This window comes from Heloderma suspectum, chromosome 2, assembly GCF_057233095.1.
Source record: "Heloderma suspectum isolate Gila_16-S chromosome 2, 16-S_ref, whole genome shotgun sequence".
Taxonomy (NCBI): Eukaryota; Metazoa; Chordata; class Lepidosauria; order Squamata; family Helodermatidae; genus Heloderma; species Heloderma suspectum.
Window position 1 is genome coordinate 171,683,095 of NC_139459.1, and position 135,035 is coordinate 171,818,129.

At 46.1% G+C, this 135,035-nt stretch overlaps 2 protein-coding genes across 7 annotated transcripts; one reads left to right on the plus strand and one right to left on the minus strand.

The window, feature by feature from the left end:
* The first annotated feature begins 8,835 nt into the window (after positions 1–8,835).
* Positions 8,836–94,058, plus strand: ATP2B3 (ATPase plasma membrane Ca2+ transporting 3). 3 transcript variants are annotated; one of them, XM_084836023.1, is made up of 22 exons: positions 8,836–8,999; positions 9,114–9,427; positions 31,062–31,259; positions 32,872–33,129; positions 34,922–35,047; positions 37,135–37,260; positions 46,267–46,308; positions 49,208–49,372; positions 51,126–51,340; positions 52,327–52,569; positions 53,880–54,121; positions 54,964–55,198; positions 56,583–56,762; positions 58,005–58,092; positions 58,318–58,424; positions 64,317–64,508; positions 66,875–67,088; positions 67,225–67,436; positions 68,519–68,626; positions 74,234–74,416; positions 82,233–82,386; positions 93,028–93,837. In XM_084836023.1, the coding sequence occupies exons 2-22, from the start codon at positions 9,223–9,225 to the stop codon at positions 93,051–93,053; spliced, it is 3,519 nt and encodes a 1,172-aa protein (XP_084692149.1). In that variant the 5' UTR covers positions 8,836–8,999; positions 9,114–9,222; the 3' UTR covers positions 93,054–93,837. The 3 variants fall into 3 exon arrangements, with proteins under 3 accessions (XP_084692149.1, XP_084692150.1, XP_084692148.1); XM_084836024.1 differs by lacking the exon at positions 8,836–8,999 and having other exon boundaries at positions 9,223–9,427; positions 82,233–82,346; positions 93,028–93,351; XM_084836022.1 differs by lacking the exons at positions 8,836–8,999; positions 82,233–82,386 and having other exon boundaries at positions 9,223–9,427; positions 93,028–94,058.
* A 7,706-nt stretch (positions 94,059–101,764) lies between these two features.
* Positions 101,765–111,723, minus strand: CCNQ (cyclin Q). Of its 4 annotated transcripts, none has more exons than XM_084836030.1 (6): positions 111,518–111,723; positions 109,700–109,811; positions 108,418–108,601; positions 105,748–105,880; positions 104,537–104,764; positions 101,765–102,421 (listed from the first exon to the last, which is right to left on the minus strand). In XM_084836030.1, exons 2-6 carry the CDS (start codon positions 109,785–109,787, stop codon positions 102,332–102,334), a joined length of 723 nt encoding a protein of 240 aa, XP_084692156.1. In that variant the 5' UTR covers positions 109,788–109,811; positions 111,518–111,723; the 3' UTR covers positions 101,765–102,331. The 4 variants fall into 4 exon arrangements, with proteins under 4 accessions (XP_084692156.1, XP_084692158.1, XP_084692157.1 ...); XM_084836032.1 differs by having other exon boundaries at positions 111,499–111,723; XM_084836031.1 differs by having other exon boundaries at positions 111,483–111,723.
* Positions 111,724–135,035: the final 23,312 nt, after the last annotated feature.

Here is a 135,035-nt window from a genome sequence, read left to right on the forward strand (position 1 = left end):
AAGTGACAATGTGATTATGAAATGTGGTTCCTTCCTAAGCTTTTTATGAGTTGTACAGAACGGAGAATGTGGAGTAGACACAGCTTCATCTTCCAGAGGGTTGTCGAGGTGAGCAACGTTACATCTGTGAGAAGAATTCTGTATCCACCTACTCAAAAACATTAAAGGCAAATGAACCTTCAAATCTCTCTCCTCCCCTGATCTCAATAGGCGGCCTTAGACAAGTCACTCTTCTCTCAGATCTTTCCATTTGCAATATGGGGGTAATAATACTGACCTATTTTTCAGGGCTGTTGTACGGGTTACTTGGAGAAATGCTAATATATTTGCTTCCCCCACTCCCTTAATATTCTTTTCCCCAACCCATTTCTATAGCCTTTCCTCAGGGTAGATCTACATATTCAGAAAAAGCATGTGGTAAAGCCCTCCTGGGACTCTACCATTTCAGAATGCAGATGATCACGTGACTGAATGCTCCCCCGTCTCAGTGGTCATGAAAAGTTAAGCACATCGGGGGGAAATGTTCTAGCCTACCCTCTCCTTATTGTTCTAGTTTTCTGTGTGCAGAGATGTCTATTAAATGGCAGAGCATTCAAATGTGACTCTCCCACTTGCCTTCAGAAGTGGTACAGTCCTAGGAATGCTGGAACAATCTCCCATATATCGCACACTCAGGTCCTTTACCATTCTTGCTGTTCTCACAAATAATCTCAAATTTGCTTGTTTTCTCCTTAAATTATGTTGACTAAATTGGATATGATGTTCAGGGATGGGCAGAAGATAGATCTCAAGATGTTTTGGACTTCAAGTCCCAGCACTCCTGACCATTAGCTATGCTGGCAGGGGCTTCTGGGAGTTGGAGTCCAAAACATCTGGAGATCTACCTTCTGACCAACCCTATTCTGCTAACTGGTGCTTTTGTTATATCTTGCATATGATATTTCACAGCACTGCCTGAGCCAATGCCCTTGTCACTCATTTTGTTTGTATTCCTTTCAACTCTGCAGTGGTTGATTTGCTGCTATGCTCAATTTCATTTTAGTGCTTTCAGCCTAGTCCTCTAATAGAGCAAGATCAGTAGTTTTTTTTTAAATTTTAAGCATGTCCTCTATAGTGGTTGCAACTCCTACACCTTTTGTATCATCTGAAAATCAGATTTGTTTCCTTCATTCTAGTAATTAAGAAATGGCAAACACCACTGGGCACGCCAGTAGAATCCCATTTGTTACCTCCTGTCGGTGAGGTACAGATGGTTGTCAACCTTTTGGTTCCAAGGAAACAGATTTGTTTTGCTGTACAAACTTCTACTGGTGTACAAGTATGCAAGCTGGTCCAATAAAAGCTATCAGCTTACCTGTTTTGTATTGCTTCACAATTTGGCACTGAGCCATGATGCGCTACACTTTGGATGTATACTTTATAGTCATGCTTTGTATGGTACTACTCCTATTACAACTGCTATAGTTTTTGTTATCATTCAAACAATAATAATAGCTTGACACATTTTGGTTGATTTCCTCCTCTTCAACCCCCCCCCCCGCAATTTTACAAAATATAAAATTTAGGTGTTGCTCAGAACTGTCTCCATCCTGGGTTCCTTGGTCAGTAGAAAAGAGAAGTAGAGACAAACTAGGCAGCCTTTATATTAACAAAGCTCGAGATGATTTTAGATGCTGTACATGGTTAAAAAAAATCCTCCTGCCTTGCACTGGAGAAAGAAGATTTTATACCACCTGAAGCTGGGACTTTATTCTCTGATGGTTCATCCCCTTCAACGCAGTGGAGGCTGGTGGCTCTGATTTTGGTGGGGCTGTGAATCCATTTCAGTCAGAACCAGCCAGAACTCTAAAGAAGGCTAACCAAGGTGCTGCACAGCATCCCCAAAATAGGTTCAGCACCTTGGATAGATCCTTTAGAGTTCTGGCTGGTTCTGACCGAAACCCAGAACGAATTGACAGCCCCACCAGAATCAGAGCCACCAGCCTCTACTGCTTCACCTACTAGGTAAAGCTACCCAGTTGGGCTTCTACTGACTTTTAAAAAATCTAGTACAGCATTTGAGTAACTTTTTGGTACGCTTGTCAGGGAGCCAGAATTGGCTAATTGGAGGCAGATCTTTGTTTTCCTTGCATAGTATGTGAAATGGCCATAGAACATTTTGCCTAGGAAAGTTGTGGCATCTTTATCTCCTTCGCACCCACCCACCTGCTCCCCCTGACCCAAGGTTGGTCAAGTTCTTTTGGCACCTGAGACAGAAAATCCCACAAGTGCCGCTTCCTGGGAGTAAAGGTACAACATGCGTACATTTAAAAGTAACAATTTGCTGCCCTTCCATGTCACCCAAAGTCAGCTGCCTGAGGCAGCCACCCCACTCTTTCAAATGGTAGGGCTGGGCCGGCCCTGCCAAGTGCCAAGTCACTTAGTGAGCTCCATGGATGAGGAGGTATTTGAACCCAGTTTCCCCCACTCCCAACCAGCACTCTGTCCTCTACACCAGAGGTGGGCAGAAAAGTGCCACCCATATGTTTCAACTCCCAGAAGCCCTTGTCAGCATGGCCAATGGTCAAGAATACTGGGAGCTAAAGTTCAAAATATCTGGAGACCTACTTTCTGCCCACCCCTGCTCTGCACCACCCTGGCTCCCATTGAGTATGCTGTTCTTTGACAGCAATTTGAACTGAGGTTGAGGGAAAGGAGCTAAGTGGTGGACTGCCTGCCACTTCCAAAGTCTAGCCACCTCACGCTGGCTAAGGCAGGTGTGTGTGTGTGTGTGTGTGTGTGTGTGTGTGTGGCTTTATCAGGCTTTTTAAGCTGAGGATTGTTTTTTAGGCAACCTGGTGTCCTCCAGAAATTTTGGACTCCCAACTCCCATAAGTCTCAGCCAGCATGGCCAGTGGTCAGGGATTCTGGGAATTGTAGTCCAGAACATCTGCATTTCGATCCAGACTTAGTCATGCTTTCAGTAGCCACATTGAAATCAATAGAATAAGTAAGTTAAGTCCTATTCATTTCAGTGGGTTTGCTCTAAGTATGAATAAATCTGGATCCAGCCCCTGACAGGGCACCGGGTAGCCAACCCCTCTGGTCTGTAGGGCACAGTAGAGTGTGGAGATTTACTGCTGATCTTCATTGATTTATTATTGTGTCATTTCATTGTTACGTTTGGTTTATTGCAGTTTTGATGGTAATGGATATTGTATGTTCACCACCTTGATAACTCTGTGGAAAGCGGTATATAAATTTCAGTCATGAAAGACATACATTAGAATAGTGGATATTATTTGTTTGGAACCTCCCCCTCCCTTGAAATCAATGGGGGGAAGTGGTTACTCTGGTGCCAGCCTGACAGTGCTGTGGGGCCAAAGCTGGATCCAAAGCTGCTCCACCCAGCTCCTGCCCTGTCCCTAGGATGTTCCATTTGGGGTCTACCATGGGCATAGACACCACTACTGACAGTAGATTTACGCCCATGGAGCTTTCTTCAGGTGTAGGAGGGTCCTCTGGGGAGCTGCCCCCCCAGCATCAGCGCCCCCCTCCACTAGCGGAGGGGCACCTCTGCTGCATCCTAACCTGCCCCCTCCCCTCAGACTGCTGTCCAAGGAGGTTAGGGTTGCTCTGCTCATTTGTTCAGCATTAAAATAAAATGTATTTGAAACCCAGCATGTGGGAGATTTCAACATAACTGTTGACGATATAATAAAGAACAAGACTAATTTATTAGTATCTGGCGCCGACATTCCCCCCACCCCCGAAACAGCTGAACATGCAATATTTAAAGAAGACTGCAAGTGTTATTCCAGAAATGTTTGGCTGTTATCAAAACCCGTTAGATCCAGCGTGATAGTACTGTTGGGGCTTCACTGAAAAAGACAGATTTGGAGTTTGTATTTTTGCTGGATCATGGCAGCTAAAATGAGTATCGCCCACCTTGGGGAGGAGTGGTCTGCACCTAAAAATATGGTTGGTTATTAAAAGTGTGAGAAGGTGGCCAAATTCAGAAGCTCATAGATTCAGAAGCTCTTAGATTCCAAGGCCATGCTGAGGGCTGTGTGAATGCTGCTCTTCTGCATAATGACAGGAACAGCATAGCGCATGGTATATGGGGGTAGACCTCAGCTTCCCAAGAACCTCAAAGCAAGGTTGTAGTCCTTATGACTGGAAAGGATCTGAGCAGGGGAGTGGTGTAATCAATCCTCCAGTAGCTAGAGGGTGGGTTTTCAGTCTCCTGCACACAGCTCTTTGCTCCTCCCCGCACTACCAGACATAGATATAAATTGTGCATAATAAAAGGAAGCATGTCAATGCGCTAAGCCAGCTTTCCCCAACCTCATACCCTCCAGATGTGTTGGACTAAAGCTGGTGCCGGCCCCAGGTTTTTGAGGCCCTTGGGAAAGGGGGACCTCTTCCTCAATGAGTTCACACAGCCCAAGGTGCGGCCTTGGAATCTGTCCACGAACTTCTGAGTTAGGCCTTCTTTGTACATTCGCCCAGACATTCAGGAGACCCTAGGTGAAAACCCACACAATTGGCCCCGTTCAAGTGGTTGTAATATTCATGCACATAACACAGTTGCATGGGATAGCACACCATAGGGCAGGGGTGTGCAACCTGGTGCCTTCCAGATGTGTGGGACCACAAGCCCTAATCTAAGTTGGCTGGGGATTATGGGAGTTGTAGTCCAACACAGCTGGAGGGCACCAGGTTGGGGAAAGCTGCCTTAGGGAATCAGCTCCAATGTGACTGGGTGTGTGTGTGAATTTTAGGAAGGCAAGCATACATGAGGTTTTCTTAGGTTTATGGCTTGGATCAAATAACTATTTAGGGTTTGGAGGTACAAGGTGAGATTCTTTTCTTTTCTTTTTTCTTTGAACAATAGCAACCACCCCAGCCCCACTCTGTGCTATACCACAAGCTGCTTTTGCAAGTCTCTTCTGTTTTAAAGCCATTTGTCATGTAGCATGGTGGTAGTGGGGCTCTTGTTCAAGCAGCAGAAGTCTGGGAGAGGCCATAGTTTAGTGGTAAAGCACTTGCTTTGCATGCAGAAGCTCCTGGGTTCAATCCCTGGCATCTCCAAGTAGGGCTGAAAAAAACCCTGCCTGAATCCCTGCAGAGTCGTTGCTACCGGTAGGTGTTGGCAATACTGGACTAGATAGACCCATCGTCTGACTCAGTATAAGGCAGCTTCCTATGTGTCTAAAGAGTTGCACAGTTCTTTGGTTCCTGGCTGATGATTCTAAACACAAGAGGTCAATTAGTTAAGGTCAATTATAGTGGGGTGGGGGTGGGGTTGAGGTGGATGAATAAACACCTATATTGGGAACCCCTTGAACAGAGGTAGCCAACCTGGTTGTGCTCCAGATGTTTTGGACTAAAACTCCTGTCTGTCCCAGCCAGCATGGCCAATGATCAGGGATTAAGGGGACATGAGCTTCTGGGGAACCCCAGAGGGCCAGATTTGGCCCACAAGCCCAAGGTTCCACACCCCTGTTCTAGCTGTTCTGGATTACAATGCTGCACCTGATTGCTCATCTCCTACAAAATGGAACACCTTCACACGTCAGACTTTGCAGAAGCAAAATGAACACAGATAAGAGAGTATTTTGACAGATTCTTGCTGAGTTTGGGGGTTTCCCCTTGTTAAGAGAAGACCAGACTATTTTGTTATGGATAGTAGGTAGAACAGGCCAAGGCAGTCATGCCAGAGCCAGTGTAGATGCATGCCAGGATTATTACTGTCAACAAATGAGATGCAGTTTGTACAACAATCTGCAGCATCAAGGGAATAATAAAGCATTTCCTGGACTGTGCCACTTCTGACTGCAGGCGAGGGGAGGCATGTATGACTGCTCTCTTCTCGGACAGAACCTCGCTGCATGTAGAAGAATAGCATTTTAGGGCAAAGGCTGGCATTGGCCTTTGTCACTGGCATGACAAGTGAGCAGCAATCAGGTTATGAGTGACTGAAGTGTTCAAGACAAAGAGAGACTGAGAGGGAGGGAGTTGCGTTCTCCTAGCTTTTCCTAAGGCAGCCTTCTGAAAGCAGGGGTTAATGGTGTATTACAGGCAAACGGCAAAAGCGCAAAATATCACATACTGTAAAGCAGCCTTCCTCAACTTGGTGCCCTCCAGATGTGTTGGATGGAAATTGCCAGCATGCTCCAACCAGCCCTGGCTCACAGCCCTGAGATTGCTAGAATCGTCCGCTGAATTCCCCCGAACCAGCAGCAAGCAGAGCTATGAGCCGAGGCATCTGCTTCAGCACCCTGGACAGCGCCCTCGCCTTCCTACAGCTTGTGCTGGGCGAGGTTCATCGGTGCGTTTGGCCACGCCGGGGGGTCTGTGCAGCGTGGCCTATCCCCGGACACCAGTGCGGTGTTGCCGCTCAAGCAGGGAGCCAATGGGGGAATGCTTGCCTTCTTGTCATCTGAGCATCCTTGTTGCGGGGAGGAAGGAAGGAAGACCTTTTGACAGGTCAAGGAGAGGGATACCTGGACTACGCTGGTTTAACTGTCCCCACTTATTCCCAAAGAAGCCTGAGAAATGTAGGAAGTTGAGAATCTCTCATTCTAAGAACCTTTGTAAACCAACATGGTGCAGAGAGAAGGAAAGGGCGAGCAGGAAGTCAGGATAATTAAACTGGTTTTTAAAAACCAGTTTAAGCTTGTGAGCTACTGAGCTTCAGTGAGTGGCCTACCACATGGGTTTCTTTGTTCCTACTTGCATTTTATTTGGACCAATGTTTGATTGACCTATATGTTTGTATTATTGTGGGAATGTTGTATTCTTTTGCTCTTCCAAGGGCTTAGAGAAGCATTTTAACTTCACAACAAACCTACAAGGGAGGCTACATCTAAGAGAGACTGGGGGGGGGGGTTTGCCCAGTGGCAATCAGTGGCTTATCTGGGATTTGGAACTGGGTTTCCCACACCCATGCCCAGCACTTTGTATCACATTGGGTTCCTGATCTTGAGGCATGCATACATACCACACGCGAGGCCTGCTCCACTAGTTTGGGACAGAGCCAGGTGCTTGGTAACTGCAGTCATTCCCTGTCCTACTCCAAACACCATATAACATTAATTTGCAGAGCTTTTGTCAGGAATAAACACTTATTTCCCACTTATTTATCAGGCAACAAAATTCTCTTGGTTCAATTTGCATTACACTCGGGGCTCTGATGCAAGCCAGTTTATACACCAAGTAGAAACAAATGGAAAAAAGGTTTTTCATGGAATTTGGGCTCCGTGTGTGTGTTCATATCTGTGTGTGTGAATGCAAAGTTCATGTTACATTTTTGAATGCCCTAAAAAAATCTCCCTGCTTACCGAAAAATAGCTTATCAAGGAGAAGGTTTCATTAAAACCTTTTTCTTGATGTCCTACAAGGAGAACAGCCAAGAGCCTTGTGGCACTTTAAAGACTAAGGGCACAATCCTATGCATATTTAGACAGAAGTCCTACAATGCCCAGCATCTCTCAGGCAGTATGCTGGGAGCTGTAGGACTTATTTCATGCATAGGATTGTGCCCTAACACATTCATTCTGGCAGAAGCTTTGTGGGCCAGAACTCACTTCATTAGATGCATGAAGTGGCTACCTAAGTTGCTTAGGGTGCAATCCTATGGGGATAGGCGGATGACTCCGAACTTGGAGGCGACCGCCTATCCAATGCAGGGCAGGAGAAGCACGGAGGGAATCATTCTGTCTGTGCTTCTCCTGCCCTGCACTTGGGAAGGCGGAGTGGGGGAGGAGGCTCCCAGATGACACATAGGGTGTGTCGTACTGGCATTTCCGCCTTCCCTGCCCTGGAACGCCCCCTGGAACACCCCAATTTGGCCGCTCCGCACTCATCTTCCGAGAGGGGCTTGCGGGCCATTCCATGCTGCCTGCAAGGCAGTGCGGAAGGGGGGAAGGCCAGTTCTCCGGGAACCGACCTTGGAGCGTAGGCTCCAAGGTCGGTTTCCGGAAACCCACATAGCCTATGGCCATCTAGCTGCTGACTAGTGGCCATAGGATTGCTCTCCCCATATATTTACCATGAGTATGAAAAGAGTAGGGGGTTTTACACAGTAAGGCCAAATGGCCAAGGAAGTGCAAATGATAGCAGGCAGTATGTTAATTACTATGCAGAGCTCAAATGATCACAGAATTGAATCAAATTGAATGTAAGATCTAATCAGTATGGGTGTGACCTGCTCTCAGCAAGTGGTTGCTGGTGATGAACAGTCATACATATATATATATATATATATATACACACACACATACACACACACACACACACACATATACACACACACACACACAGAGAGAGAGAGAGAGAGAGAGAGAGAATGAAAAATATTAAAGATAGCCATCCCTTCTTACAAATAAGTTGCAGTGTTTGTTTATTAAGCTATGTTCATCTCATCCTCCTCTCAATACGTCAAAAAGGCACCAGTGGCTGAGTGTTTGGGAAACATGCTAATTTATTTAAACTTCATCCCTTTGATGCATTAATTAAAAATGAATTTATGGCTGACAGCCCTACTTACCATTGGATAGCCATCATTTATCATGTTATGTTTTGTAATTTATCAAAATTTATGGGAGACCTTCAGATGTAGAGGTTTGTGTGCTGGAAATGGATTTTTAAATATATCTTTTATTTAATTAAAAACTATGTGATCCGTAAGAGCTCTATCCTTAAAGGTGGCCTAAAAATAATTTCAAATAAATAAATAAACAAATAAAAGAGGGAGGGAGAAGAAATTCAGGTTGTGCTGGTATGAATGGGTAGATAGAGCAAGTCTATTTTTTTTTACTTTCTATGATGTCCATGTTGCTTTTCTGCCAGGTTTCCTTTCTGCAGCGGGAACACCCACAGCGCCAGGCTCTGACAAGCACTTTCTTCTCTGCCTCTTCCATGGCTTGGTCCCCTGGCTAGCCTCTACAACTCCTTGTGACTCCTCCCCCTGGAGCTCTCTAGAATGAACACAGGAGACAGGTGGGACTAAGCAGGTAAGCAGAAGAAACCACCATCCAGGACACGGGGGATCAACATGATTTCCAGGTGTTGCTTCCTCTTCCTCCAATGTATGCCTTTTTCCATCCCCCCACCCCCTGCCTGCACAGGTTTCTCCTTTCGTCTACCAGGCTGACCTAGCCCAAGGCAACTCTTCATCCCCACACATCTGCCCAGTGTTGCCAGATCAGCCCAGCCCAGCTGCAGCTCACCTCTGCCATGGGAGACATGGCCAACAGCTCAGTGGATTTCTACCCCAAAAACCAGCGGCGAGAGCTGAACCATGCGGGCGGCTTTGGCTGCACCCTGTCGGAGCTGCGCTCCCTCATGGAGCTGCGTGGGGCTGAGGCACTCCAAAAAGTCCAGGAGAGCTACACTGATGTCAACGGGCTCTGCAGGAGACTCAAGACCTCCCCCACCGAAGGTACCAGATTTGTGGGTGTTTGCACATACTTTGTTCTCACATACTTTGAACTGAGGGGTGAGGAACCTCTTTCAGCCTAGCAGAGGCTCTCGGGGGCTGCATTTCAGGGGTGTGCAGGGCTGAAGGCAAAGGGGGGGGAGCCTAAGTCGAAGAGGCGGAGCCAAATACCAAAAATACCAGTAAGTTGTAGTTTCAAGCTCTCATTGCCAGTAACTAAGCCACAGCAGAGGCAGTTCAACCTTTTAGAGTGGTGGTGGTAGGGAAATAGAGGAAGGCCAGCATCTCTTCTCAATCATCCCAGAGTACAGGACATGGAATAATGGGCTCAAGTGACAGGAAGCCAGCTTCCGGCTGAACATCAGGAAAAACTTCCTGACTGTTAGAGCAGTATGACAGTGGAGCCAATTACCTAGGGAGGTGGTGGGCTCTCCCACACTGGAGGCGTTCAAGATGCGGCGTCCAAGCCACCTGTAGGGGATGCTCTGACTTGGATTCCTGCATTGAGCAGGGGGTTGGACTCGATGGCCTTGTAGGCCCCTTCCAACCCTACTATTCTATGATTCTATGATTCTATGAAATGACCCCAAACCAGGAAACCACCAAACAATGGTCAGGGGAAAAGGAGTACGGACTTCTTCACGTGGAGCTTTTATCCTGCTATTGAGATTGGTTTCTCAGGGAAGTTTGTGGGTCCTTTAGATCAGGGGTCCCCAACCCCCGGTCCGCAGACCGGTACCAGTCCATGGCCTGTTAGGGACTGGGCCGCAGTAGGGGTGTGGGAACCCTCCCTTACCTTGGTTCCACGGGGGGAGAGGCGATCCATCCCTCCCCCCGCCCCGGAATCCTTGCCGGCTCCGGCCCTGTTCTTTGCAGTAATAGCCTATTACTGCAAAGAACAGGGACGTAAATGGCGTCCACTATGTGGATGCCATTTGCATCCCAGCAGCTGGGAGCCTGTTCTTTGCAGTAATAGCCTATTACTGCAAAGAATGGGGACGTAAATGGCATCTGCATAGCGGACGCCATTTGTATCCCAGCAGCCAGAAGTCCTCCCGAGCTGGCCAGCAGCTCCGCGACAAGTCCAGGATGGGCAAGGATTCCGGGGGGGAGGGGGGAGGGACAGATCACCCCCCCGCGGACCCAAAGTAAGGAAGGTTCCCACACCCCTACTGTGGCCCGATCCCTCCCCCCCCCCAGTCCGTGGAAAAATTGTCTTCCATGGACCAGTCCCTGGTCCCAAAAAGGTTGGGGACCACTGCTTTAGATGATGTTGTCAACCTCCCGCACTAGATGACCTTTCTCCCATTTTTTAAACAATCAGAGATAATGACCTATCAGATTACAGCGCCTTGAGTTCCCTCCATGAAAAAGGAAAACCTGCAATAAGAGGAGCTAGACCAATGAGACATGGAAGACTCAGATAAAAGGGAGATGGAGGGGGAAAGGGGAGGGGGAGAAGGAAGCATGTGTAAAGGGAATTTGTTGTGGTCTTGCATTTAAAACGGAAGCAGAAAGCCCTGTTTTAAACGTGGGATTTTAGGCTGGTGTAGAGATGTTCTAGGTCCAAGGGAAGGGGATGTGGGCATGCAGGGAAACCCGGAGGGCCGGATTGCAATCCAAGCATGATGGATTTGGCACCTGGGCCTTTGGTTCTATACCTCTGCTTTTAACTAATACCACAGTTCAGATATTCTCCATCCTCTCCATCCTCCAGCTCAAAGCCACTGTAGGAGCTGGCAAAGATCTGGCCCCTGCAAGGATGTTCTAGCAGGCCATTTCCTTGAACTTTCAGCATCATTAAAAAAAAACACAGTAAACTCTCTGGCCCTTTTATTTAGATGACTTATATTTAGGTTCGGTTGTTTTGTGGCCTACTTGGTGTACCATTAAACACCATCTTACATGATAACAACAATGCAGTAATAACCAGCCATGGGGAAAACTACCTCCCCTCCTTCTCTAGAGCTGGGGACTAAACCTTGGGGTGTCCAGATCACTGGTTGTGACTGGATAGATCCTCCTGCCCTGTGAGAGCTGTGAGCAGAACAGAGTGGGCCCTTTCTGTGGTGGCCCCCAAATGGTAGAACACCCTCCCTAGAGAGGTCCACCTGGCGCCTCCTTTTTTTCAATTTTCAACACTAGGCAAAGAACTCCTTATTTTCCCAGGCCTTTTAAACCGCTGCTTGCTTTATTTGTAATAGGTGTATTGCTGCTACATTTTAAAATCTGTTTTTAGTTCTTCACCTATTTATATCTTTTAAATGCTGAATTTTGGTTGCTGCTTTTAAAATAATACTTTTTAATGTGTTTTTTGTTATTTTTTATCACTGGTTGTATTGTGTTTTGCTTTTATTATGTATGTCGCATGAGAGCTTTGGCTATGGAGCAACTAACAAATTGAATAAATGGGACGAAGAAGAACCCAGGGAGCTCACAGGTCACCAGCCTTTCTGCCTGTCCTTGTCCCTGTCTCTTTACAACAATTGTGGTCTAAAGCAGTGGAGGCCTCAATGCCAGTGGGGCTGTGAGTCTGCTCCAGGTTTCAGTCAGAACCAGCCAGAACTCTAAAGGTGCAGAGCACCTTGCGTAGCTCCTTGAGAGTTCTGACTGAAACCTGGAGCGAATTCACCACCTCACTGACATCAGAGCCACCAGCCTCCACTTGTCTGCCCCAGTGTCCGTCTCGAATGCTGTAAAAAGCTTCGCCTGCAAATGTCTACCTATCAAGTTCCTGTTAAAGGTGCAGAAGCAGGCCAAGCTGGTCTTTATTGGGGTGGGGTGAGGGAGTTGGCATCTCAGAGTAACTCTCAGCTGCTGTTTCGTCATTTTAAGCTCTGGATTTACTGGTGTTGTTGGGTGGGTGAGGCTCTTGTTATGGAAATGTGTATTATTTCACTACTTCAAAAGTGGTGATCCAGCCCTGCTGCTCAACCAGCCAGGAGGGGCCTGGACATGTGCCCCAAATAGGGTGGCCATGTGTCCTACTTGTGTTTGAAGAGTTGTCTGAGGACCAGTCCTCCAGTTGAAGGGCTGTCCAGTCCAAGTCTGGTTTAAAGAAAAAGGAGATTGAGGGCCTTGAAGTTGCCTATCAACTTTAGCACTGGATAGCAGCCTGAGGTCTTCTGGCCACAGTCATTTACAGAGAGAGAGAGAGAGAGAGGTGTAAAGCAGCACAACAGCAAAGCAATAAAGACGAGGGCGGAAGGTGAAACCTTTAGCTCAAAATATACAAATTTTATTTAAATCTGTGTCTTTTGTCCTCTTTTGGGGGCAATACATAACTAATCACCCTAGCCTCAAAATCCAACTGCTCACTGGCAAGTCTCATAAAACGGATAGAATCTGAGCATCCCAGTCCCGGTTTCCTCATATTCTAACCCAATAACTCTCTCAGAACTGAAACTGTCCCTCTAGTCTGGCCCAGAATAGTCTAACCCCATGGAAAACAAATTATGGCTGTGTTGTTAAATCAATTAATCAGCTAGATCAGTTGATTTAAAAACGTTAAGCTGCAGTCCTATACATGGGAGTACGTTTCATTGGACTCAATGGATTTACACCTGAGTTGACATGTGAACCACCCTGAGAGCTTCAGCTATTGGGCAGTATAGAAATGAAATGAATAAATAAATGCATAAGGTTGTACTGTTAGTCAATTTAAAAAGTGCCCTTGATTAAATATACAGCACATTTTAAAAAAAGTATAATGCAAGTACTTATAAAACTGCAGATAACAAGGGCCATCTTCAAAGAAGCATTTCCCCCTTTCTCTCACCATCAGGTGGGCAATGATTCTTCTAAGTCACCTCTGACAGCACATGGGTGTGTTATGTAACAGTATGCTTCTTAGTGCAGAAATATTGTTTTTACTGTGATGCAAATACGTGCAAATTTAACTGATAGATTAAGCTACTAAAGCCCATATGATTAAAATGTCTATAGGAAAGGTTCCTCCTGTGCAAGCACCAGGTCATTACTGACCCCTAGAGGGATGCCGCTTTCACTGGCGTTTTCGTGGCAGACTATAGCGGGGTGGTTTGCCATTGCCTTCCCCAGTCGTGACTACCTTTCCCCCAGCAAGCTGGGTACTCATTTTACCAACCTCGGAAGGATGGAGGGCTGAGTTGACCTGAGCCGGCTACCCAAGACCCAGCTTCCGCTGGGATCGAACTCAGGTCATGGGGAGAGTTTCGGTTGCAATACTGCCGCCTACCACTCTGGCAACCCTGGGGGGGAAAACAGGCCCAAGTACAAACATACACAAGTCATCCTTCCTTTCCCAAAGGATCATGGGGAATGTATTTCATTTTAGAAGTCCAGGTATGTGTGGGTCGCTCATGTGTCATCACTACTAGCAAGAGCTGCCAGGAGATGGGGGGGTGGGCAGAAGGCAGATGGTGGAGGCGAAGCAGCTTGAAGCTTCCCAAAGTGTTTGAGGGGGTATGGCTATGTATTCAGTATATCTACTACACAGCCATGTGTTTCCTGCAATCCTGCTCTGGAACAAAATGGCCAAAGAGCGCGGGGTTGTGTCTGTGGTGCGCGTGTCTCGGTAAAAGGAACAGCACCATCCCAGTCTTCCTTCTGTCACTTTAAGGATATCTGGGTTGCCTCTGAGGCGGTACCTGGCCAGTGGTACACTGGGCTCCATGACAAAAGAAAACAGCGTGGTTTATAGCCCTGTGAAGTGTTTCCATGGGGACTAATTTAGACTATTTCTCCTAAGTATTTCTTTCTCTTCCTCTGTTCAGCTTATTTGGCAGGTTTCTCTCTGAGAAAAATGTATTTATTTGGCATGCTGAGGATTGGCAAACAGCACTTTGGGAAATGATGCCCAATGTCCCTGCTGTAAAAAAATAAAATAAAAGGGCGGGGCGGGGCAGACAGCACTCTGTCTCTGCCTATTCCTGCTCCACTACATCACTGTATGCTCTACAAACAATTAAAAAAAACAGTTCATGACACTCAGCCAAGGAGCCATGGGAAGTGTGGTTTTTCTGATACTATGAATGAAGAATTATCAGTAGTCTCACAGTAGAAGCTGTGGCAGTTAAGCCACTTACAAATTGGTTTACATTTGCCATGTATAACACGTCCTTGCTCACTTTCCTTCCCCGGTAGGAGTACACTGGCAGTTGCAGCTTCCATCTGGCCCCATGGCTTCCCTTGCAAGATGATTCTCTGGACAAAGGTCCACCTTGTTCAACGGCAGGGCCTTTGTCTTATACAAGGTGCCTCACTCACAGTTGTGATGTAGCCAGTTCTGAAGGGTGGCAACTGTTTTAACCAAGCGTAAGCTACCTGGTGCTTTCCAAATATTTTGGGACTACAGCTCCCATAATTCCTGGCCATTGGCCATGCTGGCTAGGCTGATGGCAATTGTAGCCCCAAGTAGCTGGAGGACACCAGGATGCCTACCTCTGGTGTGTCAATCATCAGGCATTATTCAGACCCTTTAAACCAGGGGTGCAGAACCACCAACATAGATGGCTTTAAAAGGGGATTAGATTAGACCAGTTCATGGTGGATAAGGCCATTAATGGCTACTAGTCATGAATCATGATGGTCCTTCAGGATGAGAGAGACCCTGCCTCTTAATACCAGTTACTGGGAACTACAGGAGAAGTCTGTTGTCCTGTTGTCCTGCTTGTGGGCTTCTCATGGGCATCTGGCTGGCCACTCTGGGAAACAAAATGCTAGAATAGGTAGGCATTTGGCCTGATCCAGCAGGTCTCCCCTTATGTTCTTATGGTGCTGAGATGCAGCTGCTTCTGGATTGTGAAACAATATCATCCGTTTATTACAGTTTGTTTAAGCCATTGGCCCATCTTAGACTGATGGGCAAGTCTTCGTGACAATTTATGGGTTTAATTATAGTGAATCACTTTTTCGTGATTATTATTAGTGTTATTTGTAATCTAATTGAAGTTCATCTGTTTAGTCCATTCTGAGTTGCATTTGCAACTCAGAAGTAAAAGTGACTGTTGCTGCTGGAGGCATAAACATTGGAAATTGATTCATGTTTTGTAAATTTCTGATTTTCTGATTTTCGCAAGTGTTGTTTCCTTTTGCAGAGAGGCAGAGATAATAGGGTTGAGGTCAAGGTACTTTACTGCTGAAAAACAAATGCGGGCATTATGACATCAGAGATGCACACTGTCCTGTGCACAGACTTGGAAGTAAGTCCCATTAAGCTCACTCCCATTCAATCCCTACATGCAGAAAAGTAGCATGCAGAGACTCTACCTCATGACTGTACCACTTCATCCCCAAGTCAGCATAATAGACTGTACCACTTCAGTTTGTGGGCAAAGGATATAATTTTCTGAATGTTCTCCTACCAAAAATAAAACTTGTGGGTCAACCCATTTTTTGCATGCTACGTTTCTACTTGCAGGGATTTCTTTATTATTATTATTTTACTTAGGAGAGCATTACAAATGTGATCCATTACTTGCAGTCAGAAGTGGCACTGTCCATGCTGCCGCCTCATAACTCTACCACCTCACCCTGCCCTGCCTTCATTCTGGTAAATGAGTAGTTCATGCTTTGGTAGCTACTGTTTCTGGAAGGCTTGGGGAATGATTTCGCTAAAACTGGGGGAAGTTGGGGTAGGGCTTGTGGATTTCTTTAAGGGCCCCCTATCTCCCCCCCTCCGCAATTGAGCATTGGGTTCTCCGCTGTTGGAGACCGCGCTAGACTTGATGAACACAACACAGGCAGTTCTTAGGCTGCTGTGACCTTTGACATGCGATCCACTGCAGGGCTGGCCCTACCATGCTTAGGGAGAGTGAGGTGGCTGTCTCAGGTGGTAGATGCTGGTTGTGGCAGTGGCGGCAAAGGCCAGAGCCAGCTCAAGTAATTTTTCTGCCTGAGGCAAACAACAAGATGGTCCTCCCCCGCAACCCCCGTATCCCATTCCAAGTCTATAAGCTGACCGGAGTGGCAGCTGAATCTTACTTCCACCACATTGGTGACAGGACAGCATTCTCACAGTACCCGAGGGCAGCAGGCTAGCTTGGAGGGCAAAGTTCTGTCCCTCCAACACCTCAGCACCATTCTCCCCCAGCATCAGGGCCAGCCCAAGACATTGTGCTCCCTGACACAAAGGACAAGATGGCAACCCCTGCCCGCCATTCCACCTACAGAAGCCAACTGGACGGGCAGCTGAATCTTACTTCAACACTAGTGATGGGAGGCTAGCTCAGGGGCGCGGGGCGGAGTGCCTGGGACACACAGCTCTGTCCTCCCATACAGAGGAACAGCCAGAGAAATGCTGCTGCCCCCTGCACACCACCCCGCATCTGCAGCCTGAGGCAACTGCCTCACTCTGCCTTATAGTAGAGGCAAGTCCTGTTCTAGGCCCAATACAAAGTACATTAATTCTTAAAGTCCGAAACAGCTTGGTGCCAGCTTACCTGAAGTGTTGTCCCCTCCATATATATCTTCTCATACATTTAGATCTTCTTCAGATGCCTGTCTCCAGGTGTCCCCGCCAAGTGAGGTGAGGCAGTTGGCCACTAGGGAGAGGGCATTCTCAGTGGTGGTGCCCCAGTTTTGGGATGTTTTGTTAATGGGCAGTTTACAAATTAGTTAAACAAACAAATAAACAAATAAAGGGAGCTGTATACTGTGCAGGGCCTATGCTTCCTAAGTTAGCCTGCTGCCCTCAGGTTTGGCAGAGAACGTTGTCCCATTGCCAAAGTTGAAGAAAGATTCAACTGCCAGTCTGGTTGGCTTTTGTACATTGAATGGGAGGGCGCCCCATCTTGTTCTTTGCTTCAGGCAGCAAATTGAGTCCCAGTACTGGGAAAAAGGCAGGATATAAAGATGATGATGTTGATGTTGATGTCTTGGGCTGACCCTCTCACTGCTTATTTTCATGAGCACAGATAACGCAAGGGTGGGAGAAAATGGCGTGGGAGGACATGTCACTGCTGTGTTTGGGTGGGGTCATAGCTTGGATGGGAGAACCACACTTGTTAGAAGCCCCATGTGATTTTCAACTAATAGACCCCCCCCACACACACACACACTTTAAAACCAAACTTTTAATGGGCCCCCTCTCATGTTATATTTATCGGGTTGGATTAGGGATGTATGGATTTTGTAAAATCCTTTCCATCTGCATTTCTCAGATCGTCAGGTGCCTTTTGCTCTGTCATCTGCTCATTGATGGAATCGAATTGTTCCCAATTTCCTAAATTTGCACAAATTGATATTTATGCACATTTGCACTTGCGAAAATGTGAAAATACCCCCCCTCCCATGTGCATTTCATGCTTTAGCCTATGAGGGAAAAGCACATTTTCAGTTTTATTTTTCTACAACTAAAAGCATAAAATTCTGGAAAGTTAAAAAAAAACACCAGTCCACAAGTCCACAGAATCTATGCATCTCAGGGAAAAGCAGGTCGGATTCCTAGAAATCTGAACGCATTTCATTCCGTTGTGGATTTCTCTGATGCCCCTTGGTTGGATCCAGATTGAGTCATGACTAGTGTAAGTTCGATTGATTTCAGTGGGTCTGCTCTGACTAAACCTGGATCCAAACGGTAGCTGCTGCAATGGGGGCCCCTTCCTGAGCCAAATGGCAGGGCACAGGGCAACAGCTCCCCACCAACACGGCCCTGGGCTTCTCAGGTTACCCAAGTAGTGCTGAAAGGAGCCAGATGGCAGCAGCTCCTACGGGAGGTGGCTAACTGACCACATGGGGGATGCTGGCATTGCTGCCCCGCCTGCAGCAGCTTGGAATCGGAGTGCAACAGTGCTGGCTGTAACGGTGTGACAGGTTGCTACAGACACAGCTGCCTGTCTATGAGGCCAGTGGAGGCTGGTGGGCGTAATGTCAGTGGGGCTGTGCATTTGCTCTGGGTTTCAGTCAGAACTGGCCAGAACGCTAGAGGAGCTATCCAAGGTGCTGAGCCCATTTTGGTTCAGAGTTCTGACTGGTTCTACTGAAGCCCAGAGCAGAATCACAGCCCCACTGACATTGGACCCACCAGCCTCCACTGCATGAGGCTACAGTCCCCGATCAGCCAGTTTCTAACCAGGGATGTGTAGGGTCACGCTCGCTAGAACACAAGCATAAGATAGAGCAGCCTTCCCCAACCTCTAGATGTGTTGGACTGCAACTCCCATCATCCCCAGCCAGCATGCCCCATGCTGAATTGGGAATGCGCGATACAATCTAATCAATGGAATGTTGCTCTAGCTTCCATAAGTTCTATTTCTGTACATTTACAATTGAGCCCTGATTCAGCAAAAATTGGTGTTTCGTGTATAGTGAACACAGCAGAGACTTGTGAAGAAGAAGCTGGCTGGCTCCGCTAGATGCTGGCAGTGTAATGTGGACAATGCCTCATATGATGTGGGCATGTCCTGTTGATCACCACAAGCCACGGCCTCTTATGCTGATGCCCAGCCTCTGGTATGTCTAAGGGGCGGGCACAGCACATTGAAGCAGAACAAAGGAGGCAGAGCTTCTCAACACGTGCATGGTATATTTATCTACCTCACTCACCAGCTACCAAAGTCAACCCTGAGGTTAGGGGATAGGACTTCCATTTTCAGAAGGCATTTTTTTTGGGGGGGGGGAGGGCAGATGGAGGAGCCCCAGCAAAGTATTTGTTGTTGTTGTCGTCATCGTCAAAGACCGGAGCCCGGGCAACTGTTAATGTCCTTATCGGCCACCGTGGGTTTGGGTCTTGATGCGTGGTTCGGATCTTGAGATGTTCGTGTCTCAATATTTGGGCATTGGATCTTGATGTGTGGGTTCAGGTCTTGAGATGTTCAGGTCTTGAGATGTGGACATCAGGTCTTGATGTGTGGGTTCAGGTCTTGAGATGATCAGGTCTCGATATGTGGACATCGGGTCTTGATGCGTGGGTTCGGATCTTGAGATGTTCAGGTCTCGATATGTGGGCATCGGGTCTTGATGCATGGGTTCGGGTCTTGAGATGTTCGGGTCTCGATATGTGGACATCGGGTCTTGTTGCGTGGGTTCGGGTCTTGAGTTGTTTGGGTCTCGATATGTGGACATCGGGTCTTGATGCGTGGGTTAGGGTCTTGAGATGTTCAGGTCTCGATATGTGGGCATCGGGTCTTGATGTGTCCATGCTTGTGTCCCTCTTCTCTCCCTCTAGGAAAAGCGAGCGGGCATCTTTCTTTGCACCCTGTAAGGGTCCTTGCCTCCAAGCGTGTGGGGGAGGTAGTGCTGTCTGACAGGTCCCTGTCAGCAGCTGGAGGATTCGGAGCAGACGGGTTCAGCCGTCCGCTTGCCTGCCTGCCTCCATCTCTCCCTCTGCCGCTTTCCCCTTGAATTGTCCTTGAGGTTGCGGCAGCGGTGGCAGCAGCAGCCAGGACTGTCTCTCTCTCTGCTGCAGGGAGCTGCAGCCTCCTTTCCCATCACACAGAGAGGGGGAAGCGAGGGGGGACCTGGCCAGTGAGAGGAAAGGGCAGCAGGGGAGACGAGTGCATAGGGGGAAGGGGTGGGGGAGCGAGTCTTCTGGGAGTAGGGGAGAGAAACAGGCAAACCAAAGAGCAGCCAGAATGCTTGGTTGCCAGGCTGTCGCCAAGCAAAACCAGGCTTCCAGGCTCCTGTATCTTTAATCGGGTTGAAGAGGGAACTTTGGACAGTGCCGCTTTCTTTCAACCCATGTGACGCAAGCCGGCCCTGCTGACATTCCCTCTTCTCCCCAGCTTCTAAATGGGCTGGAGGGGAGCCAAAAAATGGAAGCCGAATCCTGACAAGGTAGAGGCACTGTAGGTAGGTGGTTCCCAGGTCCGAGGAGTTGGTGTGAGGTTGCACTCCTCCCAAAGACAGAGCCGCCGCATGGCTGAAGGGTGCTCTTAGAACCGACACTTGAGGCCAAAGTGGCTTCGGGGGCCCAGAGCACTTTTTACTGGTTTCAGATGGCTAGTCGGCAATGGCCTTTCCTGGAGAGGAATAGCTGGCCTTGGGTGACCTCCAGCTTGGATTAGCGCAATGCAGGGGTGGGAACCCTCTTCCGCTCTCAGGCCCACATAGCCTCCGGAAAAGCACTGCTGAGGCTGCAGGCCAGCTGTGGGTGGGGCCACAGCCACAGCGGGCATGAGGCCTTCAATGTGCTTGCCCATCCATTCGCTCCCTCCGGCACACTCCCATACACCCACACACATAAAGGGTCTTAAACATGGGGCCTGCCCTTGGAAACAGCTCCAACTAGTACAGAATCCAGCTTCTAGAATTCTAGCTGGTTTGCCTAGGTCAGGGGAGCTCGAACCCCTTCCGCCCCAAGGGCTGAATTCAATTTCAGATAGTCTCTCAGGGGCCATGTTCCAGTGGTGGGCGGGGCAAAGATAAAAGGGGCGGGGCCAAGGATACCAGCATATTTTAGGTTAGAGCTCTCACTGCCAGTAACTAAGCCTTAGGAGGGGCATTTCAACCCTTTGGAATGGCGGAAAAGCCCTGCAAAAGTCAGGGAAGCACAAAACAATTGGCAGTTGAGAGAAAGGGCTGTGGCCAAGTGAAGGGGCTGTGGCCACCTGGACAACCCCAGAGGGCCAGATTTGGACCCCAGGGAGGCTGGATTTGGCCCACAGGCCTGAGCTTCAACACCTCTGTCCTAGGTGGAACCATCTTACATCATTTCCAATTGGCTGCACATTCACTCCTAAATCTAATTCAAGGTGCTGGTACGTACCTTTAAAGCCCTAAATGGCTTGGGGCCCAAATATCTGAAAACGTACCTCCTCCCATATCAACTTGGTTGTGCATTAAAATGGTTAGCAGAGGCCCATCTATAAGAAAAGGGCATTTTTAATCTCTGCAAGAGAGAAGGGCCTTCTCTGTAGTGGCACCCTGATGTCGGAATGCTCTCCCATGGGAGGTAGGCCTGGCACTCGTGCTGTACTCTTTTCAGCTCCTGCTTCTCTCCAGGCAATTTAAATTTGTATTTGTAGATGGTTGAAATATTTTGTATAACTCTCATGGTTGCTGTATTAGTGTCTGGTTTTCAATTGTTTTATTGTATTAAATTTTTGTGTATACCGCCCTGAAATCTTTTTTGCACAAAAGGTGTAGTGTATTTTTAAAATACATACATAATACTAAAGATAGAGGAGCCTTGTCTCCCTTTGCTTCTTGCTGGTCAGCCTTTGGTCTGGTGAAAATACCACCCCACCCCCGGTTTCTTTTTCCACACAGGAGAAAAGATAGAAAGTGGGAAACAAGCAACGTGGGGAGATGGGATTTTGATCAGCAAAATAGCACCACCCCTCCCCACTGCTTCTCCGGTCAAGCACCTACACACACACGCACATGTACACACACACATGGCTGGATTTCATGGGAGGGGGAGGGAAGTTCAGGAGACTGTGGGCCTTTCATGTCATGTCTGATTGGGCCTCTGGAGCACTTTTCCATACAGGAGGCTTATTTTACCTTTATGAGAGGTATACTACTGACCCACCTTACAGGCCTATTGTAAGATTTCCTGAGATACTATATGGAAAGTGCTTTGAACACTTGATGGATATGTACAAAATCATTTTGTCTTCCATTGTTGTTGTTACACAGCGCAATCCTCTGAATGTTTACTCAGAAGTAAGTCCCACTGTGTGTTCAGTGGGGGCACTCCATAGCAAGTGCATTTAGGATTGCAGTCCCCTTATATGATGGGCAGCCATATGTCATACTATACTGAGGGCTGCAAAGCAGGACACGTGGCTACTTTACATGGCTCTACTTGCCTGTCCAGTCCAAGTCCAGTTTAAAGATCAAGAACCATAAGAAGGGAGCACAGGAAGGGGCCTTGGAGTTGCCCATCAACAGACAGCCCCTAGGCAGCCCTGGAACCAGTCAGACACACAGGTTACCTGGTCACACTCTGGTGAGATGTGTTGTATTTCTATTTAAATTACAGCATTTTTTCTAGATTTGCATCTACATATATAAATCTGCATATGGCCATGTTATGCAAATCGTAGCTCTCTTCTGCCCTCGTTTTTTGGTGACAGGTAAACAGCCATTACAGCACCATCAATGCATATTTTAACAAAATGTGGAACTATGTGCTGGGGGGGGGGGAGGGTCGCCACCTTTTTTTTTACCAGCCCTTGCTCCTGTGACTTTAAAACAGCTTTTTCTGCCCAGAGGAGCAGGTACTGTTTCTCTCCATGCTGTGAGATCGCCACTTGCTAATTGCTGCGCAACAAACTTCTGTTAAAGATACAGGGACAGGCCAGAGTTTTTTCCTGAGCAGTTGGCAACTCAGAGAGGGAGCTGTTTGCATGGACTGTAGAAACAGCATATTGTGAAGTGCTTTGGCACAGGTGGGGACAAAACAACTCTGCTGTATCGGGGTAAAAGATGACACTGGGTATTATAGAGAGATATTGGCAGGTAGCTGTGCTGACTAAAGAAACTTTACCTTGTGCTACTTTGTTGTTGTTGTTCAGTTGTTCAGTCGTGTCCGACTCTTCGTGACCCCATGGACCATAGCACGCATGGCCTTCCTGTCCTGCGCTCTCTCCCGGAGCGTGCTCAAGTTCATATTCATTGCATCGGTGATGCTATCTAGCCATCTCATCCTCTGCCGTCCCCTTCTCCTTTGGCCTTCAGTCTTTCCCAGCATCAGGGACTTTTCCAGTGAGTTTTCTCTTCGCATTAGGTGGCCAAAATATTTGAGCTTCAGCTTCAGTATCTGTCGTTCCAATGAGCACTCAGGGTTGATTTCCTTTAGGATGGACTGATTTGACCTCCTTGCAGTCCAGGGGACTCATAAGAGTCTTCTCCAGCACCACAGTTCGAACGCAACGATTCTTCGGCGCTCAGCCTTCCTTATAGTCCAGCTCTCACAGCCATACATTACTACTGGGAAAACCATAGCTTTGATTAGACGGACCTTTGTCGGCAAGGTGATGTCTCTGCTTCTTACTATGCTGTCTAGGTTTGCCATAGCTTTCCTCCCAAGGAGCAAGCGTCTTTTAATTTCATGGCTACAGTCACCGTCTGCAGTGATCTTGGAGCCCAAGAAAGTAAAATCTGTCACAGCTTCCATTTCTTCCCCTTCTATATGCCAGGAAGTGATGGGGCCAGATGCCATGATCTTAGTTTTTTTAATGTTGAGTTTCAAACCAGCTTTTGCACTCTCCTCTTTCACCCTCAACAAGAGGCTCTTGAGATCCTCTTCGCTTTCTGCCATTAGGGTGGTATCGTCTGCATATCGGAGGTTGTTGATAATTCTCCCAGCAATCTTAATTCCGACCTGTGATTCATCCAACCCGGCATTTCTCATGATGTACTCTGCATATAAGTTAAATAAGCAGGGTGACAATATGCAGCCTTGTTGTACTCCTTTCCCAATTTTGAACCACTTGGTTGTTCCATGTCTGGTTCTTACTGTTGCTTCTTGACCCTCGTACAGGTTTCTCAGGAGACAGGTAAGGTGGTCTGGTACTCCCATCACTTTAAGAATTTGCCAGAGTTTGTTGTGATCCACACAATCAAAGGCTTTAGCGTAGTCAATGAAGCAGAAATAGACGTTTTTCTGGAATTCTCTTGCTTTCTCCATGATGCAGCGAATGTTGGCGATTTGATCTCTAGTTCCTCTGCCTCTTCGAAACCCAGCTTGTACTTCCGGTAGTTCTCGGTTCGCATACTGCTGAAGCCTAGCTTGTAGGATTTTGAGCATCACCTTGCTGGCATGTGAAATGAGCGCAATTGTGCGGTAGTTTGAGCGCTCTTTGGAATTGCCCTTCTTTGGAATTGGAATGTAAACTGACCTTTTCCAGTCTTGCGGCCATTGTTGAGTGTTCCAAATTTGTTGGCATATTGAATGCAGCACTTTAACAGCATCATCTTTTAGGATTTTAAATAGCTCAGCTGGAATATTGTCATCTCCGCTAGCTTTGTTGTTACTAATGCTTCCTAAGGCCCACTTGACTACACTCTCTAGGATGTCCGGCTCAAGTTCAGTGACCGCACTACCATGGCTATCAGGGACATTCAGATCTTGCCTGTATAGTTCTTCTGTGTATTCTTTCCACCTCTTCTTAATCTCATCTGCTTCTGTTGGGTCCCTGCCTTCTTTGTCCTTTATCATGCCCATCTTTGCACAAAACGTTCCCTTGAGATCTCCAATTTTCTTGAAGAGATCTCTAGTCTTTCCCATTCTATTGTTTTCCTCGATTTCTTTGCATTGTTCATTTAAGAAGGCCTTCTTGTCTCTCCTTGCTATTCTCTGGAACTCTGCATTCAGTTGGATATATCTTTCCCTTTCTCCCTTGCTTTTCGCTTCCCTTCTTTCCTCAGCTACTTGTAAAGCTGTCCTCAGACAGCCACTTTGCTTTCTTGCATTTCTTTTTCTTTGGGATGGATTTCCTTGCTGCCTCCTGAACAATGTTACGGACCTCCGTCCATAGTTCCTCAGGCACTCTGTCTATCAGGTCTAATCCCTTAAATCTATTCCTCACCTCCACTGTATATTCATGAGGGATATGATTTAGGTCATACCTGAATGGTTTAGTGGTTTTCCCTACGTTCTTCAATTTCAGCCGAAATTTTGCAACAAGAAGCTCATGATCTGAGCCACAGTCAGCTCCAGGTCTTGTTTTGACTGACTGTATAGAGCTTCTCCATCTTTGGCTGCAAAGTACATAATCAATCTGATTTCGATATTGACCATCTGGTGATGTCCATGTGTAGAGTCGTCTCTTGTGCTGTTGGAAAAGAGTGTTTGCTATGATCAGCGTGTTCTCTTGGCAAAACTCTATTAGCTTTTGTCCTGCTTCATTTTGTACACCACGGCCATGCTTGCCTGTTATCCCAGTGATTTCTTGACTTCCTACTTTAGCATTCCAATCCCCTATGATGAAGAGGACATCTTTTTTTGGTGTTAGTTCTAGAAGGTGTTGTAGGTCTTCATAGAACCGATCAACCTCAGCTTCTTCGGCATCAGTGGTTGGGGCATAGACTTGAATTACTGTGATGTTGAATGGTTTGCCTTGGATTCGTACTGAGATCATTCTATCGTTTTTAAGATTGTACCCCAGTACTGCTTTTCCCACCCTTTTGTTGACTATGTGTGCTACTCCATTTCTTCTAAGGGATTCTTGCCCACAATAGTAGATATGATGGTCACCTGAATTAAATTCACCCATGCCTGCCCATTTTAGTTCGCTGATTCCCAAGATGTCGATGTTCAATCTTGCCATCACATGTTTGACCACCTCCAGGTTACCTTGATTCATTGATCTTACATTCCAGGTTCCTAAACAATATTGTTCTTTACAGCATTGGATTTTCTTTTCACCACCAGACACATCCACAGCTGAGTGTCCTTTCGGCTTTGGCCCAGCCGCTTCACTCTTTCTGGCGTTACTTGGAAATACCCTCTGCTCTTCCCCAGTAGTATATTGGACACCTTCCGACCTGAGGGGCTCATCTTCCAGTGTCATATCTTTTAGCCTTGTGATACGTTCCATGGGGTTTTCTTGGCAAGAATACTGGAGTGGGTTGCCATTTCCTTCTCCAGCGGACCACATTTTGTCAGAACTCTCTGCCATGACCTGTCCGTCTTGGGTGGCCCTGCACGGCATAGCTTATGGCTTCACTGAGTTACGCAAGCCCCTTTGCCACAACAAGGCAGTGATCCATGAAGGGGCCTTGTGCTACTAGAAACTACTAAAATCCATTCACTGTTTTCTTAGCAAAAAGACATGGGGAAAAAAGTGTTGATAGCCACAGGGACTAAAAACTTGAATTTATGCCTTGAGTGCCATTGTCTTAGTAGAAAGGTGTGGTACAAATCAAACCAATCAATTAATTAAAATATTAAATAGCAGCTATGAGTCTAAGGATTTGTGCAGTCTACTGGACTTTGCTATTAGAGTTCCTTTTCTGAGCAGAGTCAGCCACATTCAGTGTACCCACCTGCCTTGGATCCAAGGGTAATTTTTGTGCTTGAATTGAACAGTATTGCAGTGCAAATAGAAACCTTTAATTGTTTAATCCAAATCAAGGCCTCAGAAAATGGAAACCAAAATCAAAAAAGGAACAGCTGCACCAATTGAATTCCCGACGCGTTTTGACACAGGTCTCTCTCAAGGGAAAAGTTCTTTGGGTGCAATCCTATGCATGCTGGCTGGGGAATGCTGGGAGTTGTAGGCCTTTTCTCTGACTAAACATGCATAGGATTGCGCCCTAAGAGACTTTTCTGGAGGAATCCCTCTCCATTACAGGGAATCTTCCAGAAAAGTCTCTAAGAGCTTTTCCCTTGATAAAGTCCTGTGTCAAAACACATTGGGAATTCAATCGGCGCAGCTGTTCCTTTTTTTCTTTTGCTTTCCAGTCTTACCGTGTTTTTTCCTGATACCTATTGATTACTGTTGCCTCAGAAAATGGCTTTGTTGTTGTTCAGTCATTCAGTCGTGTCCGACTCTTCGTGACCCCATGGGCCATAGCATGCCAGGCCTTCCTGTCCTCCGCTCTCTCCCGGAGCGTGCTCAAGTGTGCTCATTGCATCGGTGATGCTAACTAGCCATCTCATCCTCTGCCGTCCCCTTCTCCTTTTGCCTTCAATCTTTCCCAGCATCAGGGTCTTTTCCAGGGAGTTTTCTCTTCGCATTAGGTGGCCAAAATATTTGAGCTTCAGCTTCAGTATCTGTCCTTCCAATGAGCACTCAGGGTTGATTTCCTTTAGGATGGACTGATTTGACCTCCTTGCAGTCCAGGGGACTCATAAGAGTCTTCTCCAGCACCACAGTTCGAACGCATCGATTCTTCGGCGCTCAGCCTTCCTTGTAGTCCAGCTCTCACAGCCATATGTTGCTACTGGGAAAACCATAGCTTTGATTAGACGGACCTTTGTCGGCAAGGTGATGTCTCTGCTTCTTACTATGCTGTCTAGGTTTGCCATAGCTTTCCTCCCAAGGAGCAAGCGTCTTTTAATTTCATGGCTACAGTCACCGTCTGCGGTGATCTTGGAGCCCAAGAAAATAAAATCTGTCACTGCTTCCATTTCTTCCCCTTCTATAAGCCAGGAAGTGATGGGGCCAGATGCCATGATCTTAGTTTTTTTAATGTTGAGTTTCAAACCAGCTTTTGCACTCTCCTCTTTCACCCTCAACAAGAGGCTCTTGAGATCCTCTTCGCTTTCTGCCATTAGGGTGGTATCGTCTGCGTATCTGAGGTTGTTGATAATTCTCCCGGCAATCTTAATTCCGACCTGTGATTCATCCAGCCCAGCGTTTCTCATGATGTACTTTGCATATAAATTAAATAAGCAGGGCGACAATATACAGCCTTGTCGTACTCCTTTCCCAATTTTGAACCAATTGGTTGTTCCATGACCAGTTCTTACTTTTGCTTGTTGACCCTCGTACAGGTTTCTCAGGAGACAGGTAAGGTGGCCTGGTACTCCCATCTCTTTAAGAATTTGCCAGAGTTTGTTGTGATCCACACAATCAAAGGCTTTAGCGTAGTCAATGAAGCAGAAATAGACGTTTTTCTGGAATTCTCTTGCTTTCTCCATGATGCAGCGAATGTTGGCGATTTGATATCTAGTTCCTCTGCCGCTTCGAAACACAGCTTGTACTTCCGGTAGTTCTCGGTTCACATGATGCTGAAGCCTAACCTTGCTGGCATGTGAAATGAGTGCAATTGTATGGTAGTTTGAACACTCTTTGGCACTGCCCTTCTTTGGAATTGGAATGTAAACTGACCTTTTCCAGTCTTGCGGCCATTGTTGAGTGTTCCAAATGTGCTGGCATATTGAGTGCAGCACTTTAACAGCATCATCTTTTAGGATCTTAAATAGCTCAGCTGGAATACTGTCACCTCCGCTAGTTTTGTTGTTACTAATGCTTCCTAAGGCCCACTTGACTTCACTGTCTAGGATGTCCAGCTCAAGTTCAGTGACCGTGCTATCATGGCTATCAGGGACATTCAGATCTTTCCTGTATAGTTCTTCTGTGTATTCTTTCCACTTCTTCTTAATCTCATCTGCTTCTGTTAGGTCCCTGCCTTCTTTGTCCTTTATCTTGCCCGTCTTTGCACAAAAGGTTCCCTTGAGATCTCCGATTTTCTTGAAAAGATCTCTAGTCTTTCCCATTCTATTGTTTTCTTCAATTTCTTTGCATTGTTCATTTAAGAAGGCCTTCTTGTCTCTCCTTACTATTCTCTGGAACTCTGCATTCATTTGGGTATATCTTCCCCTTTCTTCCTTGCTTTTCGCTTCCCTTCTTTCCTCAGCTACTTGTAAAGCCTCATCAGACAGCCACTTTGCTTTCTTGCATTTCTTTTTCTTTGGGATGGATTTCCTTGCTGCCTCCTGAACAATGTTACGGACCTCCGTCCATAGTTCCTCAGGCACTCTGTCTATCAGGTCTAATCCCTTAAATCTATTCCTCACCTCCACTGTATATTCATGAGGGATATGATTTAGGTCATACCTGTAGTTTAGTGGTTTTGATACGTTCTTCAATTTCAGCCGAAATTTTGCAACAAGAAGCTCATGATCTGAGCCACAGTCAGCTCCAGGCCTTGTTTTTACTGACTGTATAGAGCTTCTCCATCTTTGGCTGCAAAGTACATAATCAATCTGGTTTCGATATTGACCATCTGGTGTTGTCCATGTGTAGAGTCGCCTCTTGTGCTGTTGGAAAAGAGTGTTTGCTATGATCAGCGTGTTCTCTTGGCAAAACTCTTTTAGCCTTTGTCCTGCTTCATTTTGTACACCACGGCCATGCTTGCCTGTTATCCCGGTGATTTCTTGACTTCCTACTTTAGCATTCCAATCCCCTGTGATGAAGAGGACATCTTTTTTTGGTGTTAGTTCTAGAAGGTGTTGTAGGTCTTCATAGAACTGATCAACCTCAGCTTCTTCAGCCTCAATGGTTGGGGCATAGGCTAGACAAATGGCTAGACAGTAGTAATCTTGACCAGGGTGGTAGTAGTGTGAGTACGCATCCCAGGATACTCACCCTAGAGGCTTGTACTGAGGCCTGGCATTCTTGTCACCTAGAGTACCAATGGCCTTTGCTGGGTGGGTTCCAAGACCTCCAGATGATGGTGGCACCTAGGTAAAGGGAATAGGTAGAGGGGGCGGGATCTGCTGGTCTCCCTCATAGGCAGCTGTGGAGGGAATTTGCCAACAGCCCCTGAGTTGTGATTCCTGCTGGCCGCCTGGGCCTCTGACATTTTTAATATTTCACAAAGCCCTCCCACCCTGCATCCAAGGCTACGCAAAGGCAAGCAAAGGAAGAGAAGACAACTGCAGCTCCACCCCGGGGCCCTTTCATCTCACAGGAGCTGCAGGATCCGGGCCTGGAGCGAAAGCCTCCTCCTTCACCGCAGGCGCTAACCCTTTGAAATGTCTCTAGAGTACAGAGGTACACCAGTTCAGAACAGGTTTTGCTGCATAACAATCCTTTTGGCATCCTGGCCATGGTTTCCAGAGCATACTTGGGGTGGACCTGCTCCCCAGCATTTTGCAGCTGAAAAGAGAGGGACGCCTTTGTGGACAGGACCCTTATCATCACACAGTAAGGACTGCAACCTGAAACACCGCCCCCCCCATCCCTCATTTCACAGGGTTAAAGTCTCGTCTTCACCTGCTCTACATGATTAAACTGACTCTAACCCTTAACTTAAAACACACACATGCACACGCACACACCCCACAACAACTTCAGAATGTCTTCATAGACTATTTCAACGCATGGTGGATCTGGTGTCAGAAGAGCTGCAACTTCAAACATATCCAGCAACATTTATTATTTATTTTAAATATTTCTAGGCTGCCTTTCAGGACAAGAGCCCTCCCAAGGCAGCTTACAACAATAAAACAGATACAGTAACCACGACACAGATCTTAAATTTATCCTCTGTATAGGGGAGAGGATGGAGCACAGGAAACCTTGCACTGCCATGTTGTGACCTGTGCATTGACATTCATGTGTACTGCCGTCAAGATGCATCTGCCCTCACTTTGATATTTAACTGATCCAATATTCTCTCTCTCTCTCTCACTCTGTGTGTGTGTGTGTGTGTGTGTGTGTGTCTGTCTCTGTCTCTCTCACACACACACGCGTGCGCATACACACACACACACACATGTACCCCAGGCAAAAAATTGTGATAATGCTTTACCAGGGACATATATCAGAAAATAGGGGCCGTAGTTTCTAGAGAGAGGTAGTCGTATAGGGAGGGAGGGAGGGCACCTCCCAACAGCCTGATCTTCTTCAATATGCTTCAGTAGTTTTTGTTTATAAAGTAAGAGTCCTTGGGTTGGATCCAGCGTCTGCCTTCCGTGAAAGGAAGGCTCTGCCCACAGAAAGTCCCTCTGCTCCTCCACACACCTAAACAACCAAACTAATAAAATCCGTGTGTATAGAAAAATTAGCATCCTAGAGAGAAGTCTTCTAGCCCAGGCCAAAAAGAGAGAGAATGCTGGGAACTGGGTATTATACAGAGAGATGCTTTTATATCTTTTTGTAAATGCACTTTTTTACTAGTACCTTTAAACTTTATACACCACTTTGTGCATTTGACAGAAAAGTGGGAAGGAACCCAACATAAGTCAGCTAGTTTCCTGGAGCGCTGGAGTGCTTGCTGTCTCATGTCAACCTGGTTTCTCTTCTGCCCCCAGGTCTCTCGGACAACACAGCCGACCTGGAAAAGAGAAGGCAGATCTACGGACAGAACTTCATTCCCCCAAAGAAGCCCAAGACTTTCCTGCAGTTAGTATGGGAGGCACTCCAGGACGTGACCCTGATCATTCTTGAAATTGCTGCCATCATCTCCCTGGGGCTGTCTTTTTATGCACCGCCAGGCGAAGCGAGTGAAGGTGAGATGTGGTCCTCATAGACTCTGACATTAGCTGTGTAGCTGGGCGGAGCTCCCTCCTGAAGGAGATTTGGGAGTCGGCATTTTCATTTTCTACAATGTCCCTGGCATAGTATTAGAACATAAAAATGTAAGAAGAGCTTTACATGTTGGATGAGACCAAAGGCCTATCTAATCCAGCATTCTGTTCATACCATGGCCAACCAGAGGCCTGTGGGAAGCCCACAAGCAGGACAGAAGCGCAACAGCAGCCTCTTGCTCATGTTCCCCAGCAACTGGTACTGAGAGGCATACTGCCCCTGAAACTGGAGATAAAATATACCCATCACGACTAGTAGCCATTGATGCCCTTATCGTCCATTAATTTTTCTAATCCCCTTTTAAAGCCATCCAAGTTGGTGGCCATCACTACATCTTGTGAATTCCATCATTTAACTATGCACTGTGGAAAGAAATACTTCCTTTCATCTGTTCTCAGAACCCCACGAGGGCCGACCATGATGCTTGCCCCACGCCTTGGTTAAACTTTTTTCCTCCGGCACCAGGCTGCCATTTTTATTTCCCACAATGCCTCATCATAGTATTGCTCCATGGCATTGTGGGAAAATTTAAATGGTGAAACCCAATTAAGGTCTGGAGGAGCTGCCACTTTAGTTTCCCACAATACCTCAGAGCAATTATTGTTTAGGGTGCTCCCAGACAAGGTTTTTAATGGGCAATAGGCCAGCCTCATTCATGTAATTTTACAGTGGGTCTAAACAGTATCATCATCCACTTGTAACCCGTGTTTTCGTACTGTTTCTTCCATCTTTTTCTTACCATGGAAAATCCACCAGAGAAGAAAAGATGGAATAGCTGCACAATGATTGCTAGCACTAGGAACCCTCTGTCTGGAAGTACTCAGAGTTGGTAGCTTGCTATCAGATGGGCAACATTGGGAAATCACTCAGGTTTTTTGCAGTCTTGAGCCAGCCGGTAGATGACAATAAGCAAAATAATCAGGATAATCATCATTTATATTAATAGTACATAATATTGAGAGTTGTATGATTTATAGGGCATATCAATGCTGGAAAATTAAAACTGCAACCTTTAGTCATTCTCTCTCTCCCAGGGAACCTTGGTAATGGTAGTTCTTCGAGGAAGAGGGCTAGGGAGCCCGTTGAAGGATTATCCTTATTATTGATACTTATTTATTAAATTCCTTAGATGCCTTTAAAAAAACACACAAAAACAATGCAACTTACAACAAAATTAGAGCATACACATTTTTTAAAAAGTTCAAAGCAATTATCAAGAAATTACCACAATCCCATTAAACAACTAAACCATCAGTGACAAACATAAATAATTCAACAGATGCATTAACAAATCCATCATCTGCCATCAAATGCCTAAGAACAGAGAGAAGTCTTAACCTGGCACCAAAAATATGACAATGTTGGTCCCAGGCAGACCTCACTGGGGAGAACATTCCATAATTGGGAGCCACCACCAGAAAGGCTCTCTCCCTCGTTGCCTCAGAGGAGGCACTTGGATGACACACTTAAAGAGAAGGGTGGTAGGGTTGTAATGATAGGAGTCCCATAACACTTTTTTTCCCCATTTCCCAGCCTGCGGGAATGTGGCAGTTGGTGCAGAGGATGAGGGTGAGTCAGAAGCTGGCTGGATTGAGGGTGCTGCCATCCTGCTCTCGGTGATCTGTGTGGTGCTGGTCACGGCCTTCAATGACTGGAGCAAGGAGAAGCAATTCCGAGGTCTGCAGAGCCGCATAGAACAGGAGCAGAAATTCACTGTCATCCGCAATGGGCAACAGGTCCAGATCCCCGTGGCTGAACTGGTTGTGGGGGACATTGCCCAAATCAAATATGGTAAGGGGCAAGGAAGGGGGTGGATGTTTGGCCGGGTTGGGTTTGTTAGTGTGAAGATGCAACTGCTTCAGGAAGTGCTGGATGATATCAAACGAACATTCAAGCCCTTGATCTGTGATAATCCTGATATCTGCCCGGGTCTGTTTAGGAATTCTTGAGATCTTTGGTGGGTGAAGGGTGCTTCTGGTGTCAGATGGGGGCTGGTTCATAGCTGTAGATGAGTGGACAAGAATATGCCTCAATGGGAGCTTCTGTTACAGATGTGGTGAATAGATGAGCAATCGTAGCAACTGCAGAGGGCAGTCAGAGGGCCAGGACCCACATAGCCCAGGGGATGGGATGGCAAATGACTACCAAGAGAGCAACAGGTGATGAGGGCAGTGGCAAAGAGGTCCGGCTTCAGCACCTGGGTTGGCATGGGTTTGCCAGGGCCCGCGAAGGCTGGCATTGCTCACCACAGGACCAAAAGCAAAAGGGGTAGGATCAAAAATGCCTATTATTGTTATTATTATTATTAATATTAATATACCACTTAACATTAAAAATCTCCAAGCAGTTCACATACAAATATTAAAAACCACATTGAAATACAATATTAAAAGACTATTAAAAACAATTTCAACTACAACAAAACAAATACATTTGAAATACACTATTAAAAACCATTTTAAAACTATAATAACAATATAGGAACAATACAAAAAGCAGTCAAATGCAGCAGCGTATGCTCCTTTACAATCATTTACAAGCCAGAGAAGGCCTGGGTGAACAAGTGCGTTTTCAGGAAACATTTGAAATGTACTACCTTTTCTGCCTCCCGAACTGCACAGGGGAGGGTGTTCCAGAGGGTGGGCTTTGCCACCGAGAAGGCTGCCTTTCAGATATGACATGGTGACATTCTGCTGGTCGCAGAATGACCAGCAAGGCCTCCTCTGAAGATCTTAACAGTCAGCTGGGTATATATAGGGGAAGGCAGTCTGCCAGGTACCTGGTCCCAAGTTGTTTAGGGCTTTATATGATAATAACCTAACCTTGTACGTGGCTCAGTAGCGAATAGGCAGCCAGTGCAGTTCTTTTGGCACAGGTGTCATGTGAACATAGCCAGGTATCCCAGGGAGCACCCAGCTGCTGCATTCTACACTAGCTGCAGCTTCTGAACCACACACGAGGGCAGCCCCACATAGAGGGCATTGCAGCAGTCTAATCATAAGGTTACCAGTGCATGGATCACCATTGCTAGGCTGTTTCTATCCAGGAATGGGCGTGGTTGGTGCAACAACCCAAGTTGGTAATGGGCATTCTGGGCCACTGCGGTCACCTGGGCCTCTGGTTACAAAGATGGATCCAGGAGCACCCACAAAAATGCCAGCGTATTTTAGCTTAAAGCTCCTACTGCCAGAAAGTAAGCCTTAAGAGAGGCATTTCAACCTTTTAGAATGGCGGGTGGGGACTGCACAAGAGCCAGGAAATCACCAAATGATTAGTGGTCATGGGAAAGGGGGCAGGACCGGGGGAAGGGTGTGTGGCCATCTCGGGAAGATCACAGAGGGACCAGTTGAGACCCAAGGGGGGCTAGATTTGGCCCCCAGGCCTGAGGTTCCCCACCCCTGCTTTAAGAGATTGTGATGGGATCTAGGGCAGGAGGAGATATCTGGAGATCAGCATTGTTCTATGCATGCCTACTGAGAAGTATGCCCCACATGGGACTTACTCCTCCTAGGCAAGTGTGTATAGGATTTCAGCCTTTAGTTGTGCTCTGAGTCCATTGCTCTGACCTGCTTGTCTCCCCCAGGTGACCTGCTTCCTGCAGATGGAGTGCTTATTCAAGGGAATGATCTCAAGATTGATGAGAGCTCCTTGACGGGGGAGTCAGATCATGTGCGCAAATCGGTGGAAAAGGATCCCATGTTGCTGTCAGGTGAGGGACACGCAAAAGAAAGGCTTGCCCCTCCAGAAAGCCAGAGGGACCCTGGGTTATTCTGGTCACTGTGCCCTTGATCCTGGAGGACGCAATGAATTCCAAACCTCCTAGCTGCAGGGAATCCGTTCCCACGCTGACATGTCTGTGAGGAACCCCTGCTTGTTTGCCATAGAAGCCCATGTTCAGGGCCGGCATCAAGGGTAGGCATGATTGGGCACCTGCCGAGGGCCCACACCCCAGCAAGGGCCCATTGCCAAGAGTCCCCTGGACCTGCTTCTCCTCCTCACCCTTGCAACCTGCTTGTTCACCTGCCTCTCGCTGTGGCCCAGACTATGGTGGTGGTGAGCAGGAGAGGCCCCTGCCTGCTTGCTCCCTGGTTCTCTGCCTATCATCAAGCGAGGGGTGGCAATGATGAGGAAGAAGAACATAAGGAGCAATAGCAGCTGGGGATGATGGTGGTGAGAAGCAGACTCACCGAGGGAGGGGGCCCATTTTGGGTGACTTGGCAAAGGTCCCTCCAAAACCTGGAGCCAGCACTGCCCCTGTGATTCACAAAGGAAGCCGCTGCATGTTTGGAATACCCAGACAGCCCACGTGGAGTGTTGCACCACATGGACCGAGCCCTAAAGCAGGGGCAGGCAGGGGACTGATCAGGACCTACAGGTAGATCTCTGGGTGACTTACAGTAGATCCGCAAGAATTTCTGACTCCCAGTAGCAACAACAAAAGAAAACTCCCTACCCCCACCCTAAATTACACGGCTGACGTGAAGAAAGCTTGGGACAATCAGGAGTGTTTTTTTGCGTGGAAGGGTTAGTGCTGGTACTCACAACACATTCCTGGGCTTAGGATTCTTTCATCCTACATACTTTTGCACCAGGCTCCCCTAGGTGGGTCTCGGGGTTCTAATTAAAAACAACTGAACACCAAAGCAGATCCCACAAGCCTGAAGTCTGCGCACCCCTGCTCTAAAGCACACCCACCACTCCCCTGTGCCTGCACATTGCAGGGGAAGATGAGTCATGGCGAGCCAGCTGTCCTTCATTCAGGGGTGTTTCTCTGCCATTACTGATCTTCTCATTGGAAAGCCCCCGATACACCTTCCAAGGAACCTGAGGGTTCCCTGAGACTCAGCTTGAAAGCCACTGCTGTAGGAGAGCTGCTGCTAATGCTGCCATGACATCCAGGGGACTTCGGCATATGGACCCCAATGGCAGCTGAAGCCTTACTGGGAAGCAACTTGGAAATGGTTCCTTCAGATGCAGGGGCTGAGCCGAAGCGGAAGGGGAGCATTTTTCTCAAACACATTTGCCCCCTGTGAAAAGCATGCCACCTTTCCAAGTCCTTCGCAGGAGCACTGCAAAAGCCAGCCCAGCCATGCAGGACCAGGTCTCCCCATTGCCAGAGAACCAGATCAGTTCTCTTACTGTCTGCCATCAGGTGCCAGGTGCTGCAAAACTATAGCCCAGGGGTGTTAAACTTTGGGCCTGTAGGCCAAATCCACCCTAACTGGGGTCCTAACTGGGCCCTCTGGGGTTTCCCAGATGAGCACACACCCTTCCCCTGACCCCATTATTTGGTGGTTCCCCAGTTTTTGTGTGTGTGCTTTTCCCCATTCTAAAAGGCTGGCATGCTTCTCTTAAGGCTTAGTGACTGGCAGCACTTTAAGCTAAAATAAGCTGGCCTTTTTAGTACTGCAGGGCTGTCCCTTTTCCCTTCGGCTCTGCTCATTTTCCCTTCAGCCCCAGCCACCACTGGAACATGGCCTCTGGGAGCCTCTCCAAAATGGAATTTGGCCCTCAGGTTGAAAGAGGTTCTGAAAAAGGATTCTTTTTCAACAATCAAGTGTGTGTGTGGGGGGGGGCTTTTAAATTATTGCAATTGTTAGACCGCAATGAGTCAGAAACCCTCGCTGATTACTGCAAACCACCCAGAGATCTACCAGTAGACCCCAATCTACCTTCTGCCCATTTCTGGGCTGCAGGACCTTGTAATGAATCCAGGGGATCTGATCCTTCTGCTCCTGATTCTCCATCTGATGTTTCCATCTGGTGCCTTCCTGGCTCTCCCTTGGGTTTTCCCAGGCACCCACGTCATGGAAGGCTCCGGGAGGATGGTTATCACAGCCGTTGGAGTCAACTCACAGACTGGGATTATCTTCACTTTGCTGGGTGCTGGTGGGGAAGAGGAGGAAAAGAAAGATAAGAAAGGTGAGGCCTTCCCTCTGGCCTAGGTAAGCTGCTCCCTAGTGTACATTCATATCCTTTGTGGTACATTTCAGTCTTCATGCTTACACCTGCCACTTTGTTTGCCAATGCGAGGGCAACGGGATCCGCCTCAGGTCCATCTCCCCATAAACAATGTTTTCAAAACTGGCCAGCTTTTGTCTGTGATGTCTGCAGTCTCTACAGAGTAGTATTAAGCAAACAGACACACTCATGGTTACAAGACGGTGGAACCTCGTTACAGTATATTGCCTTCAAGGTCATTCAATTCATTTAGGGCACCTCATGTTCAGCATCGCCTGCTGCCCTTAGTTACACAAGCAGCACTGTGTCTTATAGGTACTTATGCTTTATGTCACACAGTAAGATGCCACCCAGATCATCTCTGAACTCTGTGTTTACCTTCCTCCATTAAAAAAGGAGAAAAAAGAAAGAAATACCTTTGTATACCATATCAACTCCATGGCACCGGTACAGGCTCAACACCACTGGATACCAAATAAGCATTGGGCAGGCTGTAGATTTTGACCTTACGTTACTGGATCACTTGTTAGGTTTTGAATAGTTGTTGGGGGAAAGTTCTCAGAGTAGTGGAGAGCAAACTCGAACTCCGGTCCTTGGGGGCACCTAGACAGAATTTATACCACCATTTTTCTGATGGGCTCCATTAATCTCCTGGGCCCACCAGCTCTTTTCCTCACTCCATCCTTCTCTGTCTTGGTTGGATCCTACCTCTTCTTGTCACTAGCCAGTAGGTAACCTGGTTCACTCCAGATGTTTTGGATGACAACTTCCATAATTCCTGACCATTTTCCATGCTGGCTGGGGCTGGCTAGAATTGTAGTCCAAAACATCTTGTGGGCACCAAGTTGTCCACCCTTGTGTGCCCTTCCTGTGCCCTTTCCTCCTGTGAAACGAGCTACTTACGGCTGTGCCACTTACAAACCCTGCTCACCTCTCCTGCTCTCAGCCATTCCTGCTCTTCTTGGCTGTGTGAGTCTCTCTTCAGCTTACCTGGGGGGTGTCTCCATGACAATGGAAGGAGAAGCAAATGGTGGCTTACCCAGATTTTTCAAGGAAACGGCTTTGGTCAGCACAGGGCTCCACAAATGAGTGCACTGCACCAGTCTAAGTTACTTCACAGGAACATGCTTCTGGGTAGGGTGGCAGGTTGGACTGAACATCATCAGACTGGCAGGGGCCACTCAACCAACAAGAGAGGCTCCCCCACTTCCAGGCTCTACCCCCTCCCCGTCTCCTTCCCCTGAAGCTCCAGTAATGTGAAGGTTCAAAGCTTCGCATTAATTACTTCCTTACGGCAACAAAGCAAACAGCAAAGAAACGCAGCATTGATATTTAGGGAATAAGCCTCACTGACCACAATGGGAGTTACTTGTGTGGAGACACCTGCTTCCCCAACCTGTGCCTGATTCCGCCAATTTTGTTTTTATTTCTTCCCCTCCCATCTCTCACTATCTCGCATTTGCCAGCAAGGCCTATAGCCCCTATCGCACTTGTGCAGTAGTGAGATAGGGGCTATAGGACTTGCTGGCAAATGCACCATAGTGAGATAGGGGGTGTAGGCATCGCCGGACAAAAGTGCTATTTCGCTTTAATGGGCTACTTAAAAAAAAAAAATTGGAGGCTGCCCGGAGCACACCTGTACTTTGCAGGGATGGCCACCAGAGTTTAGTGGTAGGCAAGGTGAAGTAAATGCCATGAGGTAGCTCAGGACTCTGATGGCCAGCTCCGAAATGGCAGAAACAGAGGGGAAACGCAGGCGGGGAAAACACTGGGGAAACCCCTTGACTGGGGTCAGTGAGGTCATGGCCAGGTGAAAGACACACCCCTGGACAGGGAAATCGTGCCAAGTAAATGCGGAGGGTGGTGCACACTACTACAGAAGCACAGACAAGCCGAATTAAGGGAAACAATGAGACTAAAAGTAGTCTCAGAAGAACTATTTTTTGGGCGCAAAACTCCAGGGTGCCTGCGAGATGGCCATGACGTCATGTGCCCTGAACAACCTCCAAATGCAGCAACCTCACAGTAAATCGCTCATGGAGACACCCCCCCTGGTTTCACCAGCCCTTCTGCCTGTGTTTCCCTTCATACCCACCTGACCATCTGCCTGCCTGTGCTGGATTCTTACCACTGCCTGCCTCTCATCCTGTGATTGTTATTTTGCCCACCTGAGCCAGATGCCTTGATTATATCTGGAGATTTGCAGGTCACCTCTCCTCACTGGAAGCACAGTAAACCTCCCCCCCACCATGAGCACATGATGTGAGTGCCCTTTAGACACCCTTCCAGCCAGATGGGAGCTGCGAACCCAGGAGCAGCTACAGGGAGAACATTTAAATGACCCAGCCACATGTATGTGGGTCTGTTACACTGGTCTTTCTTATGGAATAGGCACTGCTCCTGGAACGGGGGTGGGGTCCCAGTTTCTTGGGAAAGACCCAGGTGATTGTACCCATCCATGCAATCGGCTCATTTAAATGTTCTCCAGCTGTGCTGGGATAAGTGACTCCCATGCAGCTGGGAGAATGTCTAAAGGGCACTGCAGTGTAATTGCATTTGATTCGGTGCTCTTGGCTCAACATGGTTGAAACTGGACTCGGCCTGCTGGATTTTGGCTCATCATTTTTGGGGTCTGACTCAGATAAGAGACTGGTCATGACTTTGGCTTTTCTCTCTCTACTGCTGGGTCTTCCATAAAGCAAGAATCCAAGTCATTCATCACGTCACCCCACATAAACTGTAGAAAAGTGGGTGCAGCTTCACCCCCTCCCTTTCAGTGCATAAAGGAGCCGGTTTTGAAAGGAAGAAACTGTACAAGGCAAAATATTTTCACTCCTCGGATCTCCTTTTTCTGTTGCTTTCAAATAACCTATGTAATTCGTACTACCTCAAGACAGTTGTGTTCAAAGTTAACTTACTCAGCAGCTATCTTTTAATAACCTACTAATCACTCTGCTAAGTGAACTGTGGTCAAAGGACATTGACGGATATCCATCATGGCCAGTAGACATTAAACCAATATCAGCATTAACTGGTTCACTGCCAGTGATTGTTGCTGCCTGCAACACCATTATTCATTGATGAGAATCTGTCTGTATCAAACTGACAATACCAGTAGCTGACTCATTGCCAATCTATTGATCAGAAGCCAACATGTCAGCCAGTCTGGGTCAATCAAAAGCCACCATTCAATCACCCAATCAAACTGAAAATCATTGTTTTGCCCTCTGTCCAAAGTGAACTGGCACCATCTGTTATCTGCTCCATATTTTTATATATTTTACTAACATGCTTTGGTCTGAAGGCCCATGATACAGCAATCTTGCTGAAGCTAAGCAGGCCTGAGTCTGGTCAAGATCTGGATGGGAGACCACTTGTGAGTCCTATGTGTGCCTTGAGCTCCATTGAAGAAAGTTGGGATGTGCATTTAATAAGTAAATAATCATAACAAACCAAAACCAAGAGCTGGTAGCTGACATTGGCCTGAAATATCTGTAACTCACTCACTAAGTGATGCCGTCTGTGATTGCCATTGTAAGTCCATAGCAATCATTTTAAATATAATGGGAAATTGATTCACTGTCCTGATGTATTAACTCAACCCATTGCTAAGTGACTCAGTGTTCATCCACAATGACACTGCACCACCAATCTAACATTGGCGATGAAGTACAATAATGCCACAATGATTATACATATTTAACTAATACCAGATTTAATTGATGGTTAGTAGACATGGACCTAATATCCTTACTTAATTTATTTATTGGTTTGATATTGGTTTATACCCTGCCTTTCAAGATCCAATCTTTTCAAGATGGCTTACAGTAAAAAGAACACAAGAAAAACCATGCTGGATCAGACCAAGGGTCCATTTAGTCCAGCATTCTGTTCACACAGTGGCTGACCAGCTGCCTCTGGGAAACCCACAAATAGGACATAAGTACAAGAGCATTTACCCACTCATGTTCTCCAGCCACTGGTATACAGAGGCATAGTGCCTTGGATAGTGTATAGCCATCACGAGTAGTAGCCATTGAAATAGGTGTATCCTCCATGAATTTGTCTAACCCCCTTTTAAAGCCATCCAAGTTCGTGGCCACCACTATATCTTGTGATAGTGAATTCCATAGTTTAACTATGCGCTTTTAAGTAGCCAGACTAATAACCAGTGCAATTGACTGTAGAACACTGTAATATGACCTGACTGCCTTGCTTCTGCTGGCACCACGTCACTTACTAACATTAATATGAAATTCTCTCTAAGAGGCTCATCATCAATGGATCTTGATCCAGCACCATAATGAACTCATTGCTGGTGAGCTCAACGTCATATTTAGCTAACATGGTTTCAATAGACCTTGGCCCAATATGACAGTCAGTTCAATCATTGTCCTTGGGACCTGACCACATGCTGTAAGTGACTGGCTGTCCATTGAGGATGACTCAGTGTCAGAATGAACTAATTGTAAATGAACTTTCTCCCAGCAGCATAACTAAAGGGCACTGACTCAACACCACAGCTAAGGGTGTGTCCAGACTTGTATTCTTATCTTGTTTCATTTTCTCCCCACTTCCCTCCATTTTCCTTCATTTGTGTGTAGTCTGTGCATATTCAAATACGTTAAAAGAAATTCAAAGATGGATAAGCAAGATTTCTCCTGTGTCCCAACATGTTACTGAAACTGAGGCATGTAAACAAACTATTTGAATCAATGGGAGGGAAACTGTTTAAAGCAGCGGGGAATCGATAAGGTGGTTCTTCTGCCTTGGGATCACCCCACCACCCACCGTTAGCATTGCTCTATGCATCTGCTGCTGTGCTGTTTGATGTTTTATTTTATTTTGTTTTATTTTGTACTTTATATTTTTAGCTGGGTTTGCACATAACACTAACTCATGGTATAGGCTTTTGAATACTGGGTTGTTGTGTGGTGCGAACTCAACCATGCTAACCAACCATGGTTTGTTTACCACGAACAAACCAGAAAAAGAATGTATGGTTTGTTGCTGGGTTGTGAACTCTGGCTTGTTTAAACCATGGGTTGTCATTACATGTGAACCCAGAACTATGGGTTTTTCATGGGTTGTTTCACCAGGCTACAGAGGCAGTGGGCAAGAGTGTTAAAAACAGCAGCAACAAGACACTCCATATGCCAGTACTACAGTGCGGCAAAGGCATTTGGGATACAGGGAGAGAGCGGGTGAAGAGGGAGGGAAACAGCAACCTAAGCATTAAGAAAATAAACCACGGTTTGTTTGATTGTCTGCCAGACAAACCCTGGGTGGAGAAATACTCCATGGGTTAACCATGGGTTAAATCAACCATGGGTTAGCTTTGTGTGCAAGCTAAGCCTTTGTGTTTTCTGTAAGCCACCTCAAATAAACTTTTGGCAAGACAAGGTAGAAATCTGTTATCAGCCTTCCCCAATCTTGCCATGCTGGCTGGGAATTATGGGAGTTGCAGTCCATCACATCTGGAGGAGATCAGGTTGGGGAAGGCTATGTTACATTTATATATAATGTCTGTAATGCAAGTTGCAAAACAGGGCTCATACACCATAGGTGAAGAACCAGTTGGCTACTTTTCAAATCCTTTGTTAATTTCCAGTTTACATCCACTTCCTCTTCCTGGAATTACAGGCTTGGTTTAAGCATTTCCTCCCCCCCACACACACACCTTAAAATAATGCTGAACTTGCACACCTTCACTCAGTCATCGATAAGCACCCCAGTTCATGAAATGCTGTGTATCCCACCAAAAGATAACCTTGTCAAAGGGGATGAAGGAGCCTAGAGATTGGTTTGTAAAGTTGCTGTCTTCCAGGACTATGAGCTATCCAGGTTTAGCTTCTGCTAAAAGAAATTAGTTGAAGGAATGAACAGGGGCTCCAAGGTGAATGGATAAAAAGATGCAATAGCGCCCACTCAAGATTAGAAAAGGACTCTGATAATGAAGAAGGTACAGAACAGTGTGGTTGAGATAACTATTATCATTTATATATGCCCATCCGTGTCCATGGAGTTTTACAGATCTGCTGCCCAGGAGTCTGGAATCTGTGTAGATGTGGAGCGGTATACAAATGTTAATAATGATGATGATGATGGTATGGAGAGTCAAGAGCAGCCTTCGCCAACCTGGTGCCCTCCAGATGTTTTGGACTACATCTCCCATCATCCCTGACCATTGGCCATGCTGCTTGAGGCTGATGAGAGTCGTAGTCCAAAACTTCAGGAGGGCATGAAGTCAGGGAAAGCTGGTCAAGAGTAATAGGGGCTGAATTTCCATGAAGAGAAAGTAGTGCATGATAAATAAAAATGAACCTCTTTAGTGAAGTTCAAGGTTTTGTATAAGAAAAAAAAACACTCCAAGTGGCAATCTAATGAGAACCTACAGGTGAGATGTTGTGGGAATCTGTGCAGGCAGCTCTATTTCCTGGTCTGATTATCAGTAGCAGGTTGTGTATTAAGCTGGACATACTCGAATTTCATCGAGTGTTGATGGTTATAGCTCCAACACCGTAAGTAGGAAGCAGCAGAATAATCAATTCTCAGTGGCTGTCAATGGACATTACACCATAGCAGATTGACTTCCCGTCAATACACTTTGACTCAACACAATTAATGGTCTGGCATTCATGATTAAGTATACACTTGTGTTACTCACAGAAGTCACTAGCTGACTCCACATCAATGGGCACTACCATGCTTTACAGTCACCAGCAGCCTCATGGGCAAACCACCCTCATTAATGAGATCTACAGTGTCACTAATGAACTGGGAATAATCATGTATTGATCCAATACCATCATTTTGTGATGACGCTAGAAATACTATGTGGGGCCATTTAAAGTTGACTTAGAAGTTACTAATTCTTGAGCTATTGGGCCCTAGCAGTAATCTCTCTTACATCTTAATGTTTTACATTGGATTGCATAGCTGCTATCTTCCCTGGGCCCTACAGTTTGTTTGCCTGCTTGTTTATTCTGTTTCTATAATAAACTCAGAGCAGCTTACCTGGACCTCCCAGTAGCCTCCCTTCCAGGCACTGATCAGGTCTATAATACTTAGCTTCAGCATTATTCCTGAGTTAGTCGCTGGGAGAATGGATTGATGAATGATACTTCCATGTCCTCCTTGCCTCAGGATGTCTGCACTGCTGGGACAGGAGGATGTTTTGGCACAAGGCCAGTGGTGCCCCACAACACAACAGCCTCCTCGGCTACGTCAGCACAGAGATCTGTCTTTGCACATCACTGGGCCTCCACCTCACAAGGGTGCCACTCGAGTGTTCTTGTTAATGTTTCTTCTTTATTCCCTGATCCTCACCACGTTTGACCCCTGGTGCACCTGCCCTCCCTATGCGTCCCAATCTCCTCTGTCCCATGGTTCCTCCTTTCATGGGTTTCCCCTAGATGTCAAAGCAGAGGCTTCCAACACGGACAGTATGTGCGTGAGGGTTACCTCTGGGCCTCCAAACTGCATGCCAAAAGCTCCTGCACCAATCAGCCATGAATCCCACACTTGAGCATCCCTTACATATACACCCTCATAAGAACATATAATAATAAGAGTTCTAAGGTGGCCAGGTGTCCTCTAAGAGCTTTTCTACACGAGACTGTTAATCCACTGTATCTATTTTCGGTTTCATTGCAGAATTGCGATCCATACTTTTCCACTACATAACCTCTAGGTGGCACTGTGGTATAGTGGAATAGCAAGAGGAAATTGTGCTTTCATTCGTTTTCACAATTAAATGCTGCATTTTCCCTGCTCTAATAAAACACCAAAACTGCTGGTTAGACAGAGCCTCAAAGCCCTGGAGGAATGAAGAAGTATTTCTTAGGCTTCTAGAGATCATGATAGAGCACGCTTGATGACTTGGCTTCTCTAAGGAGGAAGCTCCTCGATAGGAAAGGTGCTGGTTTTCAGTGCATTTCACACCAACAAAGCTCTCCATATCCTTTACTGTATTGATATACACATCAGTTCTCCCAACTCTGCACATCTTGTGCTCTATATCTATGGGTAGAATCCAACTAAAGCCCTACTTTGAGTAGACCAGTTGAAATGAATGGGATTTATTAGTCATTACTAACTTAAGTAATATAATTCATTTTAATGGGTCTACTGTAAGTAGGACTTTAGTTGGATTCTACCCGATGAATCCTATATGTACATTTAACGCAGGGATGGTGGAATGTGTGGCCCTGAAGATGTTGTTAGATTACAACTCCCTTCATCCCTGACCATTGGCCATGCTAGCTGGGGCTGATAGGACTTGGACTACATTGACATCTAGAGGGCCACATGGTCTCCTGATTTATAGTGCTTGAAGTGGGGTGGGAAGCCTTCTCTCTTCTTTTCAGAGGGATCTGAAACTATCCAAAGTAATTTTTCCATCCAGCCTAACTTGAAACTATTCCCTTGCCCCCCCTCCCACTTTGAGTGCTTTGTACATCTCTCGGATGAACTTATTATAAGCCTCAAGTGTTTCCCACACTCTGCACTTCTATGGCTAGTGAGATATCCTTCCTCATCACACACAGCCTGGACTGTACCCTGGGTATGTCTGCTAGCTGGCTCAGAAATGAAGCCGCTGGATTAGGTCCCTCTTCTCCAACTCAGTAGACAATAGGCGTGTATCAGCCTTCATACTCAACCGGGTGCCCTGCCAATGTGTTGGAGTACAACTCCCATTATCCCCAGCCAGCAGCCCAATGGCTGGAGGTGATGGGAGTTCTAGTCCAACATGTTGGCAAGGCAACAGGTTGGGGAGGAAGGCTGCCCTGTGTCCTTCCTTCTAAGCGTCCTGGCTGGCCGGGACCTTCCCATGGGGCAGGGTGGGATGGGATGAGACATCCTTGTTTGTCGAGACCCATGCTCTCCATTGTGTGTGTGCTGTGCTGGTGCTGTGTTGTCTGTTCTCAAGTGTCCTGTGTTTGTCGTTCCCTTCTTCTGTTGTAGGGAAGCAGCAGGATGGGGCAGTGGAGAATAATCAGAACAAAGGTAAAAATTCCCCAACGCTCCCCAACACATTCCTTGAGTGCTTACTCTTAAGTGTGCATTGAGGTGGGGAAACAGATGTACCAGAAAGGGTTCACCTTCTCTAGGCCTTAACAGCCTGGTGTCAGATTTCCAAGCCATACCCATAATTTGTGTTGCATTCAGAAAACTGGGCTGTTTTAACAACAACAAAAACTGAGTCTAGGCCAGGTGACCAGAGGCAAACAGAGCTCTTGTCAAGGTTGCTGTCTCTTGAAATATAAAACTCCAAAATCCACAGTTGGGTAATACCTTTATTGGGACCAACCAAAATGTCACAGAATAGTGGGCAAGCTTTTGAGTTCTCTAGAATTCTTCATCAGGCAGGGTGTTTCACAAAGCAGGAGATGTGGGGTGCAGTGGGGGGAAACAACAACAAAAAATTTTTTGAAGCCATGAGGTCTGCATTTAGTCTCAAGATAAAGATTGCAGATTGGCTGAATTAGTCTCTGTGAGGTGCTGCAGATATCAGGTTACACTGAGGATTCTGGGACAAAGAAGTGATGGCTGACCCCCGTGTTTTGAAAATGTAATGCCCTTCTATTACCCAGATCCGTCTCCAGCCTTAAGTGAAAGGCACAGGTTCCTGGTTAGGCAGAGAGTAGAACTAAAGAGAACCATGATAGTCTTCATATTAGCAAAGCCAAAGGTTAGTTTGGGGTGATGTACTAGGTAAAAAAAAATCAATGGAAGCCTAATTGTGTAGTATTGTCTAGTGGTTGGAGGGAATGGAATTTTTCACCACCTCTGCGGGTGGTAAAAAATAATATTCCTTCAGTTGTAGATTCTAGGTGGACGAAGCCCAGAGAGGGCCTTCTGGTGAGGCAGGGGCAGAGCCCAATGGAGTTTTGGTGAACCTGGGACAGAGCCAAGCATTTATTGTTGGTTTGCGGAGAGCTCAGCCATTTTTGGCAGGACTATGGGGTAACACCTAGACTTGTTGCCTGTTCCTTATTTCAAAGAACAGTTCCTTATTTATAAACCTTATTGATTTGTGATATGTACCATAACTGCAAAAAACAACCTAAATTTAATGCTATAGATGGACAGTATATTCTAACAAAGCACTGCACCGTTTTCTTACAGTCTCACAATGTATTCCTTATTTTGGAGCTCTTCAGGTGGCAACTCTAGGTAGGGCCCGGAACACAATCTGTCTATTCACCTAAGGAAGGGGTGGGGAACCTGTGGCCCTCCAGATATTGTTGGGCTTCAACTCCCATCATCCTTAATCATGGCCGTGCTGGCTGGAGCTGGGGGAAGATGGAATCTAACAATGTCTGGAGGGCCAGAGGTTCCTCACCCCGGCTTAAAGTTTATTGCTAAAAACAAGCAAGCAAATGTGGGGAGTGGGGGTGGGGAGGAATGACTTGATCCCTTACTTTTCTGGCAACTGGCCCCAAAGCATAAAAATCAGCTAGGCTGTATTTGTCTCAGTCATTTGGCAACCAGGTACAGTTTTTCTCATGCCGAGCTGCACGTGCTCAGGCCTTCTGTACAGTTGTGAAAGCAACAGGAGTACTGTTTTCCTTTGCCTGTGGTCACCCTAACAGGACCTTGGTCCCCCAGGCGCTATTCAGAATGACCATACGTCGGGACCCATCACAATTTGAACATTCTCCGCAGTACTGGCAAAAGAATAGAAATACTCACTGTTTACATACGGGAGTACCCAGGCCTAGAGAGGAAGCATGTCTTCTGCAGATGGCTATAGAGCTGGAATTTGAACATAGGGATTTTGGAACCCCAGCACTTGGCCTGCCACAGGGAGAATAAAATGTAAGCAGTGGTTCATGGGAAGTAAGCGTCTCATTCAAAGTCCAGTGGGAAGTGTTATCAAAATCCATGTCAAGAGTTATCAGGCAGTGTTGGGCATTTAGAATCAAATGCGGGATAAGTGGGCGGGGGTGTATACATGTTTATCTTGGTTCAACGTATATATCTGTGTGTGTGTGTGTCAGTGTCAATGTCAGTGTCAGAGAGTGTGTGTCCATCTGAGAAACAAGCTTTCTGGAACCCACTGTGTAAAGAGAGTACTTTGTGGACTTTCCTTGTGTACCAGAATGGCTTTTCCATAAGGGACCCTAGTTTTGTGTGAAGGTGCTGAGATTTTTGTAGGAAGTATCTCCCTCAGAGAACTACAATTTCCAGAGATCATTGAAAGAGGCCATTTTTAAAACATATATTTTATGTATTTAGTCATTTATTTAAGCTGCTTCTATACTGCTTGACATCCAAGGATCTCCAAGCAGTTTACGTAAAAGCATGTACAGTACAGTATAAAAACCAATATAAAAACATATAACAAAACAAAAATATCTTAAAACATTACAACCAAAGCATTAAAACAGCAATGTCATGATCAATTACAAGTCAGGGAACAGCCATGAGAGTTAAACCTGGTTAACTGCGTTGTGCAGACATGTCCTGTATTAAAGATGCTTATGTGAGAAGAGTGTATTACAGTGATTGTATATGTATTTGGCTATCTGGTGTGTGCATGAATTTGGGGTTAAGAGAATGTTGGGAAGGGGCAATAAGAGATTTCAGATTTCTGAATGCCTGTTTGTGCATATACTGCCTTCTACTGGACAGATCTGAAACAGCTCCTCTAGGAAACCAGTTCTGACTCTACCCTAGCAGGGGACAAATTCCACTTTACTCCAAAGAGGCATTTACAAGATGCCACCAGATGCACAATGGAAGAGAGAAGCCCACTAGGGCAGAGTCAGTAGTTAGGGCCGCCGCCTTTTTCTGGCCCAGCTCCTGAACTTTATATATATACCCTAGCAGTAGGATTATAGGATGAGGAAGGAATGCTTTGCTGTGGGTGAATCAGTGTTTGCTCCCTGTCTCTCTGCAGCCAAAAAGCAGGATGGGGCAGTCGCCATGGAAATGCAACCCCTGAAAAGTGCCGAGGGCGGTGAGATGGAAGAGCGGGAGAAGAAGAAAGCCAGTGTGCCCAAAAAGGAGAAATCTGTTCTTCAGGGGAAGCTCACCAAACTGGCTGTGCAAATCGGGAAAGCAGGTACAATGAGATGCTGTGCCATGGAACCTAGTGGTGCTCCCCACATTGGGGGAAGTGAGCTGGTGCAGATCCAAGGGGCTGGCAAATAGGGTGAAGCCAGAACTGTGTATTCCATGTTCAAAAAAATTAAAATTCTCTTCCAAAAAATTCCACATTCTGTAGCCTGTATCAATTAAGCAAATGTTTATCTTTCCTTTTATTTTGCATGATTTATTCTTCCATTTTACTGTTTGTCAGTGTTTTATTCAGGCTTGGCTTGTGTTGCGGGGGGTGGGGTGGGGTGCAGAATAAACTGTCCCAGGCACTGAAGCTCCACCCAGGATCACTGGAAGTCTTATCTTCAGCCACTCCTCTGGCATGTGAGATTTCAGCAGGCATTGCCTACATACTTTCAGACATATCTTAATAGCCACAAGGGCTAGAAATTTGCTGTTTTGTTTTTAAAGAAAGAAAGCTGAGATTCTCAGGAAGCTGAATTTTACAAATACACACAGCCCAAAGTATAGCACCTTTCCCCACACCGTCTGGAGGCAGTGATGCCAATGGGCTCTGCCCTGCCCTATTTTTGAAATCTCTTTTAACTGGTAATGTTGTAAGCCAGGCCATTCTGTTATGTAAAGTGGAGGAATGGCTCTTTCCCTAACCCTCGTCATTGATGGGGAACAATGGCCCTTGGCTGTTCCAAACATCTTGAATGGAAGTCACTCCCAACTTACTAAGGTGAAGGTTGTAAAACAGTTTTGTTTGATCTTGAAAAGGCAAAGGAAGTATGTGTACACTGAGAACTGAATTTGATTATGTTTTTGAGTAGATTTTGAGAATAGAAATGTTGGACAGATGTTGCTCTGTCACCTGCTCACCTGTGTGCTTGTTTCTGCACTTCTGTCATTCCTGCTCAACCTGCATATTTGTAAATAAACAAATTATTACAAAGACATCACATGCTTCAGTGCTCTGTCCTCCAAAAGCAAATGTGAATTATAAAGGCTGCCCTTAATTTCCCACTGCCCAAGGGTGCAGGAAACATTATAAAAGAGGGTGCCCTTTGGTCCTTTTTTTCTGCCCACCCACCCATGTCTGAACATTTTTAGTTCCGTTGCCTTTCGTTTTCTAAATAGCCAGTAGCTCCCATTAGCCCTCAGCTTAGGAGTGGAAACCTGATTTGGGTGGTGGGTTTGATCTAGTAAGGTACTAAGAGGCCCTCTGGGGAAACGCAGGTGCTTTCCTACAAGGCTTTTATCCTGCAATGAATCACCTTGGGTCAGTCACGGAATGTATTCCGCAATCATCCTGCCTCACTCATGGAATTTTACAGGGGTTCCAGGCAATGCTGTGTCTCATTTGTAGCCCTCCCATGTTTCCCCACTGCTTCTGCTTTCTTTCTTACCAGAAAAAAAAACCCTGTTAGGGAGGAAAAGATGAAATAGCTACACCAGGGGAGGGCAACTTGTGGCCCTCCAGATGTTTTGGCCTTCAACTCTCATCAGCCATAGCCAGAATAACCAGTGGTGAGGGCTCATGAGAACTGTAGGCCAAAACATCTGGAGGGCCACAAGTTGCCCACTCTCGAGCTATACAGTGCCTTTTGGTTGGTAGCACTCGGAAACCCCCTTAGTTCTAATTCCCCACATTCTGGCTTTAGATCCAAATGTTCCAAAGGGGGTGGGGGTGGGGAAGGTCATGGTTCTCAGACACAGGTCTCACTGTCACACCTGACATTCTGTTTTCTCTCTCCTTCTCCTACTCCTGCCAGGACTGGTGATGTCGGCTATCACTGTCATCATCCTGGTCCTGTATTTTGTCATTGAGACATTTGTTATTGATGAGAAGACGTGGTTGGCTGAGTGCACGCCTGTCTACGTGCAATACTTCGTCAAGTTCTTCATTATCGGTGTCACTGTCCTGGTGGTGGCTGTGCCTGAAGGCCTGCCATTGGCTGTCACAATATCCCTAGCCTATTCCGTTAAGGTGAGAATCCTATCATTTCTGGCCTGCCACACATTGCAAGGTTGGTGCCCTTCCCAATAGCGAGGCTACCTCTGAAATATCAGGTTGGCAAAAGTAGGACTCTTTTACCCTCAGATGCACCCTCCCTTCTAAATTCTCTCTGCTGATCTCTCTTTTTGAGACTCCAGTGCAGGTGGGCAAGAAGACATACCTGGAAGTGGTGGTGTTGGGTTGTATTTCCCTTGACCTATATGCTGGGGGAGGGGATGTGAGAGGAGATGGGTGGCAACCCTGTCATTAAGGAATGGGGTTGATTTGATAGTCCTCTGGGGTCTACCGTGTCCAATTTCTGCTGTGCTCTCTGTACAGTGTCCACTACCTGCAGTCAAGAGAACTGTCAGGCCTGGGATAATGGTTGCGACATGAAGTCTGTATCTGACACAAGTAAGGCGATGGGCATGTGAGTTAGAGGCAGGACGCATGGTCACAAATGGGCTCGAGGTCAGGTACCAGATCACGAAAACAGGAATGAAGGGCCAAAGACAGGAGATGTAGTCACAGACAGGCTGGAGATCAAATACTGGATTGGATATATGAGAAAAAGTGAGGTGAAGCGTGGCAAGGCCCATACAAGATAAGACAAGGCAGGGCTGGTATGAGGCAAGGCAAGAGAGAGTCTGCATTGTTACCAAATGGGAAGTATTGCTCAGATTGCTGGACTAGAAGGAAGGGCTTTATAGGGCCTGGTGCCCCTCCATTGGTTTGGGAGGTTAGTTGACCATCTTCGGGCTGTGGGGTTATCTGATAGCACCCAGGTCAGCCCAGAAGACACCCTTGCCCTATAGAATGTAGCCTGAGTGACTGAAGGCCCAGAGTGCTGGTGGTGCAGCAGGTCAGGCAGTAAAGGCTGGCTGTTGCTAGAGGCCCTGGCTCGTGACTCCCCTCTACGCCCTATGGAGAGACATCCTGGTGCAGCTAAGCACTTTGATCTTATTCTCTGACTGTAGAAAATGATGAAGGACAACAACCTGGTTCGACACCTTGATGCCTGTGAGACCATGGGCAACGCCACAGCCATCTGCTCTGACAAGACAGGCACCCTCACCACCAATCGCATGACCGTTGTGCAGTCCTACATGGGCGACACCCACTACAAGGAGGCCCCTGACCCCAGCAACCTGACACCCAAGACACTGGATCTGCTGGTGCACGCCATCGCCATCAACAGTGCCTACACCACCAAGATACTAGTGAGCCCTCTGTCCACTGATGCATTCTCCATGCCACTGCAACCTCAGGCCAGGACTACAATACTGCCTATACCAGGTGTGGACAGAAGGTAGATCTTCAGAAATTTGGGACATCAACTCCCAGAAGCCCCTGCCAGCATTGCCAATGGTCAGAAATGCTGGGAGCTGAAGTCCAAAATATCTCGAGATCTACTTTCTGCCCACCACTGGCCTATATCGAGTCCAACCCGAGGGGGTTGGACTCGAAGGCCTCATAGGCCCCTTCCATCCCTACTATTCTATGATTCTATGATATCATGGCTATCTTTTTGAATGGCAGTTAGGGTAACGGGAGGGAGCTCCGATGGATGGAACTCACAAAGGTTGTGGAGGACTCTGGCATCTCTCTTACCAGCTGATCAGGAGTTGGAGGGGGCATAGCTTGGTGGTAGAGCACATGCATTGCGGCAGATGGTCCCAGGTTCAATCCCCAGCATCTCCAGGTAGGGTTTCAGCGGGAACCTTCTGCCTGAAACCCTGGAGAGCTGCTGTCAGTCAGTGTCAACAATACTGGGCTAGATGGACCAATCGTTTGACTCAGTATAAGGCCCCTTCCTATGTTCTGCTGAGCATGTGGGATCACATACTTTGTGCTCCCTTGAGGTACAGAAGCACCAGTTGAGGGCCAAACAAGATGTGGTGGCAGCTGAGCCATTCCTTTAAATGATAGTTTGCCCCCCATCAAATATAAAACCATGGTCAGGGGTTCATTTTCAAAGGCACAAGTGACGTATGGGTGAGAGGTGCTGGACCCTTCCCACTCCTGTAGCTTCGGCAGTCTGTTGCCCAAACTCCTTTTGCTTCAGCCAGGCTCCAGTACAGGAAGTGAGTCCAGTTGGAAGAAAAGTGTCTATGGGAAAGGGGCTGCCCGGACGTAAGCAGAGGGTGTCGGGGAGGGTTCAGCGCTAACATGCTTTCATTGGTTTCATACCGGAGTTCAGTTTAACTGTCACTGCTTTCCTTGGCGACTCTTGAGACTCACAATTTGAGGGCACAGAACTTTCTATGAGAAAGCCCTAACCCACCTCAGTGAGAACTACAGTTCCCAGGGCTCCCTGCAGAGAGGGAATGGCTATTGAACCGGCTTTAAGGCTATAGCATAGATATGCCCCCTGGATTCAAGGCACACTGCAGGGCTGTGTTCATGATACCCCACAATTCTGGTTCAGCCTATGGACACCTCCCCCCGCCTGCCCTCTGCTAGAGGAAATTGATGGGGTTTGGAGAACCAGAGAATGTGGCGCTCCTTTCTTACCCTCTGCTTCCTTCAGCCTCCAGAGCAAGAAGGGGGTCTGCCACGCCAGATCGGCAACAAGACGGAGTGCTCCCTGTTGGGCTTCGTGCTGGACATGCGACGTGACTACCAGCCCGTGCGCGAACAGATCCCTGAGGAGAAGCTCTACAAGGTTTACACCTTCAACTCTGTCCGCAAGTCCATGAGCACTGTCACTTGCATGCCCGATGGAGGCTACCGACTCTTCAGCAAAGGCGCTTCTGAAATCGTCCTCAAAAAGTGAGTCTGCTCTCCCTTGTGTGAGGTAAAAGGATCCCCACAGAAACAAGTGCTCCTGCCCCAGAGTTAGCTGGACATTCGCTCGACCTCTGAAACTTACATCATTGTCACCACCACCACCACCACCACCATAACACTTAGTGTCATTTACAGAGTGCTTGAGAGTAATCAAAATGCTAAATGCACATTATCTCAGTAACAGCAACTCCTGTGAAATAAGTCAGCATTATTATGGCCATTATACTGATGTCCAGATAGGGAATGTGTTTAAATTGATAAATGGGCTCGAAAGTGTGAGAGGAACAGGCTAAAGATGTCCAAAAGTTAATCTGTTTGAAACCCGTGCCAGTAACATAATGTAGAAAGATCTAAAACATCCACAAACCCTGAGCAAATAAAAAGGTCTTCAGCTGGCACCAAAAAGATAACAGAGCCAGTGCCAGGAAAGCTTCTCTGGATCAGGAATTCCAGAGACAGGGCGCCACCACTGAAAAGGCTCTGTATCACCTAAATGCCTGCCTCACTTCAAATGACAGTGGGACTCTTGAGAGTTTTCAAAAGTCAGAATCTGGCTACTTCCTATATGGTAACATGAGACCAGCCTCTGAGCCTAGGAACATTTCTTAACGGGGTTTCCCATATATACCTAATAACTCTACCTTCAGACTGCGGCATTGGGCACAGGATCTCTATCCCACCCCCCAAAGTTGCTGCCTTTCAGGCTCAGGTAATATGAAGCCTGAGCCATTTCATGTCATGGGTGGCAAACTTGCAGCCTCGGAGGAAGAGATCCTGTGTAAAGGGTTTCTGATGTGTGCAACTGTGTCTTCTCCCCTTTCCAGATGCACAAACATTCTAAATAGCAGTGGAGAGCTGCGCGTCTTTCGGCCCCGCGATCGAGATGAGATGGTCAAGAAGGTGATCGAACCCATGGCATGTGATGGGCTGAGGACTATCTGCATAGCCTACCGTGATTTCCCAGCAGGGAAAGAGCCCGACTGGGACAATGAAAATGACATTGTGGTAGACTTGACCTGCATTGCTGTGGTGGGAATTGAGGACCCTGTGAGGCTGGAGGTAACAGCTCAGCTTGGATGGCTTTTCTGTAATCAAAATGCTGCTCTTTCTGCTTGAGTCTCCTGGTCCCCCCTGGGTGTTTCCTCAGGGAGGGAGTTCATCTCAGGTTTTAGATCTCAAGTCCCTCCCAATGACTGACCCAGAGCTGGGATCAACCAGGCCCTTCGGGTGCTTCTGGACGAGGCTTTTATTGTGCCATCACCCTGCCTCATTCACAGGAGATTTTATGAAGGGTACAGACATCATTGTCTTCCGTTGGTAACCCCGCTGTGTTTTCCCATTGCTTCTCCCATCTTTATCCTTAACCCCCCCAAAATCTATTAAGGAGGGAAAGATGGAATAGCTGCACAATGGGAGGGGCTGTGGCTGAGTGATAGAGCCCCTGCTTTGTATGCAGAAGGTCCCAGGTTCAATTCCTGGCATCTCCAGGCAGGGCTGGAAAACCTCCTTCTTGAAAACCAGTGTGGACAGTACTGAGTTGGATGGTCCTAGGGTCTGACTCAGTATAAGACAGCTTCCTTTCTCCCTAATGCCTTTTGATTGGTAGCACTAGGAGCCCTCCATCTGGAAGCATCCCTGACTGCTAATAATGACAAAAGGTGGCTTTCAGCAGCCAGACTGGTATAGCGGATAATGTGTTGGGTCTTGAACCCAGGCAGAACGATGCCAAGGTTGTGTGAATGCTGCAGTTCCCCATAGAGTCTTTCATTCTCCTAGGGCCTGTCCAAATGGCAGTCATTTTGGGGATTAGGAGGGGTGTTCCCCCAAATGAGGCATGTTGAACCTCGTTCAGCCCAAGGGTTTTCACTAGCTCCAACTAGTATAGAATTCAGCTGCTAGAATTCCGGCTGGTTGGCCTACGTCAGGGATGTTGAACCTCTTTCAGCCTGAGGGCTGAATTCAGTTTCACAGCGGCTCTCGGAGGGCCAAATTCCAGTGGTGGGCGAGGCCAAAGGTAATACGGGTGGGGCCAAAAATGCCAGCATATTTTAGTTTAAAGCGCTTACTGCCAGTAACTAAGCCTTAGGAGGGGCATTTCAAAGCTTTAGAATGGAGGAAAATACGCAAAAGCCAAAAAACCACCAAATGATTGGCAGTGGGGGAAAGGGGCCAGGGAAAGAGAACATGGCCCTCTGAGGAACCCCGAGAGGGCCAGAGTAGGGCCTCAGGCGGACCAAATTAGGCCCCCAGGTGGGCCGGATTAGGCTCGTGGGCCTGAGGTTCAACCCCACTGCTCGAAACACATTTATTTATCACTTTCCCTTTTTAAAAGAAGTATGATTAAGCTGCACAGCTTTGTTTTGACAGGAAAGCAGCTGGATGGAAAAGCAGATTGTAGAAAATCAATGACTCTGGTTAGAGGAGCCCTGTGTCTCTATTGCAGGTGCCAGAGGCCATCCGCAAATGCCAGCGTGCCGGTATCACAGTCCGCATGGTAACAGGTGACAACATCAACACAGCCCGGGCCATTGCTGCCAAATGTGGCATCATTCAGCCAGGGGAGGACTTCCTGTGCCTGGAAGGAAAAGAGTTCAATCGGCGGATCCGCAATGAAAAGGGAGAGGTGACTGGATGACTTACTTTAAATCTCTGGGATGGTGCTGCTCCTAGAATTCCAGGGTAGAAGAGACAATTCTACATAGTGGGTTTCATTCCCCTAGGGCTTGTCCAGATGTCATTTGGAGGATCAGGAGAGATGTTCCCCTATTTATGCATTACATTTCTATACTGTCCAATAGCCAAAGCTATTTAGTTCTCATTTTCCCTCACTTGCATGCAGAAAGCAGAATGATCAAGACACAAGATTATCTAAATGCAATATCTGGGCCGCAGAGATTCCGACACACACACACGCACACATACACACACACACATTGATATGAGTGCAAAATGAAACTTGAGTCTGGTTCAGACATAATGATAAAACATGGTTTCTTCTAAATGAAGAAGCCTATCCAAACCTCAGGCTCACTCACTTCACGTTTCTCTCTCCTTTTTTGAGCACTAGAGATCAGAAGCATTTGCTTCCAATTTTAAAGACACCTCAGTTCCCTGTGATGTTCAAACTTGGGAAACGTTTTGAATTCCACCCCTCCCCATACACACATATATTTAAAAAACCAACTCCCTGCAAACAAAAAGCTAGCACATTGGGTTGAAAGGTTCTATCCCAGTCTGCTTCTTGCTGTGATTGTTTTATGCTTGTTTCACCTAGAAAAACTTTTGTTTTAAATAAGTGTTCCCTCACCTGAAATCTGTAGATAGTTTATTTTGTTTGTATTCCTACCACCAGGATAGTATTAATACATAAGAGTGGGCAATCAGTCAATCAGTCAATCAATCAGTCAATCAATCACATGTGCAATAGTGCAGTCCATTCCACCACCTCATTCTGCTACACATGTGAAATGGTGCAACTGCACAGCATTGCATTTGAGATGACGTTCTACCCGTCATAGCCAATTCACATAGACAAATAATCACTTCATGTTGCAGTCATCAAGGGACGAACATACATGTTTGAACCGGCCCCTCAGTTTTTGTGTGGAATTATGTAAGTGTGGTCTGTGTTAGGGGAAGGGCCCTGCTGAGAGGTAGAGCACATGCTTTGCATGCAAAAGGTCCCTGATTCAATCCCTGGTAGGCTTGGGAAAAATAAAAACCTGTCTGAAACCCTGGAGGGCTACTGCCAGTCAGTGCAAATAATACTGAGCTAGATGGACGAATGGTCTCACTCAGTGTAAGGCAGCTTCTCACGTTCTGTTACCCAGTAGTTCTTCCTTTTTTCTATCTCCCTGCACTGCAGATAGAACAAGAACGCCTTGATAAAATCTGGCCAAAACTGCGGGTTCTGGCTCGATCGTCACCCACTGACAAACACACCCTGGTGAAAGGTAAAAGACTGTCGGTCTCCTTGCACTCGGCCTTGCACTCATCCCATATGGGGTGATGGGAGTTGGGACTTCCGGCGTCTGCATGTCATTTCCTGCAACCGAACTCCAGATGTGCAGGCCAGATTATCTTTGAAAGCATATCAATATGTGGATGCAAACATCTCTGATATTTATTTAGATTTATACCCCTTCACTACTAGCTAACTCGCATTCTTGACCTTAAAGGCATCATTGACAGCACTATTGGAGACCAGCGCCAGGTGGTCGCTGTCACTGGTGATGGGACGAACGATGGACCAGCACTCAAGAAGGCCGATGTAGGCTTTGCCATGGTAAGAGGAGCTGAATTGAACTCCCTCCCCTGTGTCCACAGGGACATCTACTCTACAGGGAACTAGAGTTAAGATAAACATAATATAAAAAGGGAGCTCACAGCATGTCCTTCATCTGTGGGATGAGCCCAGCTTCCTCCCGGTGTCGCAACTGAAGTGACAGATGTACATATTGGTGTATGGAATGCAGGCTCAGCCATCAGTCATTCCTCCCCCCCCCCCACTGCATGCTTCAAGCAGGCTGTCTGCCTTTAAAAAAACACTGTGTGTATGCTTAAGTTCATCTGTTTATCACGTTATTACTGGGAAAAAAACCTCCCTGCACAAGGGAGGTGTCTTGGGAACATTACAGGTGTCACTCAGTCAGTGCTTTCTGCATAGCCACCTTCGGCAGATCTGCAGATTTTTTCTTCAGAACTTATTTCCCAGTAGAATAATTCAAGACAGTTAGAATACTTCAACTTTGTATAGAGAGACAGGGGGCAGTATATTTAGTTGCTAAATCACCTGGCCGGAACCTATTCCATTCATTGATAAATGGTATTCAACTTTTTTTAGAAAGTCTGGACAGAGTTTGCCTCCCATAGCAACTTATAACTTGTTATTTTATTCATTGCCATGTCAATCCAAATCTTCTTTGTGCATTATACCAGAGAAGTATGCATGTTGATCACCAAGCTTTTGCTAAGTTCATCCTTGTAACTATTAATATATAACTCACCATCACCACTAAATCTCTAAGGATCTGATCTTTAATATCATCCAGGAGTATAGTTGTTGAGGTTAATTGCAACTCATAGCCTGTAATTTTTCTGATGCTGTTTGTTATCTTCTTCCAATATTCCTTAATAGGATTACATGCTTAGCACCTTTTACCACTGGGAACAGCCTAGAAATCCTGGCTGGTTTATAATACCACATATATATTATTTTATAGAAGTTTTTTCTAGAAGCCACACCTTGTACATCCATACAGATCTTTGAACAGACATAATTCTATTGCTCCTCCAAGATTGTTATGTTAAATTATTTTTCCCGCTTTCGTTCAGTTACATCTGTTCTATTATCATATATATCTATTATTTTATATACTTTGGACAGTAATCATTTCTGTATATTCTAGCTCAATCACTTCTCAAGTGAAGTATGAGGTCTAGCCATGTCTATTCCCCTAGTTGCTTCTTGAATATAATTTTTAATCTGGAAGTATTGGAAAAAGGGAAGGCGCAGATTAACATTTCTATCTGCCTGTTGTGCATATTAAAAAACACAACTCCCTGGGAAATATAATCTCTGAATTTTTCCAACCCACTTGCTAACCACACAGAGTAGTCCCCCAGTTCTCGTGCTGTCTTAAACCCCAAACTATTAAGTACCGGGGCAAGGAGGGGAAATACCTGGTGCCAGACAATGTCTCTTTTTGTCAAGGGCTCCTTGGAGGCCTCTCTCAGTCTAATTCAGTAGCCAAGTCCAGACACAGACAAATGGATTCTTTTCAAAGCTTTATTCCTCTTTTACAACTTAACAACTCTACTGTTAGCAACTAGATATGAGCAGCAGAGTACCTGTGCCCTAAGTTGGAACAGTTGGTCTCCATTTGAAAGGGAATTACTGGCAGACCCCTGAACTTAAGGACTAGGGAGAGTCCCTCCCCTTTTCCCTTGGATCCTCTGGGCGCAGCCGTTGTTTGCGCGCCAACCGGGCACTACGCCTCCTTTCTGCGCCCTCCATCTGGCGCCACTCTCTGCGTCGGTGTCACGCATCCATCAAGTCTGCTTCCTGCGCTCTGTCACTCCCAGGACTGCTATCTAAGCTAGGAATGCTGGTGGGAGGAATCTCCGTCAGCTGTTGGCCCTGGGAAAGAGGAGCACGCTCCTCTCCCAGGAGCGACTCCTCTTCCTCAGAATCAGAACTACTCTGGGATTCTATGGACTCAGTGTCCACCCTGACTCTTTTCCCCCCAAATTTTGAGAATTGCATCTCTGATTATATGTGTCTGTATCCTCCCTTTCTCCTGTTGTGTGTACCACATCCATTCTTCTACAGGTATATCTATCCCTTCTCATTTCTCAGTCCAAGGTGGGAAACCTTTAAATGCTTAGGTCCACTGTGCTATTGCCACTAATACAGCTGCTTGATAATAATAGATAATATTAGGGACTGAAAGTCCTCCTCTAGCTCTCTCCTATTGCAATACTTGTGATCTAACCCTTGGCCTTTCATAGCCCCATGTATATATATTGATTGACTGACTGACTGACTGATTGAAAGAGAAATACAAATCTAGGCGAAATGTTCATCCTAATATCGGCAATTCTCCCTAGCCATGAAAAAGACAATTTTGCCCATTTCTTAAGATCCTGTACAGCTTTACACAACACCCTCATATAATTATCTTCAGATAGATTATATACTTTGTCAGAGAACACTGATGTCAGGGTGGACACTGAGCCCATAGAATCCCAGAGTAGTTCTGATTCTGAGGAAGAGCAGTTGCTCCTGGGACAGGAGCACGCTCCTCTTTCCTAGGGCCAATAGCTGACGGAGATTCCTCCCACCGGCATTCCTAGATTAGATAGCAGTCCAGGGAAAGCAGACTTGGTGGATGCGCGACGCAGATGCAGAGAGCGGCGCCAGATGGAGGGCGCGGAAAGGAGGCGAAGTGCCAGGTTGGCGCGGAAACAACGGCTGCGCCCAGAGGCTCCAAGGGAAAAGGGGAGGGACTCTCCCTAGTCCTTAAGTTCAGGGGTCTGCCAGTAATTGCCCTTCAAACGGGGACCAACTGTTCTAACTTAGGGCATAGGGATGCTGCTGCTCAGATCTAGTTGCTACTTGTAGAGCTGTTAAGTTGTAAAAGAAGAATAAAGCTTTGAAAAGAATCCCTTTGTCTGTGTCTGGACTTGGCTACTGGATTAGACTGAGAGCCCTCCAAGGAGCCCTTGACACTTAGGGCATAGGTACTGTGCTGCTCAGATCTAGTTGCAATCGGTATAGTTGCTAAGTTGTAAAAGAAGAATAAAGCTTTGAAAGGAATTCCTTTGTCTGTGTCTGGACTTGGCTACTGGTTTAGACAGAGAGAGACCTCCAAGGAGCCCTTGACAACTATTCCCAAATATTTGACTCCTCTTGTTTTACATTTTGAACTTGCTAAACATTCAAGTTCGACTTTTTGCTCCCTTTCCAAATATAATGATAATATTTTGTATTTTCCTAATTTCGCTTTATATCCAGATACATTACCAAATTCATTTAACCTGTTTTTTTACAATTCTAGCTGATCTTATGGAGTCTTGCAACAAAAATGCAGCATTATCTGCATACGGTATTGTTTTACATTCATATTGATTTAGAGTATTGCCTTTTATGCCCCCTTCTTGTCCCACTAGTTGGGCCATGATTTCAATATATAAATTTTAAAAAGTAATCCTGACAATGAGCATCCTTGTGTAACACCTCTTTGTAATGTTATTATAGGCAACATTATGCCATTTATTAGAATCTTAGCAACTGGTGCTGTCAGATTACAGAAATGTGGGCCAAATCCAAACCTTCTAAGAGTATTATCCATAAATCTCCATTCAATCAAATGCTTTTTCAGCATCTACAGAGTAGAATGATGTTGGCTGTTTTGTCTTCTGTATGTGATCTGTCAAATGTATCATTTTCTGAGTGTTCCAAGCAAGTTGCCTCCCTTTCATAAAGCCTGTTCAGTCCTCAGTTATATAATGTCCTAAAATTTTATTTACTCTGTTGATCATTATTGTTGTCATCAATGTATATTTAATAAGGATATTGGTCTATAAGATTCTGGTTTCTCAGCATAGATCATAATTATAAATCATAATTATATTCTGGCAATGTATTACATTAATATATATTTTATTTAATATTTATGGCTTGGGAGCATGTGCAATTTCAGCTACTCTACAAATATGTACTATCCTACAGAGAGCGAACACTCTGAATAAAGTGTGTTAAATAATATTGGTTTACAAAACTCCTAACTGAAGCTTTGATGTTGGATCCACTTCACAAGACTTGGAACATGGAGCAAGGCTACCCAGGTTTTCCAAAGCACAGGGAAAAACCACTGCCTAACATGTAACCAGTGAGGTTCCTTTGAAATCTGTGTACATTTTGCCATCCAGAAGATATGCCTCAGAGCCTACTGGGAAAAGAGGGTGAAGGCTCTGGTGAAGGCTTTTGCTACAGATGCAAAATGGAGGGGGTAGGTATGTACAGGTTGTGTAAAATCTGTTCCATCTGTGTTTCACAGAATGTCAGGCACCTTTCATTCCACAGTCAATGGAATTGGATTTTTTTTTGTTCCCAAAAAAGCCAAAAATGCACAAATTCCCCCCAAATGCACAAAATCCCCCCAAATGTGCATTTTCATGCTTTAGCCTAAGGGAAATGTGCATTTTTGGCTTTTTTATATTTTTGTGCATTTTTCAATGACAACATTTGTGAAAAACCAGGGAAGTTAGAAAAACAGTCTGCAAGCAGGCAGAATCTGCCCGACAGGGGAAAAGCCAGTCCACCACAGAATCTGCCAGTCGAATTCATCAAAATCCAAACTCATTTGGTTCTGTTGTGGATTTCTCTGACATTTCTAGCAGGGGGCATCTTCAACATACACATTATGGAGCTTGCTGTCATTGTTCCTTTGGGAGTGAAGTATTACAATATGGCACTTCGGTAACCAGCGCAGCCAGTGAGCAATTCCACCTTTATACTCACAAAATAGTTTGCTATGTCCCAGGAATTTGGACACTGAATTGGGCACACAAGAAGCTTAGGGGACTTCGTATAGGTGCCAAATAATACCTTGTCACTGGAAATTATCTAAAATGACAGTGGTCCATTCAGAGTTATCAGAATTGCAACTGCTCACAACAACACAAAGCATTTCTTCAATGCAAAGCATAATCTTAAAACATATGGAAACCATTTCTGGAGTGTTTCGGTAATAACTGGTGAGATCTCTCAAAAGTCTCTTGTATTTCCCACTAGGAGGTGGATTATTCCTCCTTTTTTATTTTAAAATGTATTTGTTTCAAATTTTAAGCTTAGAGCAATATAATATACCTGCCTAGGGTGTTATGAGCATAATGTAGATGAGAAAAAATCTGTGAGATGCAGAGGAAAAATAATAGATTATGTGGGAGGGAGGATTAGGCAGATTGCGAAGGGGAAAAGAGGGGTTAAAATATGTATCATACATTTCTCTCCCATCTTTGTTAAAGTTGCTGCTATCTGTTAAATATTTTGATATATACTGCAGACGTTGTGATGCGTGTAAATGAAGCCTTAATATTTAATAAACTGTAACATAAAAGAAATCTACCCAAGGAAAAAGAAATTCTGCAATCAAAATAAATGCTGTAAAGTAAATAAACCTACATGCTTTGATTTGCATAGAGACAGATCCTGATTAACTTAGTTGAACTTAGACCTGACTGAAAACAATGGGACAAGTTAGACATGCCTTAAATTAAGTACCATTGATTTCAGTGGAAACACCACACAAGTAATTTACTCTTAGTCCAACTCATAATGTATTATATTCTCAACAGTGAAGTTTTCAAAGTGTTCAGATTTATTTTTGGCACAGTACATCGTGACAAAAGGAGAAGGGCATGACATTTGTGGTCAGGTGGCCAAGAGAATCAAACTTCTAAGCTGTCTGTCCTTTCTGACAAGGGATGGTGAAGGCAGAATCTGCACAATCTCCTGCAGAAGCAACCCCACTCTGAACTGCGGACTTGGCTGTTGTGCATCAGTGGGCCTAAAGTGCTATTTGAATGTTCATCCATTGAGCACACTGGAAGGGAGATAATGGAGGTTTCTTGTCCAAAAGTACCCACCCATGTATTTCTGTGCCATCTGCAGGGCATAGCAGGGACTGATGTGGCAAAGGAGGCCTCTGACATAATCTTGACAGACGACAACTTCTCCAGCATCGTCAAGGCAGTGATGTGGGGCCGCAATGTTTATGACAGCATCTCCAAATTCCTGCAGTTCCAGCTCACAGTCAATGTGGTAGCAGTCATTGTGGCCTTCACTGGTGCCTGCATTACACAGGTGGGCTTCATCACAGTACTGGAGTGGTAGGCCACAGGCAAGGCCAGAACAGGAAATGAAAGAAGCAATGTTACCTAGAAATGGGGAAATCACAAATGGGGCCTTTGGGAGTTATAGGTTGCTTCTCAAAACCTGTGTGGAAATGGTTAGGTGTGTGGTGGTAGGGTGGGAGAATCATAGATGCATGAATGGGACATGAACATTTGGGAGGCAGAGAGATGAAGTGGACATGAGATAAATGCAGAGTCCAGCTATTGTTTTTTGTGCAGCCCTGGGAGAATAGGGTGGCCACGTATGAATTGCCCAAAAAGAAATGCATCACCAAAAAAAGAGAATACTGGTTTGCATAAAATCTGCACATGCTCATTTGTATGCATGGATGCAAATTTAGAATATTATTATAATGTAAATAGAAATACAGTACATCTTACCATAGTGTGAAAGGCAAGCTATGTGCCTTGTTTAGTCTGCTATTAATGGACAACTCTGCTATTAATGGGCCCAGCTCTTCCTTCGGATGGTGTTTTATCTTTAAATGGGACATGGACTGGGCAGCCCTTTAAATGGAGGACACTTTCAAAATAGAGGACACCTTCAAAATGGAGGACAGTCCTCTCGTAGCCCTTCAAATAGAGCACTGTCTGTAAAATAGGACACGTGGCCACCTTAGAGTTGATTTCTGGTAGGCTTTCTGAGAAGAATGTGCCTGAGAGCCAGTCTCCATCTTATGAGGAGAATTTTAAGGGAGAAATAGTGGAGAGAATTTTAAAGGAATTACTGGCTCTTTGGGAGCAATTGCCTATCAGCCTCTGAAGAGAAGCCGTGAGCCAGGACCTGTTGTCAGGAGGGATAGAGGAGAAGAGAGTGGCTCCCCTGAAATTTTGGAGCAGGGACAGGAAAACCACCCCAGCACCCTTACAACTAGACTTTGCAGCACAGGTGGAAAACATGAAGAAACACCACCACACTCCCCAGCCTTCAGGCCTGCTGTGGGGTTAGACTTTATTTTGTTGTGTCTTAATTGAGTTTTCTGAAATCTGTGATACAGATTGTCACCTGATTAAAGAGTCACTTGCACAATGAACTAATTGGTTAAATATGCATATGAGTAGAAACAATAGCTCCTTTGTTTTTAAATTATGTATATTTTTCTTTTATTCTGTTTTATCTAAAAGTGCTATATACTCCCCTTCACAAAACCTCCAGAGCAGTTTACTAAAACATGATCAAACACAAATGAAACATAAAATGATGAAAAAGAAAAATACATTTAAAAGCCTAGGAGAATAAAAATGTATTTGCCTAGCCACAAAAGGACAACAATGTTGGTGCCGGGTGGCCTTTCTGGGGAGAGAGTTCCACAAATGGGAATGCCACTGAGAAGGCCCTCTCTGGTGACCGTCCACCTTACCACAGCACAGATGGCGGGAGCACCTGGAGGAGAGCCTCCGGAGATTGCCTCAATACACAGCCATGTTGGTATGGGAGCAGGCATTCCATCAGGTACCTCGATCTTAAGCCATATGTGTTAGTCGCAGTAGGCATCTTCTTAGCATTCTCTCGTGTATGAGACAGAAAGGGGAATGCCTCTTTTAACATGGCGCCTGCCATTTGCAGGACTTATACTGAAAATAAGGCTAACCTGAAACACATACCCCTCACCCCACAATTTAGCCACCTCAGGCAGTGAATTGGGGGGGGGGGGTGTCTCTTCAGGGGTGTGGATAAAAGCCAGGCAAAACTTATTGGCAGTCTTCCTTACTGGTAACTGTCATTTATTTTTACTCAGAAGTCCCCTTGCCATGATACTGTAATGTTGTGATGAGGGAAATTCTGGGTTACAAAAAAAATATTGGACAGAACTAAAGGTGGTCTGAGGGACAATTTTGGGGGGATTTTGCCCCCCCTCCCAAATTTGGGCTAGAAATTCTCATAGGAGAACTTTTGGTCCAGCTTTAAAATGTTAAAATAATATATTTTTAAAATCTGCTGCACCTTTTCAATCAATCAAAAGATTTTTGAATTGAACCTGGAATCTTTTGCCTACAAAGCATAGGCTCTACCACTGAGCAGTGGCCCTCCAGCCCTTTGTCATGTTAATGTATGTCAAAGCATTCATAAGACCTATTCAGTATGCCCCAAACCCACTGGAAAAGTCAAGTTGACTTTAACATGTACAAAAAACAACAACAAACAAGGACCATGAATTGTTCTACAGTTGGTAGCGACTGAAAGTTTGCACCCCAGGCAATGCCACGATTTCATGGTTTGGGACACTGGGAAAGGAGGGTTCCCTGCTTCATTCTCTTCTTTATTGACTATTTACTGGACATTTTGGTGCTATAATGCCCCTTCATCTCTTATAGGACTCTCCACTCAAGGCAGTGCAGATGCTGTGGGTGAACCTGATTATGGACACTTTTGCCTCCCTGGCTCTTGCCACCGAACCCCCCACTGAGGCTCTGCTGCTGCGCAAGCCGTACGGACGCAACAAACCCCTAATTTCCCGCACTATGATGAAGAACATTTTGGGCCATGCTGTGTACCAGCTCATTATCATCTTCACCCTCCTGTTTGTTGGTGGGTTTTCATGACACTGACCTGGAATTGGAGGGTGGGTGGGTCTGAGCCCATTAGTCTAATCCAGTCGGACAGAGGGAGAGGTCTAGTATCATCTCCGTGGTGTGCTGCTTTAACCACCCTTCCCCATCTGCAGGTGAAGTTTTCTTTGACATCGACAGCGGCCGCAATGCCCCCCTGCACTCCCCACCCTCCGAGCACTACACCATCATCTTCAACACCTTTGTCATGATGCAGCTCTTCAACGAGATCAATGCCCGCAAAATCCATGGGGAGCGCAATGTCTTTGATGGCATTTTTGGCAACCCCATCTTCTGCACCATTGTGCTGGGCACCTTTGGCATACAGGTACAGACTTGCAGAGTAAATGGATGTGCAGAGCTGGATGGAGTTGGCATGAGGAAGGGAGGATGCATGAATACATAGGTGGAAACACTGGGTATATATCAGCCTTCCCCACCCTGCCACCCTCCATATGTAACTCCCATAATTCCCAGCCAGTATGGCCAATGGCCATGCTGGCTGGGAATTATGGGAGTTGCAGTCTCACACATAAGGACGGTGCTAGGTAGGGGAAGGCTGGTGTATGTGTATCTGTGAATAGATGATAGGTGGCTAAGTATCTGCTTTTCTGAAATGAGGTTCTTACCTTCTTATGTAATAATTATTATTATACAGTAGTAATAATAATGTGATTATCATCATCATTATTACTGCATCAATGGAACAGGCATTTCATAGAGTAACATAGGTAAAACAGACAAGTCTCTGCCCCAAGGAGCTTACAGTCTAAATTTTGAGAGTGAGGAAGACAACAGGTGTCGGGATAGGAAGAAGGAAAAAGAGAAACAAGGCTAACAGGATAGATATGTGCAGATGTAGTTATATGGATTTAGGCTTTGTTTCTGTTGTGGGTGAGGAATGACTCACAGCTAGAGTAAACTCCAATTGCTCTGGTCCCATTTCCAGTAGCCCTTTCAAAAGGAAGAGGCTGTTGGCAGGCTGGTTAACAGTTCTGCCTCAGAGCAGCTTGTCTGCCTCACAGAGAGCTCTGCCTGCTTGTATTCCCATGGCTGTCCTTCTCAGACCTCTGGTTCTCCTTGCCCTGCCACACCTGTGACCCTTTCCTTGAACTTGGTTATGTGCTTCCAGTTCCTATTCTCAGTCCTACCTGAGGCTGCATGCCTGCCTCTTGTTGTTCTGTATCCACTCCTAGCTCTCCTATGCCCTGAACATGATCCTGATTTCTCTCAAGTCTGAACTTGACAGTCTACATAATCCCACCTCCTCTTAGACTTTGATACTATAGAGATTTGGCAACCACTTCCAATGGGCCCATCCATTCCTAATAGTGTGTATACATGCTTCATTAAGGAAGATGGGTCTCTCACTAGTTTTTCTCACCATGTCTCTCTTTTCTCCCCACACAGATCGTCATTGTGCAGTTTGGGGGGAAACCATTCAGCTGTTCCCCACTGAACGCAGAGCAATGGCTCTGGTGTCTCTTTGTGGGCTTTGGAGAGCTTGTCTGGGGACAGGTAAGAAAGATCTTATTCTGACCTCTCCATCTGCTCTGGTGTAGGACTTAACTGGAGCCAAGGCTTCCCAGCATTCAGCCCAGGGACTTGTTTTCATTGCTGCACTTTCCAAAATAAAGCAGGTTGTACCCAGAGCCAGGATTCCAGATATTCCATGATTCCAGACAAGTGCAGAAAAGTTGCAGGATGTACTGAATACAGAATTCTGCTTCCTGAGAACCTCAGCTTTCAATTAAAAAAAAAATCTCAAGACAGCCAGTGTGGTGTAGTGCCGAGAATACTTGACAGGGACTGGGGAGACCCAGGTTCAAGTCCTTGCTTGGCTACGAAGCTCACTGGGTGACTTTGAGCTAGCCACTGACTCTCAGCCTAACCTAACCTACCTCACAGGGTTGTTGTGAAGATAAAATGGGGAGGAGGAGGGTCATGTATGCTACCTTGGGCCCCTTGGAGGAAAAGATGAGATATAAATGTAATGAATAAATAAATGCGTTTCTAGCCCTTGTTGTTCAGTCGTTCAGTCGTGTCCGACTCTCCGTGACCCCATGGACCATAGCACGCCAGGCCTTCCTGTCCTGCGCTCTCTCCCGGAGCGTGCTCAAGTCCATATTCATTGCATCGGTGATGCTATCTAGCCATCTCATCCTCTGCCGCCCCTTCTCCTTTGGCCTTCAGTCTTTCCCAGCATCAGGGTCTTTTCCAGGGAGTTTTCTCTTCTCATTAGGTGGCCAAAATATTTGAGCTTCAGCTTCAGTATCTGTCCTTCCAATGAGCACTCAGGGTTGATTTCCTTTAGGATGGACTGATCTGACCTCCTTGCAGTCCAGGGCACTCGTAAGAGTCTTCTCCAGCACCACAGTTCGAAAGCATCAATTCTTCGGCACTCAGCCTTCCTTAGAGTCCAGCTCTCACAGCCATACATTACTACTGGGAAAACCATAGCTTTGATGATACGAACCTTTGTCAGCAAGGTGATGTCTCTGCTTCTTACTATGCTGTCTAGGTTGGCCATAGCTTTCCTCCCAAGGAGCAAGCGTCTTTTAATTTCATGGCTACAGTCACCGTCTGCGGTGATCTTGGAGCCCAAGAAAGTAAAATCTGTCACTGCTTCCATTTCTTCCCCTTCTATATGCCAGGAAGTGATGGGGCCGGATGCCATGATCTTCGTTTTTTTAATGTTGAGTTTCAAACCAGCTTTTGCACTCTCCTCTTTCACCCTCAACAAGAGGCTCTTTAAATCCTCTTCACTTTCTGCCATTAGGGTGGTATCGTCTGCATATCTGAGGTTGTTGATAATTCATCCAGCAATCTTAATTCCGACCTGTGATTCATCCAGCCCGGTGTTTCTCATGATGTACTCTGCATATAAGTTAAATAAGCAGGGCGACAATATACAGCCTTGTCGTACTCCTTTCCCAATTTTGAACCAATTTTGTTCCATGTCCAGTTCTTACTGTTGCTTCTTGACCCTCGTACAGGTTTCTCAGGAGACAGGTAAGGTGGTCTGGTACTCCCATCTCTTTAAGGATTTGCCAGAGTTTGTTGTGATCCACACAATCAAAGGCTTTAGCATAGTCAATGAAGCAGAAATAGACATTTTTCTGGAATTCTCTTGCTTTCTCCATGATCCAGCGAAAGTTGGCGATTTGATCTCTAGTTCCTCTGCCTCTTCGAAATCCCGCTTGTACTTCTGGTAGTTCTCGGTTCGCATACTGCTGAAGCCTAGCTTGTAGGATTTTGAGCATCACCTTGCTGGCATGTGAAATGAGCGCAATTGTGCGGTAGTTTGAACACTCTTTGGCGTTGCCCTTCTTTGGAACTGGAATGTAAACTGACCTTTTCCAGTCTTGCGGCCATTGTTGAGTGTTTCAAATTTGTTGGCATACTGAATGCAGCACTTTAACAGCATCATCTTTTAGGATTTTAAATAGCTCAGCTGGAATACTGTCATCTCCGCTACCTCACTAGGGAGCTCATTCCAGAGCTGGGGTGCCACAGCAGAAAAAGCCCTCCTCCTAGTAGCCACCCGCCTCACTTCCTTTGTCAGGGGCTCACGGAGAAGGGCCGTTGACGATGATCTTAAGGTCCGGGCAGGCACATATGGGGGGAGGCGATCCTTCAGATAACCTGGCCCCAAGCAGTTAAGGGCTTTGAATGTTAACACCAGCTTTGTTGTTAGTAATGCTTCCTAAGGCCCACTTGACTTCACTCTCTAGGATGTCCAGCTCAAGTTCAGTGACCGCACTATCATGGCTATCAGGGACATTCAGATCTTGCCTGTATAGTTCTTCTGTGTATTCTTGCCACCTCTTCTTAATCTCATCTGCTTCTGTTAGGTCCCTGCCTTCTTTGTCTTTATCATGCCCGTCTTTGCACAAAACGTTCCCTTGAGATCTCCGATTTTCTTGAAAAGATCTCTAGTCTTTCCCATTCTGTTGTTTTCCTCGATTTCTTTGCATTGTTCATTTAAGAAGGCCTTCTTGTCTCTCCTTGCTATTCTCTGGAACTCTGCATTCATTTGGATATATCTTCCCCTTTCCCCCTTGCTTTTTGCTTCCTTTCTTTCCTCAGCTACTTGTAAAGCCTCATCAGACAGCCACTTTGCTTTCTTGCATTTCTTTTTCTTTGGGATAGATTTAGTTGCCGCCTCCTGAACAATGTTACGGACCTCCGTCCATAGTTCCTCAGGCACTCTGTCTATCAGGTCTAATCCCTGAAATCTATTCATCACCTCCACTGTGTATTCATAAGGGATATGATTTAGGTCATACCTGAATGGTTTAGTGGTTTTCCCTACGTTCTTCAATTTCAGCCAAAATTTTGCAACAAGAAGCTCATGATCTGAGCCACAGTCAGCTCCAGGTCTTGTTTTGACTGACTGTATAGAGCGTCTCCATCTTTGGCTGCAAAGTACATAATCAAACTGATTTCGATATTGACCATCCATGTGATGTTCATGTGTAGAGTCGCCTCTTGTGCTGTTGGAAAAGAGTGTTTGCTATGATCAGCATGTTCGCTTGGCAAAACTCTATTAGCCCTTGTCCTGCTTCATTTTATTTATTTATTTATTTAATTTATTTCATTTCTATACCGCCCAATAGCTGAAGCTCTCTGGGCGGTTCACAAAAATTAAAACCAAACAGCACACAATAAAACAATTTAAAATATATAAAACATTAAAACCACAATATAACAATACAACCATAATAAAACCTAGCAGCAGTGCAGTAGTTTAAAATACAGATTTAAAACAGCAAAGCTAAAAATTTAGAAAGCTAAAATGCTAAAATGCCTGGGAAAATAAAAAGGTCTTCACCTGGCGCCGAAAGGAATACAATGTAGGTGCCAGGTGAACCTCACTAGGGAGCTCATTCCAGAGCCTGGGTGCCACAGCAGAAAAAGCCCTCCTCCTAGTAGCCACCCGCCTCACTTCCTTTGGCAGGGGCTCACGGAGAAGGGCCACTAACGATGATCTTAAGGTCCGGGCAGGCACATATGGGAGGAGGCGATCCTTCAGATAACCTGGCTCCAAGCCATTAAGGGCTTTGAATGTTAACACCAGCACTTTGAATTGGGCCCAGAAATAGACTGGCAGCCAGTGCAGCTGGAAAAGTACTGGCATAATATGAGCTTGCAGGCCAGTCCCTGTTAACAATCTTGCTGCCCTATTTTGGACCAGCTGAAGTTTCCGGACCATTTTCAAAGGCAGCCCCACGTATAATGCATTGCAGTAATCCAGACGAGAAGTTATCAGAGCATGGATAACTGTAGCTAGGCTATCTCTGTCCAGATACGGGCAGAGTTGGTATACTAGCCTAAGCTGATAAAAAGTGCTCCGTGCCACTGAGTTCACCTGTGCCTCAAGTGACAGTTCTGGATCCAAGAGCACCCCTAAACTACGGACGTGATCCTTTAGGGGGAGTGCAACCCCCTCCAGAACAGGTTGAATATCACCTAGCCGGGCAGACGAACCACCCACTAACAGTACCTCCGTCTTGTCTGGATTGAGTTTCAGTTTATTGGCCCTCATCCAGTCCATTACTGTGCCCAGGCCCTGATTCAGAACAGCCACTGCCTCACCTGGTTTTGATGAGAAAGAGAGGTAGAGCTGGGTGTCATCCGCATATTGATGGCACCTCAGCCCACACCTCCAGATAACCTCCCCCAGTGGTTTCATGTAGATGTTAAACAGCATAGGGGATAAAATAGAGCCCTGTGGAACCCCATGGCACAATTGCCATGGCACAGAGCAATAATCCCCCAGCACCACCTTCTGGAATCGGCCATCCAGGTAGGAGCGGAACCACTGTAGTGCAGTGCCTCCAACTCCCAACCCAGACAACCTATCCAGAAGGATACCATGGTTGATGGTATTGAAAGCCGCTGAGAGGTCCAGGAGAATCAACAGGGTTGCACTCCCCCTGTCCCTCTCCCAGCAGAGGTCATCCCACAGGGCGACCAAGGCAGTTTCCATTCCAAAACCAGGCCTGAAGCCTGATTGAAATGGATCTAGTTAATCCGTTTCATTCAACAGTGCCTGGAGCTGTCCTACAACCACCCGCTCAAGCACCTTGCCCAGGAAGGGGATGTTGGCCACTGGCCTATAATTGTTAACATCCTCTGGGTCCAGGTGAGGCTTTTTCAGGAGTGGTCTAATTACCGCCTCTTTTAAAGCGGCAGGCACCACTCCCTCTCTTAAGGAGGAATTTACAACCTCCTGGACCCAGCCAGACATCCCCTCCTTGTTTGATTTAATAAGCCATGAAGGGCAAGGGTCAAGCACACAAGTGGTCAGTCGGACTTGGCCAAGCACCTTGTCCGCATCCTCAGGCCTCAGTAACTGAAACTCATCCAATAAAACTGGACCAGACGGTGCTCTGAATGCCTCTACCAATGGAACTGCATTAATGGTGGTGTCCAATTCATGACGAATCTGAGCGACTTTATCTTCAAAGTGCCGTGCAAACTCATCACAGCGTGCACACATATGTGCCTTTCGGCTTTGGCCCAGCCACTTCACTCTTTCTGGCGCTACTTGGAAATACCCTCTGTTCTTCCCCAGTAGTATACTGGACACCTTCCGACCTGAGGGGCTCATCTTCCGGCATCATCTCTTTTAGCCTTGTGATACGTTCCATGAGGTTTTCTTGGCAAGAATACTGGAGTGGGTTGCCATTTCCTTCTCCAGCGGACCACATTTTGTCAGAACTCTCCGCCATGACCTGTCCGTCTTGGTTGGCCCTGCACAGCATAGCTTATGGCTTCACTGATTTACGCAAGCCCCTTTGCCACAACAAGGCAGTGATCCATGAAGGGGATCCCTTTCCTTGGTACTTCTCTCTAAACTCCTCCTCCCAAAGTGGGAGGGGGAGTTTAGAGTTCAGAGTTTAAAAAAATAGAGTTTAGAGTTTAAAAAATTGCATCAAGGTTGAGTGACATGCATTTACAAGTGTAGCCAGCCCATCAGAATTCTGAATTCTGCACCCAGTACCAGATTCTACACCAATGCAATGAGATTTTGAAGTACAGATTGGCCTTTGACATACAGGCCCCTATTCTACAGAGGAAAGTCTGGAAGGTAGAATAGATATCTATCCTCTCTTTCAGGTCATTGCCACCATTCCCACCAGCCAGCTTAAATGCTTGAAGGAGGCAGGGCATGGCCCTGGCAAGGATGAGATCACCGATGAGGAGATGGCAGAGGATGAGGAGGAAATTGACCATGCTGAGCGGGAGCTGCGCCGTGGCCAGATCCTGTGGTTCCGTGGCCTCAATCGCATCCAGACCCAGGTATGAGACAATGGGGAGGCAGCCTTTAGCATCTGACTCCTCCCACCAGTATTCCCTCCCCCCCCATTACCCAGCCCTTCCTTTGCTTTAGCAGTGACTTGAAGACAAACCCTTCATCTGGTTATCTCCTACCCCTTCCCAGGACATGGTGGTTTCACCCTGATGCTCATGCCTGGGGGAGAGAGAGAGACACCCATAATGCCGGTCTAGGCATTTCATTTCCCCTCTGCCTTGTTTCAGCCGAAAGAGCTAATGAATGCAGTGCTTGGATGCATGAGCAGGGCAGCCTATAGAAGCAGAAATGGGATGGCAATTCTGTTGCTGGGCTACTTGGAAATGCCCAGGATAGCAAATTTGTGGCTGAGATGGTAGTCGCAGTGGCAATAGTCACAGTAGAAGTAATTTTTGTAGTAGCAGTTCATTCTAATCCCGCATGTGACAGATGGGAAATAGAGGCATCAAATGTGAGGTCCTGCAGTATTTCCACCCGACCACAGTCCACAGAATTCGATCATTTTCATGGCCAAGGAGCCACAAATGTCAAGTTGGTGTACTTACTCACAAGCTGTTGGAATGGCCCCAGCTTGCCATTTATATTTCCATATTTGCCTAAGGCACACTTGCAGAAAAAAGCTATGTTCCTTGCACTGGGGAGGTGAGGCAAGCGGACCCAAGAACTGGGCTTAGTCTATAGGTCCTCCTTCAGAGCCTTCTTTCTCCTCTGCCATTGCAGGGGTTTTCCTAGATGAAATATATTTAAGAAAATGAACCATTTGCAATGGATGTTGAGCATCTGGAAGATATGTTTGGGGGGATTTATGTTTGTCACTGTAAAGTAGAATGGACATTTGCAGGAGTGGGTGAAAAATTACAAATGTTCCTTGGCTACATGCTAGGTGAGGAATTTGGCCTTTCAAATAATTTGGGCTGTATATCCCTGAATGAGAAAACCCTACCAGGAGGAGAAATCTCCCTGCAGATATTTCCTTTTTATAATGGTAACAATCCCCTCTATGATGGCCACAATGAGTAACACCAAGGGCTCAAGGTATAATCATGGACCTTGCTTTTCTGTAAGACAAATCCCAACTTTCCTAATAGCCAAATTTCTCAGGTTCGCCACAGGAAGGAGAAACTATGGAGATTGAATTCTGCAAATGAATTTGATTGATTAGTTAGTTGCTTGACAAATTTATATACAAATCGATCAAATGTTATTTGTTAGGCATAAGCTAATGAAACAATGACACCCACATTATCCCAGTGATAAGGAAATTAGATTTTGACAGAAAGTAGGCAGGAGCAGGGGGAAGGAAGGTGAGTCCAAGGAAAAGGACAGGGCACTTAGAAGCATAGAAAATAACTCTTCCACAGCCACTCAGAACCCTACCACTCTCCTTCAAGTTTCAGTGTGCTTCCACACTGGTGTTTACTCTTGAATTGCCACTCTTTATTCATTCACTGTTTATGGGACATCTACATAGCATCACCAAATTGCTGTTCTCCTGTGTTTTCACTGTGCTTCTTTCATGTCCTTTTGAGAGCCCACGAAATGCAATGATTTTGGAAGAAATGGAACGGCAGCATAATCTCCAAAGGTCTAGATCACCTTAATGCTACTCTTCCATCTTTTTTTTTTTTTTTAAGAGATGTGAATTTGATGTGTACAGTGACATTTTGGCTGATTGACCCCTATTGCCACACCCTTTCATTTTGAGCACATTTTCAGTATTACCTTTCCAGACAGCTCCATTTTGGCAGTGTGGTTTTTAAAAACTACTTACATTTGCAATAAAATGCATTTTCACCGATTTTTTTGTTTAAATTACACAATGAGAAGCCCATTTTAAAATTAATTAATAAAATAAACTTGCTGCTAAAATGGTGTTCAGGTGCATTACTACTCTCCCAGCCGCACAGCAATGTTACACCCTCTAGTGTGGACTGAACATACCAGGATGTATATACACAAAAAGTGCTCTGCTGTGGAACTGAGAAATCGGTTGCAGTTTGGCATATACCATAAAGCAGGAGAGCAATGACTAGTAGCTCTAAAAGCCTGCAGTTTGGAAGCACCCTCTGATAACTACTTTTACCTCCTTAGGCCTACCTGCAGTCATGAGGGCCAGAAACTTGACTGTTTTCTCTTAAAGAACAATCAAAGCTAGGTTTATCACTGCACTGAAAATCAAGTACCACAGTTTATGGCAGTCACAGCACAACCTTAGCCATTCAATAAGATAAGCTTCCTCATTGAGAAACATAACTGCAACACAAAACCCAGTAGGGAACCCACCTGAAGTCAAGTTGTTCCATCTCTAGCCTTTATGGGGCTTCTGTGCCGAGTACCTCAGACCAGGTCCATGTGAGAGGTATGATTCCAAGGTACCCATGTCTCGCTTCTATGTTCTAACAACGTGCTTTCTGATTGCAGCCCTTCCCCACCCCTCCCTTCCCATTTCCTCAGACTTCCTCAAAGAGGGGGTGGGACATGTGCCTTGTGCTTCTTCTTTTCCTTTAGCAAATCAAACAAAAGGTGGCTTGTTCCTGCCTTAAGAGTTGATGCTCTTGGATCAAAGAAGTACCCAGGCCTGGAGCATGATGAGAAATGACCAATGGCATGTTGTGTATCAAAGCTGCTGCGTAATGGTTAAAATGAAATGAATACAACCCAGGAATTCTGTCTTCCAACCTCTCTCCTACTCCAGCTCCACCCCACTCAAACATGACAGATTCTAATCCATCCCGGAGTGCCCAGGTGCCCCGTCCTCCATGACAGGACCCAGGGATCCTGGCTCCCCTCCATATGGCGAACCTCACCAGGCTTTCCCCCACAAGTATGAAGGACCAGGGCTTCCAGGATGGAGTGTAGAGCTTGCAAACAGGCTTAAGCCCCAGCTCTTCTCATTTTTAAAACTTAAGTGCCCTCATCCCGAGCCCACTAAACCTACTTGATTCCCTTGCGATGGGAGCAGAGCATGGGAACCACCTGGTGCAACACCAAATTTGCATCATCTTGCAAAATGGAAATCAGTTCTATGAGCCTGACTATCTGGGGGAGAGGGGAGCAGGGAGCTTCCTGTGGTTCAGAATGCCTTGCACAAAAAGCCTACTGGCATCAGAATGGAGACTCTCCTGCTTCCAGCTGCTCATCCCATTTGCACCAGCAGGAGATCAAGAGTTCCAAACTGGTTTGTACCCGTATTTCCTCCATTTTAGCCAAGCTGACTGGTTCATTTGGATCAACAATGTGCCCAATCCCACCAGCTCTTAATCTCATGCTCAGTCTTCACTACCACCTGGTGAGAGAATAAGTCATATAGTTGGGGGTAATGTGGCCAAGAGAGTGACTTGGCAGAGGCCACCCCAGTGAGTCCATGTCTAAACTAGAATTTGCACTCCAATCTCTGTTCCCTATGGGGCCACACTGGCTTTGTGTCATTGCCTATATGCTGCTGGTAGTTATGAATGAGTTTATGTGAAGGGGCAGTTTATAAATTGTGAGCATACAGTATGAGTGAAATACTTCACAAGCCTGAGTATTAGGAGAGCTATGATCTGTATGACAGAAGAAATTCATCATATGTTCCATGCTCTTCCTGCTATTTGAGAACTACAACCCCAGATCAATTTTTTTTTATTTGTTCTGGTGCTTCATGCATGGTTCATTGAAGTCAGAAAGGGTTCTCTCCCTTCCTCACTATTCCCTTGCTCTATGACATCACTGACCACCCATAAAAATAGGATGTAGGGTTGGGTGGATGTTGTGTGATACTTTCAGTTTAAACTTTCAGTGGAATGCAAGTGGTAAAGCTTTCCATGGACTATATAATTTCCTACTGCAAGTGATGTTTAGATATTGGAATGATTCCCTCATGTAATCAATCAATCAATCAATCAATCAACATCCTCCCTGCACATATAAAAATAATATGCCTAGGCAGAACCATTCTCCCTGACATACTCGTTTTCTACTCCAGGTGTGTGTGTGTGTGTATACGTGTGTGTGTGTAATATTCAAACCTATACACACACACACACTTGCAGCCTGAACTGATGGGAGAAGGTTTACCAGTCTATTCTGCTGAATATGTCAATGGCCTTCATGCATAAACATTGGGGGGGGGGCGGGTTGTGGGGTGAGAGATGCAGTAGATGGGTGTTACTTCATGCTTAGTGTCTAGGGCAGGGGTGGGCAACAGTTTTGCCCCTGAGGGCCATATGTGGCAGTGGGCATGGCCAGAGCCAATAGTGGGTGGGGCCTGCGCTCCCCTCTCCTTTTTCTCTCTCTCTCTCACGTACACACACACACACACACACACACACATATACACACACACACAGCTTTACCCCCACTCACTCTCTCACACAAACACAGCCTTCTACCACCCCCACTCACTGTTTCATACAAACAAAGAAGCAGCTGCACACATTTACCCTTCAAGCCCACCCCATCTCAGTGCGTGGGAATGGAGAGGGTTAAACTTCTCCTTTGCGGTGTGTTGAGATCCCGTTTCTCCCCCTTTGCCCACTGCTCAGCTGATCAGTGCAGGAAACAGCTGAGGGGCACACCGATTGCCACACTCTTCAGCTGCTTCCAGTGCTAATCAGCTGGGGAATGGGGAGAGGAGAAGGCACACGAATTGGCAGGGGAGCTGAGAGGAGGTCCATGAGGTACACTGAAATTGGCAAAGGGCCGTATGCAGCTCACAGGCTACAGGTTGCCCATAGGTGGTCTAAGGGTTGGTTTGCACTGATCCTGGGTGAGCATCTCATGCATACAGCGTGGCACATGATTGACCTTCCCCAAGAACCTTGAACCAGGCCTACAGGCATAAATGCCAGTGAAAGTAAGCATCGCTCACAGGATCCATCCACCTATTTTTCTCACTACAAGCAAGTCTTGCTCACATAAATGTTGACACGCATAGACTCCACCCCAGTTCTGTGTATGGTGGGGCCCAAAGCTCACTTCCACACTCTGCTGCTAATACATGCTTGTGTGAAGTATGTAAACTAACTGCTATATTCAGGTATGGGAATTTTTATGTTAGATTCAGGGGTGGAGATTATTCTGCCTTTTCCCAGTAACGTGAGACAGCTCACTTCTTGAATCTTCTATAGACTACTTGGCCTGTTTGTCTTGTACACCCTTTGGTGTAGTGTTTACTGTTTGAGGCAGTCATTATATTAGACAATTTATAGCATTGGAGGATAATACCTTAGAGTGGGGAAAGAAGGGTAGACCTTGGAATTACTCAGCTCTATGATTCTTTGTACAATTACTTTTCTACCAAGCAAGTTTTAGCACAATAAACAGAACTTGGATATTCATTTGTTAATGTTATATTCCTACTGTTTTTAAACAAAATCATACTTTTGTTTTCCCTTCCTCCAGCAAACTCAGAGCAGTTCAGTGTTAAAGCAGAAAAGGTTTCAAGACTAGCAGACCTCCTCCACCCACACACCACCCCACAACTTAGTGATAATTTACCTTAATTTTTATTTATTTTATTTTATTCTTTTATTTATTTACTTTACTTCATCAGTGACTGTCTACTCCTGCAGTGTGTACAAAACCAGCTCTGGAGTCTTAATCCAGCCTGCTTCACAAGAGCACGCTAACTCCAATTCGTTTCAATTAGGCATGCCCAGCAGATTATGCCCTCTGTTAATTAGTGGGAAGGGGAAGGCAGGGGTGCCATTTGGATTTTCCATCTCAGATGTAAGTGTCTGGGCCAGCACTGAAAGTCCCTGAAAGACACCAGGTAGGTCATATATATATGCATCCATTTTTTTCTTTCCCACCTTGTTTATTAATATTTTTTTCCATAATTAACATTAAACAAAAGAAAATAAATAGACCGAACCCAGGACTGAGGTACATTTACAGAATGAAAAGACTGTTAATAAGCAACCTCCCAAGAGCAAAAAGGGACTTTCTATACAATATTTATTTATTTTTTGACAGATTCCACTTGATTTAGGCTGCAGTCCTCAATACACTTATCAGGCCCAATTGCAAGGGGGAGCTGTGCAGAGGGGAATTCCCACGGTTATCTCAGATAACGGTGGAGATTCCTCCAGGGGAATTTCTCCAGAGGGTAGGGTGTGCAGTCCAAGCCCTACCTCCTGGACGAAGCCAAGGAGCACTGCAAGCTGGATGTGGAACCTCCATGGCTCAGATTAGGCCTACAGGCCAGAGGTTCCACACCCCTGTACAGGCCGGAGGTTCTGCATCCCCACTGAACTCAGTAAGACTTACTTCTTAGTAAACATATTTAGAATTGTTCTGTCCATGTTGTTCCACTAAATCTGCAATTAAGAATCCATTTTCTGATACTGTGGAAACATCACAGTATAAAAGGAGAAGAATCTCATAAAATCATAGAATAGTAGGGTTGGAAGGGGCCTACAAGGCCATCAAGTCCAACCCCCTGCTCAGTGCAGGAATCCAGGTCAGAGTATCCCTGACAGATGGCTGTCCAGCCTCATCCTGAATGCCGCCAGTGTGGGAGAGCCCACTACCTTCCTCGTCATATGCATGTTCAAAGGAGCCCTTCATTTTCAAAGTTTGCCTCAGATCTATTTAGAATATTTATATTCTGCTTTTCAACAAAAGGCCTCAAAGCAGTTGACATAGTTCAAGGGGGTTTCAGCCATGTTTCGATCAAGTTGTGTATATCCTCAGCAAGGGTGGGCTTCCACAGTGAGAAAAGTATTGTGGAAGTAAGTATAATCTTAGGGCAGTTTCTCATACAGTGATTTGTGATGGGTACCGACAAACTATGTACAATATACACATAAAATGCGCCATCATTCTGAGAGGAGGAATTGTAAAACGGATGAACTCTGGGCCATGTGTGCGGATGTGTAGATATTGCACTTTCTCCTGTGGGATCCTTGCCAATGACGGCCAAGCCATACAGGCTCAGGATTAGGGAGTAGATTTTGCCTTGACTGCAACAGTGTCCTCAAGGGCAGCACTTTTCTCTGTAGCAATGAACAGCAGAGATTGGGAGAAAATAAAAAGGGAAAAGTAAAAGAATAAAGGAAAGTAAAAGAAGGCCACCATTAGGGTGAATCTAAAACTGCTTTTTAATTCTGGTCATTCCACTCATGGAGGATCAAGCCTGCTCTTATCTATATTGCCCTCCATCCCTTCATCTGTAAAATCCTATCTTGGGCTCAGTTCCTTGGTCATGCTAGAATGTAGCTGAATGCTGGGAAGGAATGGGAGGGAGTGGGGGATTTGTATTACTGTTTGGTTATACAGCAATCTGAAATGTGCAAAACATTTTATAATCCTCCCCTTGTTTGAGGCAGTACTCCTTGTCTCAGGTGGTAGCCAAGTAGATGAACCTATTGAACATGATACTGTATTTTGTTTATCTTATTATTTCCCCCACCTTTCCCAACAAAGTTATCACAACATATTGTAGCAATGAGTTCCAATGGTCAGTTATGCCTTGCATTGGGCTCTTAATGGGATGGTTCACAGCCATTTGTTGTCTTGCTGGATTTCCCCCAACAATTCTGGTATAAAGTGCCATGGGTTTGTACTCTGTGTAAACTAGAAATGGAGCCTTCAGGTGTGACCAGTTGCCTCGATCTTCTGCTGGTGCAATTTGCTCTTTCATAAAAGAACATTAGTGTGGTGCCAACTCCCACCAGCTGGTCTCTGGCACATAATGCTTCATAGCCTGTTGCAAGAGGCCGAATACCCAGCATGGCCAATTCTGGCTGGCACACGCTGTACCACTGCAGCCACTGCCCGCTGCCATCCAAATTTTCTATCTCATTTTCTCTCCTGCAGATGGAGGTAGTTAGCACCTTCAAGAGAAGCGGCTCCTTTCAGGGGGCTGTCCGACGCCGCTCTTCCGTCCTCAGCCAACTGCACGATGTAACCAATATTTCTACCCCCACTCACGTAATTCTCTCCGCCGCAAATGCCAGCGCCGGTGCCGGGAGTGAGTCTTGATTTCCTCTTACTGCTTGTGATTTAAAACAAACAAAACAAAGACAAAAATACCCATCCTATTTCTGCCCTCCTCCAATATTCCCTTCCTTCTCTTCTATCCACCCCCATCCCCTTGGTCCCTCGTTGCTGCAATCACTGTTGCAATATTATTTATTTCAGTTTTTTCTCTGTCCGGTCTCAGTCACGCCGGATTTACAACTTCTATAAAGCCATACAATTTCTGCGCTTTGCTCCTCCTTCTTTAACCACCTGCACCCCTTCTCTCCTTGGTTTGCTCGTCTCTTTCACCTTCTCTATCAGTGGCTGTTGGTTTGTAATGGACTGGAGTCAGATCCCCAGCTGGTGAGGTGGTGGTAGTCATGGGTATGGGTATACGTTTCTGTCAAAGGAACTGGAGTAAGGTAGAGCAATACCAGCTGGGGATCCAGCCTCGTTTCTCAGCCTAGCCACGCATCTTGATGGTGATTGGTGTTTATTGTGGTGTTTGGTGTGTGTCACTCACTGTTGCACGGCAGATATTTGGGGCGGGCGGGTAGGGGGTGTACAGAGGAGAGGAAAAGATAACGTTTGAGATGAAGGTATGAAGCTTTTGAACAAGACTAGATTGTTACATCACCATTCCTGGGCTACATCTGAAGTAATCTGCTGCCTATAATGAAGGTCAAGGCAATTCTGGTCTGGATTAAATTTGGAGGAAGCCAGCACGAAAAGGGCAACAGTTTGCATAGCCAGCCAATTGACACAGCAGAAAGTCTTTCTTCTAAGCATAACTTCATGCCCGTGACTGGATTTGACACAAGAATAAACTGGCAGGTCAGATTCATATCATTTCTAACACCTGATGAGGCTGATTCATGCTACTAGACACAGCTGTTGTTCAACCCACCGTGGAATAAATAGATGTTGAAACACAGATGCTGGTGGATTGTTGCCTACTACATATTCACTTACAGCTTCGTTATTTCGACTATCACTTATCACCTACAACCTACCTACACTTCACATTTAAACCAGTGTGAAAACAGATTTAATGTCACACTTGACTCCAAAGAACCCTGGGAGTTGTGTAGTATTGTCCTGAAAACCGTTTTTAATAAGAAAAGCTGTTGTCATAAAACTATGATTCTGAGCATATTTACACTAGAGACAAACTGATGTAACAGTCATTCTCACAGAACCCTTGGAATTGCAGGTCTGTATGGAGGAGGGGAGGGATCTCTAACAGAGTTCTAGGCTCCCCCACCTTCCCCAACAAAGTTATCACAATATCTTGTAGCAATGAGTTCCACAAGTCAGTTATGTCTCGCACTGTGCTCTTAATGGGATGGTTCACAGCCATTTGTTGTCTTTCTGGATTTCCCCCAACAATTCTGGTATAAAGTGCCATGGGTTTGTACTCTGTGTAAACTAGAAATGGAGCCTTCAGGTGTGACCAGACTACAATTCCCAGATTCCTTGAGAGAAGCCATGACAGTTAAAGTAGTATAAACTCAATATAAGTTTACAGTGTGGATATGCCCTGCCTGGGTTCCTCGACTGGGAGCCATAACAATGAACCAGGTTTGACACTGGTTTAAATTTGTAATGTAGACAAGGGTAGAGGAGATGGCAGAGGAATTCTTATTCACTCCTAAATCACAAAGTGGATTTACTGTAGAAAGCCTTTGAACAAACAAGCAAGAAAGTCACTTTGGAGGAGAATGAGTTTGAGAAAAAGAATGCCTGGTATAAAGCTGGAGATTACCCCATTGGGTGGGACATTTAAAAGTTTTAAAAGATGTTTGTGGAAAGGGTTGAAACCCTGGTACAAACAGAGAGAAAGACTTCTGTCAGATGGGATGTGGCAGGAAAGGGAGCCTTTCATTTTGCTCAGAAGCAAAAGGTGAGAACATGCCTCTTGAAGACACCGACAGTGATGCTATGGACCAGTTCATCTGTGTATAAATGAAAAAGAAGTGGTTTCCCTGCTCCTTTTATCCACCTCAGTCCTGTACCAGTGCCTCACCCTCCCATCCCTCTTCAGAAACTATGCCAACTCCTAGTTCCCATTTTGAAAAGAACCCCTATTTATGATTTTTTTGGCACAGCAGTCAAAGATTCAAAGAGGTAAGCTGTACGTTCTCCAGCTGCCGGACTAGGTATTCTTGACAAATTGGTTTGTTTAGAATATTCCAACAATTTCTTCTCCTCCTCCTCCTTCTTCTCTGTTTTATTTTGTTTTGTTTTGTTTAGTAAACAAAGCCATGCTGGTGATCATGCCGGCATTGTGGTATGGTGTGGTAGATTCATGGTGCCTTTTGGTATGAGATGCACTGATCTTGCTTTTCAATGGGGGCGCACCTTACAGTGTAAACCTTCGAGTATGGCCTTGTAATCTTTGCTGGCGTTTTATCAGTTGTTTCTCTCTCTCTCTCTCTCTCTCTCTCTCTCTCTCAATGCTGCCTTTATATTATATTATATTATATTATATTATACTTTCCACAAGTATATTAAACTCTCTTCCTCCCTTCCAGCGAGCTGCTGTCGCTCCTTGGGAAATTGATATCCATTATGGCCTTTGGGCTATCCCCACCTCTTGCATCTTGGAAGCGCTGTATCTGTTTTTCTTTTCTATGATGATTATATTTCTTTTTTTAGGAACCATGTTGTGGATGGCAAATGGGTTTCTCCACCTTAAATTTTCCAAAGGGGAGTTTGTCATTTCAGGCTCACAGAACAAACAGGGACAGCCTGCAACATTTGGACACATGAAACAGAAATTCCAAACAACTCCTCCTCCCACTCTCTTCCCCACCCCTAATTAGCATGGGACACAATTTACTGAGGGGTTCTCCTGAACAAGCCCATTGAAATCAGTGAGCCTGTGCAAGAGCTCATTTCAACTTGGCTTCTGCAAAAGAATTTCCCAGCAGATTATGTTTAGCCGCATCCAAACCTCATCTTGCCTCTTAGGATAAAGCCTGACAGCCTCTTGAGTAACCTTCCTGCTCATATCATGACAGCATAAATGCTGGATTTTTGCAAACATTCCTCAAGCCCCCATCCAGAAACCTGGGAACCTAAATAAATCACCTGGAACTTTGGAAAGCAATCCTTTCCCAGTAAAATCGCAATAGGGCTACACATAATATATTTCATACACATGTTGGGCCATTCCACCCAGAATCTCTCAAGTTAACTGAGCAAGCATGGGTAATTTTTTTAGCCAAGTTTGAAAGCAACTTAGCAATAGCTGAGGTGAAAGTGAACACCTAATGAGCTAAGCAGAGCCTGGTCATGTTGCCAGCTTTTTGGGGTTCTTGTGCCTTTACCAGTGATAAGCAGACATTCAGCAAGTGAAAGTTCCCTCAATGCTGCATCTGCATGCTGGGAAAAGCTTTGCCTGCTGAAGTTCTGCTTTATGTACTCTTTCTTAAAGGTACAGTCAGTTCTGTGGGACCTAGATAAGGATCCCATCTGAATGAGGACATGCATACAGATTCTACATCAGTTGTACACATGGAAGCCTTCTTCTTTGTGTAGGTGGCCCATACTGGAAGCACCCTTCAGTGCTTACTTTACCAAATTGGTACTATTCAGATCCTTTTGCAAATAGTCTCACTCTTGATAACCCTCCTTTGGAGGAATTGCATGACCTTTTGTTGTTGCTGCTGAGGTTGGGTTAAACTTTAAACTAGAGTGGGGCAGAGTTTTAATATTGGGCATATAGTTTATTTTTTACTTCCTTCTCTGTGTGTTTTTAATGTAATGTTACCCGCCCTGGGGGATGGCACGCTAGAAACCTAAAAAGTAGGTTATGTTTATCCTGAGGAGGAGGCATGTGTCTATTACAGCAGTGCTAGTCACACTTTTGGTGACTTGTGTTGTCGCCAAAATCAAATTGACCAAAGGCTGTGACAGGAGTCAAAACACAAAAAATGAACATGTGCACTATCTGAGCAATGGCACTTCTACAGTACTGCCTCCAAATATCTGGAAAGCTATTGTCTGTACACAGTCTCTGTTTGCTGTCTCAGTTATGACACACACTAGGAGTGCATACTCAAGGAAAACTCATTGCGCTAGCATACACTACTGGCATTGCCCTAGTTGTTGTTTACGCTTGTGCAATGTCAATGGCATAAGTGGAGTGGCAGCATTAGAGACTGACCAAGAGTCATAACACAACTTAGTTACCCCTTAACATCCACCATGTTGTCATCATAATCAGGGAGATTAAAGAATGGTTGGATTTCCTCCCACCCTTTCACTGAATGTTCATGAATGAAGTGGGGATTCTAATTGGTGTTTGTGCATCTGGAACCAAACTGGAGTGGTAGTTAATTCTGGATTAATTAATGTATCAGGGTATGATTTGTTGTAGGTGACACACTGGAAGGATCATGGTGAAGTGCTCAACTTCCCTAGCAACTGTTCACACCTCCCCAGGGAGGTTGAGCATATACTTAAGAGAACCACTGCTATATTCAGAAAATATAGACATATACATACTTTGAAAACAACAATGATGAACATTAGATATATATGTCTGGTTTGCAGTCTTGCATAGGCACAGCTCTTGCCTGGCACAGCTGCTGTCCCATATTCACTAGACTTTTTGAAACCCTTTCCCACTAGAGCCTGAAATGAATCCCCTGTCTTAGCCCCTCTCCCATGCACCTTTCCCTTACAAACTTCCCCTCCCTATTCTCTTCCCTTTGCAGCTGCCGAGATATCATGGATGGAACCACCTCAGTGTCAGCTGGGAATTTCCTGTAGTGTTTTTTAAACCAAAAACAACCCCAAACAATAAAACTAGCCCAAGTGCTCCCCTTCCCCTACTCCCAACTCCCTTTATTTTCTCTTCACCCCACCCTCATCCCATCACTGCCGCTTCCTGCTTATTCATGGGGACTTTGGCATCACATGCAGCTATAGGATGCAGCCTACCTCCCCAGAAACCCTTGTTCCCAAAGAAAACTAAGAGAACAAAAAGAGAGAGAAAAGGAAGGAAGGAAGGAAGGAAGGAAGGAAGGAAGGAAGACTTGCCTATTTTAGCATAGTCCTCAGCTAGAATCCCCAAGGTCAAGATTTTCCTTAGCAGCTACTACGTTGGGGTCACACAGGAGAAGCACATACATATCTGCCAAATTAGCAGCATCCATTTTATAAGATGGCTTTCCTCTGAAATCCCCTGTAAAGGGTATTTTGGGAAGCTGAGAGTGAGGCTCACCCTCATTTGAGTCACTTTAGTTGAGGAAGAAAGCAGATCCAAAATCCAGAGGCTCCACATACCAAAGAGGTTGATTTAGCTGGATGGTAAGAAAATCTCCAACAAGAACCTGAGCAAGGATCTGGGAGGCTCCCATAATTGTGAGTTTCTCCCAAGGACACGGTTAGTTAGGGACCTCACCTTCAAGATGTTGGAAGATGGGAATAGTTTGGCATTACCAATAATATTTACCAAGAGATTTGAATTCCCAACCCCTATAACTCATATGCTTCTTGTAAGATTTGGGTCAATGATGGAGGAATTATTTTGTAAAGGTTTCTAAAGATGTACATTTGGGTTATCACTGTCCCACAGATTCTCTAGCTCTAGTCATCATAGCAATCATTTAAAAATGAAGAAAGTGCTGTATAACAGGGATCCCTTGCAAGATCCTTCTTAGTGAGGACTGCACACATGCAGGTTTTGCCCCATAGGAATTAATGGCAGCCATTCACTTATACGGTTGAAAGTAAAGGCATACATTCAGGAATACCATTGGAGTGGAGGTAAAACTGGCTTCATCGCTGGTGAATTGAGTGTGAGTGGGGTGTTGTCCCTTTCAACACAGACTTCCAGATTTCAGCCCACTTACTTTGTATTCTAGAACCACTGAGAACTGAGACAGCCCCTGTCTGTAATAGCCCCACTCCTTAATCTGCATAGCCTATCCTTGGGCTTCATTTTTTGGTCATGCTACAGTGTGATGGAACTTTGGCTTTTATACAGGGATGAGATGTAGATGCCACCTTCTATAGGGAAAGGAAGCACAGTTAAGTGGTAGAGCCCCCCAGTGGTTTGAACCCAGCCGGCTTGCTAGGCCCAGGCAGGCCTCTTGGACCAGTCAATTTCCTCTTGGGCATTGTAGTTTGGTGAGGGTGGTGAGAATTCTCTGTTACAGATGCAGAGCTCCCCTCACATAATTACACTTCCCTCGGGAGAGGGAATGACTATTAAACCAGTTTATGCCTGTAGTGGAGACAGGGGGAACAGCAATAGTTCCATCCCTGACTGTGTAACCTTTTCTGACTGAGCTGCTAGTGCAGGTGAATACTGAAGAATGCATTTCCGCTGTAGACAGTGCCTTGAGACCTGATGTTCAGGAAGTCCTCCCCCCACACACACACTTTTCCACCTCAACCTGCTGGCTCATCTTTTCTTTTCTGTGTCTTACCACTCGCTTTTGGCCAGGGCAGGGTCTAGAGGGAAGGCTTCAAGGCATGGATGGAGGCACCAATGGCACAGCATGGACTCATCATCCCCTCTTCCCTCGTCTCCTCCCCAAAACAGCAAGGATGGGCCTCAATACTCGAAAGTTTACCGTACTGTTGCAACAATGCATGGGTCTTTCTTCTCTTCCTTTCCTGAGGCTGTGATTGGAGGTGTCTTTCACTGTTTGTTTGTGCTGTTTTGCTTTTCTGAAGTCACAGTTTCGGGCTCCTGCCCTGACTTTCTTGCAGCATGAAAGCAACCCATCCCTGCTCATCTCTGCTTCCACTGTCCACATCTTGCACTCTCCCAAACAGGCCTTTTGCTATATGTGCCAGCAGCTGCAAACCATCGGCCATCTTGCTTTTCCATTTGTACTGCACACTTTTTCCAAGAGGTCAGATCACCACACTGGGTCCATGGCTTGGTTGGGAATCAAGTCTGATGGCCCCACCAGCTTCCTTAAAAACACACACCAGATATTCCCTTTTCAAGTCCTGATTTATATTCTTTGCACTCCTCAAAAGCAAATAATCCTCTCATGTTTCCAGCAATTTTAAAAGTAAAAAAGGCACTATATAGGATAATTTAATTAACTCCTGCACAAATTCTGGCTCACCAAGTTGAATGTAGCTGACCAGCCATGTAGTCTGGCTTGTCAGGACAACAACAGGCAAATACCAAAAAAGGAGGCTAGTAGGCTGGCATTTGTAGCCAGCGGGCTGCATTCAGCTTGGTAGATAACAAGTTGTGTAGGTCTCATTTAACTTATCCTTGCAATACTCCTGCAAGGTAAACAGGGTGTGATTACAATTCCCTTTGACACAATTGTAGCTGACAGATAATTACTTATGTGCCTCTCTCCCTCCCCCCACCCCACAAGTTTTAGAGCCAAATTACCCATGATATTGAATCTCATATTCTTTTTGTTTCGTTTTTTACCCTTTGCTCTCTGGCAGTTTTTCTGACAATCACCCCTCCCCCAGAGAAAGCCCCCTTTCCCACGGGGTACTTTGGGAATTGTAGTTCTATGAGTGCAGGAATGTCTGAGAGAGCATGCTCAGCAATCTCCCCTAATTGCAGTTCCCAGGGTTCTTTAACAGGGGGCCATAACAATTAAACCAAGAGTTTAAAACTGCCATGTATATGCAAGACAGAAAATCAAAATGGCCTCCCTCTTGCTAATTAACACACTTCTCCTACACAGGCCCCATTGAAATAAATGATCATGCTATTCTGTAACTCTCATTCATTTTGGTGGGACTTGTACAGGCAAATTTCCTGGTAGATAGTGCCCCATGGGCAAGATCTGTCTCCCAACTTTGCCGTGTGCAGTGGCACACAAAATCCAACTGAGGCAGTGGCCTGATTTTTACCTCATAGTAAGAGCATAGAGCCGCATTGAGACACATAGGGCTCAGCAGAGAATGTCAAGTGAAATAGTTAATAAGAGTTAGGAAGACACCTAGGGCTGATACCTGGCATGACCCTTGGTGTCAAAATAACCCTCTGTGACTATTCAGAGGCCTGGGCTGGAGGACAAGAAAGCCATTCCCAACATGGTGTAAAATAGGCTGAAAATCCTTCCCATTTCTCAAATTCCTTGTGTGATGCTGAGGTAAATATTTCAGCTTCTAGAAGGCTGAAAGATTGTATCACAAGGTGAAGATATTGTATCACAAGTTGAAGGCAGCGCCAGCCAAATCCATATAATTGTATAGGAATTTGTCCCCTTTGCCGTTCATACAGATGACTATTTACTTGGTGTTAACTTGCCAGAGTATATGCATAAGAAAGCTGGTCATATTGTATTATCATGGCCTAATGAGATGTGTACCTCTCCCCTGCTTCCTTGGATTTCTGATCAAGTGCAGAAGTATGATGATTTTCCTCACCACTTGACAAGGCAATACAGGACTAGCTTACCAAGTGGTTATATGCCCACTGTGGTAGCTTACCACTTGGCAAATGATTGTCTGGGTCAGTACATGAAAGTTTACTCAGAACTGCTAAATAAAAAGGTTGGGTTCTGATTTTGGTTTCTTTTCTTTCTGCCTAACTTCAAAGATCACGGGCAGGCCTCCTTGCTTTACCTTTTGCAATGACAAATCTGCATTTCTCTCATCGGTTTTCTTCTCCTTACATAAGATCTCACTCTCACACTCTTCTCTCCCAGAGCAGGAGAGATTGTTAAGGAGCCTTAGCTCGTAAATGTATTTGTTATTCTCCATATGTATTGGCTAAACTCCCTTTGGGAGTCAGGCCCAATATTTCTGCTATTCCTGCATGCTTCTGAATTGCGTTGGGTTTTTGCTTTTTTGTTTTGTTTTTTGTTTTTTGTCTTTCTCTCTTAGGCCTTCTCCTCAGGTTGATCCTTCTCACCCCATCCCCTTGGTAAAGGAGCTGGATTCTGGATCCCCCAAGCATGATGTGGCATGAAGGCATTCAAATGCATGCGATTGCCTAGGATCACGTGCTTCAATCCTCCTACTCACTGAGCATGCAGGCCTTGTCCACATTATGTACCTCTTGTCCATCACCAGCTTTCTGGGCACTCGTCAAGATGGGCTATTCCTATCACTTTCATGGGAAGAAGAAGTGTGACCCCTCTTCTTCCACACCAAAATCCACCAGAAATTGTAAGCCACAAACATCCATGCTAAGAGCAGTGTCCTGGCCCTTATGCCCACAAAGCAAGCAGGAGCAGTCTTGAGCTAGATCAAGATGAAAGCGGCAGCAAAAACATTAAGTGCTCAATTATTTTTGAATTAATTTCCCCAGCCCTTCCTTGAAAGAGGCGGCAGATTCGTTCCACTCGCGAAACTAGACAGGCTGAGAATATTGTAAGCTTTCCCTGAAGCTGGGGAAAATTACTACTTCCCAACCACCATTTGATCCACTGGCTGCTATCATGTTCCCAAATGTGAGGAAATTCAGAGAAGCCAGGCTGAATTTTAAATGTCAATGTCAATTCATATTAGCACAGGGCCAAATTGGATGATCAGACAGCAAGGGCCCCAGAGCAGGTATGACATGTCCCCAAGAATTCTGTCAGAACTAAAATTTCAGCATCTTTCTGAAGGGGAAAAGTGGATATACATATTTTTTTTTAATCACCTCTTTTACATTTTCTCACTATCTTCAGATTAAACTAATGTCCACCCTCCTTGCTCTGTTCCATACAGAGCCACTTGATTGCTTCACCAAGAGTAAAATGTGGTTGGCCATATACTACCAACATTCCCCATTCCTGTTGGAACCATTCACTCCTGTCATATTTTCTATTGATTGCTCTTCTCATTCCTTTTTGTTTTGTTTAGTTGTTCTTCATTGTTGATGAGGGCTCCTTTAGTTGCCTCTCCCCTCCCCCACCTTTTCATCAATGTCCACCAGGAAGTATTAAGTATATCCCAAGTATGGCCAGGCCATGGAAAATAAACCAAAACTGTTTCCCTCGCAAAGGAAAACAGTGTGGTCTATAATTCTCAGAGAGACAAGGGAGGGAGGCTGGCTGGGAGCAAGTATCAAGAACCTGGAATTGCAAAGCCTGGCTTAGAACTCTTGGCTTCTGCTTGTATTAACCCTTGGAAGGTGGGTAAAAACAGAGTTTAGAGGTAGCACACAAGATTTATATGGATGAGGTCCAGGTTCGGTTCCTGCCATCTCCAGTTAAAAGCTTTTCAAATATATCGTCATCACAGAATTATACTGGTTTAATCGTCATTCCTTCTCCCTAGGGAATTGTTGTTCTTTAACTAGGGCTAGGGACCTCTAACAATGTTCTTAGCCCCCTCATTGAGCTACAGTTCCCAGGATTCTTTGGGGAAGCCATGACAGTTAAAATGGTATATAAAACTGATTTAAGTTTGTAGTGTAGATAGATATTCCATTAATTAGTTAGCAGGGCTGGGGACTAATTCACTAGAGATATTTGCAAAATGTTGAAGAACCATTGACAGCACATGGTCTGCAAGTGCTGGCATGAGAGGGGGAAGTTAAGTTACAGGACTACACGCTCCTGTCCCATCTCCTCAACCTTCCCCTTGACCAAGCCAGGATGGCAGAGGACAAACAGTTAGCAAGACCCACCAATATGGCCTGGCATTGGGTCCAGCAACTATGAGTCAAGCTCTCACTCTCTCTTCTTTTTTTCCCTTTTGGCCTTCCCTGCAGATCCGCGTAGTGAAAGCGTTCCGTAGCTCACTCTACGAAGGGCTGGAGAAGCCAGATACAAAGACCTCCATCCATAACTTCATGACGACGCCCGAGTTCTTGATCAACGACTACATCCACAACATCCCCCTCATTGATGATACAGATGTCGAGGAGAGCGAGGGTCCCACAAGACGGCGCTTCCGGGCCAGCCCCCCACCATCCCCCAACAAGAACAACAACGCCATTGACAGCGGCATCTACCTAAGCACCGATGTCAGCAAGACACCTACCTCCTCGTCCAGCCCAGTTAGTCCGCTCCACAGCATGGAAACCTCCCTCTAACACAACCCTACCATGCAACCGGTCAAAACAACTTTGTGCACAGCAGGGGTGTCCAGTTCCTCCTGGGAGATAAGGACTAGCTGAATGAGTCAGGAAGGAAAGTGGGCAGGAGGTGGCATTTCTCCTCTTTGACGCTGGAGGTTTTTTCTCTCAATGGGGTGAAAATGGACAAAGTTTCCACTACTGGATGGCTCAGGCAAACGAAGAAGAGAAACTGATTTGATGTAATGAAAGTGATAGACATACTGTGGAGGGGGGAGATGAGTTTTCTTCAGAGTCACCCGTGAGGGGTTTGGGCTGAGTCCTGGAGGGTGTACAGGAAAAATCACCCATTTCTCTAGTCTGTTCTTTGTTTCTCTTTGGACACAAAACACACTCACCGAACCCACAATGATCCCCCATTTGGGGGTTGCTTTGATTTATTTCTGGGACCTCTTTTCAGTTTTTGTTTTCCAAAGTTTAAAAAAGGAACTATATTTGCACCGGAAAAAGAACAAACAAAAAAAGGGGAAAAAAAGAGAGGAATAATCTAGACACCTATTATCCTAAATATATATATATGATACCAACCGACAGATGTATTAACGGACCTTCTGACCATAACGCATGCCTGTTATCAAACTCTCCTTTCTTCTTCCCCCCTCTCCCGATGGAATTTCAGTCTGGGGCAATTTTGTTTTTGGGTTTTTTAAAAAAAAATCATTGCTCGCTGTAGCTTGTATTTTATACCAGGGTTTGCCAGGAAAAGAAAATGGATTATTTCCTGTTGGGAGGGGGAATTGACTGTGAGACAGTTGCTGAGTAACTGAGAAACTGAAGCACTGTTGGTCTTGGTGCTGCACAGATGCAGAGTGACTGAACTTAGGGTCTGATTGCAGTGACACAAATTCAGGCATTTTCAGGCAGTTCTCGAGAAAGTGACCAAAAGTAAGCCCCATTTGAATGGTTACTGCCTCCAACCCCTGACAAAGTGCTCACAATCCAAATGCTTCCTGTAGCTGGTGATTTTCACCAAACTTGTAAGAAATATCTGACCAATGGAGAAGTGATTAGGAAAAAAAGGGGTTTTTTTACCCTGTAAGAAAGAAGGGAACATCTTTCCTGATATTTCAGGTTACTAAATCAGAGCACTGATCAGGGCTGTCCAGTCTAGATTATTCAGCAGGGCATTGGGATCTGGCAAAGAAGTTATATTTCTGAGCATCATATCTTTCATTTTTGAAACAAAGGAATAGGTTTGTAGCCCTCATGGCTGTGGAGACACATTTGAAAATGTACAGGCAATGAGTGCATGCAGAAGGCTGCAGTGCCCATACTTTTGACTACTCACCTCTCCGTTGTAGCTTCTACTCATTTTAACTTCATGTCGATCGATTTATATTCAGCCTTATTCTAGAGTTCAGTCATGTTACCATGCCTTCGAAATGTCGCTTTTGCACTGATTGGGAGGATTGCATTCCTCCTGACCCAATCTGGTACATGCAAACTCTAGGCTGGGAGGAGCAAGGCTCGAGGAGGTTTCCACACCTCCTTAAAGAGACTTGCTTTAGGGCCAGTTCTTCACCATTACATTTTGCCTAACTAGTTTTTTCCCTTCACATAGTTAAATATGAGCCAGGAAGTGTGAAGTTCAGCCTCAGCAGTTCCTACAATCAGGGAAGATCCCAAATGTACTCTGGAGACAGAAGAGGCCCTGCCAATGAGGTAAGATGAGGCAGCTGTCCAAGCAGAGGATTTGAGGGGCCATTAAGGGTAGCAGAGTAGGAGACAGACACATCTAATCCATAGGGCACAACCCACTGTGAAGTTCTCCTATGCAAGACCCAACTAGGATGAGCGAGCATTATTGTGCTTTTATGTAGCTCCCATACGTTTCAATGAAGCTTGCTTAGGAGAACATCCTGGTGGGCTGTGCCCCAAATTAAGTAGCAGCGCATACCATTTATACTTTCTGTCTCATGCCCTAAAATGCTCAAGACAGCTTCAATAGAAATTGCTGCTGCTAAACTCTGTATTCCTGGCTCACATGTTAACACTGATCCTATGAACAGACTACTGCCCTGAAGCAGGGAAATGAAGGTAACATTTTATTTATTCATTTATATCCCACCCTCCCTCCAAGTTGCTCAGGGTAGCCTACAAGGGGTCATTCCATATTATCCTAACAATCCTGTAATGACTGACAGAAAGTGGAAGAGTGATTTGTCCCACCAAGTAAGCATCATAGTTGAGTGAAGATCTCCCTAATCCCAGTCCAATGCTTTGTTTGATACCCCATACTAGCTCTCGTAGGCAGCTCTCATGTTTTAAGAACTTTCGGTGTAGCAGAGAAAGTCAAGAGGGAGGAAGGTATAGTGAAACGTACAGCACAGAGGCAGCTAGGCCATATTGTACCACACACTAGTCAAATGTCAAAGAACCAATATGTCTGGGTTTGGTGATATGTGGTTACAAAAACCACTTTATCACCAAGAGTGGAGAATGGTTTCAGCCAAATTGAATACATTTGACCTTTCTCCTGAAAACAACCCAACCCTAACTATGCTACATCAACCTAAGCTATACAACATTCCTGTCAGAACCTGCAAGAAGCTTCAAAAGCCACCAGTTCTTCATGGCAGTTGACAGGGATCTGGGCAAAGAGGGTAGACTTCACCCTGGCCAGGACCAAGCATTAGGCACAAGCTTAAATGACTTAACAAGAGGGGCCAAAGTGGGGCTGTAGCCAGAGGTGGGCGAGGAGGGCCCTGGCTCCCTAAACTTCTCTGCCCCTCTAATTTTTTAATGAACAAATAATTAAAAAACCATTGATGAATTTGTGTTTAAAAGGCCTGCAAACCAGATGAACTGCCCACACTGCCTTCCCCTTCCCACACTGCCTCCCCCCCCTTCCCCCTCCCCTTTTAAGCAGGCTATGGGCCTGGGCCAAAGCCCTTTCAACATTGTCAGGAATTCTTTAGATGCTCCTGGTGCCAAGGCCTGTACATATACAGTTCCCAAATGTGGGACTGGACAGAGGCCACTAAAACAATTCCTGGTTCTGTTACAGGTGATGACAGAGGAGCGGTACCTAGTGGTTAGAAGTGGATGGGGCAGAAATCAGGATACATGGGTGCTAACGCTACCCAGACTGTTTGTTTTGGGTTGCAGAGATGAGTCACTCTCAACCCACAGCAATGTCAGCTTTCTCCACATATAAAACCATGGCTAAAAGTCTGTAATATTTACTATATGTGGAACATACTCTGCATTTTCCCAGGGCAAACCTGCTTGAAAATACCAGCTGCAGCACTGTCAGAAAAGCCATCCCTTCCTCGGAAGGGCAAATGCCAAACCCATCTGTAAATCTTTTTGTCGCCATCTTTTCTTTCCAAGAAAAACAAAACAAAAACAAAAAAAAGTTTCTTTTTCCTCATCTGAGTGTTTAAAGAAGAAAATAAAATCCAAAATCTAAAGTGTTTAATTTTCAAGGAAAGGGAATGGGGCAAAGGCAACCTTTAGTTCCAGCCTCGGCTTCTTTTCATTCAATATTGTAGATATGATTGATAGAAACAAATATTATATATATATTTACAAAAACATTCGAACAAAAAAAGAGGTCACTTTGCTGCTGTACAAATTTGCCAGCTGTTTACCAGTGAGTTCTGATATTTCACAAAGACTGGGGGGGGGGGGAGGAAATTCATTCTACGGGGGAGTGGGAGAAGATTCTGTTCTTGTCGGGGACTTTTTTTTTTTCTAAACCACAATCAAAAGGGGGAAGGATGAAGGGTTTTTTAAAAAAAAATAAATCGGTAAAAAAAAGTGCTTGTACATTTGTCCAAATGGAAGAGGCCATCCAAAAATCACAAAAGCATCAGCTAAAAGCACCCAGTGCTGTTAAATGGCTTTACTAAGTTGGACTCAATTATCAACAAAAGACCCGGCTGCCATCTGAGCCATATTGGTATTAAATGGACCACGTTGAAGTCAAAGCTGTCCCACATAACAGGCCACTAGTGAAATTTATCACACTTCTTACAGCTTTTGTAACCACTCTGTCACACTTTGCTCCATCATATATACTATGGCGGACTCATCCTCCAGCGGTTAATCCTTCTTTGGAGATGCCATGAATTGGTGGGAGACCTCATGCTTTGCATGCTTAATGTTCCAGGTTCAGTCTCTGGCATCTCTAGGTAGGAATGGGAAAGACCCGTGGCTGAAAGCCTAGAGAGCTGCAGCCAGTCAGCGTAGATAACACTGAGTTAAGTGCACCAGTGGTCTGACTCAGTATAAAGAAGCGCCACACGTTCACATGCTGTGTAGCCAAAAGGGCACCATGCACATAAAAGGGAAAGGTATCAGCAGGATAGGGGGACCCCAAAGTTTGAAGAGGTACAAAAAAAATCCCTAAGGGGAGAAAACAACAAAACAGCCTAATGAGCACTGAGCACGCGGGACGCTGACTGACTGTTGTGGGGAGGGGGAATAGAAAGTGAGGAGGGGCAATGGCGAATTGTGGGAAAGGGCATAGCTTTACTGGCTGGAACGCTGAACAGGAGCATCCCACGCCACAACATTCTGTTGCAGATCCGACTTGTTTTAATTAACATCCCTTCTTTTGACACAACTTTACTCCCACCACTCCATTTTAGTGATGGCCCCTGAGATGGATAAAATCATGAAAAGGAGGCACATGGTGAATTGCTAGGTGACTCTTCCCCGAGAGATCATTCTAGCTAACTAGATTGCTGGTTTTGGAAGAGGGGGGCGGGCAGACCATAGAGAGGAGGAAAGACTAGAGACCCACACCATCACAGACACACACTGAACTGGCTTTCTGCTCTGATGTCTAATAGAAGTATATACGTTTTTCACCATAGAGATGCCAAGGAATAGAGCAATACCATTTCGTGTCCTTAGAGAACCATGGCTGATGCCAGCCTTTAGGTTTTTCCAGACGTTCCAACTATCACCTTGCTTTGTTTCTATCTCTATAGGCAGACACACATGAAGTATATTGGCAAATGCCTGGCAACCACAGGTCAATCTGGAAGTGGCTGGGGAAATGTGCCCTCTAGCTTATAAGTAGCCAACCTGCAGCCACAAAGGGCATATTCAGCATGGGACCATGATTAAATAGGAACATGCAGACCAGTAGACCTGGCTATAGCCTAGTTAGGGCTGCACTAACTTCTGCCTTAGCTGTGCTGTTGCTTGCTTGTGCTCAGTAGGCTAAAGAAAAAACCACACTCTTGTGCGTGGGAGTAGCAATGTTTTATACTTAGGACTCACGACACACTTGCCAAACAAAGGTTGGCTACCACTGGCTCTGGCTGCTAAGGCAACCTCCCTATGTTTCCTCTGTCACAGCAGGACCTGGGGACAAGTAGATCTGGCCAGTCTGTTAAGAGATGAAGTGTTACTGCTGTAGCAGCCAAATTAACACCCAAAAGGGATGGCAGAGAAGCAAGCACCGACTAGACATAAGAACTGCCTTCCAGGTTCAGACTGAAAATATGTCTAGTAGTCCAGTGTTCTGTCTCCCAACCCTGTCCAGACAAATATTTAGGGAAGCTCACAAGCAGGGCATGAGACAGGCAGGTAAGCAGCCCCAGAAGTCCAGCCCCAGCAACCAGTGCTCAAAGATAAACTTTCTGTGAGCATGAAAGTTCCCTTTAGCTATCAAGACCAATAACCAGCAATAGAACTAGCCCAGGGACAGGCAAACTGGTGCCCTCCAGATGTTTTGGACTATGGTGGGGAATTCTGGGAGCTGTAGTCCAAAACACCTAGAGGACACTCAAGTTGCCTACCCCGAACTAGCCTCTATGAAATTCCCTAACCCTTTTTAAAAGCCACATTCCCTGGCAATAGAACTCATGAAAAGTACTGTGCACGGTCAGAAGACAGATTTCCTTTGCCATGTCCTGAATCCATGGCCATTCAGTGCAACTGGATGAAGTGAAGTGGAGCTCCAGTCTCTTCCCAGCATTTGTAAAGTTCAAAACAGCGGTCATATACCCACCTAATCCTCTTTTTCTAAAACAGTGCCGTCCTATACAGGTCTATTCAGAAGTAAATCCCATAGAACAAAGTGGGACTTTATTCTGAGTGAACATGTATAGGATTACACTGTAAAAGTGCCAGCTTCCTAAGCTTCCAAAAAAAATGTTCCACTGCCCTGATCATTTTAGAGGCTTCTTCTGAAAGAAATGTTCCACCTCCCCGATCATTTTAGAGGCTGTTTTTTTTATACATGCTACAATTTCTGCTGGACACAGACCAAAGAAGGGCGAGTTTCCAGCTCTCTGGTCAAGCTCCCTCAAACTCAAGCTTCTGCATTGACTGGACTGGGAAGGCAATCAGCTGGTACTGACCACTGTTAGCAGTCGTCAAAGGATCTAGGAAAGTGTCAGACAGAATCAGGGCTGTGTGTAAGCCAAATGTGGGGAAACAGAACAGGCACAGAATTTAGCTTCCTGAAATCTCAGCTTTGGTTTACAACAAAGCAAGGTTCTAGCTCTTATGGCTATAATATTATGATTAAAAGTACATGCAATGCCTGCTGAAATTTCAGAAGCCAGAAGAGTGGCTGAATAAGATGACTGAGGTTGAAGCTTTGCTCATTGCCCCCTTCTGATAACTATCAAAACTAGTACTGTGCAAAATAAGAATAATTGTGCTAATACTGCTCAATTCTCATAACTTCTACATTTCTTCTTGGCACAGAATTTGGATTGCCTGGGGATCTAATTTACATTTATTTAGCATGGAATACACACAACCCTGGATCAAACCCAGAAGAACATGTATCACAGTACAATCATATGCATGTCTACTCAGAAGCAAGTCCCATTGAGTTCAACAGGACTTACTCCCAGGCATGTGTATACAGCAGGGGCGGGCAACTGGTGGCCCTCTAGGTGCTTTGGCTTACAACTCCCATCAGTCCTAGCCAGCATAGCCTATGGTGAGCGATCATGGGAGTTCTAGGCCAAAATATCTGGAAGGCCACAAGTTGCCACCCCAGTGTATAGGATTACACCCTTAGTGCCACAAATCCTGCTTGCTGCAGCAAGCCTTTATGCATAATGGATTGCAACCATAACCTCTAGACCGGTACTTTGCCCAGTATTCCAATACTATTTGGACAGGGAGGTGTTTTATGTTTTGATCTCTCATTATTACAGACACTTGCAAATATACTGGCTGTTTCTGGTAAAAGCCCAAGGCCATCCCACACATAACATGGCAGCAAACTCAGGTTTACCACCACAGTGTGCATTTAATGGGGAGCTGCAGTCAATCTTGGTTCTCCAATAAGTGTATTTGTGTGACAGCTGTTTGCTTCACACCCTGTTACACTTTAGGTGTAACCTGAAAAACATGTTATGTGAAATGGCCCTTAGAAATCATATTGAGGGTCCTGGGATGGCTCCCAATAAATAGAGGAAAGGAGCTCACTCAGAACAGCTTCCCAAATCTTCCCATGCCCCTTCTTGTTCTTTCCTGTACTTGCTCTCCATGTTTCCAGGAGCTGAAAGCTCTCCTTCCCTTGTCTCAACCCTAGTCCCTGAAACATGACAAACCAATTTTTAAACTTCCAAATTCTGCATGGAAAAACCTAGCACAAGCTAAACAACAGATTAATGCACGTAAGTAAAATAAATTGCAGGGTGGTGATGGCGACAGATCGGTCCAGTATTATTCCAGTCACAGCACTATACTAACTACAGGACTGTCTGTAGAGTAGCTTCCATGGAATCACGAGTATCTGGGAAAAGAATATGTTTCTAGCCCTCATGATCACAGAGGGAAGTCTAAAAGTGTATGGACAGTTTCTGCGCAACACTTTAGAAACAGAAGATGGTGTTGGTGGACATTCTGGTAAGTTAGGAGATAGGATTTCCTTCCTCAAACAGTTCTTTGGACCCCTAGTCAGAGCTCTTCGGCTTCTACTCACCTGTGCCCCACACCAGCCTGCATGCTTCAAATCTTGCCTCACTGGAGACAAAAATACCCTCTATATGATGTGTTGACTGACTATAGGCCAGACTTACACCAGTATCTTTTTTCAACTCTAAACAACTTGAAATGGAGACCTGACCTACAAGCAGGGATGGATAAACCACAGGTGCACCTTCAAACCAAATTAGGGAAATTTAGAAAGCCAAAAGGCAGCCTGACTTGGAAGCAGCCACATCACCTCTTTTTCTGTACAATGGGCCATAGAAAATGATACCTCTGGCCTGAGGGTCTCACCTTTGACTACCCCCACCCCCCTCTAATCTTTGGAGAAACATTTTCATAATCATATTAGGCCAGGAAGGGGCATGGATCCAAGAATTTAATCCATTCACTCCAACATTCCTCTGGATAAACTAGTACCATTGGAGTCAGAAACACTTAAGAAGCAAACACAGTAGTTCAGTGAAGGTTCCATTTTTACTTCAGAACCAAAGAAATCACATCAGTGGAGCAGGACTGAACATCAGAAGCCCCTCAGATACAATGCATACTACACGCGTGATTTATCACAGTCTGTTCTGGTATGACACATGCCCAATTAGATCCACAAGTGAGTTGAAGCAAAGCAGCAATTGCTCGGGAGGCATTGGGGGGACCATTCCATAAAGAGGAGTGGGGAAAATATCTTGGCAGCACAGGTATCAACAGGCAGGGGGAACAGGGCCTTTCCTTGCTTATTTCCTTCTCCTATAAACCCTGATCCAGCACCAAGTTCAACAGGACCCAAAACCACCTTTTGTAGGAGATGGAAGGCTCCAGACTAGCTCCGGGATGGAAGGCGGTTCAAGATCAGCAGGGGACATGACTGGGAGCGATCGAACCCCCATTCCATTCAACTGGATGGCTCAAAAGGGGGCAAGATGCAGATCCGGTGCCAGTCCCTTCAGGTGGGGGTACAGCCACCACCTCAATTCCAGCTTGAAGTGACCAGTTCATTGGGCCATGAGGCCTTCTCCTTACGGTGCACTTAAGAGACCTCTGCATCCAACGTATAGATCCGTATCAAGTCCAAGACAATTTGGTCAATGACGCTCTTGGAGAGATCTTCACTGAACACCTAGGAGGACAGAAAACCAGGTATGAGGAACAAGGTTCTGCAAAGCAGGGCAGGACAGTTACCAAGGCTGGAGACAATGATGGTCCTTGTTTTTTCCAGAAAGTTGGAAGTGGTTTGAAAGAGGGGTCAGGGATCGCTGCTTGTGGTTCATGCACTCCTCCTACTTCCCCTTGTGGAAACTGGATTTGACCACAGCTGACAGAGGGACAAAATACTTACTTATTTAAAGTATTTCTATGTTGGCTTTCTGAAACCAACCAAGACAGTCTATGCATTTTTAAAAAATAAAAATAAAAGAGTCATCCAAAGAAAACATAATAAAACAATAAAAGCAACATTGAAAAGCATGATAATTTAAAAACACAAATTAAAAAGGTGTGTCTTGGTCCCCTTCCTGAATTCAGAGGGAGTTTGGGAGCAATGCAGGAGAAAACCCTTTCCTGTGTTCGCAATAAGCCTCTACAAACGGGCATCTTCAAAAGGGCCTCTCCTGCAGATCTTAGTAATGCAGCAAGATCATACCAGGAAAAAGTGGTCCCTCAGAGAGCCAGCGCAAAAGAAATGTGCATGTGTAACGGGTGTGTAACTTCCAGGAGTCCACTTTCCACCTCCTGGAACCCCCCATGGGCTGCACATGCAGTTCACATGTTGCCCACTCCTAATGTACACCATGGAAAGCAAAACCCCTCTCAACTCACTTTCAGCTCCACTAAAAGTTATTTTCTGTCTCCAGCCTTAGTTGCTGACCAGAGTGCTGGCTCCTGTGCTTGGCACAGAGGTCCCTCCCCCACACCCTGCCGATTTCACAAAAGCTCCAGTGCCTGAACGGGAAGGGAGTTCCATCGGCAAGAAAAGCCGCTTAATGGCATCACCCAGGAGCCAAGTTAAAGCATCAACAGATCTTTATCCAAGTACATTTCCTACATTTGTGGTTCCTGAGGAGTTCCCCAAAGATGAAGATGAATAGCCGAAGAGAGCTTCGGCTATTGGGCGGTATAGAAATGAAATAAATAAATAAATAAATAAATAAATAAATAAATAAAGATATGAGAGGTGGCAAATCATCTCTTCCAAACCTGAAACTGAGAGGGTCCTTCCCGTCCTCACCCCTATGGCAAATCCTCACCCCAATAGGGAAAGCAGTGCCAGCAGCAGGCAATAGCATTCCTGGTTTCTACATGCCAACTCTGCAAGATACTCTAGTGAGGAGCCTGGACAACCACTTCTCCCACCAGAGAGAAGCAAGGATATGCCCCAGTCTCTTAGGGTGCAACTAGATGAAATGGCAGATCTCTGTTTGGATCGCACATGTTTGGTTTGGCTTAAAATGGCAAATGAATGGGTTGGGCTCACTGGACCTGGGGTGGTGTTGTGGATTAATCTCCCTCGCAGTGCCATTTTCCTAGCTGAAATCGCTCTCCTGAAGTGGTTATTTGCTCCATATGCAAAAAACAGCATGGGGGGGGGGGGGGACATGACACACACTTTAACAAGGAACATAATGACCTGGTTTGCACAGCCCAACAGATTATCATGTGTTAAATAACCCATGATGAGCTGTGGTGTGTGCAGCCACTGTTTTGAATATGCAACCCACGACTGGGATAATCGGGCCCCATGGCTGGACTCACCATTTTAAAACCAAGGAGCAAAGTAGGAGACCCAGTCACAAATCTTCCACGCCTCATCTCATCTGGCCTCTGAGTTTTGAGTGCTGCCTTAAGGGCACGTCCGGATATGAACACAGGTCTGGTGAGTATGGGGGAACACTCCAGCAATGTCTTCCTGCCCTGGTCCCAACCTCCCCATTTGCTCCTGCATAGCAGGCAGGAGCAAATGCAGGGCCAGTATAGAATGGATAGCCCAAGAGTGGGGAAATCCCAGATGTTCTTGGACTACAACTGCCATCCTGACCTTTGGCTATGCTGGCTGGGTCTGATGGGAGTTGGAGTCCAGCAGTATGGGGAGGGCCACTGGTTCCCCACCCCGGTGCAGTCCACGTGACAGTGGGGCAGAAAGATCCTCTCGTGGACATGCTCCAAGACCAGGTGTGGTTTGGGCCGAAGAGGGACACATCACTCACTGACCCCGGCCAGCAGCCTGCCCCATCCTCACCTGCCACCAAGGCCGCTCTGCTTCAGCATCGGCAGGCACCTCCACCCCGTAACACTGTAGGGCCAAGTAAAGGACTGTCACAGCAATATGCTGAGGGGCGTGTTGCAGGCACAACGGCCCATGGTAGCTGTCCCGCAACAAGGCCCATGCTGCCACAGTCACCGGGGTCCGATCCCAACTGTGCCGGTTCATCCAGTGCTTCAGGGACAGTAAGTAGTGGAGGAGGTACTGCATAAAGAGGACAGCAGCTGTCAGGGATGGCTGGGAACATGCAGGGGACAGGATGACTCATTCTTGACCTCTCCTGCACAAACCCCATTTGTTTCAACAGGGATTGCTGCACATGGCAAGCCTGTAGCAGACTGTCCTGAAGGGTCCCCGCTGGCTTGCAGTCCAATGGGATCACACACCTCTTTCTTTCCCTTGTTTTATCTCATGATTAACCCTATGGGGTAGGTTAGTCTGAGACGGCGTGACTTCCTAAGGCCACCCACTGAAACCCACGGCTGACTGGGGATTTGAACAAAGGTCTCTCTGGGCCAACACCCTACAGCCACTATGCCAGGCTGGCTCTCCCTGGCAGCATGAAGCGTTTGCAAGAGCCAGTTGTAGGAAGTTCTCCAGCAAGAGGTCACTATGGTTTGGGAAAAAACCTGATGGATCCTGAAGTCCTCCTAGCCACTTCGTAGTGAACAATCATTATACAACACTTCAGTGTATGGGGGGGGGGGGGTCACTTATCCTCACAACCCTGGAAGGTAGATTAAGTTGACACAGTGATTTGTCCAGTAAGCTTCATGGCCTTGTCAGGGATTTAAATTCGGCACTAGTTTCCCAACTCTGCCACACCTGCATTCCCCAGCATCCAGTCCGATCCAACTGCACCCGCTCTCTGACGAGAACAAAGAGTCAGACACCCAGGAGTGCTGGCTCCCAGCCAGCCTGGCTCGTTCCAGTTCCACTAAGGATGCCTGGGTGCTGTCCTTCTGCCCTGCTACCTTGTCCACCCTGGGCAAGAATCTTGACTTCTATTCTGCTCCCACTACTCTAACCCACTGGTGCCTATTCCCATCTGGGGGGTGGTAGCGGATCCCAAAGGGTAAGGCCCCAAGGCCAATCCCTCCATGCTGAAGGAAGAGCAGTGAAGACTGAACCCGTGCAATTCATGCAGCCCCATTTCCACCCTGTGCCCCGTGCTGTGCAGCCTGGACCTTATGGGGGTGCTGGAAGGAGACACGGAAGCACAGCACCCGCAGCATGAGCAGCTCACACTGGACAATGCTGTCTCTCAGCTCCCAGAAATGGGTGTCCAGCTCCAGGGGGTCACTCCGGGGATGCAGGTACCTGGTGGGAGAAAATGTTGGAGGTTTATGGGGTTCCTTTTTGTAGGTTGCAATTAAACTGACGTGGCTCTTCCTCGGGACTCCCAGTCAATGGCCAAATAACAAAAGTCAAGACTTGTGCAGGCAGCCACTCCATCTAAACCTCAATTGTGACCTCACAATCATCTGTAGCCTTCTTATGGAGAAGCCAAATCCACATATGCACAGCCATTTCGGGCTTTTATCATATGCGTCTATCATCACCTTTCCCACTCTCTGTTTATGCGTTCTCTCCTACTGTTGTCTCTTTCTCTCTCTCAATCTTCCTGCCCCCACGTCTCTTAAAACATGGAAGCAGTATCAGTGGGGTGACCCACCTTAGGACAAGGTGTGGCCGCAGTGGGTCATGATCCACCAAATCAATCCTTTAAGCCAGGCTTCTCCAACCTGGCGCCTTCCAGGTGTGTTAGACTACAACTCCCATCACCTCCCAGTCAGCATGTGGCTGGGGAAGATGGGAGTTGTAGTCCAAACACTTCTGGGGGGCGCCGGGTTGGGGAAGGCTGCTTTAAGCAGCTGAGAGAGCTAATTCTGAAACATGCCTAAGATTTGCTGGTCTAAATTCAGTAACAAAAGACCCAACAGCCCAGATCCAAAGAATCGCACAACAAGTTCTATGTGCCCAAAGGGGGTTTGTGTTTCTTGAACAGCAATCCAAGGTTTCAAACCACTTTTGGAACTGAGTGGCACAGGGTTCTGCTATTCAACAGGGGTGAAAAAAGTCAAGAGCCCCACTGGCTATGCCCCAAGACCCTGGGTATGCCTGAAGTAACCCTTTCCTTCCTGGCCAACATTGAGAGGGCGAGGCTTACTTTTACTAGAGGCATCATATATACAGGCTGATTTCATAAAGTCTACCTGACTCTGAAGGTCACCATAAGGCCAGGAAATAATTTGCCTTCAGGTCAGTTTTGCTAACACACAAGATAATTTTATCTTGCTCCATAATGAACATAAGTCTGGAATAGAAGACATCTTGTCCACTGCAGCTCTCTTTGTGTGGCACAATAGAACTTGGATGTGGAAACTTAATTGGGAGGAGAAGGGTTACCTGTATAGAAAAGCTGAACCTCAGAGACTCATTTTAGACTCTACGCCCTTCCAGTTCATTCCAGTACTATTATTTTAATCTGAAAGCACAGCTGGAGCTACACTCACTCTGCACACCACCAGAACTGTTTTTAAAGTTGTAAATGTATTTTCACGTTTTCTAATCACGTAAGCCACCTTGTAAAGGCAGTGTACCCTGAAAAGCAACTTAATAATATTTTACGTAAATAAGGGAAATCCCCTGGACAATCTTCTCTCTGATAATCAATGGAAACTGTGTCATTTGCAAGGCTATCGAGGAACTTATGCTGAGTTCAAGCCTGAGCGCCACCCGTGTGGAGAAGGTGGACAGAGTAATTTGTAACCCTCTCCCATAATACTAGAACCCAGGTTCACCCAGTTAAACTGATGGGCAGAACAGGCCAAAGAAAATACTTCTGCACACGACATGAAATTAACTTATGGGATTCACTGCCAGTAGATATGGCCTAGATGGTTTTAAAAGTGGGCGAGGCAAATTTATGGAGGATATGTCTAACAACAGCTGTTGGCCGAGGTATCTAAATGGGAGCTCCATGTTCAGAGGCAATGAATAACAATTGCCCAAGGCAAACAACAGAGGACTACTATGGCCTGCGTGTTCTGCTTGTGGACTTCTTGGAAACATCTGGCTGACCAAGGCTGGAAGTGGAATGATGAACCTTTGGGTCTGACCCAGCAAAGCTCTTCTTTAGTTCCTAAACTTTAGAAGAAAGTCCCACTGAAATTAATGGCGACTCAGCCCAATTGTAACCAAAGGATTTAAATGTGCAAAATCCTTTGCAGACTTCTTCAGTTATAAATTTAAAGCAGGGATCGGAAACCATTGGCCCACAAGCCACATGCAATCCCTAGGAGTTCTCCATCCGGCCCACAAGCTTCTTCTGATGTTATCTACAATCAGTGATCAGAGGTAAGAGGGTACTTACAGACAATTAAACTTTAAATATCCTAAATTGAACTGTGCTTTAAAGGCATGAGAGCCGTTGCATAGAATTGAGCTGTGTTTTGAATGCTTAGTGGGAAAATGTCCAAATGGGTAAGAATCACATCTGTCCTTGATCCTGCCCCATGCCCTTAGCCCCACCCACTGCTAGAATACACCCACACACATACACAAGACCCTTCCCAGCCCCTAGGCCAAAAAAAAGGTTCGCCACTCCTGATTTAAAGAAATTGGCTGTATGTCTTATGCCAGGGGCAGGCAACCTAGTGTCCTTCAAATGTTTTGGGCTCCAACCCATGGCCACTGGCCATGCTGGCTGGGACTGATGTGAATTGCAGTCCAAAACATCTGGAGGGTACCAGGCTGCCTAGCCCTGCCTTAAGCTGTACGCAGGGGTAGGCAACCTGGCACTGTAACTCCTAATACCTCCAGTCCTGCGTTTACACACACACGATCCTCATTACCTATGGCTCACATTGATGATGTCCCTTGTCCGCAGATGCTGCTCTTCTACCTTCCCAGCCAGGTAAAGGGCAGCCATAGCCACCAGGTAGGGATCGTAAGGTTCCAGAGGCACCTCCGTAAAGAATCGGTGATAAATGGTACATGCCGTAGCAATGGGAACGGAGCGCAAGCCCAGCTTCACACCTGTCACCAAAAGGGAGATGCAGCAAGGAGGTTCCTGGCTCTTCCTTCCCCACCCCCCAAGAGGACTGGGAAGGAGAAAGCAAGATGCCATCCCTCTCCACTAAGAGGCATCTTGACCATGAAGCAGGGTAATACAGTTCCCTCAGGCAGCAAACTCCAACCATAAGGTTACGGGTGAGGTCAAGTCCATTGGGAAATTCTCCTATGCAAACCTGACTGAAATGAAAGGGCACTGCACCAGAGCAAATGTTTGCATAGCTCCCCAAATGACACCTCTAGCTCAGGGGTGAGGCATCTGTAGCCCTTCAGATGTTGCTAGGACTCTAACTCCCATCAGCCCCAGGGCAGGGGTGATGGGAGTTGTAGTTCAGCACCATCTGGAAAGCCACAGATTCCCTAGTCCTTTTCTTTTTGGAGTTCTAAGGAAAAGTGATGTAAATTTGCTCCCACCTTCACTGAGGGAGAGAGCATGTTGTTTAAAAAAATGTTATTGACATTAAAATGTGATTAAAGTTGCCTAACGAATTAAAGAACGTTACTTTAAATGGAGTGGGCTACTTGAATGTAAGATTTTGCTGTTTCACACTGACTTGCGATGCCTACCAGTTTTTTCCCTCTCCTCCCACTGCACACTCTTTTTATTATTACATTTATTATTATTGCTATTATAATTACTGCATTTATATCCTGCCTTTTTTCTTCTTGCAAGGAACCCAAGGTGGTGCACATGATCCATCTCCTCCTCCATTTTATCCTTACGACAGCCCTGTGAGGTAGGTTAGGCTGAGAGTCAATGCCTGGCCCAACGTCACTCAGTGAGCTTCATGGCTGAGTGGGGACTAGAACCTGGGTCTCCCAAGTCCCAGTCCAGCACTCTAACCACTTTACCACACTGGCTCTGGGTCTGCCTTTGGCCCTTCAGGCAGGGCCCTCTACCCTCCAGGTCCTTTGCAGAGCAGCTCTTGCATCTCCTCGACTCACGCCCTTCCCCTCCCAACACAGCCCTGCTTTCTCACCAGGGCTGGGGCATTACTGACCAAGGGGAGTAGGTTCTTCAGCTGTACCCAAGTGGGAACCACAGTTCAGTAGGCCTCTCACCTGCCTCCATGATGAACCTGCAGACTTTGAAGTGTGTCCTGGCATTTGCAGATACCTGGCCACTCTCCTGCAAACCGGTGGGATCCATGAATGTCAGTGTGTCCCAAAATATCTGCACAAGCAAAAGGAACCCTGTCAGTTTAGCAACTCCACTCTCGCTAGGCAAGCCCCCTAGCTCCCTGTACAAGTAAAGTCCTTCCTGTAGGATGCTATTCAGTGAGTTCAGTTTGGTTCCACTCCTTTGCCTGTGACTCAGCTCCCAGTTACCATCCTTCCTCCCCAGGGCATTAGCAATCTAGCAGAGGTTGCATGCTCACAGGGCACTGCCACCAAATTAAGGACAAATGATGAGGGATGTCCATATCTTTCCAATAACTTATATAGCCAACTGAGGCGGTTGGGGGGGTGGCAGGAGTTACGACAGTATTATAACTCCTGACAGGAGGGGTACACAGCACCCCAAGCGAGCACCCCTACCAACTGTGCTTGTGGTGGAACAAAGACAGGACAGAATGGAAACAGCATCCTGACATTGTAAAGCCCCATCTCTCCTTTTGGGTCTACACGTCAAGGTAGTGCTGGTTCCTAGCCCATGACAATTCAACATTTTATAGACATACGGTAGAAGTTATAGGGAATTATGGCAGGGGTGGGCAGAAAGCAAACTACAGTCTATCAGTGGAGCTCTAGTCTATTTCTACTGGACCACCTAGTTGAAGTTCTTGCAAAGAATATTGAAGTATCTTGGTCTGATCCTGTAATGCAGGGATGGGCAAAAAGTAGATCTCCAGATGTTTTGGACTCCAACTCCCAGCATTCCTGAACATTGGCCATGCTGGCATGAGCTTCTGGGAGCTAAAGTCCCAAACATCTGGAGATCTAAACATGTGCCCATCCCTGCTGTAATGCACTGTTGTTTTATTTACAGCTTATTGCTGATTTTTTCCCCCTCCAGCTAGTTATGCATGCAGAAAGGCTAACATTAGCTTCAGCAGGAGAAGACCCCAACAAGAAAGAGAATCATATTGAGGAGGAGGAGGAAGGTGGAGGAATACAGATAACAATCTAGATGGTTGCGACTTGTGTTTCACATCCTTCAAGTAATAAAGGTAAATACATCAAAGGAATTCCCAGAAGGGCATTACATATGTATACTATAATATAGGCAATCCACAAAGTATGGTAAGTCTGCACTTCCAGTTGTCTTTTGTGTTCTTAAGAAATCATGAATACTCAAGATCAGTGAATAAATTAGTTGGGCCATGACTGTTTTAGGAGATCCTAAGAATGGATTCTGCAGTGGGGTAATGCAGAAAAGGCAGACTATGGCCAATTGTAGTGGCAAAGTCCCCGTAACAGCCTTCCCCAACCTGGTGCGCTCCCGACATTTTCAACTGCAACTTTCATCGTCTCTGACCATTGGCCATGCTGGCTGAGACTACTGAGAGTTGCAGTCCAAAATATCTGGAGGGCGCCAGGCTGGAGAAGGCGACCTTACAACATCATCGTGGGGCAATCATCACAACAGCAACGCATCCCCCCAGAGCGGTGGGGCCTATGCAGCGGCGATTAGAAGGCTAAGATTCTGCGTGACGACATGCTTTCTGCAATCGCCTTTCCGTGCCAGAGAAGGTGACATCGTAACTCATCCACTGGGCCGGCCCGACCGTGAGCCTTATGGGGCAGGCAGCCGAATCCATTTCCCTCTCCTGTCAGTTGCTGGCCCCTGTCCAGCCAGGCTGCCGTCCCCCACCCCCGCCCGTCCCCTTACCCGCCCACGCACCCCCGGGTGTGCTCACTCGCCACCCATCCACCGACCAGCGTGCTCGCTCGCCGCTCGTTCGCCGCCGCTGCGGCCACCCCTCTGGCCCACTCGCGACAGCCAGCTGGCTAGGTGCCGGCCGTGCAGCGCCCAAGCAGGCGCGGGGTTGGGAGCGGAGCGAGCGGCAGCTGCCCTCGCCCTGCCTTCAGGAAAACAGAGAGGTCTGGGCGGCCATGGTGGCGCGCTGGGTGCGGGGCGCCCCAGCACACGTGGCGTATCACGTGAAGGAGGGGCCGGGCCGGGCCGGGCCGCCCTTGCGTGGCGCTGCGCGGCAGCCGCTGCAGCGGCCCGCTTCCCCCCGTCAGCGAGCGTCTGACTCCCGCTCGCTTCTCTTCATGCCTTCTCTTCGCCAGGCGCTCAGCTTCCGAGCTGCCCCTCCGCCTCCAGCAGAGCCGATGCCTGAGGGGGGAAATGAGAAACTCCCTAGAGCAGCCTCCCCCAACTTGGCGGCCCTCCAGATCTGTTGGACTACAACTCCCAGCATCCCCAGCCAGTCCAACACATCTGGGGGGCCGCCAGGTTGGGGGAGGCTGCTCCAAACTGCCGCGCTCTGCCTCCTTTCTCAGGACTTTGGCTTTCCTCTGCGCTTTTTGATGCGCCTCTCCTCACATCTTGTGCTCTAGTACTCTCCAACACACACGTACCCCTCTGTTTTAACTCTTCCTCCATCCTCCCATGGAGGAGGATCCATGGAGGATCCTCCATCCTTTCTTTCCAAAGGAAAGGGGGCCTTTCTTCCCCCTTCCGCCCCTCATCTGGGAGGAACTGCCCCCAGGGCCTATTTCTCTGACCCCGGATAACCCCGCAAACAACGACAAACTCAGCGACTATCCCGAAGTCTTCACTGTCCTAACAAGACCTCCCCGCCAGAGCTGAGATACAATCCATGTTTTCCCCCTAAGCAACCTCTTTTACAGGAAATGCAAATTTCCTCACTGCTATCTTAGGAAGAGTAAATCAGTAATCAACGGAATCACAACCACTATTTTTCTCTCAAGTTCCAGCCAGTATAATCCTCTACCTTGAAAACACATATCAAACTAAGCAGAACTTCAGGGCCAACAATATTGCACTTCCAGGGATGGAGTAGCGGTAACATGAAAAATAGTCAACTTATCTCCTTTTTTCCTTTTCTTGTACCAACATGGGTCTTTTTTAAATTTGCAAATGTGAACCACCCAGAGAGCTTCGGCTATTGGGCGATATAGAAATAAATAAATAAATAAATAAATGTAACAGAAACAAAAAAGAAAGCGGGGAAACAATGAAAGAAAAAACGGGTGGGAAAGACAAGAGAGTTCTTGACCTGCCCCTTGTTCAAGAATAGTAATGTGTTCCATGATCAACTTAGGACAGTTGATCATTGGAATCAACACAACAGGGTATGTCAGGGGAAAAGGTTCTAGCCAGTGGTGGCACAAGATGTCAATCCAGGAGGACCTATGTCACCATCACTCCCTCAGAGGCAAGCAAGATATTGGGTGGGCTCTCCAGAGAACCAACCAAGCCCAAATGCCTCTTTCCGAGGAAGTTGTTCCTCAGAGCAAGACATAGTGGGCAAGGTGACCACAAATATAATAATTTTCTATGTGTACAGATTATGTCCAGAGAGGAGCATTCAAACCTGTGAGCCCCCTCCTGCAGTCTGGAGTGGTACAGTCCAGACACAAGTTTACCACCTCAGTGAGAAGAACTAGGCTATGTAGTTGTCCATAAACTGAAAGAAATGGTAGAATGTGTTCCAGAATGGTTCCCCACTAGAGGGTGCTGGTTCATAATTCAGCTAGAAATGAGTGGTCTTTGTTAGGCTACAGTCCAAAATACAATTACTAGGAAGTAATCTCCATTCATTGAACACAGTGTGCCCTACTTCTGAGGAAACAGGATTGTGCTGTATAGGTAGCCCCCCCCCCCATGCTTTCCCGCCACTCCTTCCATCTTTTTTTTTAACCAGAAAAAATCCATTGAGGAATAAAAGACGAAATAGCGGCACAATGCCTTTTGAGTCTGGAAGCCCCCTCCTCTGTCTGGAAGCCCCCTAAGCATATGCACATGTAAGTGAAACAATTGCCTATATTGCTTCCCTGTTTACCACTGCCTCCACTTTCCTCCAGTCCCTCTGTTGTTTTTCTAATGTTGAATTTTAGATTATAAGCTCCTTGGAGTGGGGACCTGCCCTCTTGTACCTTGTAAAGCGCCATGGTGCTGTATAAATAATAAAAATACATGGTATTTACCCTACAGGAAGCCACTGAGCTGTTTAAACACTTTGCTAAACACTAGGGTACATTCATGTACTGGCTGGTCTTGTCAGGTTACAATCAAGAGCTTTCCCCCTTAAATCTGAGAATGGGGCTTCTCCTGTCCATTTTTCCCCTGGCCCAGTCATCCACACACCTCTTCACCAAAGGTTACAGAGGCTGGGGAGTGAAATGGTAGGACCAGGTGAAAAAAATGGGCCACAGAATACACAACAGCCTCATCTCCTGCTTCAGCTACAAATTTAAAGGTAAAGGGGGATTTCTGTGGTTTTCAGTCTGGCATCCCCATCCAGGCTTCCAGTGGAGTGCTGCCACTAGAGAAGTGAAGGTTTGGTGGTGGGGATGGGTGGGATTAGGAACCCCCCCCCTCCAATTTTCCAAAACTCCCTGTTGAAAAAAGGCAGAGATTGTGTTTTGTTTTTTTTAAAATGGAGTTTCCCCATTTTCTTCTCCCCCCGCCCCTTCACGTCCCTATTTGCACCACCACCAGAAGCATAGGATCTTGGATTTTCCTGGACATTCCCATGCAGATGGTTCAACCCATGTTAGTTGCACAGTTACTTCCTTCAGTCATCTGGGGTGGCAGCAGCTGAGTGCTAATTGAAGCAACCTATGCATATGTAGTGTCCTGCAGAGACTGGATGGTGGTTGAGGAATATGACTGTGGTGAACTGGAGCAAATCTTTCCAAGTCAAGTCTTTGTCACAGTGAAAAGGCAAAGAGTTCTGTGGCATCTGAAAGACTAACCAATTTCTTGTGGCATGCACTTGCAAATTCAGTCAAAGGTCTACTTCACCAGATGTACAGAGTAAACTGGGAAAGGCATATGTATCTAAGCACACCATCTGAGGTACAGTGGAGGAAAGCTCCCAGTTAATTAAAGGTAACAGAAATGCAGAGAACATATCCAAATAGCAGGAATACAAGACATGAACAATGCGTGACCTACATTGGCTAGAGCATCAATGCTTGGATTCTGTGTGGCACAATAGATAAGATAGAGCTGTGGACTTGGCCTAGGAAAACCTAGTTTCAAAATCCAGCTCCACCATAAACCATATTATCTTTTAATATCAGTACAGTACTTCAAAAATTTTAGGTGCTTTATAAGTGATGATGATGACAACAACAACAACAACAACAAAACTCAATAGCTTGTTTAGGATCATTGTCGTATCAGAGTTGCAGCATTCTAGTACACACTTTCATGAATTTTGAAACTATGAGTAAAGAGTTGCTTCATTTTTATTTATTTAAAATAAAATGAAAGCTGAGACTCTCCTAAAGCTGAATTCTAACACCATTACTGTTCTATGGCTCATGTTCCTGCACTGTCATAGCACACGCAGACCTGGTGCTAACCATTTATATTGCTGTCTTATTCATCCAAGTTATTCCAATAAAGGTGTGGAGGTCATTGTACTATAAATAATCTGACTTGTGGGGGCTGAAAATTAGTGCTTGAATTATGGTGGGGGACAGAGAGGGCTCATCCCTTTACCTTTTGTGATGCCCCCCTTAGCTACTGTTTTTAGAGGGCTATGGGAGGGGGATGATTTGATTAAAATAGGGGTTTGTGGCATGCCTCCCCTACCTTTCCCTTTTCAAACATGTCCAGGGGGGAATTAAAATGGCTCTTTGGTGCCCCTGCCAGGGACCAGATCACGCCAAGCTGCAGTGATGTGCAAACGAGCCATGAGTTGGTGCTTGCCCAGTTCAACACTGCTGTACTCCATCAGTAATTAATACCTGTGTGTGGCTGATGTTGTTCAGAACGATACAACCTTGACAGAAGTGTTTCATACACACCAGCTACTGTTTGGGTCAGACGTGAGAGGGAGTAGTTACAACCTGGCCATGCTCAAGGCTGAATTCAGCCCCAGCAAGAGAGTGGCACAAGCATCCAGAGCTCAGTGAAAGAACTCCAAGTTCTATACCAGAAGCTACTGCAGAAAGTGGCAGTGAGAATGAACTGATCCTTCAGAGGAGGCTGAGATGCATCACTGTGAGGTTTTTTGCTACGAAGAGATGCTGAGAATTGGAATAGCACAGTGCCAGACTGGGAACTACTTCTGTACATTAGCAGAAATGGTGGTAATACAAAGCTGGAGGCAGGCAACAGTTTTAAGAAGAGCTGAAAATGCCAGAGGAAAGAGGGTTTGGTTCCTATGGTGTTGTACTCACATCTGCGGCGCAGCTATGGCTAAAGTGCCAAGTGACCACCCAGAAAACGGCAGGTGATGAACACATCAGGGCAACCAAAGGAAACTCCCATTTTATTCCTGCAGTCATGATAATTGTCAGGGTGGAAACTGAGCTGAGATAACCCCAGAGCAGTTCTGATTCTGAGGAGGATCAGCAATCCATGGGAGAGGAGCCAGCTCATCCCTCACAGGCACAGCAGCTGGCAGAGATTCCTCCTGCCGGCATTCCTGAGATAGATAGTGATCCTAGCAGTGAGAGAGCACTGGAGGGGGGCTTGCTAGATGCTCAATGCAGACGAAGGGAGGGATGAGCGATGGAGGGTGCGGAAAGGAGGCATAGCGCCCGTTTGGCGCGCAAGCAACGGCTGCCTCCCGTGGACCCAAGGGAAAGAGGGAGGATCTCTCCCTAGCCCATAAGTTCAGGGTCTTCAAGTGATTCTCCTTCAAACGGGGATCAACTGCCTACTCGGAGCATAGGCTACTCTGCTGTTCATTGCTTAGTCGCTGGTGATTAGCATCTGAAAGAGTCATTAAGTCGTAAAAGGATTGTAAAAGCCTTGAAAAGAATCCTTTCGTCTGTGTCCTGTGTTGGCTATTGGAGTGGACTGAAAGAGGCCGCTAGGGCGCACCTGACAATAATGCTATGATTTAAGTGAGTTTAATACCAGTGGGGGCTGGTGGCTCTGATGCAAGTGGGGTGGTGAATCCACTCGGGGTTTCAGACAGAACCAGTCAGAACTCTAAAGGCGCAATTGGGACAGCTCCTTTAGAGTTCTGACTGAAACCCAGACTGGATTCACCACCCCACTGATATCAGAGCCACCAGCCTCCACTGTTTAAAATGTGAAGTAACACATGCTCAGAATATTTTTTTTAAGTCATGGTTGGCAGTTTTGTTGTTCTTCTAAGATATCAGGAATGTAGGAACAATTGCAAAGCATGGGATGGCATTGGGGTGGGGGAGGAAGAGAAATATTAATTGTGTGCTTCACAACTGAAGTAATACACAGGATTATCTAAAGGGGAGCCCACGTCCAGGCGCTGAAATTACCGAGCTGCACCACTTACCCACCTATTTCTCTTGCCCTGCTGCCCCTCTGGTCAAATGGGTTTGGCATGCTTTTGAAACAATATCAAAAGCTGCCAAATCTATTTGTCAGAGGCAAAAGTTGGGTGAGTGTACAGGCCAGGAGCAGCCATCCCTCTTTTAAACCACCTTCAGTGATCCAAAAATCCTAGCAATTTTCTCCAGCCCCAGAATCCCAGAAGTAGCTGAGCTTCAAGATTAAAATATATTAAAATATATGCTCCATTCTAGTTTCTCCTGTCCATCTGATGACATCCACACCATGTTCAAAAGATCATTATCTTACAGCAGGGGTGTCAAACCTCTGTCACCCCAGAGGCCAAATTCAATTTTGGAGAAGTTCATGGAGGCCACATTCCAGTTGTAGGTGGGGCCAAAGACAATGGGGCGGGGCCAAAATGCAAAAGAATACCAGCATATTGTAGTTATGCCAGTAACTAAGGGCGTCTCTATGTTAAAGAAAAAAACCACAGTCTTACCAGGCTTTCTTTGTTGTGGAGGCTCTCTGCATTTACCATGGGCTCCCAGATGGTGACCAACAGTGACCACATGATTGCCAGGAGGGGAGTTTTCAATTTTCAGTGCTCCATAGTTTTCAATGAAACAGCACCATCTAGTGGCTGTTTGATAGTGCAATGATGGCTTTATTCACTGGGGAAAACTGATGATAAATTTTAATAGTTCATTATCTCCTGATCTTTTAAACATGGAATAGCCTGCTGGATGTGCCTTAGAGGTGGACGACATCATGTAAAGGACCTGCAAACTGCTGTGAGTGGCCAATCATAAACACATGATAAATGACTCCTGTAGAAATGCTCTTCGACTTAGGAGAGGCATTTCAACCTTTTAGAATGGGGGAAAAAACTGTGCAAAACCTGGAAAACCAGCAAACAGGTGTTCATTGATGAGAAAGGAGAAGGTCTTCAACACCCCTGCCTTGCAGGATCTGACCATCTAATCTAGCAGTCCATTTCCAACAGTGACCTATCGGATGCCTCTGGATGTTCAGAAACAGGACAAGATGGAAAACATGGCCTTCTGTTCTTTGGCCCCAACACTGTTGTAGTGGAGCCAGGGCTCATAGGGACACAGCACCAGCAGGGATGCTGATGTTATCTGTTCTCTCTGAGCTTAGCTGCAATCCTCACAGTAGCTGGGGGAAATAAATTTTCCCAGCAACAATGTAGTGTTGTGAGCTATGCCTGTTGCAATGCAAAGTATTTTGGGGTGGCTTGATACTGAATGGTCAATTAAGATCCAATAGTTTTATAAAAGACCTGCTCTTGGTCAATGAAAACTGCTAGAATTGGTTTGTTGATATGGATCAAAACAGCTGGTTGCATTCTTGGCAGCTATGGGGGACTGTCACGATGAGAGCCTGCACTTCCAAATTTACCACTACACCACTAGTCCCCACCATCTGGTAATCAAGAGGTATACTGCCTCTGAAGATGGAGGTTCCACATTAGCTACCATGTCTGTTGATAGACCATGAATTTGTCAAGTACTTTAAATGCTATCTACGCTAGCAGACATCACCATATTTTCTAGTAATGAATTTCCCTTTGCAATTGTTCTGGTTATAATGGCTAAAAACTGAAAGCAGGGAATGGACATTACTCCATGTCAGAGCTGTTTTTCCAATGCGAGGAATTGTTTTACTTCCCTATCTAGGTGGCTCAGACAAGTGAGCCCAACCACATGCTAGAAGAAATGTTTTCTCCCCCCCTACCGCCTGAATGTATCACTGGTTAGTCTGACTTTGGTGGCCCTTTTTAAGGCCCCAAAGCAGCAGCTAAATAATTTAGCCCTATATACTGATAGTGAACTTATTCTCAAAGGGCTTTTCTACACAAAACATTTAGGCTGAATCTACACATAGCAGTTATACCATTATCATACTGCAGTGATAACTATTGGTGCCCACTGGTGTCATGTGCAACAATAGTTATCATTGCAGTATGATAACGGTAAAACTGCTATGTGTAGATTCAGCCTTATTGTTCACTTGTCATTCCCTACTCATGATTGTTAATAGGTTCTTTAAATGACGTCATGACCCCCCAGTTTCACTTCTGTGTCTAACCAGCACTTTCAGTGAGTTTTTTTAGAGCAAGGAAAATGCAGCATTTAATCGAGAAAGTGAACAAAAGCTCAATTTCCTCTTGTGTATTTGCGCTATTCTGCTATACTACAGTGCCACTTGGAGGTTATACAGAGGAAAAGCAGAAAAGGAAATCCTCCTCACATAGTGCTCGGATCTCAATTCTGCAATGAAACCGAAAGTAGAGACAGCAGGTTAACTACAGCCTTGAAAGAAAAGCAGCCTTGTGTAGAAAAGCTTTCAGTGTCAATCCTTATGTAGCCAACATGGCATGACCCATGCAAACCCTAAGGTTTGCAGAAGTGCAAAAAAAATTTAAAACCCCATTCTTCTAAAAATAGCCCATTGGGGACTGAGCATGCTCCATGGACATGGAATACTAACTGCTGGGTGGAAAAACAGAAAATCAGGTGGGGAGGAATGGAGACATGGCCATGGAACCCTGCAGAGAAGCATTCCACATGGGAACATTTTGTTGCAGTCCCCTGGTTCCACTTGTAAATGAACAACATAAAGCCCTGCCCAGCTCCACCCATGGCAATTAGTGGCATCCTTGGCATAAACCAAAAGGGTTCCATTGAGGCTCCCTAAGAGAAAATGTCCTGGATTCTTCGGAATGAAATTACCCCACCTAATACCCTCTCTCCAGTTGTGGCGGGCTGATACTCCATACGAAGAGGTGGAAATCTAACCCTCCCTATATGTTTACATTTTTAGCATCTTTTCTTTTTAAACAGAATAAGCTACCCAGCGCCTACTGAATAGAGGGTGGTTTACAGATCCATGAATAACTGCAAACTCTTGCAGAAAGCACCTTATGTAAACTGAATAATGTATTCATTTGTTTGTTTGTTTCACTTATAGCCCACCTTTCCTTGCAAGCAGCTCAAGACTGCATACATGGTTTCTCTCTCCTCCCTTTTTATCCTCACAACAACCTGTGAATGAAGTTTTTCCAGGGGTAGGCAATGTGGTGCCCTCCAGATGTTTTGGACTGCTACTCCCATAAGCCCCAGCTAGCAGGGCCAATTGTACTCTAAAACATCTGGAGGACACCAGGTTGCCTCCCTTGGTTTAGACTTAGAGGTGCTGAACTGGCACAGGTTCACCTAGTGAGCTTTATGGCTGAGTGGGAATTTGAACCTGGGAGAAAGCCAGAACTGTGCCTTTATAAGCAAGTCTGCCCCCAATCACATGTAAAGCAAGAGCTGGTTGGGGTTGAGATCAAAAGGGGCACATGGGCAGAGGGTGCTGATATCTCCCCTCACCCGTCACTTCATACATACATGCACACAGACCACCCTTCCCTGTTGGTTTTCTCACAGTCAAGCTCACTTCTGGTATCATATCCCAGATGAGGTGGTGGTATGGGAGGATGGTTGGCCATGTTAGTCTTGCAGAAAAGCCAGATGGACTGCCTAAGTCGCTTGGTTAAGAGAACAAGCTTTCAGGATGCACATAACTCTTTGGCTCGAAGGAGAACTGTATCACTCAAAAGCTTGCTAATGTTTGTTCCATAACAGGTCTCATCTGTGTCCTTGCGGATGCTGCCTTTAGGCAGAAGGCATCTGGAGATGAAATAGCAGGAGGAGATGTAGGTGGGAGCCAGTCTGGAAGGGAAAGGACGATACTTGCATTCACGACTTCCAGCCTTCATTCCTTCTGGTGGTGGCAACCAAAGCTATCAAGCCCTTTTTTCCTTATGCAGGAACATTTGCCACAAAATAATACACCATCTGAAGAACCACCACAACAGTAACCCACACACAGAGAGGAAAAAAAAAAAAAAACAGCCATAGAGATGTAAACTAAACAGTCTCCCCCATTTCCTGTTACCATGGTTTCCATTCACATGTGAGCCATCAGTTTGCAACTAGTTTTTTTTTTTCTGGGCTGGGGCGGGAGGGGAGAGAGAGAACAGTTTAGCTTTAGAAGATGGTATGGCTTAGTTACAATCTATGCTGATTTCCAGCAGCCTTAAGAAGAGTTTGGGGTGGGGGTGGGGGCACAGCCTAAGAATCAATCAGGCCCATTAGGAGTATGTATCAAATATCTGTGAAGTCACCGCAGATCATCAGGGAAGTGGGCAGAATGCTAACTGCAGGTCAAATTCCTCCAGGGAGGAGGAGCAGAGAAAAAGACATCGAGGTTCACATGGGAGTCATGGACAAGATAGGGAGCAAAGGGAAAAAAATATTTTTCATGAGTAGAGGTTCTCCATTCTTCTGGCTTTGCTGCTGCCCCTGCCGCCGCCACCACCTGATCCTGGCAATGTTCAGGGCCGACCCTACCATGAGTCAGAGTGAGGCAATTGCCTCAGGCAACAGGTGCTGGAGGGGGCAGGGGGCTGAGTGCAGTGGCCAGGTGTTGGGGGACAGAGGAGTGTATGCGCCATGTGGCACCCCTCACAGTGGAGGACACTGTCTTGTGGCCAGTGCTGAAGTAAGATTCAAATGCCAGTCCGGTCAGTTCTGTACATGGAATCGGGAGGCGGGGGGCCATCCTATACTTCACCTCAGGCAGTCAACTATCTTGGGCCTGTTCATTACCAGCCCCCGTGGCGGTAACGAACTGCTTAACGAACTGCTTATCCCTGTAGGTAACTGTTCCTCCGCCCGCACATAAAAATAAAAGGGAAGCGGATTAGAATACAGGTCAGCTGCAGGAGAGGCTAAATCTGGTGCTCTGAGAGATTCTCCTCACACCTAGAGGTGAGAGGTGTGTGGAGACAGTGATATCCTTTGCAACAGAAATTTCTAGAAGGCCGCTCAAGGGAATGGAGGTTGAGGATGAGGGGCTGGCCCACAGTCCCTCACTCGCAGTGTCAGCCCTAGCGTTAGGCAGAGTGAGGCAACCGCCTCAGGCAGAGATGCTGAGGAGCAGCAGTAGCTGCCCCCCAGCCATTCCTTCTGAATCCTCTAGGGCATTCCCTGCTCTTGGAGGACAAAGCTGTGTGTGCCACACAGCTTGCCCTGCACTGCCTGAACAAGCCTGTCACCCTCAGGTAGGGGTGTCGGGGAAATCCGCAACGGAACCAAATGAGTTTGGATTTTTATGAATCTGACCCGTGGATTCCGCAGCGGACTGGCTTTCCCCCTGTCAGACAGATTCTGCGGACTTGAGGACCGTTTTTTTAACCTTCGGGAATTTTGTGCAAATTTGGTCATATAAAAATACGCAAAAATAAAAAACCAGCCCCAAAAGAGCATTTCCCCCATAGGCTAAAGCATGGAAATGTGCATGGGGGGGAGTTGGGCGTTTTTGCATGTGCAAATTTGTGCAAATTCAGAAACTAAAAAAAATCCAATTCCGTCATGGGTGGACGATGGAACAAAAGGCGCCTGACAACCCGCAAAACACAGACTGAACGGATCTTATGCAGTCCGTACATCCCTACCCTCAGGTGACGAGGGCCCTGTCCCATTGCTAGTACTGAAGTAAGATTCAACTGCCAGTCAGTCAGCTTTCTATATGTGGAATGGAGGGAGGCATCTTCTTGTCTTTTCCCTCAGGCAGCACAATATGTAAGGCCAACCCTGCTCACTCCCACTTCTCAATGACTCTTCATGAAAATTAGTTGTTGATGAGAGGTTGAGAGACTTTAATGTCTTTATTTCACAGCACATTGTGACTGAACTGTGGTGCTGGAGAAGACTCTTACGAGTCCCCTGGACTGCAAGGAGGTCAAATCAGTCCATCCTAAAGGAAATCAACCCTGAGTGCTCATTGGAAGGACAGATAATGAAGCTGAAGCTCCAATATTTTGGCCACCTAATGCGAAGAGAAAACTCCCTGGAAAAGACCCTGATGCTGGGAAAGACTGAAGGCAAAAGGAGAAGGGGACGGCAGAGGATGAGATGGCTAGATAGCATCACGGATGCAATGAATATGAACTTGAGCACACTCCGGGAGAGAGCGCAGGACAGGAAGGCCTGGCGTGCTATGGTCCATGGGGTCACGAAGAGTCGGACACGACTGAACGACTGAACAACAACAACAACATTGTGACTGAATAATACAACCCAACCTGCAGTGGGGTCCTTAATGGGGCACTGAGTCACACGTACTTGTGCTTGTTTCAAACCAGGTTAACTTTGGAGTTTATTTGTTGTTCATATGGTCTAGAGACCAATGGGAGCTTTTTGGAGGTCAAGGTGATTTTGAAAGGTTTTGGAAACTTATAAATCTTCCCCCACCCCAAAATTTCCTTGCCTACCTCCTACAGAAATCCAAAATGGCCACCCCCTGTTGACTGCCCTGAATAGGAACATTTTACCTGATCTTCCAAAAGCAAACAATGATGGATTGTGGTGGCTGGATAAAACACTCCACAAGGTCAGGGAGATTACTGTAAAAGCTCTGCTCTATAACCTCATTGTTTTCACTTCGCTTGAACAGGAAGCCTTCAATTGGCTCTTAAAGATGAATTTAAACAGTGGAGGAGAGAAGAATGAAGGTGGCCACTTATGCATCACTGAAAAAGAGAGCAAAAGAAGACTGCTTTGTATAATATTTCATATGCTGGTTTATATGTATAGGGGCTTTTCTACACAAGGCATTTATGGTGTGTTGTTTGTCATTCTCTACTCATGATTGCTGACTGGTTCTTTAGACAACATCATGACCCTCCAGTTTCACCTCTGTGTCTAATGAGCACTTTTGGTGAGTTTTTTTAGAGCAGGGGAAATGCAGTATCTATCTGTAAAAGTGAAATAAAACTCTTTTTTTGCCTGTGTATTTGTGCTATTCTGCTATACCACAGTGCCACCTAGAGGTTATGTAGTGGAAAAGCAAGAAAAGAAATGCTCCTTGCGTAGCGCTCAGATCTCAGTTCTGCGACAAAAACAAAAGTAGATACAAGCAATTAACAACCTTGTGTAGAAAAGCTCTGGATGCAAATTTAGAAATAGTTAATATAATATGAATAGAAATGCAACCCATCTCACTAGAGTGGGGAAGACTGTGACCAGATGACCTGTGTGCCTGCTCAGTCTGCTATTCAGGTGCTATTAATGGGCAGCTCTAGGGCCTCTTGTCTCCCTACTTATGGTTCTTTATCTTTATATAGGACTTGGACTGGAAAAGCCTCAGATGGAGGATTGTCCTCTGCAAAGTACGACACACGGCCACTGAACAGCCAAGTCACCTATTGCACGTAGTATTGTAATTTATTATTTATGAATCAACCTTCCCCTGCCAGGGAAAATAAATCAAATATTAGTGATTCAACAGTACTGAGATTTTAAAATGAAAACGACTGACTTTCCTTGTTTGGGGGTTATTTGGGGACATGCTTACCTGTGAGCAAGAGAATGAGAGCAAGAAAGCAACTGTTTCAAAATGAAATTAGAAACTCATGTGTCTACAGCATTAAAACAAAAAGGCATGGTTGGGTTTTAAAAAAAACATATTTGCAGTGACTAAAAATGCTGTAAAAAGAGAACCATCTTGGTCAAAAGTCATTTGGGAGCAGGGTGAAATATAAGCAAGGGAGCCAAGTCCTGAGATGAGGAGGAGGAGGAGAGAGAGAGCACGAGCGGTACAGGATGGGATGGGAGCGTGGTTTAAAATTGCATTATGTCTGGCCTCTGAGTTATTGATTTTTCTTCTTTTTCTATTTATAGCAGCTTCACTCAGTGTCAAGTCTCTTCCAGCGGTCATGGGCTCCAGCAGAAACTGGGCCAGCCAGTCTCCCTGAGAAAGTAGCAGCAAAGACAGAGTCTGGAAAAAACAGAATCCGGCTGAGTGAGGATAGTGTAGCTTGTAGAGCCAGAGTGGCCACGAGTCCTTTCTTACAGAGGATGGTCCTCTGTTTCAAGGGCTGCCCTGTCCAATTCCAGTTTAAAGATAAAAGACCATAAGAACCATTGCCCATCAAGAGTTAGCACCTGGACAGCAGACTGAGCAGGCAGGCACACAGATCAACTGGTCACAGTCTTCCCCACTATGGTGAGATGGGCTGCATTTCTATTCAAGTTATAGTTGTTGTTGTTGTTCAGTCGTTCAGTCATGTCCAACTCTTCATGACCCCATGGACCATAGCATGCCAGGCCTTCCTGTCCTGCGCTTCTTCCCGGAACGTGCTCAAGTCCATATTCATTGCATTGGTGATGCTATCTAGCCATCTCATCCTCTGCCATCCCCTTCTCATTTTGCCTTCAGTCTTTCCCAGCATCAGGGTCTTTTCCAGAGAGTTTTCTCTTCTCATTAGGTGGCCAAAATATTTGAGCTTCAGCTTCAATATCTGTCCTTCCAATGAGCAGTCAGGGTTGATTTCCTTTAGGACTGACTGATTTGACCTCCTTGCAGTCCAGGGGACTCGTAAGAGTCTTCTCCAGCACCACAGTTCAAAAGCATCGATTCTTCGGCGCTCAGCCTTCCTTATAGTCCAGCTCTCACAGCCATAGGTTACTAGTGGGAAAACCATAGCTTTCATTATACGGACCTTTGTCGGCAAGGTGATGTCTCTGCTTCTTACTATGCTGTCTAGGTTTGCCATAGCTTTCCTCCCAAGGAGCAAGCGTCTTTTAATTTCATGGCTACAGTCACCATCTGCGGTGATCTTGGAGCCCAAGAAAATAAAATCTGTCACTGCTTCCATTTCTTCCCCTTCCATATGCCAGGAAGTGATGGGGTCAGATGCCATGATCTTCATTTTTTTAATGTTGAGTTTCAAACCAGCTTTTGCACTCTCCTCTTTCACCCTCAACAAGAGGCTCGTTAGATCCTCTTCACTTTCTGCCATTAGGGTGGTATTGTCTGCGTATCTGAGGTTGTTGATAATTCTTCCAGCAATCTTAATTCCAACCTGTGATTCATCCAACCCAGCGTTTCTCATGATGTACTCTGCATATAAGTTAAATAAGCAGGGCGACTATATGCAGCCTTGTCATACTCCTTTCCCAGTTTTGAACCAATCGGTTGTTTCATGTCCGGTTCTTACTGCTTCTTGACCCTCGTACAGGTTTCTTGACCCTCATACAGGTTTCTCAGGAGACAGGTAAGGTGGTCTGGTACCCCTATCTCTTTCAGAATTTGCCAGAGTTTGTTGTGATCCACACAATCAAATGCTTTAGCGTAGTCAATGAAGCAGAAATAGACGTTTTTCTGGAATTCTCTTGCTTTCTCCATGATCCAGCGAATGTTGGCGATTTGATCTCTAGTTCCTCTGCCTCTTCGAAACCCCGTTTGTACTTCTGGTAGTTCTCGGTTCACATGCTGCTGAAGCCTAGCTTGTAGGATTTTGAGCATAACCTTGCTGGCATGTGAAATGAGCACAATTGTATGGTAGTTTGAACACTCTTTGGCGTTGCTCTTTTTTGGAATTGGAATAATTATATCTAAATTTGCATTTCTCTGTATAAATTACCATATGCACATTTTATGCAAAGATGTGCCCTCTTTTGCCCACTGTTTTGGTGATTCATTTTCTCTTTTTTTGGCAGTTCATAACAAATATGACAACAGCAACAACAACAATGGAACCTGCAACAAAATGTTGTAGTGTGGAGTGTTCTTGTTCCTCCACCCCCCACCCCTACCCCCGCCTCCGCTGCCTCGTCAGTCCATATTCCGTGGTTATGGAGCATTCTCAGTCTTCAATGAGCGGTTTCTGTCCCCCTCTTTTTGGTTTATTTTTTAAAAAATCTTTAATTTTACTTCTGAAAACCTTGGGGTTCCCTCAAACACAGTTGGAGATGCTTGTAGTGTGCTCAATACCCTGGTGGCCCTTCCTTGTTAGCTGCTTGCCAATGTGGCCATTCCCCCTTTCCCTGGCTATCTGTTGGTGGCGGGCCCTGTGGTATGCCCCTACATGCCACCCTCACAGCCGCCCTCTGTGGCCCCATCTCTTCTTGCGCCATTGCCATGGGGGAGCCCTGACGGGGTGTCTGTCTTACCAGTTGGCCAATTGTGCAGTTAAGGTGTTGCTCTCTGGAGTGGGGGTCCCATGTTCTGGTACTGCTGCCTTGCACATTTACTATGTGAAATTGAGGTTGTCATTGTAACTCTCCATAGGGAGGCTTTCCTGTGCAGAGCCCACCTATGCATCTCCCAGGGTGGGATTTCACCCCTCCTCTCTATTGGTCATTGAACTGATCTTCTCCAGCCCCACTCATCCCCACTGAGCTAGCAGCCAGTTCATCCTGCAGTGCCAGTTCTGACTTTGCTGTGGCTGTAGCATGCATTCTGCTTGTCCATGAACCACCCCCCCCATCCCTCTCCCACGCAAAATGCTTGTTCCTATTTCACTGGCACCAACACATTCGTAGAGCCTGCAGCTTTATACTTTGTGGACAATGGGTACCATGGTGGGACTCCAAGCCTCTCCCAGGAGGTCTATACATGCAGACCTCATCACTGCTGGACCTTAGGTGGCCTCTAAGGAGGGAGGAGCTCTGGGCTAGTCCAGGCATCCCATTTGTGCACTGTGGACTGGATCAGTTGATGTCATCCTGGCATCTGGCCATTTGCTCCATGTTGATTAGTCCCTTGCATGCATAGCTAAGATGTGGGCATTGTGGGTGTGAAATCACTGATTACTGGATGGCAGCAGACTTGCCAGGGATGCTGTGGGGATGACTGTTTTGCTGTGTTCTCTCTCTCTCTCTCTCTCTCTCTCCCCCTCCCTTCTTTACTGCAGCTATTCCTCTGGTTTTTGCTTTGCTGCTAAAAATGCATAGGAATGCAACATTATGTTGCATTAGGCTTGGTATAGCAGAACCCATTCTAGAGCACATTCCATATACATGGCACTTTGGACGGCATTACTAATACAAAAAGAGATGGGTCGCTGCCCCAAGGAGCTTACAACTGGCCAGCAAGGATCGGGTCGAAAGGATGAGAGAGTGAGGATTACCAGGTAATGAATGTGAGCAAATGCAGTCGCATATATTTAAACCATTGCAGTTAGGAATAAGGTGGGGTTACACGATTGGTACGGACACTGTAGCTGTAGGAGGAAGCTGCATTTTTCAAACATGGTATTTTGTACTTTTAGTGCTGGGGAAGGGAGGAATCCATGCAATACAGGAATTACTTTGAGAAGGGAAAGCATGTCTAAATCCTGTGTTAAAAACAAAAAAGTATAATACTTGTACCATTCCGTGTAGCACCCCCACACACCCCAGGGTGCCACCAATTTCAGGACATCAGACACTTTTTCAGCAGATGGCATCCCTTTACGTCTCTCCCCACCTCCTCCCCAACCCCAGGAGGGGGTGAGGCCCACGGTGCTGGCACAAACCTCCACAGGCCAGATGTAGAGCCTCCGCAGGCCAGATCCAGCCTGCAGGCCAGAGGTTTTGTACCCCTGCTTTATGAGATGCTTCTAAGTAGACAATAGCAACAGCCCCTTCTAATACACACTCCCACCAAATTCAGCACCAAGCCCTAAAGCCATAAATAAAGCCCCATAGTTAAACAGCGACTGTTAAGAGGCCCATGCACATTGTTCCTCTATAGCACTGGGTGCGCAGAAGGTAGTTCAGGATCTACTCGTAGGTCTCTGTGTGATTTAATGTAGATCATCCAATAGCAGCAGCAATAGCAGCAACAATAAGGCTCCTCCTCACCCCCCTGTACTAAAATGAAGAAAACCAGGGGGCAAGGGGGAATTTTTGTGTATGAGAGAACTGTGAGCTCAGTTCTGGCACTGAAAACAAAAGGGCATCTTGTTCCTTAATTCTAAGTGTATGATCTCCCCTCCACCCCGCACTACCGCTCCCACTATTTTGCACCTGACTCTAGTTGATGTCATTCCTGCAGCCTTGATGTCTGCTTGCCCCTGCTCCACAGTTTGATTTGGTTCACATGTAACGACAACCCAGAGTATGGGTTGACTATGGGTTGTCATTGGATTGTGGGTTGTTGTTGAACTGCGGGTTGTCGTTAACATGTGAAGCCTGCACTATGGTTTAACTATGGGTTGTTAATGACAAACAACCCAGAGTTCACAACCCATCAACAAACTATGGGTTCTCATCCTGGGTTGTTTGTGGTTAACAACCCATAGTTAAACCATGCCTAAGGGTTCACACATGACAACCCACGATTCAACAACAACCCATGATTCTATGACAACCCATATTCAACCTGTACTCTGGGTTTTCATTATGTGGAAACCAGGTCTTTGATTGTTCATGTTATGATGTCACATTATCTTTTCTTCACCTTGGTATATTCTGTTGAATGACTAATGCACGCTATGTATCATTGAACTGAAGCTGATGTCACTGCCCTTTTATGATTGGAGCTAAAAAATAAACCTTATTTAAAAATCAGTAGACAGAATGATCTACTTTCACCCACTTCTGAACTAGCAGGGCTAAGAAAGAGTTGTTGAATTGTCCCTTCCTTACCCAAGGTTTTTCGTCTTGGGGAGTTCACACATGTGTCCAGTTCTATGTGCTTTAGCTTCCCACTTACCCATCTCCAGGGACTTCCAGTTTTAGGAAGCCAGGATTCACTGCAGGACAGCCAGAGGGACAAATGTTTGCCCATTCAACTAACTTTCCGTGGGGACCATCCCTCCCGTTTTCCCTTGCACATAGGTGTGTGAGGCATATATATACTTCATTTAATGTGGACCTTGGGACACCCATAAACTCACAGTCAGGGTTGTAAAAAGTTGGAGTGAACTGCTCAGAAAGCCTCGGCTATGGGGCAGTATAGAAATATAATGAATTAAGTAATGAATGTAGTTTCTCCACCCTTTCAACGAATGCTTGTGGGTGAAGAAAGGATTCTAAGGGCCAAACTGTAACGAGGGAAACATGGGGTAGCAGCAGTATGAATGCACAGGGTGGGAGGGAACTGGTGGGCAAGAGAGGCACCTAATCATTCCCCTGCATTCCAGTTTTCCCATGCAAATTCCCCAGTCAATTCATTTTGAAATCAGAAGTAAGCCTAGATGTGGGTGGAGGAATGGGTGCAGGGGGTGCATTTGAAGGGGAGAATAATCAGGCCCAGAAGATGTTATGCACCCCTCCTTTCCACCAATCTTCCCTTCTAAGTGCTTCTCCTGCCCCTGAATTTCCCATTATCTTCACAAACAAGGGGTTGAGACCAGCTCCAGGTTTTTGAGGACCCTTGGGTGGGTCAAATGGGCCCCCACCCGTAGTGAATCTACCTTCTCACCACCATTGTCTCCAGCTGCTCTTGCTCTTCCTCCTCATTGCTGCTACTTGCTTGATTGGCAGAGAGCCAGAGAGCAAGGAGACACGGGCATCTACTGCTCCCCCTTACTACCACCACCATTGTCTGGTCCAGAGCGAGAGGCAGATGAACAAACAGGTTGCCATGGTGAGGAGGAGGAGGAGGAGGAGGAGGAGGAGACGCACGTCCAGGGACTTCTCATTGGCGGGCCCATGCTGGAGTGTGGGCCCTCAGCATGTCCCCCCCACCCATGTCAACCCTTGAAGCTGGCCCTGGTTGGGACCATGCCTTCGCTGAGATAATGTCTGGTTTGTCCCAAGGGCTAGAGACAGAGAATACTTTTTTCAGAGAGAGCTAAAGGTGATTTGAAAGAGGCATTGCTGCTTGTGGTGTGTAGGTGTACCCATGCCCTACGTTTCCCTCTGGGAAATTGATTTGTATCTTGTTTCAAAAGCTTCCCAAGCTGGTTTGACCAGAGAAGCAAAAGAAAGATGAGTGTACACGCCACTCTCAGTCCACGTTCTGCTCTCTTAAAAACCAGTGGTCTGTCTCTCCAGCATTAGGCCTCTTGACTTGAATGATTGCACAAGTGGGAACCCAGGGCTTTGTGGCTCTTTCAAACTAATCAGCAATGAAGTGGGTGGTGTTTGGGGGCATGCCAAAAATGCGTACTCGGAAGTAAGTCCCATTTAAAGTGGCTCCACACATGACATGGCAATCGTGTTTGCCAAGGGTACGCCAGGGCTTCCTGCAGCAAACTCTTATGAAGGGCAAATATGCCTCCTTGAATACCTGTGTAGATGCATCTGGGAATCCCAAGAAGTCCACCCTTTGGGTGAAGACAGAAGCACTGTTGTTCAGATGTTCTCTGCATGGATGTAGAGAGCAGGATTGTAGCCACTGCCCTCAACCCCATCCCTTTCATGTCTTGTAATGTCTGAAAGAGCCTACATGTATATAGATTGTATGAGTGTGGCTTCTGTCCACATGACAGAATAGGCAGGGCCTCCAGTTCTGCAGATAGAGCTCTACGTGCGCACAGTTTGTATATATGTAGACTCTTTTCAGACTATTGTATAGGTGGAGGGAATGACTGTAAGGCTTAGCAGGCCTCAAACACAACTGTCCTTTATTTATCACACACCGAACTGCAGAACTTGGCAGAAGCGCCACCCACTGCTGCTACTTCCAATTCTACAGGAGCTGCCAAGGTTCAAAACAATAACTGACCCACAGTATGCCCCTAGAACAGTGGTCCCCAACCTTTTTGGGATCAGGGACCAGTCTTGTGGAAAACAATTTTTCCACGGACCGGGGGGGGGATGGGATCGGACCACAGTAGGGGTGTGGGAACCCCCCTTACCCTGCGTCTCCGGGGGGGGAGGCGATCCAACCCCCCCCCCCGAATCCTCACTGGCCCTGGCCGGCTCCGCTCCGAGTCCACGGAGCTGCTGGCCAGCCCCAGCTGCTGGCAGACTTCCAGCCACTGGGACACAAATGGCATCCGCGCGGGTGCCATTTGTGTCCCTGTTCTTCAAGTAATCGGCTACGTAAAGATTTACATTGCCTATTACTTGAAGAACAGGGACGCAAATGGCGTCCACGCGGACACCATTTGCATCCCAGCGGCTGGAAGTCTGCCAGCGGCCGGAGCTGGCCAGCAGCTCCGCAGACTCACTGCGGAGTGGAGCTGGCCAGGGCTGGCGAGGATTCTGGCGGGGCGGGGCAGATTGCCTCCCCCCCCCTGCAGACCCAAGGTAACGGGGGTTCCCACACCCGTGCTGCAGCCCAGTTCCTAACAGGCCAGAGACCACTACCGGTCCGCGGCCCAGGGGTTGGGGGCCCCTGCCCAGAATATTAGCAGACATTATGCTAAAGCAGGGGTGGGGATCCAAATCCAGCCCTGCAGGGTTCCCCAGAAGGCCCCAGCCCCACCCCCTTCCCCCAACCACCAGTTCTTCAGTATTTTCCTGGCCCTTGTGCTGTGTTTTCCCCATTCTAAAAGGTCAAAATGCCTCTCCTAAGGCTTAGTCACTAGCGATAAGAGCTTTAAATTATAATATGCTAATGTGTGTTGTATTTTGGCCCCACCCCTTTCTGTTTGGCCCCACCTACCTTGGAAGGTGGCCCCCAAGAGTTTCCCCAAAATTCAGTTCGGCTCTGGGGCTGAAAGAGGTTCTGTACCCCTACGCTAAACATTCCTAGAGGGTGGGAGTAGGCCAAGTGGCCAGGATCCCACCACTCCCTCTCTATGCACGTGAAGAGAACATCTGAACACTGCTAGACATCCATCCCAAAGTATGGTGGAAGTGGTCTGAAAATGTTTATTCTCCTCCCTGAACACAAATGCCTCATTGGAAGGCAGCCAGAGTGTGCTCAAAAACCATGTCTGCCATGCTTTAGAATGCCTGTCTATCTTTTGCCTGTTCACACTCTAAAAGTGATTATTTCCAGGTGTAAAAGTGACATGTGACTCCAATTTTAATTCAGAAAAACAAACCATGTGCCTTTCATATCAAGTTTGGGAGGCAACTGTCTCTGGTCAGGGGCAGACAGAAAGAAGGCCCATTTTTTAAATAAACAGTGAGTGGGGTGGGGGGGTTCACAGATCTCTGACCCATATAATAAACCACCCTTTCTTCTCTGCTGCTGCCAGCATTTGCTCTGATGCCTTTGAGGTCTCTCTGTCACTGCCTGATTCCATCCTCTGGCCCAGCTTTGCGGAGAATACGGGAATCACACACTGACATCTCTGAGCGGGTAATGGAGAAACAGAAAGAACCAGCCAAGGGATGAGATCATCTGTTTATACATACTACTTCCATTAAACTGGGGAGGAGGGGAGTGAGGCTTTTAAGAACTGATCACTGGCCTGTGAAACTAGCCCTTTGTTTGTCAGGATGATTCTTGCTGTCTCTCAGCTCCTTTGTGTGTAAGGCTGATGTGCTCCTGGCATATCTCTCCATTTCAAAAGAGATGATGTCATTGGAGAGGTTTAGTCAAAGGGACCGAGCAGCATTTCAGCTTAAGAAAAGCTGCAGGGAATGCTCCACTGACTACTACAAAATTGGGGGGGGGGGAGGTCTGTTGAGTTGAGGACATAAGAAGATCTCTGCTGGAGCAGGCCAAAGTCCAGCATCCTTCCTGTTTCCCACAGTGGCCAAACAGATGCCCATAGGACAATCACCCTCTCCTGCTGTTGTTCTCCAGCAACTAGTATATTCAGAGGCCTCTGATACAGGAGGTAGTATCCAGCCATCATGACTAGTAGCCACTGATAGCCTTATTATCCTCCATGAATTTGTCTAGCCCCCTTTTAAAGCCCTCTAAGCTTGTGGCTGTCACTCCAGCTCGTGCATTTTCTGGTACTTGCCCCTAGTAAATCACTGGCCCTGATTTGGTTTTATGGAGATTTGGAGGTATGCCTCCCAGATCCACTTCTCTAGAAATTAAGTCTGACTATGAGTGGATGCATCTTGACTCTAGTGCACATGAATGCAAATGTACACACATTAACACTAAGACACCATGTATTGCGTAGCATGCCATTTCACACACTGTGGCTCAGTTTGGATGAGAGATGAGGAACATGTGGCCCTCCAGATGTTGCTGGTCTGCAACTCCCATCATCCCTCACTGTTAGCTATGTTGACTAGGGCTGATGGGGGTTGCAGTCAACAACTTCTGGAGGGTCACACACTCTCCTCCCCTGGTTTACATGATGGTTTGGAGGATCATGTGAACAGAGCCTGTAGCAGGAGAGGTCCATTTCGAACAGATTTTAAAAGATAATTAAAATGTTTTAAAGATATGCATTTTTTCTAGCATAACTTTAACCAAAAGAATAAATAGCATCTTAAATCAGTGCAGAAAATACCTTTCCAGAGTAAATGAACAAGCCTGCAGCAATACTTAAAGGTGGAGTCGTGGAAGGCTTAGAAAACACACCTGTCCGGAAGCTAGACAAGAACTTTATTGTCTCTCCCCAACAAGAACAGAACAGCAACAAGAAACCTCTGACTCCACCCAGATACAACTAAATCCAGTGCCACCTAGTGACTAAATTATATAATGACAATGCGTAAGGTACTTCTGGCACTTGATCCTTATGGTGAGAAAAGACATCTTATAAGTACACAAGATTTGTCCCAGCTTTTATCTATAAAAAATTGGAGGGTGTGAGAGGTCAAGCTTTGCCATTTCACAATATCACTTCTGCGCACACAGGAGTCACAAAGTGGGCAACTTTTGAAACGAGGATTCTAGATTATGAGTGTATCAGCAGCAGAGTTTTCCACATGTGCCATCCACAATATGCTTCCCGTGATATCTGTGAGAAGGATGATGCTTGGAATCTTGGGAATTGTAGTTCTCCCAAAGAGTCATGATGAAGATTACTTGGGCCTAGTTCTCAGAGCCCAACTACATGGTTATTTATTTATTATTACATTTAGATCAACCCTATTTGGGTTGCTGGGCAGGTTTGGAATTTTGAGAGTGCCATGGGGTGTTCTCACTAAATGGCTGCCATGGGAGGGTGGGGGGGCTTGCCCATTCATAAAATGGCTGCCATAAATAAACAAACAAACAAATATTTAAAGCAACAAAAATAAAACAAAATGGCTGCCATGGTGGGCATGGCCAGTCACAAAATCCTCCCACGAGGCAAACTGATGAGACATACTGAAAAGTATCTTCCCC

Bases quoted from the DNA above. Each gene is read 5' to 3' on its own strand.
- ATP2B3 (XM_084836024.1), top strand. From the start codon at position 9,223: ATGGGAGACATGGCCAACAGCTCAGTGGATTTCTACCCCAAAAACCAG. The intron at 56,763-58,004 runs GTGACTGGATGA...CCTGCACTGCAG, and splicing joins TCCGCAATGAAAAGGGAGAG to ATAGAACAAGAACGCCTTGA. The intron at 64,509-66,874 runs GTGGGCTTCATC...CATCTCTTATAG, and splicing joins CTGGTGCCTGCATTACACAG to GACTCTCCACTCAAGGCAGT.
- CCNQ (XM_084836030.1), bottom strand. From the start codon at position 109,787: ATGGATCCCACCGGTTTGCAGGAGAGTGGCCAGGTATCTGCAAATGCC. The intron at 105,881-108,417 runs GTAATGAGGATC...TTCTCCCACCAG, and splicing joins ATCATCAATGTGAGCCATAG to GTACCTGCATCCCCGGAGTG. The intron at 102,422-104,536 runs GTGAGGATGGGG...CTGTCCTCCTAG, and splicing joins CAGAGCGGCCTTGGTGGCAG to GTGTTCAGTGAAGATCTCTC.